The sequence below is a fragment of the Eretmochelys imbricata genome, chromosome 24 (genome assembly GCF_965152235.1).
Source record: "Eretmochelys imbricata isolate rEreImb1 chromosome 24, rEreImb1.hap1, whole genome shotgun sequence".
In the NCBI taxonomy this organism is placed as follows: Eukaryota; Metazoa; Chordata; order Testudines; family Cheloniidae; genus Eretmochelys; species Eretmochelys imbricata.
In genome coordinates this window covers 10,733,396-10,874,081 of record NC_135595.1, presented here as the reverse complement: position 1 = coordinate 10,874,081, position 140,686 = coordinate 10,733,396, and the positions used below count along the sequence as shown (strand labels likewise).

General features: G+C 53.2%; 4 protein-coding genes across 5 annotated transcripts; all 4 read left to right on the top strand.

The window, feature by feature from the left end:
* Positions 1–29,710: 29,710 nt before the first annotated feature.
* Positions 29,711–59,066, top strand: NDUFS2 (NADH:ubiquinone oxidoreductase core subunit S2). The gene is made up of 14 exons (XM_077841077.1): positions 29,711–29,863; positions 31,492–31,598; positions 35,904–36,094; positions 39,800–39,920; positions 40,898–41,010; positions 41,905–41,979; positions 42,956–43,033; positions 43,915–44,000; positions 44,890–45,009; positions 45,538–45,667; positions 47,095–47,190; positions 47,970–48,053; positions 58,181–58,238; positions 58,852–59,066. The coding sequence occupies exons 1-14, from the start codon at positions 29,778–29,780 to the stop codon at positions 58,887–58,889; spliced, it is 1,383 nt and encodes a 460-aa protein (XP_077697203.1). The 5' UTR covers positions 29,711–29,777; the 3' UTR covers positions 58,890–59,066.
* A 3,932-nt stretch (positions 59,067–62,998) lies between these two features.
* Positions 62,999–84,598, top strand: FCER1G (Fc epsilon receptor Ig). Of its 2 annotated transcripts, none has more exons than XM_077841281.1 (5): positions 62,999–63,295; positions 75,610–75,701; positions 76,934–76,981; positions 80,214–80,234; positions 81,210–84,598. In XM_077841281.1, exons 1-5 carry the CDS (start codon positions 63,241–63,243, stop codon positions 81,264–81,266), a joined length of 273 nt encoding a protein of 90 aa, XP_077697407.1. In that variant the 5' UTR covers positions 62,999–63,240; the 3' UTR covers positions 81,267–84,598. The 2 variants fall into 2 exon arrangements, with proteins under 2 accessions (XP_077697407.1, XP_077697406.1); XM_077841280.1 differs by having other exon boundaries at positions 63,013–63,295; positions 80,211–80,234.
* A 14,259-nt stretch (positions 84,599–98,857) lies between these two features.
* Positions 98,858–102,930, top strand: LOC144279928 (interferon-inducible GTPase 5-like). Its single transcript, XM_077841629.1, is given in 3 exon segments — positions 98,858–98,908; positions 101,605–102,463; positions 102,611–102,930. Coding segments are annotated over 3 exon segments (1,230 nt in total).
* Positions 102,931–111,909: 8,979 nt separating this feature from the next.
* On the top strand, positions 111,910–124,279 carry LOC144279927 (intelectin-like protein). Its single transcript, XM_077841628.1, has 7 exons — positions 111,910–111,967; positions 112,430–112,579; positions 114,421–114,746; positions 115,123–115,281; positions 119,333–119,453; positions 121,046–121,149; positions 123,569–124,279. Exons 1-7 carry the CDS (start codon positions 111,910–111,912, stop codon positions 123,719–123,721), a joined length of 1,071 nt encoding a protein of 356 aa, XP_077697754.1. The 3' UTR covers positions 123,722–124,279.
* Positions 124,280–140,686: the final 16,407 nt, after the last annotated feature.

Genomic DNA, 140,686 nt, shown 5'->3' with positions numbered 1-140,686 from the left:
ATTTAACTAATAATTCCCCATGTGGCACCGTATCAAACGCCTTACTAAAATCTAAGTAAATTAGATCCACTGCGTTTCCTTTATCTAAAAAATCTGTTACTTTCTCAAAGAAGGAGATCAGGTTGGTTTGGCACGATCTACCTTTTGTAAAACCATGTTGTATTTTGTCCCATTTACCATTGACTTCAATGTCCTTAACTACCTTCTCCTTCAAAATTTTTTCCAAGACCTTGCATACTACAGATGTCAAACTAACAGGCCTATAATTACTTGGATCACTTTTTTTCCCTTTCTTAAAAATAGGAACTATGTTAGCAATCCTCCAATCATACGGTACAACCCCTGAGTTTACAGATTCATTAAAAATTCTTGCTAATGGGCTTGCAATTTCTTGTGCCAATTCTTTTAATATTCTTGGATGAAGATTATCTGGGCCCCCCGATTTAGTCCCATTAAGCTGTTTGAGTTTCGCTTCTACCTCAGATATGGTGATGTCTACCTCCATATCCTCATTCCCATTTATCATGCAACCATTATCCCTAAGATCCTCTTTAGTCTTATTAAAGACTGAGGCAAAGTATTTGTTTAGATATTGGGCCATGCCTAGATTATCCTTGACCTCCACTCAAGGAGCATGAGCATCCAGAAATGAACTTCACACCAAGCTCATGAACTTGGGCCCCGAAGGATGGACAGTCAACAGGCCCCTTCCCTCAAGTGCCTGACCTCCCGAGCACCAAGCTGGATGGATGCCCTCTTGTGATTTCAACGCAAGCTTCTCAATCTTGGGGTTTTACTGTGGGGCTTGGAGTGAGGAGGTTCCTAGAAAATCGTAGTTTTCAGTAAAAAGAGAAGTACGTTTCTAGCCCTCCTGGGGACTGAGACCATCCTAAAAATGTGGCCTCTCTTGGCTGCCAGGCCAGGAGGAGAATGATAGGCTTCATGTCTAATAGTGGTCAAAGCTCATGATGTTTAAGCCAATATCTTGGTCTTGGGGGACCTGATCTGCTGTTTTTATATTATAGGGTTGGCCACGCAGCGAGAGAGTTAACGATAGTGGGGCCCTGTGGGAGAGGGCCCGTTGTGCTGATCCATGCCAGGGCTTGGGGAACCCTGGGTTCTCAACTTTCTGCACCTTGTGTTGTCGTTACATGAGTGTGAAGTGCCGGGGACTCTCCCCACTCTTCCCTGTACCCCCGATTCAGGCTGGGGGCCTCTACTTGCCACACTGTCTTTGGGGGGAAGGGGAACCCCCAGGGGGGCAGAATGGGGGTAGTTAGGTGGCTCCTTGCTGCATTTGATTCCAGGAAGGGGAAAATGGCTGCAAACATCTCTGAGGACTCAGGTCCTGGGGCTGGCTGCTTGCAGAGCTGTTATCTCCCAGCTGTGGGACGGGGGTGCTGATGCTGCCCAGATGGCGTGTTCCCCCCATTAGCAGATGTTTTCTCAATTTACAGCTAATTTTTCTGCTTTTCCCACATCCTCTGGCTGGCTGGAAGGCCCTGGGCTCAGGCCAGCTGGAGGCTGCTGCTAGGAGCAGTCCTGACGTCACACCTCACTGAGAACACTGTGAATTCTCGGAAGATTTCAAAAGGGGGTTCTCTGCTTGGCCCAGCCATAGGGAAAGGGTGAGAAAACCCTGCAATTCCCCCAGGGCTGTGTGCACACTTGCTCTGACACACACTTGCTCACGGGCTCCCAGAGACTGTCACACGCTGACACAATCACACACATTCATGGCTCCCAGAGACTGCCACATTGGGACACAATCACACACTCAGCTTTCAGAGACAGTCACACTCTGACACAGTCACACACATTCACCAGCTTCCAGAGACAGTCACACTGTGACACAATCACACACATTCACCAGCTTCCAGAGACAGTCACACTGTGACACAGTCACACACATTCACCAGCTTCCAGAGACAGTCACACTCTGACACAATCACACACATTCACCAGCTTCCAGAGACAGTCACACTCTGACACAATCACACACACTCAGTCACGGGGCGGGGGGGGGGGGGCTGCAGCATTCCTGAGGCAGGGATGGATCCCGCCTGGTCCAATCAAGTTGCCTCCCAGCTGGTGACACAGTGCAGAACACTCAGCCTGGCACTGGGAGTCCAGTGGTCACAGCCCTGCCCCAGCTGCAGCTCCGCAGAGGCCTCCTCTGAACATGCACCTCGTCTTGCTGTAACTCTCCGTGTCAGATTACGGTGGGACACTCCGTGGTGTGGAGGCAGCTGTGTACACTGCTCCCCAGCTATGCGTGAGGGTACAACGTCCTACAGACGAGGCGCTCGCTGCTCCTCACTGACCAGGCCTCAGCTCCCAGCGCCTTCCCCCAGGAGTCAGAAAGTCCAATTTGGAGTGAGCCTCCCTCCCTAAAATCCCTCTGCACTTTCCATGGGATATCGGCGTCTCCTTCACTTCCTGTCCCAAATTATTCTGTGTGACTGTTAAACAGCTGCTATGCCCACCCCAGAAGTGGCTTCATTTCCGCAATGGGTGATGTGATCCCTCTACGTAGTTTATGAGATGCTGTGGGATTCTTCGGGGTGGGGGGAAGGTGCTGTGTGAAATCTAGGGGTCTGGACCATATAGATATGTATCTCTGTCCCCCTCCCCCTGCTATATCTGTCTCCTGAGGGCTGTGAATCAGATGGCTGATGCTTACAGCTGCCCCCTGGCTTCCCTCCTGGTCTCGCTTTGACTAGCAAGACGGGGCTATCTGCTCAGGGGTGACAGAGCTTCGTGGAGCTGGGTGAGCTGAGGACCAGGATTTAGACACACTCTGCTCTCGCGCTCTGGGACAGGCAGGGTCCCCCCACCCATGCTCTCCTGGATGACCTGGTCTCCCGTAAACCCAGGGGCTCCCCGAGGTCCAACCTCTTGGCTCATGCTCAGGACCCTGGGAGAGTGATTCAGCATCACCTTGCCCTGCGCCTGCTGGGAGCTGCTGGGTGCGGAGAGAGACACTGAGAGCCGGCCTCTGCCTGGCGGGATTTCCATTGGGTGCACTGACGTAAGGTGCTGTTGCCGTTACCCCGTTTGCAGCAAGGTGGCGGGTTCATCTCCCAGCCTGCTGTCGATGCCTGGCACGCCCTGCGGGACACGCACCCCCCTGAGCCAATGGAGCTGGGACCAGCATGCCAGGGCCAGCTTAGCCCATGCAGTGATTAGCCCTGAGCTGCGGCTAACATGTCTCTCAAACATGGCTTTGCCCACTCCCAGGAAACCCTTCACCCATGCACAGAGCAGCAGGTTGTCCCCCACCCCGAGCCCCCAGGGAGCCTCCCTGCTACCATCTTTGGCTGGGGCACCAGCAGGGCAGTGTCTCCCCAGCCCCGTTATGTATCAAACCTCATTGGATTCCCAAACCGCCCCCCGGTCTGCAAAGGGCCAGGATACCCAGGTGATCCCCTGCAGGCAGCGCGGGGGGTGGATCAGACTTGTGCTGGTAACGGCCTCGCACCCAAGCCAGGAGTGGGGAGCCAGGCCTGTGGCCTCGTCATCAGCCGGGGGAGGCACCAAGGCAGATGCTCACAGGGGCCCAGGCCTCTTGCTAGCTCAGCAAGTGGGCCCGGCGGGGGGGGGGGGGGAGGGGCAGGCAGAGCCATGGGGAAGGGACAGGGAGAAAGGAACTGACAGGCTCCCCCTGCCTGGCAGCCCCCCACCCTGAATGCTGACAGCCCCCCTGTCATCTCCCTCACCCCCCAGCTGACAGCATTACCCCTGCCCTCCCCCAGCTGGCAGCCCCACCCAGTCCCCTGGCTGGCAGCCCTGCACCAGATGCTCAGCTTCCCCATCAGTGTCACCTTCTTGTGCAAACCCAGGTTTATCTGTGTCTCATTAGCAGCTTTTGCAATCCGGGTTTGGGAGTTTCCCCAGCTTTTCCGGCAGGGGTGGACTGGGGCAGGGCAGCTCTTGCCCTCCCCCACACCCGTCCAACCCTGCCAGCTGCCCCTTGCGGAGAGCTATTGAGCCATGTTACAGATGGGGATACTGAGGCACAGACACGGCCTGTTACCTGTGCCAGTGATGCTGGGACAGGGCTGGGAATGGAACCCAGGAGTCCTGTTTCCTGGGCCCAATGTCCTGGGTGGCCCATATGACCTGCGCAGCCTCCTGCTCCTGGTGTGGCCTGCCCAGAGCCCTTGCTGGCCGCTCCTCCCTGGCCGGGCACCTGGGCAACGGAACCAAACTTCCCGTCTGGGCTGGGGCGCACAGAGAGGAGATGCTACTGGGGAGCGAGAGGACGATACCCCTACCCTGGGAGGGGAGTGTAGGGGGGGTGCCCTAGGGCCTGGGGCCAGCCAGCTGTGATACTAAGTGGTCGCCTGGGCGGGGTCAGGTGATTGCCCTGTGACGATCAGAAGGGAGCGAGGAGGGGGGAGATTGCTAGGAGGGGGCCGCAGGCTCCAGCCGAGTTCGGGAGGTGGGGCTGAGATACCCCTCCAGCCCAGGGGGGCCAGGGAGGAGGAAGAGGAGGTCTAGGGGGACTTTGTTCTGGGATTTAGGGGGCGGGGGATTGGCGTTTCCCATATAGTGACAGACCCAGGGCTGAGCCCGGCTCTGACAGCTCCTTTCCTACCCTCCCCTCAGCCTGGCCTGCTGGGGTCTGGGCCAGTCTGGGACTTTTGCTCTGTCTGGGTCTGTCAGCCAGAAATTCCCCCGCCCCCCCCCCGCCCCCCCCGCCCCCAGCATCTCCTCTCACAAAGGCTGCAGGCACCTTTCCAACAAGTGGATTGTCCTTCCCCGGGGCTCTGAGCTGGGAATTGCTGGGGGGAGGGAACCTTCCCTATGCCCAGGCTGGGGCAGCGGCGCCAGCAGGGCCTTTCCTGTATGAGCTGTCTGATCCTGAGTCATCTCAGCAGCGGGGTCGCTGCTCCCAGCTCCCAGCCTGGGGCGGGATTCCCAGAGCGTAAGCCCAGAAGAGACCGATGTGGTCACCCAATCTGTCTCCCTGCCGAGCACAGGCCAGTCACCTCCCCAGTTACCCCGCGTGGAGCCCAGGAACTGCCATTGGACTAATGCTATTTCCAGAAACCCCCCAGGCAGGATCCGAAGCTGTCAGGAACCGGAGAATCCCGCACTTCCCTTGGCAGCTTGTTCCCGAGGTTAACCACCCACGCTGCTCTATTGCTAGAGCTGAGCTGAGCTGGAATTTCCATCCGGCGGGAGGGGCTGAGGGTTCGACCCATTTTCGCTCTGAAGCAGGACAAGCCGTTGAAATATCTAAATTCTTCATGGAACATAAATGTCCACGGAACGTGGCTGTGGGGGTGATGGCCCGGAGCCGTCCGTTCCGGCCTTTTCGCTCCAGCTGAAACGTGCCAAGGGGCCCAAAGCAAAACGCTTTGTTTGGAGTCTGTTCAGCACCAGGCTGCATTTCCATGTGGTGCATCCTGGGGGTTGTAGTTCAGGGGCCTGATTCCCCTTTTCCCCAGTGGGCCAGGCTCCCTGGCCAGGTGTTCCAAGGGAAAACACCCCAGCAGTGCAGCTCGCTCTGTATGCCCACCCTGCCCTCCTCTTCACCCCACCAAGCCTTCTGTCAGCAGTGAGTTTGCATCTGCTCCCAGCTCGTTGGTGAAAATACGGACCAGAACTGGGCCTAGGACCAGTAAGAGTCGTCTCTGACCAGCACACATCCTGGGAGCGCTGAGCCTGTTAAACACACACGGACACAGCCACGCCGTCCTAAGGGGGGATCAGACCTGGACTGCAGATACTGCAGCAAGTGCAAGGCACACAGAGAATCTGTGGCATGGAGTGGGGCAATGCCTTGCCGTCGGTCATACACAGAGCTAGTGGCAGGGTCAGGAACAGAGCCCAGGAGTCCTGTCCCTTTCCCCCCACCTCGGTTTGCACTCAACATGGAGGACACGTCACCAGGGCCACGGCAGCCTGCCACGTGAGGGGTGAGAGGGGCAGGGACGGTGCCTGTGGCTGGAGGGATGGTTGCCGGGTGGGGATGTCTGCCCAGGCTGGGCCCTGCATTAAGATGTGATATCGGCACAGGCGTGGGAGTCACAAGGCAATGCCTGCAGGTGGGGATGGCTCTTCGGGCCCTGGCGAATGGCTCTGAAGTGACACTTGCAGGCAGCTCCTCAGCGGGGAAGGGGGCATTCTCCAGCCTCGTTTCCCATCTAGTGCAGGCGGACGTGAGTCATGCAATGGGATCTGGGTGTGGGTGCCCTGCGGCTGGCTGCGGAGCAGCTGCTGCGGAGGCCAACGGGCCTGGATTCACTGTGGCTGGCACCCCTGCAGCTGGACGGAGCAGCTGCCTCTGACCGCGGGCGCTGGGAGCAATCCCATGAAGCCTCTCCCTGCCCCATCACCCCAGCCAGCACCCTGACGCCCACTGCCATTGGCTTGTGAGGCCTGCCCAAAGCCTGGCACCAGTGCCCGGCACTGCCCCAGGGGTCTCACAGGCGCAGGCTGCTCTGGGGTTGCTGAGCCTAGAAGCAGGTCAGTCAGGTCTGCCTGAACCAGGGGCTGCTCTCTGGGGCAGCTGGGAAGCCACAGGCCTTGTGGCTGCCTTGGGTCTTCCCAGCTCCATCCCCAAATGCCAGGCTTCCCGCTGTCCAGCAGCAGCGTGAGGCGCAATGAGACCGGTGCTGCCAGAGCCTCAGAACACACCAGGGCAGCTGTAGCTGGAAGGTGGCTCCAGCAGAGCGTCCTCCCGGCCTGGTCCCAACCCCGCTGCCGGGGGCAGCTTGTGGGGTAGGGCAGGGGAGAGCAGTGCCAGGGCTGTCCGTGGAAGGGCTGTGGGGAGACACCCCAGCCCAGGGGAGTTTCAGGGGGAGGGCGATGGTCACAGAGGTGGGGCCAGGCAGGATCAATCCTGGAGGGGCTGCTCCGCAGACTGTTTGGATCTGTGGGTGAGCCCCGGGCTCTGGCTGGTCTGTCAAACAGCTGCACCCTTCCAGGAGCCCTGAGACCTTGCTGGGTCCTGCCCCAGACAAGGACACTGGCGGGAAGGGGGTGAGAATGAGTCCCCAGTGACTCATGCTCTCCAGCCAGGGGGACAAGAAAGGCTGCTGGCTGCCAGGAAATTCCTGCAGCTGCTCCTCAGACCTCCCAGGCTCCTGCTACTAGGTGACCTCGCTGACAGATGGGCCCTTGTGGGGTGTGGCTGGGCTGGGTCAAAACTGCCTTCTGGTCAGTGCAGGCACCAGTTGCTGACACAGCAGGGCCAGGGGGCAGGCATGAGTCAGGGCCAAAGGCTCTGAGTTTCCAGGGCCTGGGAAGGTGCTGTGGATCCACCGGCCCGGAGCTTTGCCTTGGCTTTGGAAGAGCCTGGGGAGGAACCTTCAGTGTGCCTGTGGTGAACCATCGACCATCCAAACTCCTGGTCTGCCAGTCCCAGGTGGGCTCTGCTGTGTCTCGGGGACCTGGCACAGCTCGGTCCATTGTCCTCCTCCTGCTGAGGCCACCCACTGGAGCTCCTCCATGTTGGTGTCAACTATCCAGTGCTCGGGGGTCCTGCCGGCTCCTCCATTGTTGGGGGCAGGTCTAACCAGTCCGCAGTGAGCCTCCTCTGCCCAAAGGTGCCCTTTAACCTTTTGGCACTCTCTGGGTACCAATGCCAAGCCCAGTAGGTCACGCCATGCATGAGAATGTTACAGGCCATTCACCGAGGGCGAGTGGCCCCTCTGCACCCTTGTGCCATGGAAGGGGTGGAGTCCGAGTTAACCCCCACACACAATGGGAGGTGATAGACAGGTCCCTCCTACCCGGGGGCACCGGCTGCCTTGAATGAGGGAAACCTGAGAGCTGCCAGGAGAGGGGCCAGCTGAGAGCCTGCCGGACAGCCCCTCGGCCCCACCATCATCACCTGAGTCTCCCCTGGCCTGGCCTTCTCTGCACCCTGCTTACCGGGACAGTCTTAGGAGCCTGCCCTCTCTGCTCGCCAGGCCGTGTCCTGCTTCTCTGCCCTCGCCACCCTCCAGCAAATGCCCGCCCTGGGTCAGTTCAGCCCCCCCGTCTTGCTCTTTGCCAGCGTTGGCTGGGGATGCCCAATGGCCTCGGGGCTTTGGCTGCCTCGGGGGCGAGGTTCTGGCTGGAGAGGAAGGGTCACTCCCCTCCCACCAGAGAATCCCCAACTTGGTGTCTGGCTCTCCTGGGAGCCCCCTGCACAGCCATGTGACCAGGCACTGCAGGGCTCTGGGGATGGGAAGGGCGGGAGGCTCTCAGCTGTCCCAGCAGGGTGAGGTAGGGCGGGCCAGGGTCCTGGCAGATCGGAGCGGGGCAGGGTGGGGTCCTGGCCAAAGGAGAGCTCAGCATCAGCTGTTGACCTGTCCAGCCAGTGGTCTCTCAATTTGCCCACTCACAAAGGTGGATCTCACTTTGTGGATGGAGCTTTGAAGAGCTCCTCCCCTTTTTCCTACGCCCAGGGGCTCCACGAGCTTGGAGGCTCTGACAAGGGTGCCGGAGGCTGGGAACATCCCACATCTGTCTGCACTACTGGGGTGGCTCTTTTGGGGTGCGCACCCTGGAGGATCGGTCCCTCCCCTGCCCCAGTTCTGCTTTCCTCGGAGCACAGAAGTGGCTCCCTGGGGGTGGATCCCAGTCCAGCTTCCTATGGCAGTCCAGCATCTGTCTGCTGTGCAGTGCACCCATCACTGATGTCTGAGCGCCAGTGAAGGGCCCGGGGTGCTGGGATCTCCCCCCCTCGCCAGCTCCCTTGGGAAGGGAGGGGTTCTGGATTCCCCAACATGGCCATGAGTGCAGGGAGTTGTCAGGCTTGGCAGGACTGTCTCTTGGCTCCCGGGGCCCCAGCTGCAGAGTACGGGGGAGAGTGGCAGGAAGGGCAGGAGGAGAGTCAGGAAAGACAGACACATTTTCTTTACTAATTACCTACAGTGCTTGCTTGGGAGACAAAGCACAGAGAGGGAGGGGACCTGGGGCTAGTGCTTTGTGCCCTGGGCACTGCCCGTGCAGGCCTGTCCCCAGCCTAGAGGCTGCAGCCCATCGCCTGAGCTGCCCAGCCCCACAAGGCCCGGCTGAGCGGGGCTGTGGGGTGAATTTATGAGTCTAAACGTTTGCGAGTCCCACTGGGCCTTTCAGCAGCAGATTCCCAGGCTTGGAGCCGGTGACAGCAAGAGATGGAGCAGGAGGGAGGGAAATGCTGTGTCAGGAGAATTGCTGGCCCGCGTGTGCTCTGCTTGGCTGGAGGGGTTTGGCAGCAGGAGCGGGGAGGTCAGACTGTGGGGTGCCTGGGGCCCAGTGGGCTGATTTCTCTCTCCCAGAGCAAAGAGGCGACCAGCAGCACCCCCTGCTGGCCACTGCAGGAGCCATGGCTCATCATGGAAAGTTTGCAAAGCACTGAGGAAATGTGCAATATAACAACGATTTTTCCTTATGCCTCGGCATTTCATTACTGTCAGTACTGGTGCTTTGCAGGGGAATCATAGAATATCAGGGTTGGAAGGGGCCTCAGGAGGTTCTAGTCCAACCCCCTGCTCAAAGCAGGACCAGTCCCCAACTAAATCATCCCAGCCAGGGCTTTGTCAGGGAGGGGCATCACCCCAGCTTACAGGTGGGGAAAGTGAGGCACAGAGCAGGGAAGTGACTTGCCTGCATTCACACTCACGGGCAGACCCAGGAACAGAACCTCAAAGTCCTGACGCCCAGTCCCCTGCTTTACCTCTCCTAGAGTGACAGAGGTAAAGGCCGGAAGGGACTACCACTTAATCCGGTATAGCGTATGCTGCCAACCCCGCCCAGCGCCTCTCAGTGCTGAGTAGCATTGGCTGGAGAAGCCCCTGCTGCCCTGTGCTGGCAGGGGAGCAGGCTGGCTCTGTCTTTGAGGGACGATATGTGTTGAATTGGGGAGGGCCTGGGAACAGATTCCCCTGGGAGGTGACAGTTTCCGGGGACACGGGATCCTGAGCAGGGCTCTGATCCTGGCTCGCAGGGGGCTCCTCATGCCAGTTTTATTGAGCCGCTTGGCTCCATGCCGAGAGGGAGCCATGATGCTGTGGTGAGGGGCAGGCGCCGGGGTCTCTCCGAGCGGTTGCACACCACAGAGCCGGCCACCCCTGGAGGCACAGTGTGGTGTGTGTGGTGGTGGGGGGGAAGCTTGCCCTGTGCTCTCTGTGCCCTCCCGGCCCCTGCCCAGTGTTAATGGGACAAGCCAGACCTGAGTTTGCTATTTAACCCCCCTGCACAGCCTGAGCCTCCTAAACTGGGAGTCGGGCCCCATCACTGGGACTGGTTAAATCCCCAGCCGGCCTGAGACCCCCATTGTAGAACATGACGGGCCAGAGCCCCGAGCATGCGGAGACTCTGTGATCCCAGACCAGGCTCCGGGACCTCTAGTTTCTATAGGAGAGTGAGGGGCCAGGCCCTGGCATGTGGATTTCCCTCGTGTCACCTTTCCAGGCTGCAACCCAGGCAGCAATGCCTGCCAGAGGCTGCAGGGCAGATGCCCAGAGCTGGCAGAGCATTTCTCCCTGGGGGTGTTCGCTGTCATAGCCTGGCTGGGGCACTGCAAAGCCACCCGGCCACAGTCCCCGAGTCCCCACTCGGGTCTGGTGCTGGCTGGAGCCTTCACAGTCGCTCCCTGTTTAGTCCAGTCCAAATCTCTTTTTGCATTTACCCGGGGCAGCTGCTGCATTGCACGCCTGTTGCCTGCAGCCATGGACGGTTGAGGGTGGAGGTTGCTGGGGGACCCCTGGGCCTGCTGTCACCAGCAGGTGGGATGCTCCTGAACAGGTGGGGTCTGTATGTCCTGCAGCCGGGCGCACGGGCTGTCCTGCAATGCACAGCGAGCGAGCTCCCATGCAGACAGGGTCTGCACATCCCACAGCCGGGCGCACAGCTGGGCGCATGGGGGGTTCTGCTGATGGAATGTAATGGCAGGTAATGTGGCCTGAAATAAAATGAGAGTGAGAGACTTGGAAGAGATCAATCTCAGAGCAAGAATACAGAGCGCATAGAATCATAGCAGATGAGGGTTGGAAGAGACCTCAGGAGGCCATCTAGTCCAACCCCCTCCTCAAAGCAGGACGAACACCAACTAAATCATCCCAGCCAGGGCTTTGTCAAGCCAGGCCTTAAAAACCTCTAAGGATGGAGATTCCACCACCTCCCTAGGTAACCCATTCCAGTGCTTCCCCACCCTCCTAGTGAAAGAGTTTTTCCTAATATCCAGCCTACACCTCCCACACTGCATCTTGAGACCATTGCTCCTTGTTCTGTCATCTGCCACCTCTGAGAACAGCCGAGCTCCGTCCTCTTTCGAATCTGCCCTTCAGGTAGTTGAAGGCTGCTATCAAATCCCCCCTCATTCTTCTCTTCTGCAGACTAAACAAGCCCAGTTCCCTCAGCCTCTCCTCGTAAGTCATATGCCCCAGCCCCCTAATCATTTTTGTTGCCCTCTGTTGGACTCTCTCCAATTTGTCCACATCCCTTTCTGTAACGTGGGGACCAAAACTGGACACAGTACTCCAGGTGCGGCCTCACCAGTGCCGAATAGAGGGGAATAATCACTTCCCTCGATCTGCTGGCAACGCTCCTGCTAAGACAGCTCAATATGCCGTTGGCCTTCTTGGCAATGAGGGCCCACTGCTGACTGATATCCAGCTTCTCGTCCACTGTAATCCCCAGGTCCTTTTCTGCAGAACTGCTGCTTAGCCCCACCCAGCGCTGCGAGCGGCTGGAGAAACCTCTCAACATGGACACACCTGTGGGCCCAGCAGTGACCAGGACCTGCAGGGCACAGCACCTCTCCAGGTGGGTTAAACCCTCTGCCCCCCCCTTACCCTCCAGGCCTGGAGAGCTTGCTGCATGTTCCAGGAATAACTGTGCAACCTCCAGCTGTAATGCCTCCTGCCTGGGTATCAGTGACTCCGCTTAACAACAGCCCTGGGAAGCAGGGCAGGAGCGTCTTGGGCCAAGCATAGGACAAAGCAGCAGGACACCTGGGTTCTATCCCTGGCTCTGCGACGGACTCCCTCTGTAACGTTGGCCAAATCCCTATTCCTCCATCTCCCCAGTGGGAGCCACCCCCTTGTAGTGTGAGGCTGCTGAATTCACTGGGGTTTGTAAAGTGCTTTGAGATCTGGATGTGGTCAGAGAAGGGCCATGAAAAACAAAAATACGGATGGGGAAACTGAGGCGGGGAGTGAGGCAGGTACCATCCACACTGCAGAGACAGCTGCATTTTCCTAGCAGCAGAGGTGGATTATGGTTTTTTGGGGCCCTGGGCCAGAGCAACTGGGGGCTCCTCCCCACCTCTTCCTGCTGGGGAAATGGGGTTGGGGTGCTGGAGCTTGTCACATCCCACCTCCCTGCCCTGTGCTCCTGCTGGGGAGCGGGGTCAGGGTGCGGGGGCTTCCCCTGCTCCTCAGCAGGAGCTCCAGGTGGGCAGAGCAACTTGGGGCACCCATTTTTCCAGGGCCCCCAGACACGGCCCTGTTGGCTCGGTGACTACTTCACCACTGCTAGCAGGACCTGAGACGCCTGGCTCACCCAGCTCCGACAAACAGCTGTGCTGTGTCACCGTATTTGTACATCTCCATGAGCCCTGCTTCTAAGGTCCCCCAACGGGGCTCCAACCCAGCCCCCTGGTTCTGCACTTTCCTTTCCTTGCTGTGAGCCCCCATCCCCACAGCCCAGTGCTGCGCTCTGTGCAGGGCAGGGGGGCTCCGAGCATCCTCGCTCAGTTCCTTTGTTGCTCTCTGGAGCTGGTGTGCTCTGCCTCCCCCTCCATTGTTATTTCCCTCTCTCTAGCCTGAGTCGCTTTGGCCTTTTTTCTTTTGCTGACACAGGTTTGAGTCACATCTGGAAACCATCAGTGTTGTAAATAGATCTAATTCCTGCCTCTCCACAAGGACTCCAGGGGAGGGGGGAGGGGAAGGCATCTGGCAATTGTGAGCTCTTTTTTGGGGGGTTTCTGTGGATACCAGTGAGGAGTAAGAAACGTCCTGAACTCTTCCCATGTTCACCTAGGAAAGGGACAGAGTGGACTGTTCCCGTGTGAATCATGGCCCAGCTGTGCGCTGCAGTGACACAGCTGCACTGCGTCACCGGCAGGGGGCTGGGGAGGGGGGTAGCGAGGGGGAAGGCCCGGCTTGTCTCTGTGCGTCTGTGATCCCAGGCAGACCTATTCCCATTCAATGCCAGGGCTTCAAGATGCGGGACACTGAGCCCTGACGCAAGCTGCCTGGGGAGAGAGAGAGAGAAAGAGAGAAGAATAAACAAGAAATAAGAAGCGGGTTGTGTATAATAGATAGATGGGTGTGTCTGGAGAGAGAGAGAGGTACATCTGGGGATGGATAGATAGATGGGGTGTATGGGGATAGATAGGTGGAGTGTAGAGGGATAGAGATGGATAGATGGGATGTATGGGGATAGACAGATTGATGGATCAATAGGATAGATCAATAAATGGGGTGTACAGGGATAGAGAGATGGCGTGTATGGGGATAGATAGATAGAGGGGAGTGTCTGAGGATAGATAGAGGGGGGTGTCTGGGATGGACTGATAGCTAGGAGAAGAAGACGGCGAGTTAGCCAGGAGCAACCAGTGCTGGCCGAGGCGGTCGTGCTCACAGCAGCTCTGCGGGTCAGTGGCTGCTCCTCCCTGGGCTGTCTGGCAGCGCTGCCTGGGAAGAACTGCTTTCCCCTCCGGGTGATGTTCCCTTTGATTGCAGCGCCATGAAGCGCGTCATTGCTTGGCCCTGGCTGGCTGCGGGGAGGTGTCACAGGCAGGGCAGTGTGTCAGTAGGAGCAGGCCGACGTGCTCCGGGGCTGAAAGATGCCAATTCTAAGGCCAGAAAGGACCATGCCGATTACCCCATCTGAGCTCCCGCGGGGCCTGCACTGAGCCTAATGGCTGGTGGTGGAGCCAGCGCGGGGCTCCTAGGAAAATGGCCATTCTTGATTTAATGGCTCCAAGCACGGGAAAAGGTGCTGGTCGGGTGGCTGCAGTGCTGGTAGCCCAGCCAGCGCTGCTCCGCCTCCCTGCATAGCCAGCCCTTCACCCCAGCTGATCCACGGGCTGCGAGATCACATGACAGCACAATCCCCCAAGAACCTTTAGAGTGTCCCCTCCCCAAGCCAACAGAGTCTTGCTTTGCTGTCGGTTGCCCTGCATTAAAGGGCTTCCCCAGCAGCCTCCTCTCAGCCCAGATCCTGGCCCCCCAGCAGAGCCCCGGCTTTGTAGGAGACGGTCTCCAAGGGCCCCCCCCAGCACTGTGCTAATGGGGGTGTTCTAAATGCGCAGCAACACGGTCACACAGACGGACTGCACTGGAGAGAGGCTTTCCACACAGTGAGATGCACGGGAACAGGTCCCACAGTGCAGAGATCCCTGCGTCCTCCCCTTCCCAAATCCAGTCCCCCAGCTGGCAGACTGCTGGCCTAACCCACTCAAGTGCTCATGGCTTCATCCCCATCACCTGTAAGGCAAGCGAGAAAACCTAATCAGGGATGGGTGTTAATTAACTGGTTGCCCTGGGCAGGAGGAGCCAGGGCTAGCGGGGACAAGGAGTTGAGAGAGAGCTCTGTGCTGGAGGAGAGGCGGTAGGGGGAGTTCTCTCGCACTAGGGAAAGGCCTGACAGTTTAAGACTGGCCTGACTGGGACAGAGCTCTGGGTAGGGTTCATTCCTTGGGGCGGAGCTCCTAGCGGGTGGGGGAACCCCGAGCGAGGGTTTGTGGATGCCCATGAGGGGTGGAAAGTCAGGTTAGAGGGTAGGCTCCCTGCAGGGGATAGCCTGCCTGGCCAGGCCCCTGACAAAGGGGGAAGGATCAGAGGCAAGCCCAGGAGGGGCCAGGGACCTTTTGGCTTAGGACTAACCCCCGGAAGGGGACTGCACTGTGTGTGATGTGGCTGGAGGCCTGAGCCCAGCCAGGGAGTCCAGAGAAGAGATTGGCTGGGACTATCCTGAGTCCAAGCAAGTAGCCACCACAGGGACCATGAGAGGCCAAGTCCACTGCAATTCTGCATCTGGACAGCAGGGGTTGCCCCAAACATAAGGGCAGGAGTTTGCAGCCCAATTGTCGTCACCTAGGGAGCACAGGGCCCCCCGGCTGGGGGCTGACACATACCACAGCAGGGGGAGCTGACTTAGCAGGGATACGTGTTCCTTGTTCTTGTGGATGGGGCCAATAACTGAGGGACAACCAGAGTGGATGGCTCTGGACGTCTCTCTCCTGACCGTGTCCCACTCTCTCCTGGCCATGTCCCACCCTCGTGAGCACCCAGGGGTGCAGTACAGACTGACCGGCAGGAGAGACTGGTTGTATCCCGCCCACCTTGGCTGTCCCAGGCCAATATGGAGGCTACAGCACAAAGGGAAAGGCTGCAGTGGGGATCACACCCACACGTGGCGTGGCTACACTGCATGTCAGGCCGGGCTCAGATTCAGGCTGCAACCCAAACCCCCCTTCTGTCTACACACAATTCTAGGCCAGGGCCCCAGGTGGGTTCAAGCCTAAGCCCCTGCATCATGGGTGCTGAATTTCCAATGTGCTGGGGCGTGCTCGACCCCTGACTCTGCCCCAGGCCTTGCCCCTACTCCACCCCTTTCCCCAAGGCCTCACCTGCCTCTTCCCACCCCTGCCCTGTCCCCAGCCCCGCTCCACCCCTGCCCTGCCTTGTTCTGACCCTCCCCCAAGCACCACGTCCTCACTCCTCCCACTCCCGAGCCTCCTGATGCCACAAAACAGTTGATTGCTGTGGGCGGGAGGCGGAGGGAGGGAGGGAGGGGGAGGTGCTGATTGGGGGGGCTGACGGTAGGCGCTCAGCATCCACCATTTTTTCCCTTTGGGTGCTCCAGCCCCGGAGCACCCACAGAGTCAGCGCCTATGCCCTGCAGGTCTCAGGGTCCAAATTCCTTCATTTTGCGGTGTGGACTCATCTCGGGCTTGGGACTGGGCCCCCCGAGACTGGGGTCCTAATGGCCTTCCAATGCCATCCCACAATCCCCTGGGATTGCGCCCTTTGTTCTTTCTATCCCAAGACTGGCCAGTTGACTCCCAGAAAATGGAAGCAGGCCCCTGGTTTAACCCATTGTAATTAGCCCTTCCATTTTATTGTGGTCGCTGAGCGGCAAGCCGAGAGAGCCTCCTCCTGTGTTTGCAACGGCCACCGACTGACACGAAGAAGCCCTTTACCAGGCGTGCTGCTCCCTGGTAGCGGGAGCACGGCCAGATTTCAGTGAATCTCTGGTGCCAGGCCAGTGAAATGTTTGACTTCAGCATGGGTTCCTGGAATGACCACGCATAGCGGGAACTAGCCAAGAGGCCGGGAGCAGTAAGCGGATTAAGCAGCTCAAGAACAAGGGCTGGAAAGCCAGGGAGGAGAACCACACCTCTGGGAGCTCCCAGTCATCCTGCCTGTTTCATGAGGTGTATTACTAGCGGCATCAGCTTTTCCACATCCCATGGTGACTGCAAGAGAGAGCCGCTCCTCGGGGATTGCTGTGTGCAGTCAAGGGCAGGTGGGCATCAGCGTCGGATCCTGTCCGGAGGGTTCCAGGCTTTGCAGCTGGTCTCCTCCACTCCTCTGGCAAAGGCGCTGGGTCAGCAATACGCCCCGTTGTCACCCGTGTCTGGCGGACAGCAAGGCAATTGGCCTGGGCAGGAAGCCAACAGCCCTCAGGCCCTCGAATGTCTGCAGAAAACCGCAGCACAACCCGTCAGCAGCACAGGCTACCATGAGCACAGTCGACCATCCTCCATGCCCTGCACTGGCTTCCCTTAGAACAGAGTCAAGTTCAAGGTCTCGGTCCCTGTTTTCAAGGTGGTCTAGGACCTGGGCCCAGGGATCTCAAAGAGCCTGAAGCTCTGGGCTGGGGACTGCAGTTGACAGCTCTGCCCCGTCATTTAGGCCTCCATGTCCCCGGTTTCTCAGACCCAGCTGCCCTTTCCTGTGTGCAACATCTTCCTCTGCAGAGGCACAATCCTCCCTGCTGTGCCAGTGGCTATCAGGCTTTGCAGGTCTCGAACCTGGGTCCATGGCTGGATTAACCTTTCATGGGCCTGGCGCCAAGCATATTTCTGGGCCCCATGAGGGCAATGGAGCATGGCGCCGGGGGGTCGGTCCCCGGAGCGAGGGGTTGGCCGGGGACGTGCTATGGCAGGGGTGGCCCTGCTCCACCCAGACCAGTGCGAGGGCGCTATTTACAAACCGGCAGTTGCCCCCGGCCCTGTGCTGCCAGCATGCCCCTTCCCCTCAGGGGCAGGCCATGCTGCGCCACTCATCCCCCCTGCCTAACAGCAGAACCCTCCGACCCAGCGATTCCCTAAGACCAGAGCCCCCCAGACCTGCTATGCCCATCACTCCCCCCAGATCCTGCCAGAAATGCACAGCGCCCTGGCCAACACCACCCCTGCCCAGCGACCCCCTGCCCACAGCCCCACCACAACTGCCCAGCAACCCACACAGAACCCCCACTCTCTAGTGCCCCAACACACGCAGATCTTCCCCAGCCCCCAACCCTCCAGAGATCCACTCCCCCACGGCCTGCCTCCCGGCCGCACTCACCAGCCCTCTGGGAGGCAACTGCACCTGCCGGGCTGAGCTGCCAGCTGCAGCCAGGGCTGGTCCCAGGCTGGGGAATCGCTCCGGCCCCTCGGGAGTGGTGCGATCAGCCAGGCCAGGGCCTGTCCCGGACGGGCTCCCTCAGGACTCACTTGCCTGGAGGGGCCCAGCCAAGGCCCCCACACTGTCCCCCCCACAACTGGGCAAGACTGGTCAAGCTTCTGCCCCAGTCCCAGGCGGCTCGGCTCCAGGGAGACAGGCGGGCCCCACAGGTGGAGGGAAGCAGAGACTGCCCGGAGCCGGAGGTACACTGGGGTCTGCCCAGGGGGCAGAGAGCAGCCGGCGGGTGCGGCCAGGGGGTGAAGAGGAGCCCTCTGCCAAGGGGTCCAGGGGGAGCCTGCGGGCTGGTGGGGTCTCAGGGCGCAGTGCAAGCAGAGCAGGCCGGGGCCCCTTCTGAGCATGGGCCCGGTGCCACTGGCCCCACTGTCAACCCAGCACTGCCTGGGGGTCCTAGGAGTCATCACGTCTCCAGTCGTCCATGCAGCCCCCACAAACAGCAGCTGGGACTGGTGTCCATGAAGCCCAACCATGGCATAAGCCCCACCCCTACAGTCTGATTGGGAGAGATCCAAGGGTCCTGATTGGTCCATAGCCCCTATTTAAGCCAGGAGAGGCAACAGGAAGTTGTCTGTACAAGTGGGCTTCACCCTGCTGTGGACTGCTAGCCTGGTATATACCGTTTTCTGCCTTCTGATCCTGACCTCCCAGTTCCCTGACTCTTGATCCTTGCCCTCCGTTTGTCTCTTGATTCTGATCTCCTGGCATTCCAACCCCGACTGATTCCTGGTAAATGGCTCCTGACCCCTCAGCCGGCGCCTGACACTAACTGCTAGGCCAAGCTGCCCACGCCCTGGCCCTGACAGCTTGTATGGACCACTGTAACTGCAGGAATGGGTCTGCCGTGAGAAGAATGGACCCAGCAGCCCAACCACTGCCTCTGGAATCATCGGACTCACCTGAACGGGCCGCCCACCGTCAGGCAGCAGGACTGGGGTGCACAGCTGACCATAGTGAACCAGCTACTCCAGGAACAAGTCGACCAGCTGCATGCAGACAGCATTGCACTCCAGGAATGCTTTGAAGTGGCCTGCCCTGAACAGGGTCCTATGTTCCCCTTCCAGAACGTTTTGATGGGTCCTGCCAGCGGTTCTGGGCTTTATGTTCCTTTTCCTGACGTGCCCCCAGACTTGTGCCTCTGATCTGTCCAAGGTGAGTTTGGGCGTCAGCCTACTGATGGGAGAAGCACTAGACGGGTCCTCCCCCATGCTGGACAGCCTGGTGCTGTTGAACTGGAGTCCTTTCCTCCAGTCCGTGTCTGTAACATCCAACGATCCGCACCGGGCTCCAAAAGCCAAGGCTGCTCCGCAGAAACTCCGGTAGGGCAGGGTACCTATGCGGTGCACTTCTGCAGTCTCACAGCAGGTATCGAATGGAATGGGGCAATGCAACTGCCTCACTTTCTGTGGGGTTGGCTGGCAGAAATAAAAGGTGGCCTGTGTGGAGATGCCCGGAAGTTGAAATGCCTGTTCTTTGTATAGCTAACTAGTTGTGTGAAAGAAGGGGAAAAAAAAGGGGATCCCTGTAAACGCCCCATCCACGTGTTGTTCCCTTGATGCCCATAGTTCCTGCCTAACCGATGCAGTGGACGTAGCCCCGAGGAAAGGGAATGCTGCTGTCAGTACTGCCTGTGCTTCTATTGTGGGGAATCGGGCTGCTCTATTTCTGTCGGTCCCACGTGAGCCCCAAAGGGTCCAGGAAACAAGGTGGCCTAGGCCTGCTAAGGGGAAAGGGCCTAGGCTCTGAAGAAAAGAAAGTCCCCCCACTTCAGTCCTGAGTGGGACTCGTCCTGCACTCCATCAGGACATCCTTCCCTTGCAGGTACCTGATCAGCTGCACATTCCCCAGACAGATAAATGGATTCTGCTCCAATGGGCTCTTGTCAGCAGTTCCTGAATCGACAACTTCATGGACGTGGCAACAGCCCCGGCGCCGCAAATCCTTTGGCAACGCAAGGTCGTTCCAGGGAGACTACTGCTGGGTCTCCTCTGTCTTCAGCCCTTCTAGAAACAGCGATCTAAGGGCTCCGCAAGACAATAAAGTTCAGCACATTTCAGTCCCTGAACTTCCCCCGATTCTTGGAATTCCCTGGCTGACCCATCATCCCCTCATCCACTTGCAAAAACAAGAAATCTGCTTTCCGGCTGCATTCTGTGTACAGAGGCTGGTAAATGCTGTTCCAGCACTTGGATCTTGTGAGGTGCAGGCAGGGGTGATGGCCCATGCAGGGGAGGCCTCAAAGCTACATCAGATCTTCCCCCAAAATACCAGGAGGTATGTAAGGTCCAGGCCATTCGTGACTGGACTACCCCCCACATGACCTTTGACTAACACGCTTCTTAGGGTTCATCAGTTTTTATCAGCAGTTTATCCCACACTTCTCAAAACAAGGTGGGCCCCTCACTGCTCTGCTCCAGAAGAATGCCCAGTTCTCGTGGTCCCCCAAAACCCAGTGTGCATTTGATCAGCTGAAAGTCGCCTTTACCACTGCACTCCTACTGGCCCACCCAGGTGCCACATGAGCCTTTCTGGTAAAAGCCAATGCCTTTAATACGGGAATTGGGACCCAGCGACACGGACCCGAACAAAAACTACACCCATGTGACTATTTGCAGAAGCTTACCCCAGTGAACATAACTATGGGATCCTGGATAAGGAGTGCCTAGCCAATAAGGTGGGATTGGAGGAGTGGCAATGTTATTTGGAAGGGACTCGCCATCCAGTCCAAATATACACTGACCACTGAAACTGGAGTATTTGTTCAGGGCAAAGGCGTTAAACCAATGGCAGTTCTGGTGGCTCTATTCTTTTTGCAGTTCGACTTCATCATTATGTACCACCTGCAATGGCAAGGCTGAAGCCCTGTCCTGGAGCTTTGATACTGAAGCACATGGACCTAGCCAGGAACCAGCCCACATCCTCAAGCCCCACAAATTCCTGAATGTTGCTCTTCCCCAGAACCTAGTCACACTGATTCGTTCTCCCTTGGCCTTGGCAATTAGAATAATAGAATATTAGTGTTCGAAGAGCCCTCAGGAGGTCATCTAGTCCAACCCCCTGCTCAAAGCAGGACCAACACCAACTAAATCATCCCAGCCAAGACTTTGTCAAGCCGGGCCTTAAAAACCTCTAAAGATGGAGATTCCACCACCTCCCTATGTAACCCATTCCAGTGCTTCACCAACCTCCTAGTGAAATTCTGTTTCCTAATATCCAACCTAGACCTCCCCCACTGCAACTTAAGACCATTACTCCCCGTTCTGTCATCTGCCACCACTGGGAACAGCCAAGCTCCATCCTCTTTGGAACCCTCCTTCAGGTAGTTGAAGGCTGCTGTCAAATCCCCCCTCACTCTTCTCTTCTGTAGACTAAATAAGCCCAGTTCCCTCAGCCTCTCCTCGTAAGCCATGTGCCCCAGCCCCCTAATCATTTTCATTGCCCTCTGCTGGACTCTCTCCAGTTTGTCCACATCCCTTCTGTAGTGTGGGAACCAAAACTGGACGCAGTACTCCAGGTGTGGCCTCACCAGTGCTGAACAGAGGAGAATAATCACTTCACTTGATCTGCTGGCAATGCTCCTACTAATGCAGCCCAATATGCCATTGGCCTTCTTGGCAACAAGGGCACACTTCTGATTCATATCCAGCTTCTCATCCACTGTAATCCCCAGGTCCTTTTCTACAGAACCGCTGCTTAGCCACTCAGTCCCCAGCTTGTAGCAATGCATGGGATTCTGCCTTCCTTAGTGCAGGACTCTGCACTTGTCCTTGTTGAACCTGCCTGACGAACTAGCTGCCATCGACAGGGAACCACAAGACACTTGGGAGGGGGTCTGTGACATACCAGGGTACAGTCCAGACCAATGAATAGCTGTGTCACAACTGCCCTGTAACCTCAGGTGCCCTTTACACTGCTTTGCTGCTCTAGCTTGGGCAACTCACAGCCTCCAGCGTGCAAGTCACTCCCAGCTATGTCTATGTGTGTGCTGCAACCAGCCAGTCACACCTTGGCTCTTACCAACCTTGGTTATACTGCAGGGTGACACCTAATCCTAGATTTCCCCCCGAAATGTCCTGTGCTGCCCAGCCCTCTCCTGGACAGTGCAAATATATTAAGTCCATTATTCCTTTAAGGGAATAGTATGGCAACAACTCGTTGCCCCAAATGGAGTTACCCAGACACTTCATCTTGAGCACACTGGATTAGATAAAACAGTAAAACAAGTTTATTAACTACAGAGAGAGAGATTTTAAGTGAATACAAGTAATGAGGCATAAAAGTCAGAAATGGTTACAAGAAAAATAAAGATAAAACGCGCACTGGTGCTTAACTTTTAAACTAGGTTAGATTCAAAACAAAGTTTTTCTCACCACATTCTTTCAGCAGTCTTTAGGTCAGGATCCCTCCCTCAGAGTCCAAAGTCTGCTTCCTTTGTCTCTTCGGGTGCAGTGAATGCAATGGACAGGGAGAAAGAAAGAGGGGTGCCTTGGGATGTTTGTCTCTCCTCTGGAAAAACATTTCTTGCTGAGACCCAGGAGACAAAGAGTCGATGTGGAAGGATGTTCCCTGCTGTTTTTTCCCACCTGTTTGAACTTCCTTTGTTTTCTCTCCCTGCTTGATGACTGTTTACTGCTTAAATGCAAATTAAGACAAGCACACATTCCTTCTTTTGTTTAGGACAAACCTGACTTCTGCCTGGGCAGGGCTGTGGGGTTTGGAACATGTTGGTTCCCTGTCAATGGGAGCTGCGGGGGCTGGTACTTGGGGCAGGGACAGTGTGCGGAGCCCCCTGACTGCCCCATGCATAGGAGCTGGAGCGGGGATATGCCACTGCTTCCATGAGCCACATGGAGCAGGGCGAGCCCTGGACCTGGCTCTCCGGCGGGAGCTTGAGGGCCAGATTAAAACGTCTGGAGAGCCGGATGCAGCCCCCGGGCTGTAGTTTGCCCACCCCGATCTAGACACTCCACCCAACCCGGGCCCCTACTGGATTTTATCATGGAGCTCCCAGAATCCAGTGGGTTCCTGACAATCTTGACAGTGGTAGACCATCTCACCAAAATGGCTCACTATGTGCCCTGCACTGGGCTACCTTCTGTTAAAGAGATAGCCAAGCCATGGATTAGCCATGTGGCTCTTCTCCATGGTCTACTGGATCGCATCACCTCTGACTGATGGTTACACTCTACATCCCAATTCTGGCGTAAGGCCCTATGTCTCCTGGGGGTCCAGCTGCTCCTCTCCACCACTTACCGCCCACAGTCCAACAGCCAGACGGAAAGAGATAATCAGATTTTAGAGCAATACCTACGATGTTGCATTAACCACATCTGCATGATTTGTCCTTACTATTACCCTATGTGGAGTATACATACAATAACTCAGATCACGGTTCTTTGCCAACTCTCCCTTTCCACCCACAATTACTTATGTCCTCTCCTAACCTGACTCTCTTGGACTTGGTGCAGAGGATTCATCAAATCCAGAAGAAGTAAGGGCTACAACCACAAGCGATATACAGACCTTTGTCAACCAGGCCCCATCTACTCAGTGGGACAAAAATTGTAGTTCTCGGCAGAGCATGTCCGTATTAACGTAACCTTGTATAAATTGTACTTCCAGTTCCTTGGCCCTTAACAAATCCTTTGCCAAGTTAACCTGGTCGCTGCTGAATTACGCCTACTCCGATCTCTCAAGATCTATCTGGAATTCACATATCTCTCCTGAAACCCCATACCGAGTATTCGCCTCTCCCACCAATACACGTACAAGACCACAAGGAATATGTCGTGCGTGAGGTCTTGGATTCTAAACACCAACAGGGTAAAGGTTTATACTTGACTGACTGAGAAGGCTATGGCTCTAAGGAGCGTACATGGGAGCCTGTGGAAAACATTCATGCACCCACCCTAATGCAAGCCATCCATTCTCCATTCTCGGGGAGAACCACCCCGAGAAGCCTGGACCCACAGTGCCCAGAGGACACCTTTGGGGAGGGGCTGATGTCAGGCCTGTGGGTGTCAAACCTGCATCTATGGGGGTCCTGGGAATCACCACACTCCAATCCTCCACCCCGCAGCTCACAAACAGTAGCTGAGACCAGGGTCCATGAAGGCCAACTAGGTCACAAGCCCCAGCCCTGTGCTCTGATGCGGAGAGAACCAAGGATCCTGATTGGTCTGCAGCCCCTATTTAAGCCAGAGGAGGAAACAGGAAGTTTTCTATACCACTGGGCTTCACCCTGCCACGGAACCCCTGGTCTGGTTACTTGTTTCTGGTGCCCGGTTCCTGACCACCTGGTATCCTGACTCTTGGTAACTGACTCTTGACCCCTGCCCTCTGGTTTCCCTCTCGATTCTGATTCTGATCTACTGGCATTCCAACCCGGTCTGATCCCTGGTAATTGGCTCCTGACCTCTGGACCTTTGACTCGCGCCCGATGTGAACTGCTAGTCCAGGGCCCCCATGCCCTGGCCCTGCCAGTGGCCGAAACAGAGCACTCTTCTCCAGGGCTGTCCCTAGAGGGGTGTGGGGCCCGGGACACAGGTGCTGAGTTTCTATCTGCCATGGGGTGCTCCCCCCTCGGCTCCGCCCAGGCCCCCCACCACTCCACCCCTTCCCCAAGGTCCCATCCATGCCCTGCCTCTTCCCACTTGCCCCGCCTCTTCCCCACCCAGTTCTGCCCCCTCCCCCAAGTGCGCTGCACCCTCGCTCCTCCCCCCCAGTGCCTCCAGGTGCTGCAAAACAGCTGATTGGCGGTAGGCGCTGGGAGGGAGGAGGAGGTGCTGATTGGCAGGGTCCTCAGGTGGGCAGGAGACGCTGGGCGGAGGAGGAGGTTGGCTTGACTCCCCCCCGCCCGTCTCCTGCCTCACCTCCCTGCCCGCCTCCTCACGAAGCACAGGGCCCCCCAAAGCGCGAGGCCCAAGACGGTCGCCCTGATTTGCCATGTCCTAGGGATGGCTCTGCCCTTCTCGCAGGCTGGGCCCAGACCCAAACTCCGTCCTGACACACACACCAGCCCTGTGGCTCACCCTGCCCAGCACAGTGGGTTCAGACAAGGAAGGCCAGTGCAGCAGCGGTTCCAAGCCCCGGTGCTGTCTGTGCTAGTAACATTAGCCTGGAGCTGGGACCGCTGCCGAGAGGATTCTGAGCCAAACACGAGGAACATCTTTGCTGGGAAAAAAACCAAACCCACATTGAAGAGCTCAGCTTCTTTGGCCTGAGCTTTCCAGCCGCCTCCCCCTCGTGAAACCTGAGAGATTCTGTCTTCAGCTCAACCAAGGGGTTAGCCACCCTCCAGCTCTGCAACGTGACAGCAAGAGATAAGCCCTGGAACACCTTCAGTGCAAGCCCAGGTGCAAATCGGCCTTCAGCTGTATTGGAGACAGGACGTTATTTATCCAGTGCACACGGTCCAGGCATGTGAAAAAGCAGGGATGAGATGGAAATCTGAGCTGGGCCTGGAAGCTCCAGCTTCAGCTGGGTGGGATGGAAAACAGGAGCTTTGTTGAGCAGGGAGATTGGCACCATGCTGACTAAAGCCTTGACCTGGGATGGACTCGGGACAGAGCAAACGCTGGGCGGATACTAGCACTGTCTACACTGGGGGTTTGGTCGGCTTAAATACATTTGTCAGGGGGGTGGATTTTTCACAACAGAGTGTCGTAGCTGGGTCGACCTAAGTTCTTAGTAAAAAGAAAAGGAGTACTTGTGGCACCTTAGAGACTAACCAATTTATTTGAGCATAAGCTTTCGTGAGCTACAGCTCACTTCATTGGATGCATCTCCAATGGGTGCCAATCTCCCTGCTCAACAAAGTACTCCTTTTCTTTTTGCAAATACAAACTAACACGGCTGTTACTCTAAGTTCTTAGTGTCGACCAGGCAGCAGCGACTGTCAGTAAGAGCTGATCTCTCCTGCCCTGGGATGAAACAAAGAGAGGGGTGTGGCTCGGATGCTGCCTGGTTATAGCTAGGGGTTATGGCCAGGCTGAGTCCTGCTCCCCCTCCTGCTTAGCAGGCATGATAAGAGCCCCCCCTCGTTTCACCACTGCAAAGGGGGCCTGCAAGCCCTTTGCAAACACTCGGTGAGCTCCCAGCCCCTGGAGCAGGAGGGGGGTCACTAAACTGAAATCCCAGGCCACGTGGAATGCCAGGAATTCTAGGTTCAGTGATGGGGCCCCTCAGCTCCTCTGGGGGAGTCTCCAACTCCAGAGCAATGGGGATTGTCCGGGTGGGATTTTGCAGGTCTCAGCTGGATGGAGATGCCCGTGCCAACCACCCCCGGGAGGAGCTATGTGCTAGGAAGGAGCTGGGAGAAGCACACTGCTTAACCAAACCCCCAGTCTCACTGTGACTGAACCCTCACTACGCTGCCCTTCACTGAACCCAAACCTACAGCCAAGCCCAAGCTGGGTCAAACTGACCAAACCCACATGACCACGGGCTGGAAGCGGGGTGGTTTGGGCTTCTGCCCTGATTTCACAGGTGGGCAAACTAAGGCACAGAACATGGAAGTGGCTGGGCCAAGACCATACAGCAAGTCAATGACAGAGCCAGTACAGTGCCCATAGAATCATAGAATCATAGAATATCAGGGTTGGAAGGGACCTCAGGAGATCATCTAGTCCAACCCCCTGCTCAAAGCAGGACCAATCCCCAATTTTTTTGCCCCAGATCCCTAAATGGCCCCCTCAAGGATTGAACTCACAACCCTGGGTTTAGCAGGCCAATGCTCAAACCACTGAGCTATCCCTCCCCCCCAGGAGGCCTGACTGTCAGTCCTCCTCTCAATACACTGGAGAACACTTGTTCCCAGCCCCAGGAATTCTGTAGCCAGTAGCTAACACAGCTTCCAGCTAGAGAGTAGGGCTGGACCCAATGGTTGCTTCCTCTTGGAGCTTTCCAGATTATTTCCAAAACACCATTACCAGGAGTCCGTGCCTCCTCCTGCATCAGCCTCTTTTGAGGGCATCAATCCTCTGAGGCCACCAATCATGGTGTGAGCTCAGATGCAGCCCAGTGGCATGGTTAAAAGGTGAGCAGGCCCCTCAGGTGTTCTGCAGAACACTCCCTCTAAGGCACAGCAATCAGACAGGGACCTGATGGCACCTTTCCGTGCTGGGGCTGTAGCCCCAGTGCTGCCCAGCCCAGCGGTGACAGGGCTGCACTATTCTCAGATGCTGCGAAACACAGGGGCCAGCCTCAGTCCTGGCCAAGCAGCGGCCCCCTTGCTTGCGGTCTCAGCAAGGGTCCATGGTGACTCACGTCCCCTTCTGCCCCGGTTGCAGGTCGCTTGCCATCAGGACCAGAGCACAGTGGGCTTGACTTGGGTGCAAGGCTCCCAGCGTGCGTGGGGAATCCCCAGTTGGTGGCATTTGCTTCTTACTTTGCCCAGGTGTAAAGGCTGCCCCAGATCATGGGCATTGGGCCCAGTGGCAGCCGGCCACCCTACCGTATTTGTGGGTAAACAGAGGCTCCCTACAGGGCCCTGTCACTGGTGCTAAATTGAGCGGCAGCCACAGAGAATGTGCAAGGAAGGAAAAGGCAGAGGCAGCAGCTTCCTCTCCTGGCTGGGTCACTTGAGGCTGCCTGTGGGATTGGCTGACCAGGGCCCCCGTGCGCCAGCCCTTCCCGCATCCTACAGGAAAGCCAGGCAGCAAAGACCAGCCTGTCCCCTGGCTATCTCTGCTCCTCCCGAACGAACGGGGAGCCAGCCCCTGTCAGCGAGACCCCAGCTGGAGAGCCAGCACTGTGGCCAGGAGGGCAGCGGGCTGAGGATGCTGGCCGGTGCGGTGTCTGTCCCAGCTGCACATGGGATGTCAGCACTTGAAGAGTGAACAGAGTCCCACAAACCACAGCCCAGGCCCCATCCCCTCCCCCCAGCCTTGTTAGGAATGTCTGCAAGGGATGAAACTGCAGCCCAGAGGGGGAGGGCAGAGGGCCTGTCTGGCACCGGTGGCTAAGGATGGGAGTAAAGATTTCCACTGACTCACCGCAGCCTCCCCAGCAACACAAGCAGCATCCCCAGCACCCCACCGCAATACAGCCCAATGACCCCGCTACACGCTACTGCAGAGTCAGACATACGTGCCACAACCTCCCAGCACATACAGCCCCCACCACAAACGGATACACACTGACACAATCTATACACAGCCTTGTGCCTGCAGATGTGCACGCCGCGCACAACCCCCATCGCGCACACTGACACAATCTACACACAGCCCCGTGCACCACCCGCCATCACACAGCTCTTCACAAAGCAGTTCCCCAAGCACCTCCTCCAAGCCATGCGCCCAGGATAAAAGGCTGCCAGGCAGGCGTTGGGTGCCCAGGGTTAAAAGCTGCAGGACAGGAGCCAGGCGCCCGGGATAGAAGGCTGCAGGGCAGGCGCCGGGCGCACGTAGCTGGGTAAAGACAAAGGTTAGGTGCTGGAGTCATGTCAGACTCAGCCTGAAGACCTGCTCCAGGAGCCCCCTTGTGGCCATCGGTTCCTGCAGCAGTGAGTTCCCAGTGGCTGATTGAAGAACCCAACTGAAGGGACTTTTTCCTTTCCGAAGGCCTTGAGCTCACTCCACACTCAGCCCCTCTCTCCATGCTCAGCCCATCTCCTCACCCTGCGGCTGCCTCCCTACCTGCCAGGAGAACGGCTGGGATGGCTGCTCTGTGTGCCCTCTCCAGGGCTGATTCAGTGCTTTTCCTGCAGGACAATCCCCCAGCAGCTCTGGCTCCCGGGCATCCTCGCTGACCCTCAGAAGAGCACAAGCTCGAGGTCCTGGCTGTTGCCCCGTGTGGTGTCTCAGAGGCTGCCTGCGCTGCTCCCACTGTTGAAAGCAGGGTCAGAGCAGAGCCCTTCTCCAATAAGGTCTGAGTGGTGCGGGGGCCTCATCTTGTTGCCAGTCTCCCGGACATCTGCAGTTGGTGTCACAGCTGGTTCCAGCCCTTTGACGTCCCATTCAGGGCTCTCCAGGCAGCTGACTAAATCTCCTCCTACCAGATGCTTAGTGTGGTGGGTTTCACCCCAAGGGCAGCATCTTGACCCTGTGTCCCTCTGCACTGCCAGCTCTCCGCAGCCCCATCCCAGTGCCCAAGGGCAGCAGCAGCGCAGTTGCTGTAATTGCTGTAGATAATCTACACAAGGACAGACAAAGGGGGTTGAGCCATGAGCTGAACTGGCACTTCCCAGCTTAGCAGAAGCCCAGTAAAGTCTGGGATCCTTTGCTGGTCTCTGTCGGTGCTGCCAGCTGGAGTCAGCAGGAACCAGCTGACAAGGATCCCTGGGAATCCCACTAGGCAGGAGCCCCTGGTCCTGCTCCTCCCGCTCCGCGGGCCCAGCGCTGCACTGAGCTCCAAGCCCAGCTCCATGGTGCTCTGGTTCTGCATAGCCATGTGCCATTGGGCCTTTGAACGGACATGTCCCAGAATCCCTGGCACCAGCTGCCCCGTGACTCAGGGCTGCAGGCAGCTTGGACGGGGGGGGGGGGGGGGGAGGAGGGGGCAGGGCTGAGAGGAGGATGCGGGGCTGGGGGCTCTGCAGAAGGAGGGGCAGGGAGCTATGGGGGGCAATGGGAGGGGACCCAAAATCCACCTCCCACTGAGCACCCAGCTCTGGGGGAGCTGCACTCGGGGGCTGGGCCCAGCCTGTGGCTGCCCAGGCCCTGCCCTGGGGGCCAGCCCCAGGAAAGGCCCCCATGGTGCACTGATCATAGAGCCAGGCCAGGTCCCCCATCACTCCCAGGATGCCCATATCCAGCATGGCTCCTGCGGCTCTTCAGGCCGCTCCACTGGGAGGGAGACCCAGCTGGGAGGCTGCCAGTGCCCAAAGTAAAGATGGTGTCCCACCCTCACTCCGCATGGCGGGTTCTATGGGCAGTGAAGCCAGGCCAGTCTCCCGGATATTACCCATAGGAAAGATGGAGGCACCCACAACGGAGAAAGACTCGAGCTGGTGTCCCGGATGTTGCCCGTAATAAACATGGCGCCCAGCTGCGCTGTAGGGGGTGGCGGCGTCGGCCCGGTTTTCTGGCTATTTCGAAGACGCCTTCTTTGCCCTCACTAAATATGGCGGCTCACCGCCAGCCTTTCCTACCGGGTTGAAGCTGCAGAGGGCGGCCGTGTACTTCTGTCCCGGCTCGCCGCGGCGCCGCTGGGAAGATGGCGGCGCTCAGGGCTCTGCGGAGGCTGCGGGCACCTTCAGGGTCATGGCTCCCGGGGCTCCGGCTGGGGGCAGCGCCGAGCAGGTGAGACCCAGCCCGGAGCCTGCCCGCACCCTCGATCCCCCCTCTCCGGATCCCCCGCGACCCTCCCCCCGGGGACTTCGCCTGCCCCCCCCCCGCCCCCCCGGGGACTTCACCTGCCCCCCCCGTCCCCCCGGGGGACTTCGTCTGCCCCCCCCGCGACCGTCCCCCCAGGACTTCGCCTGCCTTCCCCCGCCGACTTCTCCTCCCTCTCTTGGGATCTCCCCTTCTGCCCCCTTCGTGATCCTTTCCCTCTCCCCAGGGACCCTGCCCCCTTCCCCACCGGGAACCCCTCCCCTGCCTTCTCCCCCACGCCGGACCTTTCTGGGCATTTCCAAACACCCCCCCCACGGCAGCCCCCCTTCCCTCGGGACCCCTTCCCTGCCTCCTGCACCCCACCCTCCAGATCTCTCCCCTGGGACTTCCCCTTGCCTGCCCCCATGACCCATTCATCGGGGATCCCTCCTCTGCCTCCTGCCTCTCCCTTGGAACCCCTCCCCCATGTTCTGCACCCCCAGGATCCTCTGGACATTGTCATCTCCCCTGGTGGGGACCCCACCTTCCCTGGGATCTCCCGCTGCCCTCCCCAGGGAATCCTCCTCTGCCTCTTTGGCACCTCTCCCCTGCCTCCTGTTCTCTTGGGATCTTCCTCTTCCTCAGGGACCCCTCCCTTGCCCCCTCCCCGGACCCTCCTGGGCATTGCCATCCCCTCCCTGGAGACCCTGCTCTCCCTGGGGACCCATCCCCTCCCCCTGGGCTTTGCTAGCTCCTAACATGGGGACCTGTTCTCCAGCACCCTAGTAAGGACACTGTACTTGGATCTTGGTTCTTACCATAGATCTCTGCGCATGCCGTGGGGCTGTCCACTTTGGTACTCCTGCTGCTGCAAACTTGCCTCCTGCAGGAAACAAACTACCATGCTCCTGACTGGTTCCTGTCACTGTGTGGCTACTGGGTGGCTGTCATACAAACCCCCTAGCTTGTGGGGCAGTTGTACGCGGTGCCCTTGTGACAGAGTGGGTATACTGCGCATTGAGGCATGTTTGAGGTTTTCCTCAGACTTCCTTGCTGATGACACTTGATCTGGGAGACTAGCTAGCTCAGGCACTTGGGAATGAGCTATGAAGCTTTTCTCTGCATGGTTACCTCTTTGAATCTCGCCAGCGTAAGTCTGGACTTTGATGGTTTATGAAATGAGTGGAGAGGCTGTCTTCCTCCACTGCAGGACTATCCATGGCACAAAAGTCACCACCCCGTGGATGCTAACTGACCCCTTGGCAGAGAAGCAAAACCAAGGATTGAATGGGCCATGGAGACTGAACTCCCCTCATCCTTAGACAGGCCCCCTTGATCAGACTTGAGAGCGGTTGGTGGGGAGCAATGTGTGGGCAGCTTGTACTGCTGCTCCCCAAACTATGGAGAAATAGGCTCCCGGGCTGCCAAACCGCTGCATTCCCAAGGATGAAGCTCACTCAGCCAAGACAGAGTCTCACTTTCAATCCCCATCTTCTCCCTTCCTCCCCCATCTGCCTGGCAACAACTCCTTTAAAGCCCACAGAATCTGAGACTAGAGTCAGGCAGGTTGAATGAACTTGCCGTGTTTGATACCCTTTCCTTATCTCTGTGTTCAGAGGCTCAAAGCAGTGGCAGCCGGATGTCGAGTGGGCCCAGCAGTTTGCAGGTGCGGTCATGTACCCCACCAAGGAGACTGAGAAGTGGGTGCCTCCTCCCTGGAACGGTGAGTTCTGTCGAAGGTGCCTGCCCCCTTAAATGCACTGTCATCATGCGGATGCTCTTGTATTGGTGGTTGTCATGTTTTAAGTTTGGAGCCAAACCTGCCGCTGGGGTGTGCAGTCCCACCTCCGTGGACATCGCTGGACTTGCAGCTGAGTGGCCTTCTTGGGCCCAATCCTGTAATGAGCTCTGTGTAGATGGACCCCTGCATCTTCATGGAGCGTATTGCCTTACATTGTCCAACCTGAGATAGTGGGAAAACAAATGTGGTCAGCATGGAGGGAGCTTCCTTAGTTTAAGGTGATCTGGTTAAAGAAATAGATCTGGGTCTGGTTTCTTTAAAGATTTTTTTTTTTTTTTTTTAAATTAGCGTCTCCCTTTTTATAGGAATGATCCCATGGCTTTTATTTTAATGTAAGTGGAAACAAGATTTTGGATTTGAGACGTCATTTTGTTGCATCTGAAACCCAAACACAAATGCTCTGTGCATGAAGTGATGATGGGGACAGGTCACTTATACAGAGTGCTAGAGATCACCATGTAAGATGGGCTGATTTAAACCTATGTTTTAACACAGCCAAGCACAAGCAAAGACTGCAGGTCACGCTGACAGGATGGGGGGCAGTATCCTGGAGTGCAGTGACTCTGAATAGGATGTAGGAATAGAGCTGCTTGGATAACTGATGTGTGGGTTTGCTGGCCATGCTGGGGGAAAAAAATCGATTTGAGTCACAAATTGTTTCAGTTGACCTGAAGCTGCATTCTCTTCCCCCCCCGCCCAAAGAAAAAAACCCCAAAACCAAAAAGAAAACTTAGTTTAAAAAAATTGTGCTCAGCTCTAGTTGGGCTGGGCATTGCGTGTATGCGTATCCTGGTAGATAACCAATTGGATAGGAGTTGTGTGATGCAGTAGCTAAGAGGACTTATGTGATCCTCTAGCTGTATAAGCAGAGGAACAACCATTACTGGATACTGTGTGTAATACTGGTGCCTGTGCTTCAGACTGTTGACAAATTGGAAGAGTTTCAGAAAAGAGCCACAGGAATGATCCACTGTCTGGCAAACCTGCCTGAGAGACTTAAAAAAGGTCAGTCTGATTAAGTTTAGTTTATCCACAGAAGGTTAAGGGGTCACTTGCTCAGTTACAGGCAGCTACCTGGGGAAGAGGTTTCTGATAAAAGATGGCTCTTTAGTCTGCCAGAAAAAGGCATAATTTGATCCAGTGGCTGGAAACTGAAGCTAGGCTAAAGGGCTCGTCTACACTTACATTTTATAGCATTTTAACTTGCTGGCTCAGGGGGGTGATTTTTCAGCAGCAAGTCTGAACGCTTTAAAGCGCTAGTGTGGACAGGCTCCAAGTGCTGGGAGCCACACTCGGAGCTATTCCCCTTGTGGAGGTGGATTACCAGGAGCGCTGGGAGAGCTGTCTCCCAGCGCTCGCACGTGACCATGCTCACGCTTCAGAGCGCTGCTGTGGGAGCGCTTTGAAGTTTCTAGTGTAGAGGTAGCCTAATTCAGACTACAAATAAGGCACGAATCTTTATTGGTGAGGGCAGGTAGCCACTGGAACAATGTACTGAGGGGTGTGGTGGATTCTCTGTCAGGAGAAGTCTTTAAGGTATTTTCTTTCAGAGATTTGTAGCTCCATCCCAAGATATGGGCTGGACACAGGAATCATGGAATGAAATCCTCTGGCTTGTGCCATGAGGGTCAGGCTAGAAGTTCAGAATAGTCGTTTCTGGTCTTAAAGTCCATAAAACATCCGATGAAGTGAGCTGTAGCTCATGGAAGCATATGCTTAAACAAATTGGTTAGTCTCTAAGGTGCCACAAGTACTCCTTTTCTTTTTGCGAATAGAGACTAACACGGCTGCTACTCTGAAACCTCAGCTGCACTGGAAATCTCGACCCTTGTGCATTGCGTGTGAGATAAGACCCCAAACGCAGGAAGTGGGGGGAGAGCGTCAGTGGGAAGAAGTCAGGATAGAAGCTTTCCCATTGCTGTAATTCAGTGGTTCCCAAACTTTAACATCCTGTGAACCCCTTTCACTAAAATGTCAAGTCTCACGAACCCCCTCCTAAAAAAGGAATATTTCCACAGTTTTTCTCCTTTATCTGAATATAAATGATAAAAGCAGTGATCTTGGAAATATAAAATTTGTTTTTGACATGCTTATTACACACTATTTATTATTAATTATGATCATTACAGTATTTTTATTACATTATGAAAACAGCAGCACTCTTCCAAGATCTCACTTTCATAGCTTGTATCACTTTGAATAAGCCTGTTATAAGACAAGGCTCCTATGTTTCATCAAGGAGTATCAGATATGAAAGTGCATGAAGATATTTAAGAAGCCAACACAAAGAGTTCCCCCTACACAAGCATTCAGGTCTTGAGCAGTCCAGGCAAACAACGCACATTACAACAAAGCTTAAACTTGTTCTTCATAATAATTTTCAAAACAATACTAGCTGCCTATTTAATTTTAAAAACAGCAAAAAATATCTACCTTCCTTTCCATTTCTTATAAGGAGTCTTGAAGTTTAAATCTCCTCAGTGTGATAGATATGTTTGCATTGATCTGCTTAGCTATTGGAAGTGCAGAGTCTTTGGGCTGCTGGACCCGTGCTGCCCAGGGACCCTAGCGACAACTCTGTCCGCCATTAGGAAATTTTTTCACGAGAACCCTCTGTAATATTTCGCAAACCCCCAGGGGTTTACGAGCCCCAGTTTGGGAACCACTGCTGTAATTTATGCTGCTGCTAGTTACAAGGAAAACGCGTTTTGTGTGAAGTACTGACTGGGATTTTTAGCTGACCTGTCCCTTTAAGCCAAGTGTCCCAGTAGCAGGCAGACGGACCTGTGAATGCATTTGTTGTCTTTCCAGTCACTGAGACATGCTGCCAATGGATTGAAAATCAATCATAGGCAGCCTAATGTATGACCTATAATATTTGTCTAAGGACAGCTGACTAGTGTGTCATGGTGTAAGCTGACTGCTACAGGGGTCAGGAAGGGATTTCTCTCCCCATGCAGAATGCATTAAGGGACATACTCCCCTCCTGTGAATGCTCGGGTCTTGGCAGCCGAAGGAAGAAAGAGGCAAATGCTCGTTCTGAGTGAGACATTGTTGCAGGAGGGTATTCGGGGAGGAGCTGGGTGAGCTGCGTGACTGTGGAGTTGTCGTTAGCAGTTTGCTGCTCTTCAGGTGTGTTTGGGGGGTGGGGGGAGTTACAGTGGTTTAGTGCTGTGTGTCCAGGTGAGCAGCTCTAGGCCTGCCGTTGTGGGAACCCTGTACATGAGGTTCCCTGTGCTGAGTCACTGTGGGGCTGCCCGGGGCCTTTAACCCATCGTCAGGGCTCTGCCAGCGAGCTGGTGAAATTCCACGATGTGTGAATGCTACAGCGACTCCAACTGGCCTCATTGAGCTCCGTTACTTTGACTGTTGTGATTGTCCCCGGAGTTTATCCTCTGTCTCCAAGGGGCGGTACTTTCGGGTCACGAGTGTCCAAGAGAAACCTGAGCTAAAGAGACTCTTCTCGAGCTATCTGCAAAGGGGAAATGACTCAAGCTGGAAGGGGAAAGCCCCCAAGGGCCACGTTGGGAATTCTCCCACTTCAGCAGCCCCTGGAGGCGTACAGAGAGGGGAAATGTTGTCAGTTTTTTTCATGAGATGCCTGCAAGATTTTCCTCCAGCTCCCCTGCTGGACAGAGACCAAGTTTGGGACAGTTTGGCCCAGACGAGGCTTCCTCCTGGGTGACCCCTCCAAGGCAAGTGCTGAGCTTCTGTGCCAAGAGCCAGCTTGCGCCCTTCGCTCCTGCTCTCCCTCCTCACCACAGCCGGGCACTCCCAGCCTCTGGACTCGTGGGGTGCTCACTGCTCTTTAGCTTGCGCTGGGCACAGCGAATGGTGGGGTGCACTCACTTGGGTCGCCTAGAGAGCAAATGAACCCCCTGCATAATGTGAGAGAAGCAGGGAGGCCGGAGAGCAACAGGCGTGGGGCGGCAACTCCCACAGACAAGCCCAGTGCTCTGCAAGGCTGAACTGCTGGACACGTCTGCTCCTCAGCCTGTGGCTCCGCTCTTCAGTTTTGCAAGGGAAGTGGTGAGAATCGCACTGGCCGGGAGGGGTGGAATAGGGCTGCCCAGCCGTGGGGCATGCGCCTTGGGGCCTGAATTCCCTTCCATCCCTGAGGTCTTGTCCTGCTCAGCCTTTCCAGTGCAGTGGGGCAGGAGGGCCGTGCATCTCCCTGGAGTGCTCTGCCATCTCACGGCCTCTCTTGCTCTCCCCATGCCTGAGCAGACAAGGACCCTCCGGCAGAGAAGAAAGTCTCCAACCTGACGCTGAACTTCGGGCCCCAGCACCCAGCCGCCCATGGGGTCCTGCGGCTGGTCATGGAGCTGAGCGGAGAGACCGTGAAGAAATGTGACCCCCACATCGGCTTACTGCACCGTGGCACAGAGAAACTCATCGAGTACAAGACCTATCTCCAGGTAACCACGAGGGTGGGGGGCTGTGATCCCTGGGTCCCTGCCTGGACACCCCAATCCCCGGGCAGCACTGTGTTCGGCTCCATCGGCCTGTTGCCCTCAGCCTAGTGCACTCCCACAGTGCTCCAAGGGCTTTTGCACCCAGGCCTGCTGCTCCTCGAGGGCCCAATCCTGCAAGCCCAGCTCCCACTTTAGTCCCTGGGGATTCCCCGAAGTGGCTACATGATGGGACCCCAGGGGTTCAGCTACTTCCTGTGCTTGCTCCCTGCCTGCCCCATCCTCTGTGCCAGCCCGGATTGCGATTCTGGAAACAACTGATGTCCCAAAGGGAGGGTTGTCTCAGGCCTTTAACCTCTTGCATGTGAGTGTCAAGTTCTCTCTGCCCCAGAAAGAGGTGGGGGCCAAATCAGGGCTTTGGGGTTTCCTGCTCTTCTGCCCCACAGCCCTACCCTGCAGTTAGCAATGATGTCCCAGCTGCCCTAGTGCATTCCAACCTAGCCCCACCTGGCAGGCCTGTGGGGGCCCCTGGAGGCAGTCTGCCTTGCCATACTGCAGAGTGACCTGACCCTTTCAGCAGCAGGGCTGGACTCCCATGGCTGTCTAGTCTGTATTTGGGGGATGTCTTGGGGGGCAGGGGGAAGCAGCAGGGAGCAGAGCGTCTCTCTTTAAAGAGACACCGTGTTGTCCAGTGGTTTGGGTCGGTGAGCGGCAGCCAGGAATCCTGGGTTCCAGTCCCAGTTTGCTCACTGTGGGGCAAGTCCGTTGCCCTCTCTGTAAGGGGAAGTACTGCCTTATCTGATCTGGGGTCATAGACTCTGATTCCCATTTGTAAAACACTTTGGGACCCTCAGGCGCTGTGGGTGGGGCGGTGGTAGGGAACGACAAGATCCTGCCCCTTGGAGTAAAGAACAAGGGGTGACACAAGCAGAATGAAAAGCGTGCACGTGTGTGTGCCTTGTTTAACAAGAGACGTCAGCAGCCTCTGAGGAAGCTGGGAAGATGGAGCGGCCTGCCAGATTTTGCATTAGGGCCTCGTGAATGGAGCTCCCTTGATTTACTGTCCAGATCAGATGTAACCTTTTTAGCTGCCGGGGAATCAGCACTTGAAGTAATCCAGCCCAGTAAACATGGGGCGGGAGCCAGGCAGAGTTATGGGTGCCAGAGCACTCTGGACGCACTCGGGGCTCGCAGCCAAGGCAGAGGCAGCTTAGTGATGTGCTCCCTTGGGGGCCTAAGCTGGCTGTAGCAGCGCAGAGTGTAATGCCTGGCTGGCCTTCGGAGACAGGCGATTCCCAGTGAGCGAGTCCCTATTCGTGCCCTGTAAATTGCGGGGGAGGCAGGCGGGCACATGCTGCCAGTTTGCACACAGAGAGGGGGCAGAACCAGGGTGAGCATTGAGCAACGGGGAAGCAGCGCTCCCCTCCGTGGGAGCAGGGAGGGAGTCCGCTGGGGGTGGACAGCAAAAGGTGTGAATGGTGAAGGCCTGTTGGGCTGGCGACTTGCTCTGGGGGCGCTGTTCAGCTCATCAGCATTAGCCAGTGTTTGTGCCAGGCTCTGGGCAGGAGAGGGGCGCCTACGTCCATGGAGAGACATGCCAAGTTTCACTTCCCTGTTCAGTTTGCTGTGGGCTGGTGCTTCCCTCATGCCAGCCTGTTCTGTTTCGCTTTCAGGTCCTCATATGCTGACTCAGTGCTGTACGGAGGGGGTGTTTGAGGGCTAGAGGAAGATATGAGGGTCAGGATCCTGGTTCTGTCACTGACTCCTTGGGCAGGTCACTGCATACCTCTGTGTCTCAGTTTCCCTGCTTGTACATGAGGGACAATCACCATTCAGCCCTGTGGTAAAGGAGATCCCCTAAGGCAGGCTCTGCTCTGTTCTTTGCAGAGACCAGGAGGGTGACGTGTGCCAAGGACGAGCTGCTTCTGCTCTGGAAGAGCAGGTGGAGGGGACTGAGCACAGCTGGCATCCCGGGGACTGCCCAGAGGCTGAGCTGGGCAGAACGCTGGGGGTGTAGATGATCTGATAGTTCTCTTCCCCTGCATGCTACTGTTCTAGAAGCACAGGGAGCGTGTTCGGTACAGCTCTGTCCAGGGGCTAGGCCAGCAGCTGGGGGCTGGAGGGATGGATTCAGATCTCACTGGTGCATCGACGTTAGCAGAGCTCCTCCTGCTTTACACCACAGAGCCCTGGTCAGTCGTCGGCAGCACTGAATCTGCGTGGCTTCCATAGCACCAATTCCCCCGCTTTACCTGCAGCGGTCGCCTGGTCCAGAGGAGAGGGTCAGCCACCAGCTGTACTGTGCCAGGGATGCCGACGGCCTGCCCGAGTGACAGCAATCCGAGTGCCTCTGCCTAGGTGTACGAGCAGTGTCCGTGCACGCCCTGCGGAGACTCAGCTCTGTGATCTGACCCCCTAGCTCCAGGCACCAGCCTTGGAAGGCTGTTCATATGGGCTTCAGGGTTCAGTGGCGGGCAGGAACTTTCCTCTGCTCCAAGCTCGGCAGGTCGCTGTAGGTATTGACTTGTAGGTGAACAGGAGGAAGCTGAAGAATGTGGAGAGCAAAGCCTTCTGGGAGTTGTAGTCATTTGTTGGACTGTAACTTCCTTTGGACTGTGAAATGTTTGGCTTCTGCGGGAAGCAGGCGTTTCTCACTGCAGTGCTGCTTTGGCCTTGGAGATTAAGGCTGAGGGAGACCTGCACCGGGGCTCTCCAACCCCTCATGCTGATCTCGGTACAAAACCACTTTCTTTGGTTCTCATCTCAGCAAAGGAATTACATGTTCATGTAGAGGGGTACATGTGCCATGAGAATTTCCAACTGTCTAGGCCAGCGGTTCTCAAACTGTGGGTCGCGCTCCCGTAGGGGGACATGGAACAATGTCCAGGGGTGTGTACACGGTGGGGCCCACGCCAGCCCCCACAAGGGGGCAGGAAGGAAGTGCCACCCAGCCCCACTCTTCCCCTAGCTCTGCTCCAGCCCTGGCTGCAGCTATGGCCCTGGCTCTGCGGCCCAGCTCCTGGGCCCCGCTGTTGGCCGCCAGGTCTGTTCCTGGTTCGGGGCAATGCGGGGTGCGAATACATTCTATTACTCGTAAGGGGGTGTGTGAGAGGAAAAGTTTGGGGACCAGTGATGTAGGCTTTAGGCTGGGCTCCTCCCTGTGCACAGTGGGGCTGCTCTCAGGCTCCCAGGGTGACAGGCCTGCATGTATGTTACTTTGATTGTGCCAGGCCTTGTGGCTAAGCGGAGTTGGGTCTTGTCAGTCCTTCGGTGGACGACTCCCTGCTAGCCCTGATGATGGTGAGTCCACAGGGGGTGCTCTCCCCTCTCAGCGCTGAAGCAGTGCCCAAGGCACCGGGCTGCCTTTCGTCAAGCTGTGAAATTGAGTCCTGTCTGCTGGTGGCGCTCTGCGTATTTTGCGAGGCCGGGGTGCTGACTCAAGTGCTGTTGTCCAATCTCATCTCAGGGAGGCCAGAATGGCCCCAGTGTCCCTGCAATTCTAGCTGGCTGCTAGGCTCCTCCTCTCCTCTGGGCAGTGGCACTGCGTGTGGTTCCTCTGCTCAGGGGTGGGTGAAGGGATCCCCGCTTTGTAACTGGCCCCACGAGGGTTGGCGTGCTCCCAGTGCCAGGCTGTGTCTGCAGGCGGTGGTCCTGCTGAGGGCAGGGTTAGCGAGTGCTGGTCAGGCGTTTGCAGGCTGTTCTCTGCCGCAGGCTTTGCCGTATTTTGATCGTCTCGACTACGTGTCCATGATGTGCAATGAACAGGCCTACTCCCTGGCAGTGGAGAAGCTGCTAAACATCACTCCGCCCCTGAGGGCTCAGTGGATCCGAGGTGAGTGATCCCCTCCTCTTGACCTGCGTCCCCTTCCTGAGCTCACGTTGGTTGCCTTGGCTCTGTGGAGGCAGGTCCCAAAGACAGTCAGCTCCTCCCCAATCCTCCTCCGTATGCCCCTCCCTACCATACCTGTCCTGTGCTTTCTAGCTGGCACCCTTGATGGGCGTCTCCAAGGCCAATGCCCATTTGTTTGTCCAGGTAGCCGGCTGGGCATTTTCTAGGAGCATAGGAGTTGCCAGGCCCCTTTCAGTCAGTAGCTGGCTTATGCCCTGGTGCTTCTGGCCAGAGCTCATCACCCATAATGCACTGAGGGAGCAAGACGCTCGAGGCTATTTTAACAACTGGGGGTCCCATGCCCAACACTGCCCTGGGGTTCCCTGGCATTCTCTCTCCCTCTGGTGGGCGTTGGGAGTGCAGGTTCGGGGGGGAGAAGCCTCTGGGCTCCCCTCTGAGCTGGGGCGAAATTCTTCCCTTCATACTGCACCCCTGCTCCCACACCACCCGGTGCCCAGCCCCTCAGAGCCCATTGGTGCTGTTCTGAATTAGGCCAGAAGAGGGCACGAGGGAGAGGGAGGGAAAAAAAAAGGCAGGCTTCCTGCTGCAATGGATTGGGCACCTACCTCCTGCTGCTGCGTCTTTCCTAAAGACAGATCTGCCCTGGGCCCGCGAAGGGTTTAGGCCACGGCTGGCACTGCCCCTTCCCTGTGTGCATGGGTGTGTCGGATGCACGTTGCCCGCCTGCCCCTTCCCTGTGTGCATGGGTGTGTCAGATGCACGCTGCCCAGTCTCCCCCTCCCCTCTGTGTGTGTGTGTGTGAGAGAGAGAGGTGCACACTGCTCTGCCCGTCTGTGTGTTGTTGGGCACATGCTGCTCCGCCTGCCCCTTCCCCCTGTGTCTGTCAGGCGTATGCTGCTCTGCCTGCCCGTCTCTCTCTGACTGGGGCTCTCTCTTCTCCCCCTCTCCCCCCCGCCCAGTTCTCTTTGGGGAGATTACGCGGCTTCTGAATCACATCATGGCTCTCACTACCCACGCTCTGGACATCGGGGCCATGACCCCCTTCTTCTGGATGTTCGAGGAAAGAGAGAAGGTAAACCCTACAGCTGGCTCTAACTGGAGCCAGCAGCTCCGTCATGGGAGAAGGACAGGGCAGCCAGAAGCCAACAAGTTGGTGGCCCCTCTGCTCCAGCATCCTGTCTCTGCGAACGGGCCACGGCACATGCCTCCTCAGCCAGTGCCTAGCCCCAAAATGCAGCTAATGGGCCAGTGCTGTCTAAGGAGATTTCCCTGGCCCAGCCAGGGAAGGTAGTGCCCAGTGTCACCGGGGATCCCTGGAGCTCAGTTCCAGGCAGAGCCAAAGGCCCCAGATCTGGAGTGGGGTGACTGGCCCAGGGAGGAATTCCCCCTTGGCCCAAGGCGTGTGCTGACAGCAACCTGAGTCAGACGGCACTGCCCATGAATCAGCTGCTAGCTCAGCCATTGCTGAGGATTCTGCAGCCTAGCCCAGTGCTAAGCAGCTGTGTGCCAAAGGCCAGGGGTAAATTGCACAGGCCCCATGTATCCTGCTTTGTCTTTCTCCACTACGGTGCTTCCCCGGGCGGCTCTGCTGCCTGGCTGCCTGGCCCTACTTGGCGCTGGCTGGGGCTCAGTTGACAGCCTTGGAGAGACGGACTCCTTTCCCCCTTCTGTGGAACACGCTGGTGCTTCCTAGTTCCTGAAGAGGCCCTGGAATGGGATCCTTCCAGGGTGTGACCAGTCCATGCCAGGGCGTTGGCAGGGAGAGCCGTTGGCTGTTCCCCATGCCCCCGGGAACAGTATCTCTGGGGTGCTCCGTGGGATGCATCCTGCGGGGCTGGGATCACCCCAGGGCTGGGGGGGGCACACTTTATGTCTGGCCAGCCAACCTGGTTTGCTCATGCTCTGTGCCCTGTGGGCTCGGGGTGCTGGGTATGTGGGTGAGCAGTGCTCTTTCTGTCCCCTGCAGATGTTTGAGTTCTACGAGCGGGTCTCCGGGGCCCGGATGCATGCGGCCTACGTCCGGCCAGGCGGGGTGCACCAGGTACAGCCAGTGGCGTGCAGCTCTCCTCTAGCGCTTCGCCGGCCCCGTCCATACAGAGCTGCGTCCGCCTCCCTCTGACCCCATGCGCTCAGCGTGGGGAAGCCTGATTGGCCGCTACAGCATGAGGTCTGGGTATGGCCCCAGGCCCTTGTCTGTGGACCATGGTGCCCTCTCCCAGCCTCCTGCCTGCAGCTGCTCCGGGGAGCTGGGATGGGCGGAGCCGCAGAAGGGGCTTGTGCTGGATTGGGCATGGGCACCCAAGCGCCTCCCCCTTTCTTCAGTAGTGGCACTTCCTGCAGTGGCGCCCCAAAGCCTGGGGCTCGAGGGAAGCCCCGTCTCTGCTGAGTCCCGGTCCCGTCCCTGCTGCTAAGAGCCCTGCAACACTGGCCTCTCAGGAGGGCTTCTTGCCAGCCCTTTCCACTGCCAGGAGCTCCACTCAGGGAGGGGCTGCGTCCCCCTTCTGCCCCCTGGGAGAGAGGCCCCCGAGGGAGGATCACCTCACCCCACCATGGAGGGACTGTGAGGCAGCCAGCTGGAGATGCTCAGTGCTCAGGCAAGATGGCAAAATGAGACTCTTGCAGCTGAGTGTTTCACGCCCATGGCCCCGGGCTGGGGGAGTCGGGTCCTTCAACTCTCCCCATAAACTAGTGTCATAGGATCTGTGGCTGGTCAGGCCAAGGCAGGATCCCACCCCGGGTTCCCCTGTCCCTCCTCCAGGTTGTCTTGATACCCAGAGCCAGGCAGCGGCTGCGCCTGGCTGGGCACGTGGCCTCTTGTGAAGGCCAGTTTTGGTTTTGAATAGAAGTGGGGCTCTGGGCTGGGGTGGTAGGAAGGTAGGGAGTGACTGGGACCTTGTCAGCACCTCTCGGCTGTGGCAGCAGCCCCAGGGCCCCCGCTCCTTAGGTGCTGAGAGATCCCCTGAGTTCTCCAGACTTGTGTGTGTCACTCGGATTCTGCCTGTGCTAACCCCCTGCAGGACCTGCCCTTGGGGCTGATGGATGATATTTACGAGTTCACCAAGAACTTCTCCATCCGGATCGACGAGTTGGAAGAGGTGTGGTTCCCAGGATGAGTTGCCTTGTGAATTGGGGATGGAATTATTCTCTGCAGTCAGCCCCTGCTGTTCCCCAGGGAGGGGACCCCTGCTTGGGACCCGGGAACGTTGGAATCCTCTGTGTCTCTTCTCCCCCTCCCCCCCCAATTCCCCTCCAGCCCCAGGAGTCCGCATGTCTTAAGGTTTGAGAAGGGTTTCGTGCATTCCATCCCCTCTCCCACCCTGGGTCAGGCCAATATAGGATTGGCCCCTGCAACCTCTGCCAGATCTGTGTTGACTGATCCAGCCCCCAGTGCGCTGCTCAGTCAGTCCAGACAAGGTTTCCTTGTAGCGAGCAGCTAATACAGCCACAAAGGGAGCACGGGGTGGGGTGTGCTTTTACAGGGGGGAGGAAATCTGTATGTGTCTGGGGGCAGGGAGGCTGATGGCAGAGCTAAATACTTAGCAGGCCCCGCTGTGTGTGGAGGTGCTATAACCTGGTGGCTGGGCTGTTCCGCTTGACCATCTCTTAGGTAATTTGTGGTCATTGACGACCTTATGGCACTCTTCCTCAGTCAAGGTGTTGATTCTGGTGTCCTAGGCAAGGTCAAACCTCCTGTGATTACATCACTATCAAGAGTGGGAAAAGCAGAATCCCATCTCCAACTGCAGGGGAAATTGAGGGAGGTGCAGAGTGTGAAGTGAACATGGTCTGTTAACACTTGCTGTGTTCCACTTCAGAGCTGGCCGCATTCCAGCGATGGGGAGGGTATATATGTGGGGTGAAATGCCTCCAGGTGCTTGGGTGCTGTATCGTACATGTGCCTGCGAGTAGCCGGGCTGAATGTTCGGAACGAGCGCCGGGTGGCATTTCCCTGTGCTCACTCCCTGTCCCCTGGCAGATGCTCACTAACAATCGGATCTGGAAGAATCGTACGGTTGACATTGGAGTCATAACCGCAGAGGAGGCTCTCAATTACGGCTTTAGGTACGGTCCTTGCCTAGGGCAACGTGTTGTAATGCAGGCTGGAGTGGGGGTGGGAGCATCCCGGGACGATGAGGTCTGTACGCTCTCTGTCCCTTCCCCTATGGTCCGGCCTTGCTGGTTTGTCAGTGGACGGTTGATGGTGTCGAAAGCAGCGAGAGACCCCAGCGCATGTGCTTGAGGAGATGCCTGTGGTCTGGGAGGGAAGCGGTCGTTGGGGCTGCTTCGGGCTTCCCCCCGGGTGCCCTGGAGTAGGTACAGCATGAGGAGTGTCAGAGGCGCCCCTAGAGGTGATAGGGGGCTGCGTCTGGGGCCCATTCAGCTGGCTCTGTGCTGAGGCTGCGAGGCGGAGCTCCGCTGGGCCACTTGGGTGCTAGCTCCTGTTGTGGAGAGTCCCCTGGAGAGGAGGCCTGGCCCCAGTGTGTTGGAGCCCCCCAAAACCCCTCTCCCCCAATGTGCAGAGAGCCGGGCAGCTGGCTGGGGACAAAGGAGGTGGATGCCTCACTCCTGCCGCAATATACCTTGCTGGTGGTTTTCCCTCCGGCAGCGCCGCCTAGTGACTAGACCCAGGCGAGCAGAGTCCTGAGATCTGTACCTGACTCTGCCCCGACCCCTCGCTGTTCCTCGGTTTCCCTAGCAATGATGGGCTAATAGCGGCCTGGCAGGGTGGGGCTTAATCAGCGTCGGAAGCTCTTGCCAGGCTGATGCCAAGTGCCCAGGCTAAGGTAGAAACTTCCTCTGGGTGGCGGATTTGGGAATGGCCCCCTGGAAGGGTTACGCTTTCGTCCGCCGTGTCTGGGGCTGGCCACTGCCAGGCAAGGATCCCGGATGGGGTGGAGACACAGCCTGGGTCCCGCTGCTCGGCTAACCCTTCCCTCTCTGCCCTTCCCAGTGGGGTGATGCTCCGTGGCTCTGGAATCCAGTGGGATCTTCGCAAAACCCAGCCCTACGACGTGTATGACCAGGTGGAGTTTGACGTTCCAATTGGATCACGGGGTGACTGCTATGACAGGTGCCTTCCACGTGTGGGGTGGTGGTTTGCTCTGGGGAGGGCTGTGTCCCATGGTGAGCCCTCCAGGGAGGGGAGACTGACCCCAGGGAGGGCCGTGTGCTGTGGTGACCTGTCTGGGGATGAGGGGCTGACCATGGGTAGAGCCGTGTCCCATGCTGAGTTCTCTGGGTGGGGGCTAAACCTGGGAGGGCCGTGTCCCGTGGGAGGTGCTCATTGCTCAGGGACATGCCCAGAGGCTGCCCTTGCAGCACAGGGACCATTCTCAGGCTCACTCCTTTCCCCCTGAGGCGTCTATCCGTTCTGCTGTCTCTCTGTGGCCTGAGCCACGTGACAGCAGCTCCCTTTGCAGGCCGATGGGGCCCAGAGCGTCCGTTCCATCGAGAGTCCAGCAGGGCTGGGCGTCGCCTGCCAGGCTGAGTGTGGCTCAAACCAAGCACCCTCCTCCGTGCGGTGCCCAGGGTTCCAGTCAGTCCTGCTGCCTGGACCCCGGCAGGCTGGAATTGCCCAGGCTAAGCCTGATTTCCATAGGTACCTATGCAGGGTGGAGGAGATGCGCCAGTCACTCCGCATCATCCTGCAGTCTCTCAACAAGATGCCCGAGGGGGAGATCAAAGTGGATGATGCCAAAGTCTCTCCTCCCAAGAGATCCGAGATGAAGGTAAAGGAACGCGGGGCCTCCCGCTCCTGGGGCCTCGACTCTCGGGGAGGGAACACACGTCTGTGACAGCCTCGGGGAGGAGGGGCTCGTGTCAGAGCAGGGGACTGCGGGGCAGGGCTCCTGCCTTTGGGGTGGGTGGATGCCCTGAGGAGTCAGGACGCCTGGCTTCTAGGCTCAGCTGTGACACTTCCTTCCTGTGGGCACAGCGCTGGCCTCATGGGAGGGGGCACAGGGCTGCAGCCCAGCTGGAGAACACTGGTGCTGCTCTCTCGTGCCTTTCTCTGAGGGGGGTTCCTTTGGAAGGGGAGTGGGCCAGCAGCCCCACAGCGTGACAGCTTCCTGGGTCTCTGGCTAGGTGAGTGAAGACGGCTGCAAGCCACCGGCAGCAGCTGGCCATGGGCGGTTCCTGTTTCCCTTTGTTCCTGTAGTGTGACCCCGCTTCGCTATGGAGCACTGAGCCCTGTGGGTGCTGGGAGAGCAGGCAAATGAAAGGGCTGTTTGGTTAGCAGATTCGAAGTTACCCAGCACCTGGCACATCAGGGGCTGGGCTTGGCTCTCAGGTGCTGCCACAATATGAGTCACTGATGAGGATGAGAAGGAAGATGGGCTTGTGACCAGCACTCAACCTGGGAGACCTGGGTTCAGCTCCCAGGTCTGCCCTGTGTGATCTGGGCTGTCGCTAGCCCTCAGACTGCCTCAGTTTCCCTATCTGCGAAAGGGGGAGAATGGCCCTTCCTTTTTTCACCCTGAGTCTGCTGTGTGTGTTCAGCATGGGGCCTCTCGCTCTGTGCAGCGACGGGGCTGTTCTCGTCCTACCGCAATACTAACAATCCAGATGGAAACTGCCTTCAGTTGGGGGCCCCTGGTAACACAGTTGCCATCTCTGGGATGGGGGTAGGTCAGGGGAGCTGTCGCCCACAGGGGAAGAAATGTCTTTGCCCGGATGGGACCCAAGATGGGAGCCCTGACCCCTTGTCACTAAAGACTGGGCTCCTGGGGATGGAGAAGGAGCGGTTCTTGTCCCGCACCCAGGCCTGGGAACTGCATTCCTGGTCACTTCCTGCCCAGAGCTGCTGGGTAGTGAGTAGTGATACGCACGGCAGCATCCGTGCCCCTCGCAGGGTTGGGGAATCTCGGCAGCCGTGTTTCTGGAGGAGAGGAAGCGAGTCGCAGAGAAGCAAAGTGACTGGGCTAGTGTTGTGCCATGAGTCAGTGTCAGAGCCCTGGCTCCAGTCCCAGGCCTGTTCAGTGCTGCCTGCCCACCTGCTGCGGCATCCCAGGGCGGCTGTCCTTCCTGCTGGGGGCTGTGTGTCCATGCTGGGGCGAGGACCCGTGGAAATGTTTTCTCCGTGTATTGCTGTGTCTGTAGCCGAGGGCTGGGGCGGTCCAGGCCACCTGTCTGATGCTCTGAATTCCCTTCTGCACAGACCTCCATGGAGTCGCTGATCCACCACTTCAAGCTGTACACAGAGGGCTACCAGGTGCCACCCGGAGCCACGTACACAGCCATCGAAGCCCCCAAGGTACTCTGTCGGCGGGGTGTACAGCCCTTTGCCCTGGGCTCTCTCCTCCCTCACAGGGCAGCGGAGTCGTGGCCCCCTTGGCTGTGCCCTAATGTAGCCCTGGCTATGGGGACAGGGGCATGTCCGGTGCCATCACAAACCATGGGAAATGTCTGAGCTCCTGCAGCCATGTCCAGACGGCTGGGGGTGCATTAGAGCTGCTGCCCCCGCCAGTCAGCGGGAGCCTGGCTGGCCACTGCTGGCACTGCCCGTGGGAATGGGCTGGCACTAGAGGACAGCAGGAGTGTGTTGTTACTGGCTGGCCATTGCACTGGTGACGTTTTATCGGTGCCCTCTGCCCCGGGGAGGGGAGGGTCGGATTCCCAGGAACATCTCTGGGGCAGCTGTGGGTATAGGCTGCAGATGGGGTCCTGGGGCTGTGCCATTAGCTCACTGACAGGCCCAACCCAAGACACTCCCCTCTGGCATGGGGCTCCTGCCCCTTTGCCCCGCATGACTCGCTGGTTCTGCTTAGTTATGTGATGAGCTGCTGAGTTTAGATGTGTCCCAGAATCCTTTGTGCCAGCTGCCTTGTGCCCATGTGGGCTCCCCTGCCCCCCTCTCATGCTGCAGCTGTGACAGGCTTGCCTCGCCCGACCCAGCAGGTGCAGAGGGAGGCCCTGTGGGAGGAGGGCACCAAAAGCCACCCCACCTTGGGCACCTCTGCCTGGCGCGGCCATCTGGCTGTGAGGGCTGCAGAGCCTCTGCCTGTGTTGCCAACTCCCTACTCCGTCCTGCAGGGCGAGTTCGGCGTCTACCTGGTCTCCGACGGCAGCAGCCGCCCCTACCGCTGCAAGATCAAGGCGCCCGGCTTCGCTCACCTGGTAAGAGATTCCCTGGGGATGGGGGCTCCCGGGGCAGTCTGGAAAGGGGGGCGTTCTCGCTTTAGGGGTGCTGTGGGGACAGTCTGGTGGATGGGATGGGGTTCTCGCTCTAGGGGTGCTGCGGGGACAGTCTGGGGGGGAAGGGGATCGGGTGCCTCACTTAAGGGCACCACAAGGACAGTCCTGGGCGTGTCTCCCTTTAGAATCATAGAATATCAGGGTTGGAAGGGACCTCAGGAGGTCATCTAGTCCAACCCCCTGCTCAAAGCAGGACCAATCCCCAATTTTTGCCCCAGATCCCTAAAGGGCCCCCTCAAGGATTGAATTTACAACCCTGGGTTTAGCAGGCCAATGCTCAAACCACTGGGCTATCCTGCCCCCTAGGCGTGCCGTGGGGGCAGTCTGGGGTGGGGGGTGGGGTGTCTCACTTTAGGGGTGCCGCGGAGGCAGTCCTGGGCATGTCGCTTTATGGATCTGCCGGGACTCTACAGCTCCCCGTGTTGCACGGGGAGCCCCTGTGAGTAGTGACTCGGCGCTAGGTGCCCAGCACTATCCGAGCTCTGCCCATCCTTGTGGATGGCTTCCCCTGCACTGAGCTGTGGGCTTATTCTGGGCCCCGAGCTGCTGCTAAGGCACGTGGCACAGAAAAGGGAAGTGCGGGCAGCCAAGCTCAGCCCGCCAAGGGGCTGCATTGGGCACGGGGCCAGCCCTGGGCTAGTGGTGCTGCTGGCAAGGTTCAACCCACAGATCTGGGTCTGTTGCTGAGCAGCTCCAGCCTGGCTCTGGGGGGCAGTGCTCACTGGGCCCCGTTGCTGTGCAGGGTGGCTGGGCCCACATAGGGGTGAGGCCAGTACAGGCTGCGACCTAGGGCTCCTGGGCTGAGGGGTGCTGATCATCAGAGTCCTGCAGAGCCTGATCTGCTCCTGGCCGAGGAGCAAGAAACGCCGGGTCCCAGCCTGGGGTTGAGATTCAGGCCCTACCTGTGCAGCCTCAGTCCCACCTACCACGAGAGGTGGTGGCTGTCGGTGGGGCTGAGGAGGCCGTAGGGACACGCCCCAGGCAGCCGCTGTAGGGGAGGCCGGAGCACCCATCCTGGGCGCCAGCTGGAGGCGAGGGTGCTGTTGACACACATGGCTCAAGCTCAGGACACACTCTCCTGGTGAATTTTCATATACTGCGGTCTTGGCCCAGAAACTCTGCTCTGGGGAAGGTGCTTCCGTTCAGGGACTCAGCCCGGCAGCTGGCGTTCCTGCTGGGCTGGGTCACAGGGTGGTGCTGCCCTGCAGCTTCTAAAGCAGGATGCTTGAGAAAGGGGCAAACTGTAACTGCTGTTTTTGTAGGACCTACACAAAAACAGTGCGCTTGAGATGTCACGTTTATTATAATAACACAATTGGATTTAAGACCAATAACCAATATCTAATACCTGTGTGTACACACGTACACACCAAATGTTCTGCAGCTGTTAGATAGTTACCAGTCCTGAATGTAGCTTGAGTTCGTGGCTTGGGTTCATAGCTTGTGGCGGTTAACTAGCCAGGAAAGCTGAGCACAAGGAAGGGCTGGGTCTCTGTTGGGCATGCACCCATGCCCTTCCATGTTGGCAGCAGAATGTTACCCTCCAAAGTCTTCCATCTCATCCATCCTTTTTGTAGGCTTTAGTTTGAATCCAGAGTCTATAGGTCTTGCTGTGTCATGCTGCCTCTGGGTCTAGTGTGATCACCCGTCAATTGCAGACATGACTTTCAGCCTGGGACCTGGCTTTGATGTTCCTTCAATTGTACTTTTGTTCTTTTGAGGGTGGACTCCTCTTACTTTGCCAGGGCTGTTGTCTGCATCTTCAGCTGCTAGGTGTTTACACTTTATTTCATCAGGACGGGCTGGGGCTGGAGCTTGATTCCATCATCCACACATCTAAACTACACGAATCAGATTACAGCAGGGTTTTGCAAAAATGGAGTGAGCATTTTAAAATGGAGTTTGGGACAAGTAAAATGAAGTTTGGGTTACAATATGGACAAGTGTAAGGAATGGCAGACAGTGAACAGAAGTTACAATGTTGAAGCAGTGCAAGTTTCAGTGATTTAAGCAGCAGTTGGATTGAAAGTGAAACTCAATTAGCCAGCTATTGGGGTACCTGGTTTTATGAATAAATGTAGTTTCATACATAAAACTTATGAAGTTATATTAATAAAGTGAACAATTAAAAACCATTTAATTGATCAGTTCCACATTATCCCCCTTTTGACCCTTCAATCCAGGGGTATTGAATGGGTCACACTTTATAGAATCATAGAATATCAGGGTTGGAAGGGACCTCAGGAGGTCATCTAGTCCAACCCCCGCTCAAAGCAGGACCAATCCCCAGTTAAATCATCCCGGCCAGGGCTTTGTCAAGCCTGACCTTAAAAACTTCGAAGGAAGGAGATTCCACCATCTCCCTAGGTAACGCATTCCAGTGTTTCACCACCCTCCTAGTGAAAAAGTTTTTCCTAATATGCAACCTAAACCTCCCCCACTGCAACTTGAGACCATTACTCCTTGTTCTGTCATCTGCTATCACTGAGAACAGTCTAGATCCATCCTCTTTGGAACCCCCTTTCAGGTAGTTGAAAGCAGCTATCAAATCCCCCCCTCATTCTTCTCTTCCGCAGACTAAACAATCCCAGTTCCCTCAGCCTCTCCTCATAAGTCATGTGTTCCAGTCCCCTAATCATTTTTGTTGCCCCCCACTGGACTCTTTCCAATTTTTCTACATGCTTCTTGTAGCGTGGGGCCCAAAACTGGACACAGTACTCCAGATGAGGCCTCACCAATGTCGAATAGAGGGGAACGATCACGTCCCTCGATCTACTGGCAGTGCCCCTACATATACATCCCAAAATGCCATTGGCCTTCTTGGCAACAAGGGCACACTGTTGACCCATATCCAGCTTCTCATCCACTGTAACCCCTAGGTCCTTTTCTGCAGAACTGCTGCCTAGCCATTCGGTCCCTAGTCTGCAGCGGTGCATGGGATTCTTCCGTCCTAAGTGCAGGACTCTGCACTTGTCCTTGTTGAACCTCATCAGATTTCTTTTGGCCCCATCCTCCAATTTGTCTAGGTCCCTCTGTATCCTATCCCTACGCTCCAGTGTATCTACCTCTCCTCCCAGTTTAGTGTCATCTGCAAACTTGCTGAGGATGCAATCCACGCCATCCTCCAGATCATTAATGAAGATATTGAACAAAACCAGCCCCAGGACCGACCCTTGGGGCACTCCACTTGATACCGGCTGCCAACTCGACATGGAGCCATTGATCACTACCCGTTGAGCCTGACAATCTAGCCAGCTTTCTGTCCACCTTATCGTCCATTCATCCAGCCCATACTTCTTTAACTTGCTGGCAAGAATACTGTGGGAAACCAGTGTCAAAAGCTTTGTTAACGTCAAGGAACAACATGTCCACAGCTTTCCTCTCATCCACAGAGCCAGTTATCTCATCCTAGAAGGCAATTAGATTAGTCAGGCATGACTTGCCCTTGGTGAATCCATGCTGACTGTTCCTGATCACTTTCCTCTCCTCTAAGTGCTTCAGAATTGATTCCTTGAGGACCTGCTCCATGATTTTTCCGGGGACTGAGTTGAGGCTGACTGGGGCCTGTAGTTCCCAGAATCCTCCTTTTCCCCTTTCTTAAAGATGGGCACTCCATTAACCTTTTTCCAGTCGTCCAGGACTCCCCCTGATCGACATGAGGTTTCAAAGATGATGGCCAATGGCTCTGCAATCACATCCGCCAACTCCTTTAGCACTCTCGGATGCAGCGCATCCGGCCCCATGGACTTGTGCTCGTCCAGCTTTTCTAAATAGTCCCAAACCACTTCTTTCTCCACAGAGGGCTAGTCACCTCCTCCCCATGCTGTGCTGCCCAGTGCAGTAGTCTGGGAGCTGACCTTGTTCGTGAAGACAGAGGCAAAAAAAGCATTGAGTACATTAGCTTTTTCCACATCCTCTGTCACTAGGTTGCCTCCCTCATTCAATAAGGGGCCCACACTTTCCTTGACTTTCTTCTTGTTGCTAACATACCTGAAGAAACCCTTCTTGTTACTCTTAACATCTCTTGCTAGCTGTAACTCCAAGTGTGATTTGGCCTTCCTGATTTCACTCCTGCATGCCCGAGCAATATTTTTATACTCTTCCCTGGTCATTTGTCCAATCTTCCACTTCTTGTAAGCTTCTTTTTTGTGTTTAAGCTCAGCAAGGATTTCACTGTTAAGCCAAGCTGGTCGCCTGCCATATTTATTATTCTTTCTACACATCGGGATGGTTTGTCCCTGTAACCTCAACAAGGATTCTTTAAAATACAGCCAGCTCTCCTGGACTCCTTTCCCCCTCATGTTATTTTCCAGGGGATCCTGCCTATCAGTTCCCTGAGGGAGTCAAAGTCTGCTTTTTTGAAGTCCAGGGTCCATATTCTGCTGCTCTCATTTTTTCCCTGTGTCAGGATCCTGAACTCGACCATCTCATGGTCATTGCCTCCCAGGTTCCCATCCACTTTAGCTTCCCCTACTAATTCTTCCCAGTTTGTGAGCAGCAGGTCAAGAAGAGCTCTGCCCCTAGTTGGTTCCTCCAGCACTTGCACCAGGAAATTGTCCCCTACACTTCCCCAAAACTTCCTGGATTGTCTGTGCGCCGCCGTATTGCTCTCCCAGCACATATCAGGGTGATTGAAGTCTCCCATGAGAACCAGGGCCTGCGATCTAGTAACTTCCATGAGTTGCCGGAAGAAAGCCTTGTCCACCTCATCCCCCTGTCCGGTGGTCTATAGCAGTCTCCCACCACGACATCACCCTTGTTGCTCACGCTTCTAAACTTAATCCAGAGACTCTCAGGTTTTTCTGCAGTTTCATACTTGAGCTCTGAGCAGTTATACTGCTCTCTTACATAGAATGCAACTCCCCCACCTTTTCTGCCCTGCCTGTCCTTCCTGAACAGTTTATATCCATCCATGACAGTACTCCAGTCATGTGAGTTATCCCACCAAGCCTCTGTTATTCCAGTCACATCATAATTCCTTGACTGTGCCAGGACTTCCAGTTCTCCCTGCTTGCTTCCCAGGCTTCTTGCATTTGTGTATAGGCACTTGAGATAACTCGCTGATCGTCCCTCTTTCTCAATATGAGGCAGGAGCCCTCCTCTCTCACGCTCTCCTGCTCATGCTTCCTCCCGGTATCCCAATTCCCCACTTACCTCAGGGCTTTGATCTCCTTCCCCTGGTGAACCTAGTTTAAAGCCCTCCTCACTAGGTTAGCCAGCCTGCTTGCGAAGATGCTCTTCCCTCTCTTCGTAAGGTGGAGCCCGTCCCTGCCCAGCACTCCTCCTTCTTGGAACACCATCCCATGGTCAAAGAATCCAAAGCCTTCTCTCCGACACCACCTGTGTAGCCAGTCGTTGACTTCCACGATTCGACGGTCTCTACCCGGGCCTTTTCCTTCCACGGGGAGGATGGACGAGAACACCACTTGCGCCTCAAACTCCTTTATCCTTCTTCCCGGAGCCACGTAGTCCGCAGTGATCCGCTCAAGGTCATTCTTGGCAGTATCATTGGTGCGCACGTGGCAAATCAGGAAGGGGTAGCGATCCGAGGGCTTGATGAGTCTCGGCAGTCTCTCTGTCACATCGTGAATCCTTGTTTTATGTAATTGTTTTAAGGCTATAAATGTGAGCCTGTGGTTTTAGCTTAAAATACATCTGTTTTATCCAGGAGCACATCCAGAGCATTAGAACCACCCTAACAGTCAGGATTACTAATAGAACGGTGATGGGCTGAAGAATTCTATCTAGAACTGCTGACCAGGTGGGCTGCTCCTACAACACTCTGCCCCTTGATCTAGGATCATTACAGTAGTTGTCATTGTAGGGCACAGGTGATCTGTTGCAAACAAATGAAACTAAAACCATTACAACTGACTAAACACCAGATATAATATAAACTTATATGCACACAATTATAACTATAATAATTGGGAATACAATAAAACCATCATCATTACAATAATTGGGTACAGTGACAAACAAAATGAGGCCCAAGTTTGATGCTGCAATTAGCCATCAAACAATAGAAGTGAACCCTAACCCTTCAGTACGCACAACAAATAGCTTTTGTAGGTGTACTACAGTTGTCATGCAAGGTAAAACTGATTTGGACTTAAACTAACGTTTAGTTGCTAAAATGTTGCAGAATCCCCTATTCCTAACAGTTGTTCTCAAGAGGTCTCTGGGGACCTGAAAGATGGGGCCCTACAATCACAGGCCAAGGTCTTACAGGTTATGGGGCCCATGAACTACCCTTCAGGGCTTGGGGAAGTAGAACCAGAGTGCATAGAGGAAAGTCTGGAATTAACAATACAAGCAAATGTAACTGACAATACACATGTATCAATAATAAAAATAAACAACAAAATGATTATTAGAGAACCTAACAAAAATAAACCTGATGCATTGGGGATCAAAGTCTCTTGGGCAGAGGTGTAAGTGATAATTTGGTTGGGGATGGGGAAAGTAGAGAGAGGAAAAGGCATTTACCCTTTACCTAGTATAGTATCCCCTCTCTCTCTGGACTCCCTGCTAGCACAGGACCCCCACCAAAGACAGACGCAGAACATGCAACACTGAACACAGTCTTTGTGATGACACTATAACCATGGTGTTTTATAACTCTTCAGCTGGTACCAGCTCTCCTGATGTTCTGGTTCAGAGGCTGAAAGATAGAAGCTTAGAAACAAATTAGCACAGCGCTCCCACCATGGCAGACCCTGCTTGGTCTCTGCCACAGTGTGTCCGGTACTTGGGGCTGCACCAGTGCTCATTGAGCAGTGCATTTCTTGTGAGTTTAAATCCTCCCTTTCTCCCAGTAAAAGGGCATTAATACTCCATCTAGAAAAATGTTCTTGTTTTAAAATCCCCAGCCACTTTGCCATGGCCTGGAGATCTGAGGCAGAAACAGGCACTGTTGTTACTGTTTCACTTTCACCACCCCCTCTCATGGTTGTGGTGGATTTCTTTGTTACTGTTGCAATGGCATTTTGGCCCTGGGAGGAGGAATCTACCCAAATAGCCCCTTCCCAATCTCCAGAGGGGTCCCAAAAGTCTGCCCCTTCTGGGGTCTTGAATGTCCCTTCTCCTGAAGTTACTGCTGCAATTTGTCTATTTGCAAATCCCAATTTTTGTTCCAGTTGTTTTAATGAGTGATTTACAGTGGGTATGGTCAGCAGGGGCTCTCCCCTGTTCTAAAGTTAACTTTTTGACCATTCCCTGTAATTCCTGATTTATTTTTTTTCCTCTTCTTTTCTTTTGTGTGATCCTGTAAGATCTGCGAGTGCTGTTTTAACTCTCTGTACCCATCCTTAAGGGCATCTAACTGGGTTTGGGTACTAATGGACATACATTTCCATTTCTCTGCTTCTGCAGCAGAGACTTGTAAATCTTGGTGCAGTTTCTTGTTTTCATTTTTACATTCAGCCAGTTGAAGGAATAGCTCATTACAGGTTTTCCATAGAAGCCGAACTGCGGCTGCTTCCTTTTTCATTGGAGTTGAGTGTTTATATATCCATAAGTACCCAGCCAATTTGTCTTCTAGGTCTGAAATTGTATGGACATCAGCTAACACTTGACCAGATCAAGGGTTGTGTCCGAATTTTTGCAATATTAGTTCAAAAGTTGTGGCTTCTTGTACAAAAAGAAAAACAGAAAATATTGCCTTAAGGATATCTTTAGATTGTATTTTCTTAAACATTTTCCCCAACAATTGTGAACAACAACAAACCACAATGCAAAACCAAATTGATACACTATAACCTCCTCACTCCTGAGAGCAATTTCCCCTTTTTAACTCCTGGTAGAGCAACTTACAACTTAACCCTCTCTGGGCCAGAGGGAGAGACGCTAAGCCTCCCTCTGTATCACTCTGCCTACTACCACCGAGGGTTCATACACTAAATTATAAAAATCCTTCCAAGGATCAGAGAGAGAAACACTAAGTTCTCCTCTTAAGCTCAGTTTTGCTACAGCTGAGAGTGTATGTACCTAGGATTTTTTGGTTTGGAGCGAGGATCTCTAAGTCCTCCTCCTATTGCCCGACCATACTACGACCAGGGGTATACCCACCTCCAGTTATTTCCCCCCCGCAGTCCGGGGTGGAGAGAAGGATGCTAAACCTCTCCCCTTTTTCTCAGCCCTGCTATGACCGAGGGTGTGTATACCTTTTAATTATAATTCTCAATGCACAGCAATTTTACTATTCAACTAAGATTCAAACCAAAATTCCTATTTCCTTCAGAGTTTCTGGTTAATTAATTGAAAGTTTCCAATCTTTTTCCTATAGTGCCAGGCTTACTAAAGCTGGTGGGGTGCACACCACTTTTTATAATAATCGTGGATTTTGTGTTTGCTCCCCTCACTGCATTCTCCACCATTAATGTTACACAGACAAAACTACACAGGATCGTTTCGGGGACAAGACAAGATGTCACGTTTATTCATGCACACGTACACGCACACGTACATGTTCTGCAGCTGCTAGATAGTTACCAGTCCTGAATGTAGCTTGAGTTCGTGGCTTGGGTTCATAGCTTGTGGCGGCTAACTGGCCAGGAAAGCCAGGCACAAGGAAGGGCTGGGTCTCTGTGGGGCATGCACCGATGCCCTTCCATGTTGGCAGCAGAATGTTACCTCCAAAGTCTTCCATCTCATCCGTCCTTTTTGTAGGGTTGAGTTTGAATCCAGAGTCTAAAGGTCTTGCTGTGTCACGCTGCCTCTGGGTCCGGTGTGATTGATCACCCGTCAATTGCAGACATGACTTTCAGCCTGGGACCTGGCTTTGATGTTCCTTCAATTGTACTTTTGTTCTCCTCTTTTGAGGGTGGACTGCTCTTACTTTGTCAGGGCTGTTGTCTGCATCTTCAGCTGCTGGGTGTTTACACTTTATTTCATCAGGACGGGCTGGGGCTGGAGCTTGATTCCATCATTCACACATCCTTCATTCACACATCTAAACTACACGAATCAGATTACAGCAGGGTTTTGCAAAAATGAAGTGAGCATTTTAAAATGGAGTTTGGGACAAGTTAAAATGGAGTTTAGGTTACACCATGGACAAGTGGAAGGAATGGCAGACAGGGAACAGAAGTTACAATGTTGAAGCAGTGCAAGTTTCAGTGATTTACGCAGCAGTTAGATTGAAATTGAAACTCAATTAGTCAGTTATTGGGGTACCTGGCTTTATGAATGAATGTAGTTTCATTCATGAAACTTTATTTATGAAGTTATGTTAATAAAGTGAACAATTAAAAACAATTTAATCAGTTCTACGTGCCCACAGCTTGTAGCTCCACAAGCTGAGTGGGCTGGGGATGGGAGACTTCCCAGGAGCAACCTGGGTGGCTCAGTGGAGGTCTCTTCTCTCTAAGCCAGCACAGGCCCCAGCACTGTGCTGGGGAGCTCATTAGGGGGTGCTGTTCCGTGGGAGTCAGCACTGATTCCAGTTGCCCACCATGGCACTGGGGGAGTAGGTGAGGGGGCTAAGTGAGAAAGGAAAAGGAGCCCCGCTGCCCCAGCCCAACTCATGAGATGAGACTGGTTGGTCTGGGTGTCCAGGCCTCATAGCAGCCTGGCCAGTGATTGTCCTGACCACAGCAGCTTGGGCTGTGTAGCTCTGCACTTCCAGACAGTTGCCTGGTTGCCTGTCTGCAAGGGGGAGGCGCCCCCCACCTCCAGCACAGGATTGTTCCCTGCAGGGTAATTCCAGGGCCTGGCCAGGCTGTTCCATCCCAAGTGCTGGCACAAGGGTGTGTCTTCCTTGGGGGAAGGGCTGTTCCGGAGCTGGGCTGGCCTGTCTCCGGAGCCCTTGCCCCGGCTGCTTTGCGGGGCCCCGAGGGAAACCAGAACGGAAAGCAGCCATTTCAGCTGGGAGGCAGCAGCTCGCAGGGCCAGCGGGCTCCAGGCTCCTGCCCCGCTCTGCAGGCAGACTGCTCTGGGTCCAGCTGGCAGCACTTGTGTAGCTCTGCATTGGCTGGGGGGCTCTGGGGTAATGGAGCCAGCTGGCCTGGGTCTGTCTGCTCCTCACTTGCTCGCTCTCTCCCCCCTAGGCTGGCCTGGATAAGATGTCGAGGGGCCACATGCTGGCAGACGTGGTGGCCATCATCGGTATGTTGGGTGCTGGGGCTCCAGGGCAAGGGCACAGTGTGGGGGAGGGAGAGGGAGGTGGTGCGGGCAGCGAGCAGCAGAGAGGAGAGGGGGCCGGTGATCCAGAGTGGCTGGCATTGCTGGGCAGGCGTGTGGGTGTCAGCTGATTGGGAGGAGCCTTCCTGAGATGCCAGGGCTAAGCAGGGAGCCAGATCTAGGGTGCTCTGGGCCCGGCACAGCCCTGCTGACTCCAAGCACCATGCCTCCTGGCACCCCTGGCTCCTCTTGAGCCAGTAGGGCAGTGTCTGCTGGTGTGCTCGGTGCCCCAGCTCCCCTGCAGGGAGCTTGAGGGAGTTTGGCTGCTGCAGGGGTGCTGTTGGCTCCCTGGCTGCTGGTGGGGGGGCCCACGAGAGCTCCTCCGGCCAAAGCAAGGCTGGCAGAACTGCGTGACGGGCCTTAAACCCCCAGCAATGCCCTGGCGCTGCTCCCATGCCCATCCTGCGTGACCCCCGAAGAAGGGGCTTGGCGTGGGGCAAGGGGCCTTGTGCCTGGGGCCAGGAGGGCTGGTTTTGCCTTGCTGGGTGCCAAGAGGAGTCTCTGCCCTGCACCATCTAACAGCCCCTCTCCTCGGCAGGCACGCAGGACATCGTCTTCGGGGAGGTGGACAGATGAGCTGCTGGGCCTGCGGGCGGCTGTCAGCAAGCCCTGGTGCATCGCCCTCTGCTCCCTGCCCATGTGCATGGTGCCTGTCTGAGCCGGACGTCGTGCCGTGTGTGTGTGTGCACATCTGTGTGCACTGGCTGCTCCCCGTGCATGGGGCTGCACGAATAAAGCTCTCTCTGCAGCCTGCTGCGGTTTGGTTCTTAAACTGAAACTGAATGAGGAATCGCCTTCTTCCCCTATGGCTGGAGCTGCAGATAGCTTGCTGGTGCGGCGTGGGGAGGGGGGGTGGCTGCTTTGACGTGGGGTGGGCAGCCTCCTTTCATCCGGGTCACAGCTCCAGTGCAGCTGTCCCCCTGGTGTCCCTCCTCACCCCCTGCACCTTGCCCCCTGCTCTAGCCCTCAAGTTTCCTCTTAAACCTCTCACCTCCTGTGCTTCCTACCCACACTATCTGAACGCTGGGGAGCCGGGGGATGTGGTGAGTGTGTATGTATGTCGGGGGGATCCCTGTCATAATGCAATTTGCTCTGGGCCGGGTGAAACGGGCTCTTCCCCCACCAGCTTCCTGTTGCTGTGGAGGGGGAGCAGCCGTTCCCCCTGTGGGCTGAGACTGCAGCCTCGGTCCTGGCTCTTCTATGGACGTTCTCCCCACCCCCACCTTGTTCTGAATCCCGCGTCGCAGCCTCTGGCCCCTGCGTCCCCTTGCCCAGGGCCCTCCCCTCCTGATGGAGGCAAGCTGCCCTGCAGCCCCAGCTGGAGCAAGGGGTGTTGGCGGGTCTTGAGGGAACGCTCGTTTTCCCCCCCCGCCCCTCCAATGCTCTTCCTCCAGCCTATCCCGGCCTGTAACGTCTGGCACGTTAGTGGCAGCCCAAGCAGCTCTTGCCTCTGGCCAGTGCACAGCCCGGCTCCTCGCCAACAGTCCTGCCCGCAGCGCTGCTGCGTTCTGACATCAAAGCCCTTGCCTAAGAGGAGGAGGTTGTAATGGACTTTGACGTAGTCCCTTTTGGCATCCTGGTTCAAATGTGAATGCTGCACAGTCACTGTAGCCATGGGCTGGTCACTGAGCGATGCTACATGCAGATGAGGGTGCATCACACCAGGGGTTAGCTCTAGCAGGGTCCTGTAGGGCTCTGTTCTCGGCCCCATGCGGTTTGGTGTATCAGGTGATGGGCTGTAGGAAAATAAAACACGCAGTCAGTGCTGGTACGACCGGCAGCTGCCCTGCAGTGGTGGAGCAGTAACCCGTGCCAGGTGCCGTACACAGCACCAGCTGGATCCCTTGCTTGGGTTGGAGCGATCCGCGTCCAAGGCCGTGCAGGTAGGAACACAGCGTGGGCCCCGCAGAGGCAAAGGGAAGCTGGGTTGGAATGGGGGATAGTGGAAAGGAGGTGGGGAACCAGCTGAAGATGAGCTCCCAGGGTGCTGCGAGAGCTGCTGCACTCCTCGCGGGTAGAGACGGGAGTAGGGAGGTGGTATCACTTCTGGATACGGCAGAAGTCGCTACTTGCTTCATCCTGTGTGCAGGGCTGAGGCCCATGCTGCCAACAGGCTGGTACCAGCTTAGAAAGGGCTCAGGAGAGAGCTGCAGGAATGATTTAGGGGCTGGGAAACCTGCCTGAGGGAGAGGGGAAGGACACTCAACCTTCCTGGGGTAAGATCAGCACTTACGAGGTGACCTGATCAGGTGGTCAGCTGTGTGTGGGCAGAGGGACGGCCTGTGTTGTGGCTCATTGCCAGCTGTCAGGTGTGGTCCTGGCTGGAGAGCTGGTGCCAGGCAGCTGGTGAATGCAAGGGGCAGGATTGTGGTGGGATGATAACGAAGACACCTGCACTTGGTGCACTGCAGTGAGACACAGGTGAGAAAGATGAACTCTTTGTTATAGGTTCAACACCTTAGCCAGGGCCTTGTGGGAGAGCCCCCAAGCCACCCTACACCACTCCCCCCAGAAGCTCTCAAGCCATTCCTCTGCCTGGTATCTGGAAGGTAAAATCCTCATCCCAGGGTCATCTGAGGGCCCCTGGCTGGCATGCCACTGCCCGGTGCTGGGGGCAGTAGAAGGACCTGAGCCTGCAGCTCCCTGTCCTGGTAGCACTGGGAACTGGCTGTGCTGATGGTGACTCATGGTCGGGGCCCTTCCTTCCCCTTCCCAGGCTGGCATTTCATTATTATGCCATGTGTCAGAGAAGGCATGTGAGGGGGCGGGGGGCTAACAATTCAATTGTCCCCTGGGGGCTGCAATCCTCTAGGGCTGAAGGGTGGAATCCTGCTTTACTCCCTTTGATCAGCTCCTGGCCCCCTCGGCTGGGCCACGCACTGTGGAGATGCATCCGTGGCACAGCTGGGGGCAGTGGAGCCGTAGGGAGGGGGTTGGGCACTGGGCAGGAGCTCCCGGGGCCACTCCAGCACTGGGCTAGATTCAGGCTGGATTAAATCCCCTGGGACGCCAGTGTGGGGTGCCTGCGGTGCCCAACCAGCAACTGCCAGCTGCAGGCCTTGGCTGACTCGCTGCTCTGGTTCGAGCTGGCTCCTGTGAAACTCCTGGGGCTGGTCTCAGTCCCAGTGTGGGTACCCGGCTCTTGGGGGCAGGGGGTGGGAGACATGAGGTTCAGTTACTGCCCTGACTCTGTTCATAAACTGGGGCAGGGTGGGAGAGGGTGACCCTGGGGTAGCGCTCCCCTCAGAAATGGCTGCGCCGGTTATGTTCACGGCACGTTTGCAGTCCTGAGGGCTGGTTCCCCTTTTCAGAAGCCGAGATGCTGGTGCCCGCGGCTGCGGATGGATTCTGTGACCATTCCAGGGCCGTGCGGGCGAGCGCCCTGCGCACCTAGAGGACTCGGAGGGCTGCAAACTCGTGCAAATGCCTCTGGCTGCAGATGGGCATTTCCCCTGAGCTCTGGAAACTGATGCTGAGATAAAGCCGCTCCAGGGCGTCACATGCAGAGATAATATTGTGTTTGCTGCAGCTGTGTCAGACCTGCTGTAACCAGCTGCTTCCCCAGCCTGCCCTGTGCTGGGGGCAGCAAGGAGTGCCGGTACCCTTCTTTCTCCAATCCTCCTCTTCTCACCAGCCCCTGCGTTTCTGCCCCCACCAGTCTCCCTAGGCGGCGCCAGCCCTTCAGGGTGTGGCAAGATTTTAACAAACTTGAAAAAAAAAAGACTTGTTTTTTCCTTGAAAGTTGGATTTGCTGCTCAGCCCCACAGCCCCTGCTTGTCCTGCAGCCTGCTGGGCGGGAATGCCTTTAGCCTCCTCCTAGAATCCCAGGGGGAGGGTCTGCATCAAGTCAGAACCCGACAGAGTTAAGGAGAGTCCAGCTTGGCTGGAGCTAGGGCCCCCATGCCCAGCCCAGAGTGGCCAGGCCCAGCTGCAGAGGAGAGGACACAGGCTGGCCATGGGGCTTGGCAAAGGGTGCTCGAGGCAGCTGCAGGGAGGGAGGCAGACTGTTCCTGCCCCAGCCTGGTCCCGATTAGCAGAGAACTACCCCCTGCCAGGTTGGTACCTGCTAGGCAGGGTACCAGGGCAGGGGCACATCACTCAGGCCCTGAAGCCTAGAGGTTAGGAAGGACTTGGCCTGTGCGCTGGGTCTGGAGCCAGGGGGCAGCTGGTGCGGAGCTGGGGGCCCCGTGGGAAGGGCAGAGCACCTCAGCAAGGTGCTGAACTGGATCCGTTGCGACTCCATGGTGTGAGGTGTGAACGACTCCACCCGGGCTAGCTCAAACCCAGCCGTGGCACTCGGCTCTGGGCACCGCCTCGCCAGGAAGCTGGCGTGAAACCCAGCAGAGCGAAAGAGCAGCAGCCCCCGGCTGGGCCAGAGCGCAGGGCTTGGAGAGCGTTCTCTAGGGGGACTACACAGGCGCGATGGGATGGAGCTGGGCAAGAGTGGTGCCGGGATGGATTCAAACCAGCCTGAGTCACCAGCCCCCCATCCGAGCCCTAGCCAGCCCCCAAGGGCCCCTCAGTGGCCTGGGTCAATGACATCACCCAGCCCTTGGATACACAGCTCCGCCAGCGCTTGAGCAATTACCAGTGGGCTCCCACCCTGCCCCTTCCGGGAAGGGACCTGGGCCCACGTGAACCCAGGCCAGTTCCCTAATGCAACCGCAGCCTGGAGAAAAGGGAACTGCCCAGGCTCGGGCTGTGTGAAGAGTTAAGGAGCGAGTGGGGAGTGCAGGAAGGAGTTGCTCTGTGGTTGTGGGGCGTCTTGCTGAGTCAATTGCAGCGCCCAGCCCCAGCTCACACCGGACAGTGTGTCTCCGCCGAGCAGCCGGAGTGGAGCAGTCGCTGCTGCCTTTGCCATCCCAGCCCCGGCGAGGGAGCGATCGGACTCGTGCGGTGGCTCCTTGGCTTGACCCCGCCGGCCAGGATGAAGATGTGGCTCGTGGCCGGCCTGCTGCTGCTCCTCAGGGCCGAAGGCACCGGTAGGGGTGGGGGACCATTGCGGGCGGCCCCAGGGCTCTGGCCCTTCTCGCGGGGGCAGGCCTCGTGTGCAGGGCAAGCTGAGCGCACCCTCGGGGAGGCTGGGGAGTCGGCTGCTGGGGGTCCCGAGTCTTTTGAAAGCCCGAGAGCCGGAGGAGGCGGCGCCTGGCTGGGAGCAGGTCTGAGCCCGTGATTGAGCCTTGCTGGGTCCTGCCCGACCCTGCGCCTGGTGAGCCTTTCGAGGGCTGGTTCTGAACGGTCCCTGGAAGCCACTCCATCCCCAGGGGCTCACGGCCTCGGGGGTGCGGGCTCTGCGGTGGGGCTGGGGGCTGGTTCTGAATGGTCCCTGGAAGCCACTCCGTCCCAAGGGGCTCACGGCCTCAGGGGTGCGGGCTCTGCGGTGGGGATGGGGGCTGCTTTCCCCTCTGGCTCTGGAGGAGCCAGCGCTGGGCTGGGCACCTCTAACGGGGCAGTGATGGTTCTTCAGACCCGGAGGAGTTGGTGACTAAGCACCTTGGAGGCTTTTAGGGGCCTGGAAAGGGGGCAGAGTGCGGGTTTGACTGGCAGGGCTGGCGTCTCGGGGTCGCGCAGCGCTGGGGGTGGTCCTGAGGTGAAGGGGCCTGTGCTAAACCGGCCCCTCCAGGGCCGTCATGCCAGGGGCACAGGGCAGCAACCTGCTTTGGCTTGAGCTTTAACTAGGGGCACTTCTGGGGGCAGCTTCTTACTTTGTTTTGCACCCGCCTCCCTCTGCAAGGCTGGACACCCTGTGCCGAAAGTGAAACCCCACCGAGCACCACCCAGGGTAGCCAAGAGCTGGGGCTGGGGCTAGGCAGGCTGCCTGGGGCCAGGGGCAAGCGGAAGCCAGTCACACCCAAACAAGTGATCCCCTGCCCAACAGCCCCTAATGACACCCAGATGGTTTCACTTGGCTTGTTAAGGGGAGCTCCACGCGCAGCTGTGGCCCTGGAGCGGGGCAAAGGCCCAGTGTTGTTCCCCCCCTGGCTTGGCATGGACCCCTGCCCAGGCCCTACCGGCAGCTGCTGTTCTGAGTTACGTTCCAGGGGAAGCCGGGCTGGGGTGGGGCCAGTTCCCTTGGCCCTCGTTTGCACGGACCCCGGCCCAGGCCCTGCCGGCAGCTGCTGTTCTGAGTTACGTTCCAGGGGAAGCTGGGCTGGGGTGGGGCCAGTTCCCTTGGCCCTCGTTTGCACGGACCCCTGCCCAGGCCCTGCCGGCAGCTGCTGTTCTGAGTTACGTTCCAGGGGAAGCCGGGCTGGGGTGGGGCCAGTTCCCTTGGCCCTCGTTTGCACGGACCCCTGCCCAGGCCCTGCCGGCAGCTGCTGTTCTGAGTTACGTTCCAGGGGAAGCCGGGCTGGGGTGGGGCCAGTTCCCTTGGCCCTCGTTTGCACGCCATCTGCATTTGCAGGCCACAGGCTCTCCACATACAGTCCCACTAACCATCCTGCAGACCGGCTGCTCCCTGAGGGCTCCCGTCACTCATGCACAGACGCACCCAGAGCCAGTGTGGCTCCAGCTCTAGGACTGAGGGAATCACATCCCAGCTCCCTGCCATCCTTGCTCAGCCCCATGCCACTCACCTTGACCCCCCTCTGTCCCACATGGCCCCTCTGCCAACCCCATCGTGTGTGTTATACACTCTCAGTGGAGAAGCCTTTTCTCTAGAGTGTTCCCTTTGGGCTGAGACTCTCTCCCCAGCCCTGTCCCTTCAGCCTGGACCCTACAGACCCTGGGGCACTATCCGAAAAGTCAGGGTTTGCACAGAAATCCTCTGTCCCACATTTTCCCTCCTCCCTATCACTGCCTGCAATGGGATTGTTGCCTGGCTGCCCCACCCCTGCAGGGCTGCTGGACCCAGTGTGGGAAGTACTTTGGGATCTCTGAGGTCGAAGGCAGGTCATAAACACCAGATCTTCCCCCTCCTGAGCTCCCCCCCGGGTGCCCAGTGTGTCTGGAATATGGAAGCATTCCAAGGGTGCCATCCGAAGGCAAAACCATGGGTCCTGGAACACGCCCCTTCGCTACCAGCCAATTGACTGAATCTCTCCACTGTCTCCCCTTGAGATCTGGGGAATGGGTAGATGGGCCCTGGATGGGGAATGGGAGCAGGGTGCATGGGGGGAGGGACTGGTTAAATAAGAATGGGAAGCCAGCCTGGCCAAGGGATGGGTGTAACCCCTTGCCTTGGATGTGTGTGTTCTGCCTCTGGTTTTTGAGGCTGGAAGGGTTGATAAGGGATCCTCATATGCCCCCGTTAGCCTAACTCGGGATCCAAACAAACAAACCTGGGGATGGGATTCCAGACTCAGACTTGGGAGATCGGCTGTATGGAAAGTAGATCCTGTCAAAGGAATGGGATATCTGTTTTTGATGAGATTACACGTTTGGTTGATAAAAGTAACAGTGTTGATGTAATGGACGTAATCTTCTGTGAGGCGTTTGGCGTGATACTGCATGACAGTTTGATTAAAAATCTGATAGGTCTCCAATTGTCATTGTAAATGGGGAATTGTCATCCTCCGGTGTGTCAAGGTTCCTTCCCCACTCTGAACTCTAGGGTACAGATGTGGGGACCTGCATGAAAACCTCCTAAGCTTACTTTTACCAGCTTAGGTTAAAAACTTCCCCATGGTACAAACTGTTTTACCTTTTGCCCTTGGACTTTATCGCTGCCACCACCAAACGTCTAACAGGTATATATATTTCCTGTTTGGAAACATCTTTCCCCCCCAAATCCTCCCAAACCTTACACCCCCTTTCCTGGGGAAGGTTTGATAAAAATCCTCACCAATTTGCATAGGTGACCACAGACCCAAACCCTTGGATCTTAAGAACAATGAAAAAGCAATCAGGTTCTTATAAGAAGAATTTTAATAGAAGAAAACGTAGAGAATCACCTCTGTAAAATCAGGATGGTAAATACCTTACAGGGTAATCAGATTCAAAACATAGAGAATCCCTCTAGGCAAAACCTTAAGTTACAAAAAGACACAAAAACAGGAAACTACAGTCCATTCAGCACAGCTTATTTTCTCAGCCGTTTAAAGAAATCAGAATCTAACGCATATCTAGCTAGATTACTTACTAAGTTCTAAGACTCCATTCCTCTTCTGTCCCCGGCAAAAGCAACACACAGACAGAGAGAGGGACTTTGTTCCTCCCTCCCCCCAGCTTTTGAAAGTATCTTGTCTCCTCATTGGTCATGTTGGTCAGGTGCCAGCAAGGTTATTTTAGCTTCTTAACCCTTTACAGGTGAAAGGGTTTTTCCTCTGGCCAGGAGGGATCTTAAAGGTGTTTACCCTTCCCTTTATATTTATGACAGGGTGTGTTTCTAGTGAGGTACCACAGGGATCAGTTCTTGGACCTATGTTATTTAACATTTGTATCAATGACCTGGAAGAAAACATAAAATAATTCCTGGTAAAGTTTGCAGATGACACAAAAATTGGGGCAGTGGTAAATGAAGAGGCCGGGTCACTGACAGAGAGTGATCTGGATCACTTGGTACTTGGGCGCAAGCAAACAATATGTTTTAACACGGCTAGGAACAAAGAGTGTAGCCGTACTCAGTGGTGAGCTGGAGCCGGTTCGCACCGGTTCGCTAGAACCGGTTGTTAAATTTAGAAGCCCTTTTAGAACCGGTAGTTCCGCGAGGGACAACCGGTTCTAAAAGGGCTTCTAAATTTAACCGGCCAAAAGTGGCACCGACTCCACGGTGCTCCAGCCCTGGAGCACCCACGGGGAAAATTTGGTGGGTGCAGAGCACCCACCGGCAGCTCCCTGCCCCAGCCCCAGCTCACCTCCGCTTCGCCTCCTCCCCTGAATACACCGCCCCGCTCTGCTTCTCCTCCCCGCCCCCCGGTGTGCAGGAACTCCTAGCTCTGTAGCAGGGGAGAACAGTCATGTCTTGGCCTCTTCCTTTGGGACCTTCCGGTGCATGCCTGTTCCTATGGTAACTCGTCCGTCCTGGGCTTGACAGCTTCCCTGGGGACTTACGCCAGCACTTACTTCAGTGATTGCAAGAGGTTAAGGGATCCGTAGCACGAGCAGGGGTATATAAAACGGTGAGGCCAATTTAAGCAATATAACTTCCATTATATCACAATTATGTGCTTACTACACGCCAATATACGCATGGTGCGGAAAATACCTGTTGGTAATGTGATATATATAGATAGATCTGCCGGCCCAGTGTATATTAGTCAATGATACGTACCTGTGTGCACACTCTCACTCAGAGACGCACAACCCCACTCACATGCACGTGCGCACACACATAAGCAGTGTGTCAGGACCCTGCCTGGGGAAGATGCAAAGACACGGGGTTACATTTTTGAAGGTGCCTGTGTCCCTTAGCTGGTCCATTGACTCTCCCTGGGACAGTCAATGAGACTTGGGCCCTTCTGCAATGGTGACCACGCTGGGCGAAGGTGCTTCCTACACCCACCTCTGTAGAGGTCCCCTTGTGCAGGACCCCAAAGCTGTTCGTGGCCCAGGGTCTGGGGGAGAGCCGGCAGATTTCATTACTGTTTCCCAGCAATGCGCTGTAAGGTGGCCTCTGATGGCAACACCCCGACAGCTCCCTGCAGCAGCAGATGACGCAGGCTCTGTGCGCCCCAAACCCCTCCCACCACTGCTGGAAAGCAGCTGTTCCTGGCTTATTGTTGCAAAGCAGACGGGTTCCCTCCTGGTGACCTGAAGTAACCAGCCGAAGGCAGTCAGTGCCCCAGAGCTGGCTGCACGGGAGGGAGCAGAGGAGTGCCTCAACCCCACAGAACCCTCGTTGGGCTGGAACAGCAACCGCAGGCCAGCCCAGCGCCTGTGTTTCCCGCGTGGCCTCGGGGCCTGCCTCTCCCCACTCGCTCCTGTGGCTGCTCCTGCTCCAGGGTGGGGCCTGCCTCACCTCTCCCAGAGCTGCTCCTTCCCACTTGCTGGCTCTGGCCCCGCTTCTTCATGGGCTCCTGAGGCCACCCCGTGTCAGTGACACCAGCCCTGAGTGGCCAAGTGGCCAGAGGTGCCCAGGTGCTCGTGGTGTAGGCACTGTGCCCTGGGGCTGGCACTGAGTGTTTGTGCTGCATTACCCGGGAATTCGCGGAGACCTCTGGGCAGCCCCATGTAGCTGAAGTGCAGTCCGTGGTGTAACCTGCTGGCATTGACACTGCTGCTCCTCTGTGCAATGATGCCTCCCTCCCCCCATTCGGTCCCTCCCGAGCACCCCCAGCACCCCAAGGCGGTTGCCCAAGCAGCTTCACAGGGTTCCTGCCCTGGCACATGGGTGGGAACAAAAGTTCACCTGCTTGAATGTTGGCGGAGAGACCAAACAGAAAAGGCCGCGGGCCCCGGGGATCCAGTTCTGGTTACATTTCAGAGCCAGCAGAGAAAGCTCTGAGCATCCTCCAAGCCAAGTCAGTGCCCCACCAGGAAAGGCTGCAGAGGTGGGGTGAGCGATGCAGCTGGGGCTGGGACCTGAAACCAGAAGTGTGACTTTCCTCAGAGTACAATCTGGATAGGTGAATAGCGGTGTCCCCTCAATTCTCCAACCGTGAGTGCCTTTTACACTGTTTTGCTGTGAGAGCACCCACTCCTGGCCTTGCTCACACACAGCCTCTAGCATGTACATTACCCCCAACAACTTCCCAGTCCCAGACCTATCGCTGGAAATGTGCATCTTGCACTGCTCAGCTCTTTCCTTCTGGACAATATAAGTTCCTAGAAAGTCCATCGTTTCATCAATAGAAAATTATATGCACAGGCCCTGTTATCTCAAATGAAGTTTCCCAAACACTTCGATCCAAGCCCACACTGGTTTAGATCAAACAATAGAACAAGTTTATTAACTACAGAAAGATGGATTTTATGTGATTACAAGTAATGAGCCATAAAAGTCAGAATTGGTTATAAAGAAATAAAAGGTAAAACACAAACTAATACCTAACTTAAGAAGCTAAGTGAATTCAAAGCAAAGATTTCTTTCACCACATGCTCACAGCAGTGTGGCTGGATTCCTCCCCAGCCAGGACCCTTCCCCCCATTCAATGATGCTTTCTTTGTCTTTCAAATGTTGTTGATGCTGTGAGTAGAGATGAAGGGAGAGATCATTTGGGGTGTCTGTTCCTCATTTTTATATCTTTTCTTCTTCTTTTCCGGGCCTCCTTTCAGCTGCTAATCTGCTCTTCAGCTGGGGTTCAGGTGACCACCAGTCTATCTACACAGTATCTCCCCCGCCAGCTGTTTGATTGCCAAGATGTAAATTTCTCACTCACACCCTTCTTCCTGCCAAAGAATGGCCACTTACTCAGGTGATAGTCCATCTGATTTTGTTGACAACTGGCTGAGGAATCTGATTGCTTTTTGTCTCTGAGATTGCTATGTCTACACTACAGACCTTACACTCACACAGCTGTACTGGTACAGCTGTGCAACTGTCAGGTCTCCCGTGTAGCCGCTCTATGCTGGCGGGAGAGAACTCTCCCGCGAGCATAATTAAACCACCCCCAATGAACGGCGTTAGCTATGTCGGCAGGAGAGCCGTCATAGTTCTGTCCACACTGACACTTTTGTCAGTGAAACTTATGTTGGTCAGGGGGATGTTTTTTTCAAATCCTGACTGACAAAAGTTTTGCTGAGAAAAGTGCTAGTGCAGACAAAGCCTCAGGAAGTGGTTTGGGCTGCTTCCCCAGATTTGAAATATGTCTTAGCAACATCATACAGGAGAATCTTATAACTTTACATATAATGTTGCCATACATATTTTACCAGGACAATAATGATCAGCGAATTATGAGTTTTCTAGGGACATGTCACAAGGCATACTCTGTAAACAATTTATCATAGTTTTGTAAAAAGGATTGTCATAAATATAAAGGGAAGGGTAACCACCTTTCTGTATACAGTGTTATAAAATCCCTCCTGGCCAGAGGCAAAACCCTTTCACCTGTAAAGGGTTAAGAAGCTAAGGTAACCTAGCTGGCACCTGACCCAAAATGACCAATGAGAGGACAAGATACTTTTAAATCTGGAGTGGGGGGAACAAAGAGTCTGTCTTTCTGGGTGATGCTTTTGCCGGGAACAGATCAGGAATGCAGCCTCACAACCCCTGTTAGTTAGTAAGTAATCTAGCTAGAAATGCGTTATATTTCCTTTTGTTTAATGGCTGGTAAAATAAGCTGTGCTGAATGGAATGTAGATTCCTGCTTTTGTGTCTTTTTGTAACTTAAGGTTTTGCCTAGAGGGATTCTCTATGTTTTGAATCTGATTACCCTGTAAGGTATTTACCCTCCTGATTTTACAGAGGTGATTCTTTTACCTTTTCTTTAATTAAAATTCTTCTTATAAGAACCTGATTGCTTTTTCATTGTTCTTAAGATCCAAGGGTTTGGGTCTGTGTTCACCTGTACAAATTGGTGAGGATTCTTATCAAGCCTTCCCCAGGAAAGGAGGTATAGGGCTTGGGAGGATATTTTGGGGGAAGACGTCTCCAAGTGGGCTCTTTCCCTGGTCTTTGTGTAAGACGCTTGGTGGTGGCAGCATACGGTTCAAGGACAAGGCAAAGTTTGTACCTTGGGGAAGTTTTTAACCTAAGCTGGTAAGAATAAGCTTAGGGGGTCTTTCATGCTGGTCCCCACATCTGTACCCTAGTGTTCAGAGTGGGGAAGGAACCTTGACAAGGATGAACTCAAGATTACAGACTGTCATAAGGCGCAACTGTGCTTCCAGGCCCCAGACTCATCCCGGGGAAAGTTGTGGTGCATAGAGGCCATGAGCCGGTGGGGGTGCGGGGCACAGCCATGCCATCTGATACATTGAAAAGAAGCATCTCCTCTGCCAGCGTGTCACGGGATGACCTGGGGCTGCTGGGGATGCAGCGCTCTCCTCGTGGGGCAAGCAGAGAAACCCCTCCAGATGTGTCTAGTGAACAGAGCTGTCATGAGCAAGGCCCCAGCTCAGGGCCTGCAACCACCGAAAAAACTCCCCAAACCAACTGAATGGTACTGTGACCTCGTGCGCCAGGTTGCAATGCCACTCGCTCAAATGTGGCCCAGCCCCCCCTTGTCCTGGCAGCGGGGCAGCCGGGCCAAACCTGAGCGGTGTGAGTGCCGGGCGGGTGATGGGAGTGAGCAGAGGCCAGTGCTGGGGAAAGCCGCTGCAGTCCTGTACCAGCCCCTGGGACGCACAGCCCTGGCAGTGGCACTGTGTGCTCGCCTCTCCGGGGAAGGGCAGAGGATTCAGACATTGTTTGTCAGCGAGGCCTGTTACCGCTCAGTGCCTCAGGTGCGATCACAGAGACAACACCCCGGCTGCAGAAACAACGCCCCGGCCGCCGCTGCTGCTTGTGGTTTCATGACGCTCTAGCGGTTGGCTAAAGTGCTCGAAACAAGTTTCTGCCACGGACGTGGTTTCCATTTCTGGCTTTGAGCTGCGAGAGGACTCTCCTGGGTGGCTTCGGGGGGTTGGAGGGGAGTAGGGGGCCCAGGGGGGAGGGGCTTCTCATCTCAGTATTGGAGCCTCTCGTGAGACCAAGGTGGCAGGACCCTTCCTTTCCGTGCAGCTGGTTTCACAGTGGCGGGGCCGGGGGGCCTGTGTCTGTCGGGCACCTCACATAATGCTTGTCTGAACCGCCGGGTGCTGCTATGTCCTGGGGAGAGGGTGAGGGTTGGGCTACGCTGCAGCCATATTAGGCCCTCCCCCACAATGCCCCCTCCCCAAAGCTGGGTCCCGGCTCCGTGAGCCCGAATGCCCCTGCTGGAAGGACGAGCGTGCTGGGGAGTGCACGGGCCCAGAGTGACCAGACTCCAGCCCCATTCCAAGACTTGAAACGAACCTGTGATCTGAGCGGCAGGCAGCACAGGGAGCTAAGCGCTGGTACAGCGTGGCCCCCCTCCACCACTGCAGCCAGAGCCATTGGGATTCGGAGTGTTGTGTCCAGATACGAGGTGTTCCTGGAGCCCCCATCTCCCAGCATGCAGTGATGGAGGCTAGGGAGTCTCTCTGCCCTGGCCGTACGGTGATGCCGTACCCCAGTAAGCTCTGACCTCCCCCACTCCCTCTCTTCTCCGACCGTCTGTTCTCCGGGAAGGCCAGGCTGATTTCACCAAGGAGCCCTGCATGACCAGCATTGTGCCCTGAGTCCCTGCCCACCCCAACATGGAAAAATAGCAGCCGACTGCCGCCGGGATCTCTCTGTGGACTATACATCAGTGCACTAGGAATCAGGACGCCTGGGTTCTGGTCTGCTCTCAGCTGGCTGGCTAAGGACCTTGGGGACGTCACTTCCCCCTCTGAGCCTCAGCACAAGGATAATGATTCTGACTTGCCTAGTGGGTGCCGGGAGGTTTCGCGGATATGTTTGCTAGGCACATGCAAAGGGCTGATAGTGCATTCAGCTCATAGATCTCTGAGCAACTGCTATAGGTGGGTGACTCAGTTTCCTGATTCCCAGTCACTCTCTAACCACTAGGCTGTGCTGCGTCCTGTAGCGTATGAAGTAGTGCTCTGAAGTGCATGTGCACCTGAACATGCTGATGAACCTCACCCCCCCCCACCCATGGACACATTTCAAGCTGTCAGCATTTTAATTCTGCAGCAAACCACACTGAGTTCCATTAATCAAAGAGTTTCAGAATAGCAGCTGCGATAGTCTGTATTTGCAAAAAGAAAAAAAGAAAAGGAGGACTTGTGGCACCTTAGAGACTAACCAATTTATTTGAGCATACGCTTTCGTGATGCATCCGATGAAGTGAGCTGTAGCTCACGAAAGCGTATGCTCAAATAAATTGGTTAGTCTCTAAGGTGCCACAAGTCCTCCTTTTCTTTTTATTAATCAAAGAGTTAATCTACAGAATGCTTTTCCCCCCTGCCCTTCCGTCCACCAAAATAAACCCTGATATTTACCCAGAAATATTATTAATAGCTTTTTGCACCCATTTTCAGCTGTTTCTGTTGTTGTAGTAATAAACACTGATAAATTCCTGGGAAAAATTAAATAAAATAAAAACCGAAAACAAAGGGCCCTAACTAGGTCTCATGGGCCCTTCCTCTGTGGTTTATTTGTAGAGTAACTTCTCTGAAGGCTCCCAGATGTCTTAAGGCCTGAGGGGCTAATGCATTCAAATTGGTTGTTATTGCCCTGAGCTCTGCCAGCTTCCAGCATGCTGCGTTCCCCACTGTGCCCTGTACTCATGTCTGTTCTATGAAAGGAAACAGGACAAAATTCCAAGCTCCTTGTGGTGTTAAGGGGAAGGTTTGAGGTTCCCACATCTCCCAGCTCCTTGTGTCAGGTGCACTTCACATCCAGAGCACAGAAGATCCAGCGTCCTGGGCAGAGGGTGAGACAACTGGAGATCTCACAGCACTAGAGGGTTTGTCGCTAGGCAGGCAGAGGGTAATAATATCATTGCAGTTAGGAACAGAGGGCTGGAAACAGTGCATCAAGCACCTGTCCATCCAACCCATGATCCTGCCTCCAGCAGAGGACAGAACCTGATCTTTCCGAGGAAGGAGAAAGGCCACTTCCTTCCTGACCCATGAGGCACAATGCCCTGAAGCATGAGATCTGATTGTCCTTATTTTAGCTAGTATAACTAGAATGTCCCTGCTGGCTAAAACATCATCCCATCTCTATTCAAACCCAGTGATACTCTTTGAGTCTGCTAGGAGGATACTGTGCAAGTAAACATGTATTTTTAGAGGACACGGAGGGCCAGATTTGGAGACTGTTCCCTTCACAGTGTCACTTTAAAATAACTCCAAACTTGTTAGTCTGGAGCCAAGCTCTTTAGCCATTTCTAGTAACAAAGCCAGAGTGCCAGGTTCCTCCCAGCAACATGATAGACCCACAAAGAGCTTTGAGTCACTCTCTGGTTGGTTGAGCCATGAACATCTGAGGTGGAATCCTGGCTCCGCTGAAGTTAATGGCCAAACTCTGACTGACTTCAATGGGGCCAGGACTTCAGCCCTGGTATTGGAAGGGCCTAACGTGGTCCGGAAGGGGTGCCAGGTCTGTCACTGGCCAATGGGGAATTTCATTAGTTAGCACCAAACTAATGCAGGGATATGGTTTTGTCTGCGCCAGCTGTTTGGTCTAATGGCTGTAAGTCCACAGAGGCCCATTAGATTGTCCAGTCCTTCCCCAAGGGGCCAGTGTGGGATGGTTCCCCATGGGCCACTTTGTCCAGCCTGGTTTAAGTGAGGGGCTCAGGGCAGCCTGGTAACGAGAACCAGCAGTGATGGGTGTGGGGTTGCAAGGATGCGCACAAGGGTATACCGAGCTGCATCAGCAAAGGCACTGCATCACAAAGCAGGGCTATCTGTCTGACTGTGTCTGTCTATCAATCTCTCCCCATACACCCCCATCTAATCTATCTATCTATCTATCTATCTATCTATCTGTCCCCATATACCCCCTCTATCTGTCTATCTATCCCCATACACCCCACCTCTCTCTCTCTCTTTCTCTCTCCCTATACACCCCCTCTATATCTATCTATCTATCTATCTATCTATCCAGTTCCGGTGTGATCACATGTAAAGTGTGGTGTGGGCACCTCAGGGCCAGGAAGATGCAGCCAAACTGGAGGGAATTCAGAGAAAAGTGAGTTATTCAGGGGCTGGGGGGAGAGTGAAGGAGCTGACACTGTCTAGCTTTGCTCAGGGGTGCCCTGGGGTGGGGCTGGGTGGGTGGGACGTATACTCGTATACTCATCTGCAGGTGTTTGAGGAGGGGAGGAGCTCCGAAGGGTGACTGAGGGAGAAGCATGAGGAAATTCAGCCCTGAGCGAAGGGTGTATCAGCCAGGGGAGAGGAGCCTCCCCAGGGAAGTGGTGGAAGCCCCATCACTTGGGACATTCAAAACTGGGCTGGCCAAATGAAGAGCGGGCTCCAGTGGCTGGGTGGGCGGCAGAAGCGGCTAGCTGCTGGGAGAGGCCTTTCCCACCTCGAGGGTCTGCGTTTCTGGTGGGGCTGGGGTACACCAAAATCCGGCTTGGATGCGACGGGGCTCAGTCCCTGACCCAGCAGGAAACCTCAGCAGAGGTCCCATGTTTCCTGCCTTGAAGGCAAGCTGCCCACTCACTCTGACATGGGCGGCGCGAGAGCCTGGTCCTGCACCGATGCTCCAGCCTGCAAATCCTGGCGTTGGGCAGCTGCTCCACTCTCCAGCAAATGGCAGGATTGCGGTGACTCGTTCTGTGCCCTGGAATGCCCGTTCCTGCTGGGCTTGGCGGGACGATGGCGGTGCAGCCCCCCCATGCAGCATTCCCTCTCCCCCTCACCAGAAAGCTAACGATACCTCTCCTCCCCGCAGAGGCGCTGGCCGAACCCGAGCTGTGTTACGTCCTGGACGCCATCCTGTTCATCTATGGCATCATCCTCACAGTGCTCTACTGCCGCCTGAAGGTGAGTCCCGGGGCCTGGCCATTCTCGCCTCTCTTTAGGTGACCCCCGACGGGCCTGCTGCTCGGGGGGCGGAGGGTTACTGGTCCGGCCCTTCTGCTCCAGAAACACCATGTGGTTGGGAGGCTCCATCTCCTCAGTGGCTTGTGGTTGCTCGGGGGACAAGGGCCTCTGCCGGGCAAAGCTTGGGGAGCCTCAGCAGAGCAGTGCTGCAGGGGGAGCGGCAGCTCCAGACCAAGGTGCACTGGCAGAGCCGTGGGGGAAGCTGGCCCAGTCTGTCTCACACCAGCCAGCACTGCTGGCTCTCACGTTTAGGAGCAGCAAATTTACCTTTTGGAAAAAATGGAATGGTAGTAAAAAGAGATGAGAAAGGCCAGTTCTCAGCACTGCTCTGCTCCCCTTGCAACGCGCTGGCCCTTGGCCTCTCTGCTGGGGTTATTCTAGAGGAGCTCCCAGCCAGCACAGCTGACTCCTACGCCTCCCTTTTGTCGGCTACCAGCACACGGGGTGGAGAAGAGGTGGGAGGGGAGACATGAGGGGTGAGTGGCGTATGAGACACTCCAGCAAAACCCAGCTGGCACGGGGGAGCATTACCCCTCCCTTTCAGAAAGAAGGGTGGCCCAATTGTTCAGGCTCTCGGGGGGAGACCTGGAGCCAATTCCAGGCTCTGCCATAGGTGCATCTACGCCAATAGGGTCGACAGGCGTGGAAAAGGCCGTGTAGCCAGGGGGACCACGGCAGCAGCTCAGGCCTGTGGCTGCCAGAGTAGAAACCCACCCGGAGCCTCTGGGTTCGTCCTTGGGTGGCGAGGCCCAGCTGCTGGGGCTGCACTAGCTGGGGTGGAGCTAGTGCATGTCTGGCGGCCTGAGCTGGGAAGCACGCTCCCTGCTGCAGTGTGGACGTACCCAGTGTGTCCTGAGGCAAGCCCCGAGCCCCTGTGCCTCATCTCCCCATCTGTACGCTGAACTGCCTCCCAGGGCTGTGTGAGGGAAACACCGCCAGGCGTGGGAGGTGCTTAGCTATGGCAGTGATGGGGACCATACCGGTCCCAGTGCTGAGGGATATAATAGCATGTGTTCCAGACTTAGCCTATGCAGTTTAGTGCAGCCCCAGGGCTGCTCTATATTGCTGGATATTGGAAGTCCCCGCGTCCCTCCCTTCAGCTGAGAATCTGCCCCCAAACTGTTTCAGGGGCTATTTGTTCTTTAATTCATGCTTTTCGTTTCCTTTTTCAGCTCCAGGTTCGAAATGCCTCAAAAGCTGTCCCCAGCACAGCCTATAGTGTAAGTCCTCTCTGCTTCCTGTCGGTCACTCCTTTGCCAGGGCCTTGTGGGCGTAGTAGACAGTTCAAATCATCCACTGCATCTCTTGCTTTCGTCGGTGTCTCACTGACCCTGGTCCAACAGAGCCCAGATCTGCGGGGTCTTTGGTTGCGCTGCACAGCACAGCTCTCCTCTTGGGGTCCACTGGGAGGAGTGGGGCCAAGGGGCTAAGGGCTTTGCTGGGGTGGGGAGTAATTTTGCATGGGCACATTGAGGATGAGTTTGTTCTGTGCTGATGTTTGGGGCCTTACACTGCAGAGCAGGAAGGCCATGTGGGGCAGTGGGAAACACTCAAGGGACCCTGAACCTAATCCCACCTCTGCCACTAATTTGCAGTTTGACTGCAGGCAAGTCAGTTTCCCTGTCTCTGAATGTGAATGATGGCGCTGACCCACCTTTGCAAAGTCCTCTGAGATCTGTGCGTGATGTACCGGTGCTGTGTCACAATGTGTCCCGGGGGAGAGTCCCGGCTCTGTTCTAGTCCTGCTGAGGTTTAGCCTGTTCCCTTCTTTTTCACCTTTGCCCTTCACGTCCATTCTTGTTTTTTTCATTTGTTGTTCCACTTGGCTTCTGCACTTTGTAGCCACTCCCTCATTTGAAGGGATGGGGCTATTTGTCCTCAGTGGGCTTTGTGACGAAGTGGGACTGTTCTTAATGTTTCCTCTGAATAGTTTGGGGGTGCCTCAGTTTCCCCTAGGCAGTTCTTAAATATCTAGATGATGGGATAAGGATGTATGATCATTGCAGAGCCCTAGAAGGCAGGTGTGTGCAGGGGTCTGGACATAGACAGTGGCCGACACCCTGTTTCCTGGCAACTGATGGCCTGGCCCTTCCCCCCTGCGAGGTGAGAGCTAAAGGGTTGGAGAACAAAGGAATCAGGTGACCTCCTGGCCCTGGAAAGGGACAAAGCCCAGAGGAGGAGGGGCTGGAGAGAGTTTCAGTCTGAGGCTGGCTGGGGACATGGAGTGAAGTACAGATGTGGTTGTCTGGCTCACTGCCCCCCAAAATGGACCTGGCTGAGGGGTCCTGTTCTCTGCACCTACAAGCTCTGTGTTAGACCATTTTCCTGTTGTCTAATAAACCTCTGTTTTACTGGCTGGCTGAGAGTCACGTCTGACTGCGGAGTTTGGGTGCAGGACCCTCTGGCTTCCCCAGGACCCCGCCTGGGTGGACTCGCTGGGGGAAGCGCAGGGAGGGGCAGAGGATGCTGAATGCTCCGAGGTCAGACCCAGGAAGGTGGAAGCCGGTGAGCTGTGTGTCCTGCAGACAGTCTGCTCACAGAAAGGAGACTTCCCCAGAGTCCTGCCTGGCTTCGTAGGGAGCAGTTCCAGAGCATTGCCCAGGGACTCCATGACAGGCTTATGCCCCTCCCGCCCCGTGGCTCCTTTCATCAGCGTTAAACGCACACACATATAAAAAGACAGGAGCAAAGCTGGAGCGGGCAAAGCCCTGGAGGAGTTGCTGTAGTGTGTCCCGTGATGCCTGGGTGCATGGGCTAGGTGGGATATGCCTCTCCTCCTCCTTTCACCTGAGCAAGTTGAAATAGAGCCTGTGAACCCTCATTTCTATCCCCTTGGGCTGGGGAACAAGGCTCACGGTGCCTGATGCCCGTCTGCCTAGGCATTCCCCATTCTCAGGCTGGAAGTGGTTTGTAAATGTTCAGTTAACTTGGTTGTGCCGCCCCGATGTGTCTGGAGGCAGGTTGTGCTCAGGGTGTCTCCCTCTCTTTGGAAGCACGGGAAGTTTCCTGAGAAATCTGGCTGGAGATTTGGGACTCTGATCCCCCCGGAGAAGAATCTAAGCTTTTGGAGAATCCACCAAGTGATTCCAAACATCCTGAGGCTTGTGTGCCCCTGGCTGCAAAACGAGCCCCAGCCTGATTGGGGAAGCCAGAGAGACTGGCTGAGAAGAACTCAGCTGCTGGCTGTTTGAGTTAGGAAGACAGCACAGGCCACTGCCAGGCAGCTCTGGTACAGAGCACGCACAGCAGTAGCCACCTTGTTAGCTATGTGAGAATAAACCACTGAGTACCATGAGCACCCCACACCAAAGGAAATGGAGAGGCCTCCGGGAATGGGCAGCGCAGAGGGTTTATAGCAAACACTTCATGCCAGACAAAGCTGATTGCCTTTTGCATGCAGTTATGAATTTCCTGGGTCAAGAGAATGCAGCAGAGGCTGGATTTCAGTGCAGTGTTTGACACATCCTCTGTCAAAATCTTCCTTGAAAAGGCCAGGTAAACTGGCATGGAGGCACATGGAGTGAAAACTGGCTAAAGGGGTTAAAAAAGGCACATGATTAAAGCAATGGGCTGGGGGAGGTGGCAGGGATCAGCGCTGGGCCTTGCCTCATTTAATACGTTCCTTAATGGCCCAGAGGAAGACGGCATAGGGCCCAGTACTGATGCATATTGATACTAAGTGGGGACCAGCTGTGAGGCCATGGGAAGACAGAGGAAAATCACCCCATGCTCAGATAGAGTGAGCGAGAGAACGCAGGAGAGCTGCCCTGCTGTGGGGCGCCAGCCAGAGGAGCGCAGTGCCGTAGGGACACTGGTGTGATTTTGAGCTGTGTGCACAGACACATCGTATCTTGGGAGTCCTTTACGCTCTTTTACAGCCAGTGGCGAGACCAACCCCACAATATACGACATGGCAGCATTGTAAGCACCTCGGTATCGTGGAGATACTGGCAGAGGGCTAATTCAAAGAGGAGTGGGGCCTGAAAGCATTAATGGCTGAGTAAGGCTGACGGAGCTCCCTCTGTCCGGTGTGGCTAGTGGGGGGCAGGGGAACAAACAATAGGTGAAAAACACAAGACAGGAGGGGAATTCTGTGGGGGGTGGGGGTGGAAAGGGGGAGGAATGGGATGAAATAAAAAAACTGTAGGCCCAGGATAGTTCAGAATATCCACTTCTGCATCCAGCCAAAACCACACGTGCAGAGGCAGCTGCATAGAAAGAAAGAAAAAGAAAGAAAGTTAACTTATTTTTCAAGCTTCCAAGAATTCCAGCTTTGGGCTGAGTGTCGGAGCTGGGTGAAAGCTGGGGGTTGGTTGGTGCGGACAGGCCCCGTCTCCCCCACAGTCTGTGTCATAACACAGTGTGGGGGAGAAAGTGGCTGTTTCTGTTATTTTGCTTCTTGTTCCTTCTGACTTATCTCTCTTTCTCTTTCTCTTTCTCTTTGTGCAGCAGAAAGAAGAAGGGATCTATACTGTAAGTACCCAAACTTCCCCACCCTGTTTGCTGCCACATGCAATCACTTGCATAGGACTTGGTCCCTTTCACCAGCCCCCAAGGTGCCAAGAGGATGCAAGTGATATGGCACAGCTGTATTTTGAATTAATTAATCAATGTTATTCCATAATAACGCTGAAAGTCATCTCCATCTGATGACTGTGGTAACAGCCACTGCAAGGGCTGTTTTCAGTCCATTGTGTATTAGGCAGGTATCCACATCACCAAACCACCGTCGGCACTAATTGGACACCTCGCTGGTAGTCAGCACAAAGACTGAGCTTCCTGATAGTGCCCCTGTAGGGCAGGGCCATTGCCAGAGGGAGATGCTGCTGCTAGCCTTGTGGGTGACTAGAGGGCACGAGTCTCGGGGGTGCCAATTTGGTCCCTCTCACCAGCATGAAAACACTGTGTTTTGGGTATTTTTGGACGGGTACCGCAATGCAAACATCGGCTGTGCCGCTCAGACTCTGCTGCTTTGCTTATATCCGGGAGCCCTTTTCTAGGTTCTTCTAGGGTATTGAGTAAGGAGCAGGAAGTTTTTCTGGGCAGCGTCACAAACCGGCCCTTGCTCTGTGCACCTGATTCAGACGTGTATTAACATCTCGTGAGACCTGCAGGGAATGGCCGAGACAGCTGCTGATGTTCTACCTAGAGTGAAGGGCTGTCAGAGGAGGCTGAGCCCTGGGCACATAAAGCAGGGAACACTCCTGCACTGCGGGGCGAGGCAGGGAAGGGGGGCCTGGACAGGCTTTTCCAGCTCTAGTCTGACCTGGAGAGAAAACCCACCCTGCTTCTGGAGTCGGATTTGGAGCTCAGCCACCGGCTCCATCTCTCCCAAAGATTTCACTCCCCTAGCCCCAGGCTTAGTTAATTTGAATTATTTAATGAGTCCCATTTGGAACCAAAATCCTAATCCCCACCACCACTTCTGTCTCCTCTTCTTCCTTACAGGGGCTCAGCACTCAGAACCAGGAGACCTATGAAACCCTCCAGACCAAGCCCAATTAGGAGCCCAGCTGTAGCCCCGGGTACAGCCTCTGCAGAATGAGGTTGAAGGGGGAGCAGGTGTCCCAAGAGTGATTTATATGAGTTCCTCCCTAGTCTCAGCAAAGAAACAACTTTGTTGAAACCAGTGGTTCCCAGTTGCCCCCACATGCTGAAATGCTGGGGGTGGGGGTGTTGTGCCCCTGCTCGTTTACATGTAAGACATCCTTCCCCTAGCTGTACATTGCTCCGAGACTCTGCAGGATCAGCCTTTCCTATCCCACCTCTCTTGTGTTTCCGGTGCTGAAGACCTGTAGATATTCTTTCCCTTGTGCCTGTCACCAATGCCACACAGCGAGTCTCCAGTGAGACGAAGGTACGGTTCCATGCACGGTTCTCTTCAGCAGCAAAGCACCTTGTCTACCCTGTACAGTCAAGAACTATAATGCAAACACCTAAACCCTCCTGAGCATCTCTTGGAAACCTCTGGACCAATGGAGAATCATAGAATTGTAGGACTGGAAGGTGACCTTGAGAGGTCATCTAGTCCAGTCCCCTGGACTTATGGCAGGACTAAGTATTATCTAGACCACCCTTGACAGGTGTTTGTCTAACCAGCTCTTAAAAATCTCCAATGATGGAGATTCCACAACCTCCCTAGGCAATTTATTCCAGTATTTAACTACCCTGACAGGAAATTTTTCCTAATGTCCAACCTAAACCACCCTTGCTGCAATTTAAGCCCATTGCTTCTTGTCCTCTCCTCAAAGGTTAAAGGAGAACAATTTAACCTCCCTCCTCCCTGTAACAACCTTTTCTGTGCTAGAAAACTGTTACGTCCCCCCTCAGTCTTCTCTTCTCCAGACTAAACAAACCCAGTTTTTTCAATCTTCCCTCATAGCTCATGTTTTCATCTTTGTCACTCTTCTCTGGACTTTCTCCAATTTGTCCACATCCTTCCTGAAATATGGCGCCCAGAACTGAACATAATACTCCAGCCGAGGCCTAATCAGTGCGGAGTAGAGTGGAAGAATTACTTCTCGCTTGCTCCCTGGTAATGATAGTGTCTGTCCTGGGGAGCAGGGAATATTCCCTTCTCTGTGCTTGTAAGTCACTGGCTTTGGTCATGTGTTTTGGCTGCCTTGATGGCTTTGCCTTGGTGCACAGAGGCGGCCCACACCACAGCGTCTGTGCTTCCACAGACAGAGACTTAATACTATGCCGGCTCCCTGCTCCATGTCTGCCACATGGCCGCTATTTCCCTGGCCTGACCTCAGTGGTGGCTGCTGGTTTATCAGTGATGGAGATGTGGGTATAACATTTCCCTTAGATGGCCTGATGGCGTGCTGCTAAAGGGCGGCTCAGTTCAGACTCAGAGGAAAGGCATTTGCTAGGTTCTGCTGTCACCCTTTGGCTGGTCTTCCTTTGCACATGGGTAGGCGTAGTAACACAGGTTGATAAAGGGAGTGATGAGGCTGAGGATAGCACCTCCCCCTTTCACTGGAGTTGTAAAGAGCTGAAAAGCTCTTGAAGCCAGTGTTTGAGATCAGAAATAGAACTGGGCCAGGCTGAGATGCTACGATTAGCTTTCACCTCTAGGTTCCCAGTTCAAATCCCATCCAGGCTGCAGGTGCACAGATCGTTGCCCTCTGATGGTGAATAAATACACCCTGGGAAAAGGGTTGGTAGGTTTCCGTCCAGGTCCCAGTGGAGCAGGAGGTAGTGTACTTCTCCTGCTGGTACCCGCGCTGCCTCTGGCCCATCACTAGACAGAGGGCCCCCACCTCTAAGGTGGTCCTTCAGCAACCCACAGCAGTGAATTTACAGCACAATTTTTATAAATTATTGACAGGCCCAGATTTTCAGAACTGCCTATGAATATTCGGATGCCTGATTTGCACCTGCATTTACCCTAGCTGTGCCTGCAGTCCCTATCGGCGCCCACACCCCCATTCCCTGCTCCCTGTGTGATGGGCCATTTGTGTCCATGGAATTCTGAACCTCAGGGCTTTACATTTTAAAACTTCACCTTCCCCTGCTGAGTCCCAAGTTCAAGGCCTGGTATTTTCCATGAAAGAACTGGTGCCATCGCTGATGGATAGGGCCGGTGGTAGGCACAGGAAAGCTCTGTGTTAGATATAAGTCATCCCATAAACTCCTGCAAAAGAAAGACAGGCCCCTGACCTCAGAGCTTCGCAGGTAAGTTGAAGAGGACCCCTTTTCAAATAGTAGGTTTTCAAGTGCAATCTCATTTTGGGATCTGCCTAGCCCTGGCAGACGGGCACACAGCAATCCTACCAAAAGGTGCAATTGCAGCTGGGCATCAGTTGGAATCTTTTCATAAGAGCAACATACCTGGGTATTGCAACTAGAGTAAGCGCAGGGAATTTTTGACCATGCTGTTAGGGCTTATCAGGAGCAAATCATCCCTCTGCGTTCCTGAGCCATCAGATCAAGGCTTTCGTGTGTATAGTTGAATGCTGCTCCCTTCCCATTGCTTCTTATCGTACATGGCTTGTTTTGGGTATTGCCTCTGGATCACTTTTCTCCACTGGTCCAGCAACAGGCTCCAGAAACACCAGGAGAAGGTGTACATCAGTTTCTGCCAATGCTAGGACAAAATATTGAAGTGTGCAGAGCTGTTTATTCTTCTAGGAGCACCTGGATCTCTTTCTGCCAATGTAACCCTTGAAGAATAGACACCCCCTTTTTTTTTATTGAGCTGAATGCTTAAAAATTTTATTTTTAAATAAAGCTTTAAGCAGCGGTATTATACCCCATGACATTGCAAAGCCAATCGGGTGCTTGCACTTGGAGAAGGTGGGATAAAAGCCATCCTTGGAATGTTTATGGCAAATACCGCCATGCACTGGGGACAAAGTGCCATGTCTATAGGAATTAATAAAGCAGAATAGGTCATTGCCAGAGCTGGCTGGAGAAAGGCAATTCCCTCTCAAGACAACTTTTGAGGGTTTGAAACTTGGTTTTGTTCCACGTTGGAATGAAAACAAAACCTTTCCAACAGAATTGTGTCCAAATGTCTTTCTTCTGCTCGGAAAGGTCAGGTTTTCAATTCTGCTGTCTTGCTCTCTGACTGGATAGTCCACCCGGGACCTCAGAAACCTTCCACTCAAACTGATTTCTTCAGAATCAGTACAACTATGTGAAATGTTTCAGCTTTGACTAAACAGCATATTTGGATGAAAAAAAGTTTATTTTAAAATGTTCCAGCCAGCTCTAGGCATGTCTGAATATACATAGTGCTACAGAAATTAAGATTTTTTCCTTAATGTCTTGAATGTATTGTAGTATACTGGCTCATGTATTTTTTCTCTCATTAAAATGTGTATACAGGATACGGAGAGTATGCCGATCATTATTTAACCTACTTGCTATGAATTTCTTGTGCTCTCTGCCGTCTGTCTGTCTCAGTAGCCAGCTGACCTTGTGCTGACATCCTGCTAGGCTTTGGGTGGGTTTGTATGTGAGTGATAGGGATTGGGGGGGCACAGTTCAGCATGCTGTTGTGTAGAACTGTGCTGTTGGGGGGGGGGGGTGTTGATTTGAGGTAGCCGTCTCATCTCTGCGTCAATATCCCAGCAGGTTAAGGTGGGTAAGGGTAAGGTGCAGACTTTTAGCTGAGACATACAGCAAGTGTCCTGGCCAGATGTGGTTGGCAGTGTTCCCCCTACTGATACTCACACCTTCTTGCAACTGTTTGAAATGGGCCACCTTGATTACATTGGCCTCATTACCACTACAAAAGTGATTTTTCTGTCCTTGGTGTTCACCCCTTCTTGTCAACTGTTGACAATAGCCCACCTCCACCTTAATTTAATTGACTCGTTAGCACTGACCCCCCACTCGGTAAGGCAACTCCCATCTTTTCATGTTCTGTATACTTCTACCTGCCGGTGTATTTTCCACTCCATGCATCTGATGAAGTGGGTTTTAGCCCACGAAAGCTTATGCCCAAATAAATCTGTTAGTCTCTAAGGTGCCACAAGGACTCCTCGTTGTTTTTGCTGATACAGACTAACATGGCTACCACTCTGAAACTGTTAACACTGGTGCCCAGTGCTGGCATTCAGCAAACCTTCACTTTTTGGTGCCCTTTCAGTGTCAAGGCCCACCTCAGCTATAATATTTCAAGAAAGAGTCCATTTCCAGCTCTTCTCAGTGGGAAGAAAACTTTCCTGAAGCTGATTATGAGGGAAATTTTTTTTGCAGATCATGAGTTATGCATGGTCTCAGCTACAGTCAGATTAAGGGCAGCATTTGGGGTCTGCAAAATCTGTGGGTTTCCCCATAATTTAATGCCTCAGCTTCCAAGCAGTGTCTGAATCACATTCTACTACAGAGGTGGGCAAACTATGGCCCGCGGGTCACATCCAGCCCGCAGGAGCCTCCTGCCTGGCCCCTGAGCTCCTGGTCTGGGAGGCTACCCCCGGCCCCTCCCCCACTTTCTCCCTTCCCCGCAGCCTCAGTGCGTCATGCCACTGGCACAACATTCTGGGTGGCTGGGCAGCGCAGTTGCAGAGCCATGGCCTGACCTGGTGCTCTGGGCAGCGCAGTAAGGGGGCAGGGGAGGTTGAATAGAGGGCAGGGGAGTTTGGGGGTGTGGTCGGGGGTGTGGATAGGGGTCGGGGCAGTCAGGAATAAGAGTGGGGGTTGGATGGGGCAGCAGGGGGCAGTCAGGGGTGGGGATTCCAGGGGTGGTCAGGGGACAGGGAGCAGGGGGTGGTGGATGGGGCAGGAGTCCCGGGGAAGCCGTCAGGGGGCGAGAAGTCGGGGGGTTGGATAGGAGGCAGGGGCCAGGCCACGCCTGGCTGTTTGGGGAGGCACAGCCTCCCCTAACTGGCCCTCCATACAGTTTTGAAAACCTGATGTGGCCCTCAGGCCAAAAAGTTTGCCCGCCCCTGCTCTACTACATGGCTTTCCATGAAAATGTTGAACTAGTCTCTGTAGACACAGGAATTACATATCTGATTCCCCACAGGGAATTCCCCTCTTAACTTCATTATGTTTGCCCCTCCCTCAGTGTGGAGTGGACACGCACTCATCTTTGTAAACTGAGCCGAGATTTTCCAAGCACTTCAACCAAAACCCACTGTTTTAAGTCAAATATAAAACAGGATTATTAACTACAGAAAGATCGATTTTAAGTGATTATAAGTCACAAGTGTCGAGATCAAAGTTGGTTACTTAAGAAATAAAAATAAATTCACAATCTGAGGTCTACAAACTAAGCAGTATTTGAATCAAGCAGTGTCTCACCCAGACAGATGTTACAAACAGGTCGTGGATCCACAGTACACTGGCTGGGACTCTTTCCCGACTCAGAACCACCCTCCTCCAGTTCAAAGTCTTTGTCCTCCAGATGTGTTTCCAGGTGTTGAATTGTGGGGGGAATGACTCCAAGTGATGATGTCACTTCCCCTCTTCTATAGTTTCCTCGCTGTGAGGTGGGTTAGTCCACCCCCAGGGCCTACACGACTCCTCCGCGAAGTCTCAAGGATAGTGGATTCTTTTCTTGATGGGTACTGATGAGTCATTAATCTACCCCATTGTTGTACCTAAAAGGCTGGTTGTGGGTTTTCCCAATCTCACAACTGTGATGGGGCAAGGCCAGATGGCTATAGAAAAGTACTGGGAGATAGATATATTAGATCCAGGCTAAACAAATCCCTGGTACCAGGATAAGTGAAATGGAAGCTGCTCCAGGTCAATTAAGACACCTGGGGCCAATTAAGAACTTTCCAGAAGGCAGGGAGAAGGCTAGGTTGATTGGGACACCTGAAGCCAATCAGGGGCTGGCTGAAACTAGTTAAAAGCCTCCCAGGCAGTCAGGTGGGTGTGCATGTCAGGAGCTGTGGGAGGAAGTTGTGCTGTTGGAGAGGCTGAGTAGTACACACCATATCAGGCACAAGGAAGGAGAACCTGAAGTAAGGGTGAAGTGGAGCTTGAGGAAGTGAGGGCTGCTGTGGGGGAAGTAGCCCAGGGAATTGTACATGTCATGTTTCTAAAAGGTCAGCTACCATAGCTGATACTATTAGAGTCCCTGGGCTGGAGCCCGGAGTAGAGGGTGGGCCTGGGCTCCCCCCCCCGACCTTTGCCTCCTGATTAATTACTGAGACTGGGAGACAACAGAGACTGTGCAAGGAAGGATAACTTCTCCTCACCTCCCTTGCTGGCTTATGATAAAAATGGCTCAGTAGACTGTGACCCTTGTCTCTAGAGAAAGAAGGGTTACGTGGAGGGTCATGGTGAGCATCTGAGGCAAGCGAAATCCACCAGGAAATGTGGGACCCATGGAGGCAAGGACAGAGCTTTGTCACAACTGGTGTTAGCAGTGGGATTTCGTTCCCAGCGTGGTGGAAGAAAGAGGTTTAAAAAAAAACCAGTGCACTGGGGTTTTGGATTTTTTTTTTTTTGTTTTTTTTTTGTTTGCTTTGTACCACAATGGAGGAGGTGGTCAGAGCTCTGGTACAAGCTACAGGAGCCCAGCAGGAGGCCACCCGGGTTCAGGCAATGGCACAACAGGAGTCTATGCGGCTACAGCAGGAAACCAATCAATTATTGATGAGCCAGGTGACCCAAGATCGTGCCCTCTTGAGAGTGGTGGTGGACCAGCTGAAGATCCTCACCATCCAGGCGGGTCTGACGGGACATGAACTCTGAGGGCCACTGGTTGTCTGCCAAAGATGACGTCAGGAGATGACGTAGAGGCATATCTCCTCTCATGTGAAAGGACAGCTCAGTGTGAGGTGTGGCCCCAGGAGCAGTGGGCCAGCATTCTCGCCCCTTTTTTGTGTGGAGAGGCCCAGAAGGCCTACTTTGACTTGCCTGCCACGGATGCCACTGACTATACCCGGCTGAAGGCAGAGATCCTAGCACAATCAGGGGTAACGGCAGCAGTAAGGGCCCAGAGGTTCCATGAGTGGAAATACCAGGAGAACAAACCCCCAAGGTCCCAGCTATTCGACCTCATACACCTCGCGCGGAAGTGGTTACAGCCTGAGGTGTGCAGGCCAAAGGAGATTTTGGAGACCCTGGTCATAGACCATTACATGCGGGGACTGCCGCCAGATCTCGGCAAATGGGTAGGCCAGAACAGTCTGTCCACGGACGACGAGATGATCACACTGGTAGAAAGACAGATGACAGCCAGGGAACTGACCCGACTACCCAAGGAAGGCCCCTTTCGAAGCAAGCACCCAACCCCAACCCTGGAAGGTTGGGCAGCCAAACCCCCGGGGAGTTCTAGGTGGAAGAAGGGGGGGGCGAAAACCAGCAGGGACCCCAGAAGGAAGGGATTGGTCTGAGTGGGGGGAACCCCGGGACTAAACCCCCTAACCCCCGGGATAGGGGAGTGATTAAAAACAATTATAGATGTTATGCATGTGGGGAGTGGGGACATATAGCAGCATAGTGTCCCAGCACTGAGGAGCTTATGCAATGTAACTTGGGGGATTGGGAGGTCCCATGCTCCCTTATCCACCTTGCGGGGGTCGCTTTAGCCCCACATAATTACACCAGGCCAGTGAGGATAAATGGCGCAGAGATTACAGCGCTTGTGGACTCTGGGAGTGCTATCACCCTCATATCGGGTAAGCTGGTAAAAAGTAGTCAGCTGCTACAAGCCAAACATGTAGCAGTGATGTGCATGCATGGGGCTGTGAGCCGTTACCCCACCATCCCAGTGGAGACAGAGGTTCAGGGAAACCCCATTGAGGTGACCGTGGGTGTAGTTACCTAAACTCCCATATCCTATAGTCATTGGGAGGGACTATCCAGGGTTTGATAATTTACTCCCCACGGAGAGGCTGGAGGGAGGTGGGGACCCTGAGGACAGTGACTCGTCACCAGGGGAATGTCAACCCCCAATGTTCGCTGAGATTTCTCAGGATCTGTTCTCAGCCCCCTGAAAGACCCGGAAGACAAAAAAAGAGAGGAAGGCTGCAGAGGCCTTGGGAACCCGGATCCTGACCCAGGGCCAGAAGACCTCCCTAGCAGGCAGATGGACGCGAGCAGCCAACAGAGAAACTTCCACCTCAAAAGGTGAGCCAGAGGCTACCCCCAGTCATGATGGCGGCGAGCTGTTGGAAGAAGCAAAAGCCGGCCCCTGGGAGCTTGGGCAGGTTAGTCCTAGGAGAGAGACTTTTGGGCGGGACCAGGCAGATGAACCCCGATATGATAATGCCAGGAAAGAGGTGGCCGAGATCGATGGGATACCCGTGGATGGGAAGGTCCGGGGTCCCAGACCTTACTTTATAGTGAAGAAAGATCTCCTGTACCATGTGGTGCAAATGCAGGAGCAAGAGATACAACAACTTCTGGTGCCACGAAAACATCACAAAGCCATATTGAGTCTAGCCCACAGTCACCTGTTTGGAGGACACCTAGGGGTAGAGAAAACCCAGGCACGGATCCTGCGGAGGTTCTTCTGGCCAGGAGTACATGAAGATGTCCGGCGATACTGCACCTCTTGTCCAGAATGTCAGTTACGTAGCCCTCATCCACATTTGCGTGCTCCTCTGATACCTCTTCCAATAATAGAGGTTCCTTTCGAACGGATTGTTAGCCGACGGCCAAGGATGTTTGGTGAGGTGCCAGCTATGCCCGTTTATACCATCCGTGACTTTAACCGCTAGGACGCACTGTCCCTTCGCGGCGGGCAGCCCGGGCTAGGCTGACGGATGCCCCAAGGTCCTAACCACCCGTGACTTTAACTGCTAGAGCTCAGAGCTCCTTTGCAGCGGGCAGTCAATACTGACTGACAGGTGCCCCAATGGCAGCGCTAAGAGCCTCTCCACACCCGTGACTTTAACTGCTAGAGCTCAGAGCTCCTTCACAGCGGGCAGCCAGGATTGACTGACAGGTGCCCCAAGAGTTTGCCCCGTGGAGGCGGCACAACTCAACACTAGGCTCTTAGTACTCTCACCTCAGGGCCAGGCTTTAGAGCCAAAACGGCTGAGGTTCTTTAATTGTGTCGGCTGCTTTACAGTAAACCAGAGAAAACAAGTCAGGCTTATGCATAAATGGTTACCAAAATTTATTAAGCTAGATTCTAATCATGTGGTTACAAAATTGCTAGTGCCTACTTATTTAAATGTAGAGATGTTACACACACAAACAAGTTACAAAACTGAAGCCACAATCCCAAAGAAAGAAAACAAAGTATAGAGCTCTATTTCAAAATATGTGTACACTAAAGATAGGAGATCAGGTGTGGGTGCTTCTTACCCTCCTTGCATCTCTCGATTCCAGCGGTGCCAAGCCAGGATCGGTCACTCAATTCCGCGGAAAGACGAATAAGGGACAAGGCGTAGGGACCCTCTTAGCTGCAGAAGCCTTGGGAGGCTGTCAGTTATCTGACCAGCAGATAGATAGTGAAAAGCACTCAAAAATCATGGTGCTGTAGGTCCCCTACTTATACCTCTGTACTCCTTTATTCTCTTTCTCCTTTCTTATGCCAAATTGAGGCTGGTCTGTCTGGGTGACGCCAGCTTTCGCAAGAGTAGTTTACACTTGCAAGGGAGAGAAACAATAAGTGTCGACTACTGGACATTTCTTTTATCAGGGTAAATATTTTCCCACCTAGGATGTTGGTGTGTGTGCATCACGCTATTTAGTAGGGGCTAAGAGCCATGTCTGTCACAGGGCCTCTGCCTGCTGTGAGCTTAATCGTTGTATCTGTTCCCAGAGGCACATTGTAGCAGCACACCTGTGCTTTTCACAGCTTCAAAGGCTGTGCTGGAATATATGTTAAGTGCCCTGTTCCGGCTTCCTCCTGTGTTTCCAGCAATGCTGGTCTGAGAGGAGGGGGGGCTGGCTGTCTGGCTACACGGATAGCCATGGATCTGGTAGGGCCCCTAGAGAAGACAGCTCGGGGCCACCAACATGTGCTTGTTGTACTGGACTATGCAACCCAGTACCCGGAAGCTGTCCCCCTACGCAACACAGCTCCCAAGGCAATAGCTAAGGAGCTAGTACAGATCTTTGCCCGGGTTGGGCTACCCAAGGAGATATTGACCGATCAAGGGATACCTTTCATGTCCAAGTTGATGAAAGATCTCTGTTCATTGCTCCATGTACAAGCCCTACGGACCTCTGCATACCACCCGCAAACAGACGGCCTCGTGGAAAGGTTCAATAGGACCCTCAAGGCCATGATCAGGAAAGTGGAGAGCCGGGATGGGGAAGATTGGGATACCCTATTGCCTTACCTCATGTTCGCCATCCGGGAGGTTCCGCAGCCTCCACGGGTTTCTCTCCATTCAAACTGCTATATGGGCGCCACCCTCGGGGCATATTGGATGTAGCCAGAGAAGCCTGGGAAGAGGAGCCAAATCCCGGAAGGAACGTAGTTGAACATGTACTGCAGATGAGAGATCAGATAGCCCGAGTTACGCCCATTGTATGGGAACACTTGGAGAGAGCAAAGGAGACCCAACGAACCCATTATAAACACCAAGCGAAGCTTCGACGGTTCCAACCAGGGGATCAGGTGATGGTACTGGTGCCCACAGCAGAAAATAAACTGTTGGCCCAGTGGCAGGGACCCTACGAAGTAATCGAAGCCGTGGGAGAGGTGAACTATAAGGTGCGGCAGCCAGGCCACCGGAAATCGGAGCAAATTTACCACATCAATCTTCTAAAACCTTGGCATGACCAAGAGGCATGCTTAGTCACGCAGGAGACCCTTCCCCAGGAGGATAACTTACACGACCAAGTGAGGATATCATCCGACTTGACGCCGATCCAAAAGATCGAGGCAGCCGACATGATTAATCGCAACCAAGATGTGTTCTCTACAAAACCAGGGCGGACGACTGAGACCTATCACCATATCCGCACGATCCCTGGAGCCAAGGTAACATCGAGTCCCTATTGAATCCCAGCAGCCAAAAGAGAAGAAATCAAGGCCGAAGTAAAGGAAATGTTAGAATTAGGGGTTACTGAAGAATCTTACAGCCAGTGGTCCAGTCCCATTGTTCTAGTGCCTAAACCTGACGGTACCATGAGACTCTGTAATGACTTTCGCCGACTGAATGAAACATCCCAGTTTGATGCATACCCCATTCCACGCATCGACGAACTGGTGGACCGACTGGGTAGTGCCCGATTCTTGACTACACTGGATCTGACAAAAGGGTACTGGCAGATTCCTCTGACCAAAGAAGCTAAAGAAAAGAAAGCATTCTCCACCCCGGATGGGCTATTCCAGTACACCGTCCTCCCTTTTGGGCTACATGGGGCCCCAGCCACATTCCAGCGCCTCATGGATAAGCTGCTGTGCCCCCATACTAGTTATGCAGCTGCATACCTAGATGATGTCATCATCCATATGCCAGACTGGGGAACCCACTTGGAGAAAGTTGAGGCAGTACTATGCACCTTAAGGCAGGTTGGCCTCACTGCTAATCCCGCTAAATGCGCCATAGGGCTAGCAGAGGCGAGGTACCTGGAATATATTGTGGGAAGGGGCATAGTGAAGCCCCAAACGAATAAGCTAGAGGCAATTCAAAACTGGCCTCAGCTGACCCGAAAGAAGCAGGTCTGTGCGTTCCTAGGCATGGTAGGCTACTACCAACATTTTATTCCCCACTTCGCCACTAGGGCAAGTCCCCTAATGGACCTGGTGAAGGCCCAAGGTCCAGACATGGTAAAGTGGACCAACGCAGTGGAGGGGGCATTCACAGACCTTCGGACGACCCTCTGTAATGACCCCGTACTCATAGCTCCAGAGTTTAACAGGGAATTTATTTTACAAACAGACGCTTCTGAGATGGGGTTGGGGGCAGTTCTGTTGCAAATGGTGGGAGAAGAGGAACACGCGATCCTCTACCTAAGCAGAAAGCTGCTCCCAAGAGAACAGAAATACCCAGTAGTCGAGAGAGAATGCCTTGCTGTCAGATGGGCTATGGAGACACTGCGTTATTACCTCTTAGGCCGGCGATTTACTCTTGTGACGGACCGTGCACCCCTGCAGATTTCGCTAGCGTCAGAGGTTCACTGTGACCCTGCATGTAACCCTTCTCTCTCTAGAGGCAAGGGTCACAGTCTACTGAGCCATTTTCATCATAAGCCAGCGAGGGAGGTGAGGAGAAGTTATCCTTCCTTGCACAGTCTCTGTTGTCTCCCAGTCTCAGTAATTAATCAGGGGGCAAAGGTGTGGGGGGGAGCCCGGGCCCACCCTCTACTCCGGGCTCCAGCCCAGGAACCCTAATAGTCTCAGCTATGGTAGCTGACCTTTTAGAAACATGACATGTACAATTCCCTGGGCTACTTCCCCCACAGCAGCCCTCACTTTCTCAAGCTCCACTTCACCCTTACTTCAGGTTCTCCTTCCTTGTGCCTGATATGGTGTGTACTGCTCAGTCTCTCCAACAGCACAACTTCCTCCCACAGCTCCTGACATGCACACCCACCTGACTGCCTGGGAGGCTTTTAACTAGTTTCAGCCAGCCCCGGATTGGCTTCAGGTGTCCCAATCAACCTAGCCTTCTCCCTGCCTTCTGGAAAGTTCTTAATTGGCCCAGGTGTCTTAATTGACCTGGAGCAGCTGCCATTTCACTTATCCTGGTACCAGGGATTTGTTTAGCCTGGAGCTAATATATCTATCTCCCAGTACTTTTCTATAGCCATCTGGCCTTGCCCCATCACACCTAGGACTTTACACTGGTATAGCTACATATTTTAGTATGTATGGCGAGACGGCGCTACAGCGACCTAACCCCTGGAGAGAAAAGTGCTAGGTCGACAGAAGAATTCCTCCATCAACCTAGCTATCACCTTTGGGGAGCTGGATTACCTACAGGAGAACCCCTCCCATCTATGTAGGTAGTGTTTACATTGAAGCACAGCAGTGGTGCTTTAGCATTGTAAGTGTAGACATACCCCAAGAAAGGCAAGGGTGGTGATAGGAGGCTGCTAACCTGCCTCTGGGGTGCTGCAGGGGGGGGTGTTCATTAATATCAGGAAGTTGAGCTATGATCACTCATTGACAGAGTCAGCGTCCAGGGAGAGGTGCGGAAAAAGCAGCATATTTTAGAGAATGGAGGAGGCTTGCAAAGGATTTATATGGCAGCCCCAGCCCTAGTTCACCCAAACTCCAGCCTGGTCCTATCCACCAGGGCTGTGCTGAGTATGACTCGGTGGCTGAGCCCCGCAGGTCTTTGGGGTACAGGACTGTGGAGGTCCTCAGCCCCCTTCAGGATGGAGTGGGAAGGTTCCCTACCTGCCTGGCCTTGGTGGGGGATGGGTGGTTAATGCTGGCTGCTGCGGTTTGGCGCATCGGCGCCCCCTACGTGAGACACCGAGAAGTGAAGTGACTGAACCTGCTGCCAGGCCGTGAGCCAATGGCAGAGCCAGGCACTGACCCCAGGAGTCCTGGCTCCCCGCTGTCTGTTCTTACCAATACCTATCACCCAACGCAGACCCTGCCACCATCTCTGGTCCTCTGCATCCGCCCCTCCCACCTCCTGCTCCTTCCAACAACATGACCCCTGACTCTTCCCCCTCCCCTGCCACCTGTCACCATCCCCCCCCACCCCATCCTCCCTCCTCTCTAACATTGACTTCTGGCTCTCTTGGCCTCAGCCCCTCCCAGCTATTAGTCTCTCTCTGCCCCTCTCCTTTCATCGGCTGCTGCCTTTTGGCCTGTTTCCCTCACAACAAGAGTGTGCCTTGTTCTCCCCACCTTAACAGCCCCCGCACACCACCCCTTCAGTTACCGGTCCGTCCTCCTTTGTTTCACTGTTAAACACTGAACACCACAGTTACAACCGCTGCCTGGAGCTCCTCTCCTGCACCTCCACCTCCTGCCCCCTCAGCTGCCTTCCATCCCCTCTGCTCCACTGGACCTGCTCTCCCCGCTCCTGGCCAAACCTCAGGGCCTGGGCACACCCTGCTGGGCACACCAGGCTCTGCTGCTTTGGACGAGGACACCCTCTTGCTGGAATTCTTACTCTTCCTGGGCTTCCCTGCCTCTTTCTTCCCTGCCGCTCTGACTGGAGCATCATCGTCTCATTTGGTGCATGGCTGTGCCTCCTTCTTACCCGTCTCTGGGAGACTGGCACAGGGCTCCAAGCCAGCTCCCATCTCTTCTTCCCCCTCACCCTTTCTCTGGGTGTTCTGATCTTCTCACACGATTCCATCTAGCTCCTATGTGCTGATGAACCCCTGCTCTGACTTTCCACGATTCCCTCCGTCGCAGGCTGACTCTGACCTTGCTCCCAGGAGATCTTGCTATCAGCTTCATCGTAACATGGCCTCAACTGAACTTCTGTTCTTTCCTCTTCAATCTCCTGGATCTCTTCCAACTTGTCCTAGCTGAGAACATCACTCTCCTCCTTGTCTCCCGTTAGCTCCTTCCTCTCTCTTGTCCCATCCAGCTCAGTGTGTCTGAAGCTTGGTGCTTCTCCCTCCAGAACATTTCTAAGATTTCTCCTTTTCTTTCAGACAGCCAAACCCATCATCCACTCCTGCGCCAGAGCCTGGTTGGTTTGTTATAAGAACATAGGAATGGCCATACTGGGTCAGACCAATGGTCCACCTAGCTCAGTATCCTGTCTTACAACAGCAGCCAACGCCAGGTGCTTCAGAGGGAATGAAGAGACCAGGGAATCATCTATCTATAACCACCTCCTCTCCCTAAGTCCCACATCGCCCCATTTCAACCAATTCAAAACACAGCTGCTGTGATCGCCTGCCTGCTTTCTGCTCTGACCCCCTCTTTGAATATATCAACACCACGTTTCATTGCAGTCAAAATCCAGATGTCATGTGCTCATCTTCAAGGCTCTTTGCAGACCTATGTGTTCGCTCTTGTCTCTTCTCGCAGTACCTCTGGCCTCCTCTGCTTTGCCTATGGGGCCGGGTCCATCCATCTTGTTCCCAGCTCTTTGCACAAATGTCTACATACCTTCTTTTCTGCAGGAAAGTCACTAATGTCTCCTTTAAATCCCTCCCACAGGCACCCCTCCCACTATACCTACAAAAAATCAGGGAGGCTGAGTAGAGTGACACATGAGGGGAGGTAGCACTTAGTTAATACAATAATAATAATGATAATTAGCGGTATCATTGCGGAATGTAGCAGCGGAGAGAAGCTCTAGTCATGGAGCAGGACTGTATTGTACAAACACAGAACAGAAAGACAGTCCCTGCCCCAAAGACCTTGCAATCTAACAGCTTGTCTACATGGGGTGGGGTGGGGTTATGAGACAAGAGGGCAATACAAATTATGAGAGACAGAGGAGCACAAATGAGCATGACCTGTTAGCATGACAGGCCGCAGTCTCATTCATGAGATGATGCTGGAATTAAAAGTAATATTGTCAAGTGAAAGTTGATATACAGCTGCAATGGATGTGCGTTACTGTGTCACTCAACCTTTGCTACCCTCGCTGCCTTAGACTGTAAACTCTTTGGGACAGGGATGTGTCTTCATATGTGTTTGTACAGTATCTAGCTGAAGGAGGAATGTTCCGGATGGGGCCTCTGGGAGCTACTGCACTATACAAATAACACACTCCTCCTCCCTGGTATCCTTCCAGGACCAGGTACTCCTAATAATGATGCACTAGTACATTTCTCGAATGCCTTTTATTCCAAAGATCTTGACATACCACATTCTTATAGGCCCCTGGACATGCAGTCACCTCTGGGGTGGAGGGTGTCAACTGAGAGCAGCACAGCATGCTGCAAATCAGGGGGGAAGAGAACCTTTCCCCAAGGACAGAAGGGCTAGCACAGCTCCTCTTACACAAAAGAGCCAGGGGAGCTGTCATGTCCATGCAGAGCAGCGAGGGCTGGGACAGACTAAGATGAGTTGGTGGCCAGAGTATGAACCTGCAATTCCAGAGGATCTCGGAGTTTAGATCACTAAACCATCCTCTCCCATTTCAGCAAAGAGCATCAGATGGAAGGAAACCTTGCTCTGTCTCTTAATAAATGCATCTGAAAGCTTGGACCAGTAAATAGCAGAGGTTAGAGTTCATTTTAAAGAGGGAGGGGTGATTCACCTCGAGAAAAATCACCCATCCAAAATATCCTTCTTGAGGGCACTGAAGAGTTGCTTTTAATTGACAGTCAGGAGGAATTTCCTGGCCTGCTTCATGTGTCTATACTCAGCTGCAGAGCAACAAAATTGACCAACATGCCAGGGCCAGAATGAGACAGGAAATCGTGGTCACTTTGCCTGCTCAAAGCTCTCTTCCGGCTTTTTCACTGAAGCCTATTTCAGGCCCTGCATTACTTTTGTTTCCCCTTCATTTCTGATAACGTTACAGGAACAGGATGTTTGGCTTGGAGCTGTCAAACCAAATGCAGACCAGTGGTAATCATGAAAGACTCAGCCAGCCTGGGAAAGGCTTGGCATCCTAGGTCCATTCATCTTCTCCCTGCTGCCTTTCTCCAGCCTTGCAGAGCTGCTGAGTCAGAATAGTAGCTTCCACAGGCAGCAGGTCTGTAAGCCAGACTCCAAAGAACTTGCTTAACATGTTGTGCCAGGACTGAGCGCCCATGCTCAGGGACCATTTGGCTGGTCAAGGACTAAGGGTCCAATCCTGTTGCCATTAAAGTCCATGGGAACTTTGGCACTGACTTCAAGATGAGCCAAATCAGTCCCTTAAAGAGGTCCTGCCCCTGTTTGTGCTCACAGCAGTACAGCCTTGGGCTGCAGTCTCATCAGATTTCACCAGCAAAACAAAGTTAATGTGGTGGTGAGACCCCCCCAGGGAAAACTCAGCTGGTACTGGAAACGGAAGGAGTGACTCAGGCTCCTTTCTCTGAGTCAACACTGGAGAAAAGCCCAGCATGGTGTCAGGGTTTGGTGTCATGAACCTAATGGATGAAATCAAGGTCTGGATCACTTGCAATTCCCATTAAAGAGCTAACAGGATTTTTCTCAAGAAGAGGGGATATGAAGTCAGTGTCCTGGCCGTATTCCACCTTGGGCAATTTGCAATCAGCTTCCTGAAATAGTTTAAATTGGATACAGGATCCATCATCCCTTTCTGTCCTAAGCCATTGTGCAGTGTTGCTTTGTGCTATTAACAGCTGCTGTGTCCTACCCCAGAGTTTATGCGTGCAATCTGCAAAGTCCTTTCATACCTTTTAGGATGCAAGGTGGCGTATAAATGCAGGATATTGCTGTTAGGGACAAGTTTCAAAAGGATGCACCCCCCACCCCCAACACCCACACCCCTCTGAGTGATCGCCTTTTAGAGGGAACCTTATTAACCCTGACAGAGCATCCTGCAGGTCCCCAGCCAGATTCATCCTATTCCCCACTGGTACATGAAGTGTGAGCAGAGTGAGGGGAAATGGGAAGTCGGCCCCCACCCCCTTCTCCTCTTATATGCTCCCCTCTCTAATCTAACCTCCCTCTCTGCGAGTCACTGGGACTCCCCTTGCATTGCGCAGGTCCCTGTCCTGCCAGAGGCTGAGCCCAGTGCTGAGTGCTCCTGGTGGGAGGGAGGGGTTAACGCCCAGGATGCGCGTGCGTGCACTGCTCAGCATAAGGTCTCACAGGTAGTTTAATTACCTCTGGCCTGAGGCCAGGTCTGTCCACAGTTCTTGTCCTGGCACAGTAGAACCTCCAAGTTATGAACACCTCGCGCATGGAGGTGGTTCGTAACTCTGAACAAAACATTGTCGTTATTCTTTCAAAAGTTTACAGCTGAACCGTGACTGCTTTGCAACTTTACCGTGCGGAAGAAAAATGCTGCTTTCCCTTTTTTTTAAGTAGTTTACTTTTAACACAGGACTGTACTGTACTTGCTGTCCCGGCTGCTGCCTGAGTGCATACTTCCTGTTCCAAATACGGTGTGTGGCTGACCGGTCAGTTCTTAACTCCAGTGTTGGTCACTCTGAGGCTCTGTATAACTCTTGGGGTAGAAGCGGCCCGCTCACCAGAAGAGTTATACAGGGACACGCCTAGTGTATACTAATGTAAAGGTGCCCTCTAGTGGTCTATTTGATTCCCCTTCCCATATGGGAATAGCTATACGTACCTTTATAGAGGCCCACGCTAGGAGGGGTTCATTTGGTCATTCAAAGGATTGAGACGATTTGCTTTCGGGTATGTCTTGCTGGGTGATGAATGTGAAAAAGAAAGCACTGAAAGGCAGGGCTCTGGTGCCAATGAAAGAAACGCTAATAAAGAAAAGAAAAGAAAAGAAAAGAAAAGAAAAGGCACTGGAGTGTAGGCCAGACTTGACATGAGCAATTAATGTGGGGGAGGCCTGTAAAACAGGATTAGGGAGGTAAGTAGATCGCCAGCCTGAACACACAATGTCTGTGCCAACTAAGGGCTTGTGTACACTCATGGGTGGCCAGTGGAGCCCCCCCCTTAGGGGAGGCTAGCCCCTGGCTCTGCCCCTTCCGCCCGGGCCCCTCCCCCGCAGTCGGAGCCCTGAGCCTCCTCCACACTGCCCAGAGGTGCCCAAAGGACCCCCGCCCACCTGCCTGGAGCTGCCCTGGGCCAGCCACAGCCGTGCCACACCTCCCCTCCCCAGAGCTCAAGCCGCTGCAGGAAAAGCCTCTCACTCTTGTCTGAAGAAGCTTTGAGATGCCCCATACAGGTTCTGGGGCAGCTGAGGAGTTGGTATGTGTTACTCAGCTTCTGGGGCTCAGCAGTAATCTCTCTGGAGTCCAGGGAGATGACTGATGAACCCAGGAAACTGAATAGCAGATACTGCCTCCTCAGCCACCCCGGAAGCTGCATGTGGCATAATAAAGCAAAAACTCCCCTAACCTATTATACCCGCCACCCATGTGTACACTTCAAATGCTACAGTCGCACAGCTGCACTGCTGAAGTGCTTCAGTGTAGACACACCCTGTGCCAGCAGGAGGAGGCTTGGTCAATGGCCAGGGCTTGTGGGTGCTACCGTAATACACCTAATAACTAACGTACAGCGCCTAGCTCCATGGGGTCCTGTTCCACGGCTGTGGCTCCTGGGCGCTGCCAGGCATCTTCTCACCATCCAGGATCTGATTCCCCGTTACACCAAGGCCTCTTTGCAATGCTCTGGCAGGGGAAAGGAGCCTTGGAGTGGGTCCCCTTTGCAGGAAACAAGCCCCGTGGGGCACAAACCCTGTTTTGCAGGTCACTTTTAATTTCACTTCTAACTCCCTGGTTAGTTAATTAAGGCTCATTAAGAGCTTGCAGACGCTCAGGTGAAATGGACGATTTAAGTGCAGTGTTATGGTTTGAAGGAGAAGAGTCACTAACTGTTTTGTTTGTACCTTCCCTGCTCCGTCCTGTCTTATGCACATATTGGGCGGAGGGATACCCATTTTATGTCGAATGGGCGAAGGGTTACCCTTTATGCAAATCAGTGATGAGTCTGGTGGCACCACAGCCAGTGACATCACATAAGAAGGCACAGGCAGCCAATCAGCATGTGGCTATAAGATGTGATCATATTCTGTGGCAGACACCCCTGGGGATAAGACGTTGGGGGACCCTCAGACAGAGCTGGGGACAGAGGCCGGCCCAGTGGGAATGGGAGTAACTTGCCCTGAGGTGCGGGAAGAAGCCTGTTCCCTGCTGGTGTATTAAACAACCCTCGCCAGAACCATCTCTGCACCCAGAGCTCCCTTGAGAGGGCAGGTGGGTGAGGGAACTGAGTGGCTGGGAGTGAGGACACTTGGGTTGGATGTACGGCTCTGGGAGGGGAGTGAGGTCTAGTGGTTAGATCAGGGTGGGCCGTTCACCTTTGATAATGTAACTGTCAGAGTAAGGGATCCTTGCTCAGTCCGAGCCTCAGTTTCCATCTTCTCTCAGCCCCACTGGGAGTCACCAACTTCCTCCTTGATGGCTCTGCCCCATTCTGTGGCACTGGCCTTGGTGAAAAGTTCCTCCTTGCTCATTACTTCACATGACAATTTGGTGCAGCAGAAATGGCTTCACTTCTGCTCTTGCATCAAGCCCACGCCCTTCCCCCAAGCCAGCCCATGCTGGCATCGGATGCTCTTGGAAGCCAGAGGAGATGGAGGCTGGGAGAGGGGATCCCTGCTGAGCGGAGGTCTGGAAGTGAGGAAGAGGGAGGAGCTGTGATAGCCCAGGCCGGAGGAGATGGAGGCCTGAGTGGGAATCTCAGCTGAGGGGGAGCTGGATTTCTGGGAGGTCAGAGGGGTGCCATTGGCTGGGCCAGAGAAGATGGAGGCTGGGATGGGGCTGGGTCTCTGGGAGGAGCTGCCTAGAGACAAAGACCTAGACGAGGGTTTCAGCGGTTCAGCATTCCCAGGAACTCACACAAGAACTGGCCTTTCCCTCTTTAAGGCAGGGGCTGCAGCAGCTTGCCGGAGCTGACATGGCCTCACAGAGCAGTGAGGGCATCATCAAGCTGTCGAGGGAGGAGCTGGAGGCCCTTAAAGCTGCCTTTGAGGAGGGGAACCTCGCCGGAGTGGCCTCCAGGCTGCAGGAGATGCTGGAGTCGCTGGAGAGCATCCAGCTGGACGTGGGCATCACGGGTGAGACTGGCGCTGGGAAGTCATCCTTTGTCAATGCCCTGCGGGGCCTGGGTGATGAGGATGCAGGTGCCGCCTGCACCGGTGTGGTGGAGACCACCAGGGAGCCGACTCCATACCAGCATCCCCGGTACCCCAACTTGACCATCTGGGACCTGCCAGGGATCGGCACACCCGATTTCCATCCCGACGCCTACCTGGAACAGGTCGGCTTCTCACGCTACGACATCTTCTTCATCATCGCCTCGCAGTGCTTCACCGCCAACCACGCTGCTCTGGCCTGCCACATCCAGGCCATGGACAAGAGCTTCTACTTTGTCCGCTCCAAGGTGGACGTGGACCTGGATTCCTCCCTCAGGCGCCGGCCATCCAGCTACAGTGAGGTGGGGGTGCTGCAGGAGATCCGGCAGAACTGCTTGGAGGGTCTGCAGGCCCAAGGCATCCGCTCACCCCAGGTCTTCCTCCTCTCAGCCTTTGATTTCAGCAAGTACGACTTCCACCTCCTGGGGGAGACGCTGGAGAGGGAGTTGAGCCACCACAAGCAGCATGCCTTCCTGATGGCCCTGCCCAACATCTCCCTGCACATCCTGGAGAAGAAGAAGGCTGCCATGCTGAAGCAGATGTGGCTGGTCTCCACTGTGGCATGCGGTGTCCACGCCGCGCCCATCCCAGGGCTCCTGATCTCCTGCGATGTGGACGTCCTCGCCAGGACCCTGCAAGGTTACTAAAACAGTTAGTGACTCTTCTCCTTCAAACCATAACGCTGCACTTAAATCGTCCATTTCACCTGAGCGTCTGCAAGCTCTTAATGAGTCTTAATTAACTAACCACGGAGTTAGAAGTGAAATTAAAAGTGACCTGCAAAACAGGGTTTGTGCCAGGTCGGCCTGGACCACGAATCTCTGGAGAAGCTGGCAGCAGAAGTGGGGCAGCCGGTGGGACAGATGAAGGCTGTTATCAGGGCACCACTGTCCAAGGAGATCTCCAGCAGCCTGGTGGTGCAGCTGCTGATTCAGGCAGGTGGCAAGGTGCCAAAGCTATCCAAGGAGGTGCTGCGCTCTGTCCCTGTGCTGGACTCCATGGCATCTGGAGCACTGTCTTTTGCTACCACTTACAAGATGCTGAGGAGTTTCATGGATGAGGTGACTGCCAATGTCCAGAGGGTGCTGATCAAACCCTTCGAGGTGGATGCTGAGAAATGAGCCAGAGAGGAGGAGAGAGAAAGATCAAGACACCTTCTATGGAGGGAAGTGGAGACAGGACCCCAACATCCCCAGGAAATCCCCTGAGCTTCCTACCAAATGTCAGAATTTCATTCCCTAGCTGGATAGAAAATACAGCAATGAATTTCTAAAGATTCTGTTGCAGTTGTTACTTTGCTTTTTAAACCTCAAATATCAGATCTGGTTCTCCTCTCACTGACACTGGTGCAAACCGTAAATCCATTGTAAATATGTTGTCATAAACTGAGGTATCGCCACTATAAGTAAACACCTAATTGTAAAATGGGCATAACTCTGTTGTAAATACTATTGTAAATGAGGAGGAACTCTGGTGTAAACTGGGAGGAACTCCATTGTACATACATAGTTTAAAGCTGTGCGGAGCGCCATTAGAAGAAAACCAGAGACAGATTTTAAGTGAGTACATGCAGTGAGGCACAAAAGTCAGAAATGGTTACAAGAAAAATAAAGATAAAACACTTACTAGTGTTTAATTTACCAAACTGTATTAGATTCAAGCAAAGTTTCTCGCCACATGCTCCAGCAGATTACTGACCAAACTCTCAGGTCAGGAGCTCTCCTCTGGAGTCCAACGGCTGTTCTCCTTTGTCTTCTTAGATATGATGCCAGAGACAGACAGGGAGAGAGAAGAGGGGTGTCTTGGGGTGCCTGCCCCTTCTTTTTATTGTCCTGCCCCCCTTTGAGAAGCATTTCCAGCTGGGAGCAAGGCGATAGGCAGGCTGCTGGAGAAAGAAACTTTCATACTGTTTCTTCACTACGGTGTAGATTTTTGTCCCTGCCCACTTCCTCGCCAAAGAATGGCCACTTAGCAGGTATGTCCGTCAGCCTTGTTGACAGATGGCTGAGACGTCAGTTTGCCTTTTGTCTCTGAGGAATTGTTTAGCCGCTCCCCGGACTAATCTGGGAAACACACTTCACTCATGATTTCAGATTATGTCCATAACTTTACATATAATGCTGCCACATGCATTTTGCCATGATACTACTGATCAGCAAGTTATCAGGTTTTAAATGATACTTCACAAGGCATACCTTGTACTGACACTCTTCCAATAGTCTGTAGGGTGTGAACACTGGCATTTTCTGTCACAATGGGGCACTGACACAACCCACACATTGAGACACATGGGACTAAGGGATGCTGGTGAGTGGACAGTGGGGACTGGAGCAGAAAGGGTCTTGTACGGCAAAGAGGAGGCTGTGTGATCCTGTGGGGAGTGGAAGCCAGGGGATCTAGGTTCCAATCCCAACTCTACCACTGACCTGCTGGGTGACCATGGGCGAGTCCCTTCCAGTCTTTGTGCCTCAGTTTTTCTCTGTAAATTGGGATAATGATGCTGATTCCTTTTGGAAAGCACAGCACTTCTGATCTGGGGATAACACACGCTGTACAAAAGTGAACCATTCTAACTGAAATATGAAAAATGACAAATTAAATAAATTCTTCTGATTGTTCTTAGTGGCCGGAGTCATTTCTGAATATCAAGTATGTGATGGTGTGGGAATGTTCCATAATATTTTGTATTAATATTGTGTGTGCCTCAGTTTCCCCCATGTGGTGCATTGCTAACTAGGTAGTGGGAAAAGGTTGTTTGCTCTTTGCAGAGACCCAGTGATACAGGCGTGACTGATGTCTAGCTGTTTGGAGCCTGGGGCCCCAAGCCCATTGAGAGTCTGAGAAGACAATGGCCACTCCAATTGCCCAGACATTTGGAACCTAGTAATTAAAAACCATAGATGGCCCACCCTCCACAAGAAGCCAGCCAGGTGTGACCAGCTGGAGAACAAAGGGCTAAGGAGGTGAGGTCAGGCGACAATGTTTGCCCTGGAACCAGTGGTGCAAGAAGAAATCATTTCTTGCTGGTATTGCACTCATGGGAGGGACACAAGGGAGGGCACGTGACCTCCCCGTGTGACCCTCCATGTGACTCCTTCCCACCCTGCCCCCATGCTCTCCCCGTCCCCTCTGACACCCACCTTACCTGTCTAAAATTTTACAACTGTATCTCTTAAACAGATGCAGTTGTAAAATGATGCTTTGGGCCCCTGGTCCTACCTGTACTTCCAAGAGTCATTGAGGACCCAACAGCAACCCAAATTGAAAACTTCTTAAATGAAAGAAGGATAGGAAGAACAGTCACCCCACTTTCCCTTAACACACTATCAGTGCCTCCCTTATGTCCAAACAAAGCTTCTGCCAGCTTGCCTTTATCTAAGTCTTGCTCTCCGCCAGGCACTAGGAAAGCAAAGATGTGGCGCCATCTGGGTTTGATGGAAAAGAGGCATAGAACTGTGTGTGCCATGTACATCTTGATAATACTACAGCCCAAATTGTTTTATCATTTTCCTCAGCATGACATACAGGAGGGGCAATCAAAATCAGCCTGGCAGAACATGCATGAGAACTGTCTCTGGACAGATAAGCAATTGATCAAAATCACATTCTCTGATCTCTTGGGGCCAAATCCTGTTCCCATTGAGATCAAAAGGAGTGTTGCTATTGAGTTCAATGGGAATAGGCTTTGACAGTTGGAGAGGAAAGAACAAAACCACTCAAGCAAGGGCTATGTTGCTTATACCGCCGGTATCAAAGGCTGCTGAGTCATGTGAGAAAGTCAGCAGACATCTGATCTTTGTCCATTGCAAGGGAGAAATCAGCAATCAATGAGGCTAGAACAGTCTCTGTACCACGTCCAACTCATAAATCCTTCTGCAAAAGATCAAGGAGATATGAAGGCTCCAGACTACCTTAAAGTCCTCAGTCCCTTGCTTAGAATGCCCCCATTAATATATGTTCATAGTCCAGAGGCTGGAGCAGGAAAGAAGCCAGAGCAGGAAAGAGGCAAAATGGACACGTTTCCAGGCCAGGGCCTTATAGTTTCTGCCAAGTGCCAAGTAAAGGGAAATCTGTTCTCACTGTGAAAGATGGTGTTTGGAGTCACATGGGCAAGTTACATGTCCATCACCCCCACCCATATTCTAGTTAGAACATTCACAAAAAGTCCATTAAGTGTAGACAGGCGTTTTCCAAGGTCCATCATGAGCTAAGTGTTCCTTAATGGGCCATTCAACTTGACTTGTCCCTTCATGTGCTGGCTAAATCCCTTGTGGGCGTTACCACAAGAGCAAACACATAGTAAACATCTTTAATATTCATAACTTCAGATACCAGGATGAATACACATGCATAGAAATAACCTAATCATAAGTACCAGCTATTTCACCTGCATGACTATTCCCAAAAGAGATTCTGAAAAATCACACCACGTACCTGAGAGCCTATGTTCCAGCCCCAGCCCCACTGGAGTTTTGTTTTCTGTTATGTTACAACAGAGACGGAGCCAGTGGCATGACTCCATTTGGCTTAACAGGGCGAGGTTAATTTTTAGCTGTTCATGTGTGACTGCACCTTTGGTCAGGTGAATGGGCTGCCATGTTCCTTTGCAGTTAACTTTTTAATGTTCATAAACCTGGTATGTGGTGAGGTGGTTTAAAGCATAACACAGGCTTTTAAGTTTGCAAATCTGTGACCCTCTGCCTCTTTGAGATTTTATTAATTATTATTATTATTTGCTGGTCATAATGTGGGAGGGTCTCCTCTCTGCCCTCTGCTCATGAGGTTATGTATGTGTCTTGTAGCACTTGTCTGAACACCAACTGGAAGGATTTTTTTTTTCAGTAAGTGTGGACTGATTCTTTTCTCTTAGAAGGCATGTCATTTTTTTCAGGTTCATACTGATTAACACAGAAAACAGGTGGGGCTGTTAAACTTTCTTCAAATTCCATAGAAAATTAAGGTCAGCTCTAAAGGTAAGCCATTGTTTAAGTTTGTTAGCATATGCATTGTGCTGTTAAAGCCGTATAAAGAATGAATGCCCTCTCTAGCCGCGTTCTGCTCCTTTAAGGAGCAGAGCGCAGCCCCACTCCTGGAGCCCCAAGTCTTTCCGGTACCCCATACCCCCTAAAAATCTTTTGCCAGTACTGAGTACTGGAGAGTACCACCCTACTTGTAGTGCCAATCTTTAAAAAAGGGAAGAAGGAGGATCCTGGGAACTACAGGCCAGTCAGCCTCACTTTAGTCCCCGGAAAAATCATGGAGCAGGTCCTCAGAGAATCAATCCTGAAGCACTTACATGAGAGGAAAGTGATCAGGAACAGTCAGCATGGATTCACCAAGGGAAGGTCATGCCTGACTAATCTAATCGCCTTCTATGATGAGATTACTGGTTCTGTGGATGAAGGGAAAGCAGTGGATGTATTGTTTCTTGACTTTAGCAAAGCTTTTGACACGGTCTCCCACAGTATTCTTGTCAGCAAGTTAAAGAAGTATGGGCTGGATGAATGCACTATAAGGTGGGTAGAAAGTTGGCTAGATTGTCGGGCTCAACGGGTAGTGATCAATGGCTCCATGTCTAGTTGGCAGCTGGTGTCAAGTGGAGTGCCCCAGGGGTCGGTCCTGGGGCCAGTTTTGTTCAATATCTTCATAAATGATCTGGAGGATGGTGTGGATTGCACTCTCAGCAAATTTGCGGATGATACTAAACTGGGAGGAGTGGTAGATACGCTGGAGGGCAGGGATAGGATACAGATGGACCTAGACAAATTGGAGGATTGGGCCAAAAGAAATCTGATGAGGTTCAATAAGGATAAGTGCAGGGTCCTGCACTTAGGACGGAAGAACCCAATGCACAGCTACAGACTAGGGACCGAATGGCTAGGCAGCAGTTCTGCGGAAAAGGACCTAGGGGTGACAGTGGACGAGAAGCTGGATATGAGTCAGCAGTGTGCCCTTGTTGCCAAGAAGGCCAATGGCATTTTGGGATGTATAAGTAGGGGCATAGCGAGCGGATCGAGGGACGTGATCGTCCCCCTCTGTTCGACATTGGTGAGGCCTCATCTGGAGTACTGTGTCCAGTTTTGGGCCCCACACTACAAGAAGGATGTGGATAAATTGGAGAGAGTCCAGCGAAGGGCAACAAAAATGATTAGGGGTCTGGAACACATGAGTTATGAGGAGAGGCTGAGGGAACTGGGATTGTTTAGTCTGCAGAAGAGAAGAATGAGGGGGGATTTGATAGCTGCTTTCAACTACCTGAGAGGTGGTTCCAGAGAGGATGGTTCTAGACTATTCTCAGTGGTAGAAGAGGAGAGGACAAGGAGTAATGGTCTCAAGTTGCAGTGGGGGAGGTTTAGGTTGGATATTAGGAAAAGCTTTTTCACTAGGAGGGTGGTGAAACACTGGAATGCATTACCTAGGGAGGTGGTAGAATCTCCTTCCTTAGAAGTTTTTAAGGTCAGGCTTGACAAAGCCCTGGCTGGGATGATTTAATTGGGGATTGGTCCTGCTTTGAGCAGGGGGTTGGACTAGATGACCTCCTGAGGTCCCTTCCAACCCTGATATTCTATGATTCTATGATTCTATGATACTTGCACTACTGCCAGGAACAAAAACAAAGTATAGAAGAGGCGCCCAATGGGGATGTCAAGAGATGCTCCTGCACTGGGACTGAAGTGGGGTCCGAGGGCTCTGTGCTTTGGGCTGACCCAGATGGACCAGGCTGTAACTCTCTGTTCTCTGGCTAACCAAGGACTTGCCATGCTATGTTCCAGACAGCTAATAAACCCTGCTGCTTTCACCATGCTGGCTGAGAGTCACTGCACATGCTGAAGATGGGGGTGCAGTGCTCCCTTTGGGTGTTCAAGTCTCTCTCAGGTGTTCAACTCAGGCGGACTCGCGGAACGGAGCTCACAGTGTGACACAGGGATGCTCCGAGGTTCGGTGGCTTCCCCTAGTGAGAGTGTGTCCCTAAAGTGGGTCTGGTGCACTGAAGGAGTCCTTACAGGGACTGTTCCAGAGCTATGACAAAGGGCAGAGACACTATTTAAATGAAACCTAAATAGCAAAGTTACTGTTTTCACCTGCCTTGTTATTATAGCCGTGGAGGATCTACAGAGCTCCAACTTCCTTCTTGGCTTCATCAGGAGCATTCAACTCCACCACCTGAATCAACACTCAGCCACAGTATGCAAATAATCAGTAATAATGCGGTAATGTCAGGCCTGTCACGTACTAGTGCATCAACCCGGAGTTTCCTGGCTGGACTGGAAGAGGCTGTTTTGAAGGGCAATACATTGGTATTCGTACATTAAGGTATTCTATGATTCTATTCTATGATTCTAAGGTACTTAAAACATGAACTAGATCTGACCCTGTTTAGTGTTTTTGCTGGAAACCCTCTGCCCAGCTTTTGCATACGTGGCTGGAGAGTTCTGGTATTTGTAAGTAGTGTTTGCTTTTATTGGGTGGCTCCACTCTGTATAAATATTAGATTTGCGATTGGTGCATCAGAGGAATAGCTCTGTCTCTCTGGTCAGAAGCTTCTGATGCTGAAATCTGCAGTTAGACCCCTCAGCGACCCTGGAACGAGGGACCAGGTGAGTCCTGAGCCTTCCCCTTAGTATGTTCCTCAGTGATGTCACGTAGCAGTAGTTGCAATATAGCAACAGGACAAATAGTAGCTTTAAAAAGCCCAAGACGTTGTTGGTTTCTCTACATCTGTAAAATGAGGATAATGCTACTGAGCTGCTCTGTAAAGTGTTCTGAGATCCATTCATGAACAGCGCTGGGCATTATTATTACACAGCATCAGCATGGGTCCGTCTGGCTCCCCAGCACACATGAGCCTCAGTGGGCTTATCCTCAGAGCACACAGTGAAGTAGGGACAGTTCTCACCCATTTTACAGCTGGGGAGCTGAGCCCAGAGAGAGCTCATCACCTGCCCGAGGAGTGAGTGACAGAGAGGGGAATTGAACCCAGCTCTCCTGATCTGAGCCTTAACAAGCCGCCCTCTCGCATTGGGTAGCTGTGTGGCAGGGCCCTTTGGCTGGGCTCGTGACGGTGCGGCCGGGCTGTGGGCATGCAGGTTCCACAGCATGAGTGAAATGTGCGGGCACCAGTTCTGCTGCAAAGCAAAGGGAGAGACTCCTAGAAAAAGGCCTGAGCTGGGACTTGGGTTCTGATCCCCTCGCTTCCCTTCTCTAGACCTGATCCCAGCGCTGACTGGAGCCAGTCTGAGGCATTCCATTGACTTCAATGGGCTTCAGGTCAGGCTCTATCTGCCTTAGTTTTCCCATCTGCATGTAACCCTTCTGCCCGTCAGAGTTGGCAGCAACAAGGGCCGGGTTCAATATCTAGGGGATCCATTCCAATAACACAATGCAAACCGGCTCGAGCCCCCACCCAGTGACCTGGGACAAATATATACCACCCCCGCTGGGCGCCTCCAAGAGGCAATACTTCCCCTCTCGCAAGCACATAGTCTGAGTGTAGCAAAAGCCTTTTAATAACAGAGAGAAACAATGTGGCATTATGTTGGGGAAACACCACCAACAGGATTCATAACACAACCCATGAGCAAAAAAAAAAACCCACCCCAGGCAAATTGGGGCATGCCCTTTTCCCTTTGGTTCTTGAGTCCAGCAACCCCAAATCACCCAAAGTCCCAAAAGTCCAATGCCCCAAAAGTCTCTGTCCCTGGTCAGGGCAGCCCCAGAATTTGAAAGTTTATCTGCGGAGCTTTACCTCCCAACCTGGGTGGAAATGGAAATGGGATGGGGGTAAGAGGCACCTTACATGATCTGAAGCTGACCGCCCCATAGCTCCATAGCTCCATAGCGGCGCTCCGCTCCGCTCCGCCAGCCGCCCCACGAACTCCTTCGCTCAGCTGCGCTCCGCTCCGCCAGCCGCCCCACGAACTCCTTCGCTCAGCTGCGCTCCGCTCCGCCAACCGCCCCACGAACTCCTTCGCTCAGCTCCACGGCCCACAAGCAGCTCCTGCCATCCACACACTGCTCCGCGTCGAACTGCTCCACAATATATCTTCAGGCTCCCCCACTACTTAACACAACACTCAGTGATTTCAGCTCTTAGGTGAATTCAGCTTGTAGTAGGGGAGCCCCAGTGCTGGTGCACTGTCAGCCCAAAGTGAGCTCAGCAGCCTATAACTAGACTTCTAATGAACTCAAAATTAGCTCTGATATTCTACAGTGGAGAGAGGAGGAAGTGCAATTAGCATGTAAGGCCCTCACCAAGGGGCCCATGCCACCAAGTATTCATACTTGTCCCCAGCCTCTCTCTATTCACACAGTTTTGGAACCCATGACCCTTGCCTAGCGAGTGCTACTTAGTTGATGGTGAATCCCTCCATCATAACAAAAGGCCACGTACAGTTCCAAGCACAGTTCCCATAATCAGGGTAATAACAATTTATTCTTCCTGCCCCAATAACATAGACCCTGGGGATCCCACAGCAGCCAAAGTGACCATTTGAGCAGCTATGGCCTCATTCTAGGCGTGGTGGGTGTGCCTATGCAAATGACATCGGCCCCTGAAGTTCTTTTCCACAACTTGCCACACCTCACCACCAGATGTCAGGGTGGAGCTCATCCTGACACTGCTTACATGCAAAATGATATAACGAGACCTGTCCACCCTACAGGGGCGATGCGAGGCTCCGTTAGCAGAGGGAGTGCAGGGTCAGGGCTTGCTCTGTGCACATGATGAGACTTGGATTCCTCCCGGCACCCCGTGAAGCACTCCCCCGGTGCTCCCCTCCCAGCACAGCTCCCCTGAGCTTCCCACCCCACAAGCCCATCGCTGAGCCATCGCGGAGCCCTCAGTGCGTTCTGAAGACGAAAACTGCTCCCAGGATGTCACTGCAAGGCCATCCCCACTCTAGCAAAACCCCATTGAACTCAAGGGCTGCAGGGTGTTTTAGTGTCATGGGCAGGTTATGCAGAGAGCCAACATTGCCCACAGCCTTGGGAGCAGGAGATTTGGGGAGGAGCCACCCCCGCCCTCTGTTCTGTGACACTAACTAGCACCAGCCTGGCTATTAACCAGATGATTTACTGTTTTTCCTGCTGCAAAGTCAATAATGAAGCAACTCGCTCTCCTGCTGCTGCTCATCTCAGTGACCAGGGTGGCCCCTTGCTGTAAGTGGCTGTTTAGTTTTCCTCTTCTGGGAAATAATTCTCCCAAACTCTGACCCTGCCTCTCGGGTGATACGTGCAGGGGACGAGCTGGGCGGGGTTGCTACAGGGAAGCCTTTGCTGATACACAATTGAGGCGATAACAACCCTAACTGGCAGGCAGCCTCCGTCCACCCCTAGCTCACAAGGAACCTGCTCCAGTGAATTTCTTCTGTCCACATCCTGGAGCCCAGGTTTGCAGAGGAGGGCACATAAAAGGTATTACTTTTATTACTCTGTGTTACGGTCATGCCTACGTGCCCCAGTCCTGGACCAGGCCCCTGTGGTGCCAGGCGCTGTACAAACCCAGAACAGCCCCTAATGGCTGACAATCTAAGTATAAAACGTTTCACTCTGAAGCCATTCTGGCCCCATACATAATAATAGAGAAAACTCCTAACTAACCCCAAGTCACCCCCTGTGCAGCCAAGAGCGTGGGTGCTGCTGAACTGAAACTTGCCATCTGTGACTTGCTGGACAACTGGAAAGACACGTCCTGCTCCCAGAGTGGCCAGAGCTACCAGAGCCTGCCCTGCAGCTGCAAGGAAATTAAAGCCACGTGGGACGAGGCTGGAGGTGAGTGCGGAGGCGACATCCCCAGACCTGCAGAAGCTGCTTTGCCTCTGTTGGGTGCCTGCTCCAGACCCAGTGTAAAGGCCACAGCTGGGTCCAGTCAGTTCAGATGCACCCGCGCAGCTCTGTGCTGGGAGCAGGAGCACCTGTGGGCAAAGTGGGGAACCGCATTACCAGGGCTGGCTGTGAGACACTCGGCAAGCCCTGCCAGCCCCATTTGCAGCTGACAGCTCCCTTCTGCTCCAGCCTGTCTGCCTTGCCAGCAAACTCCTCAGGGCTCTCCCAGCCTAAACCTCGCCTAGCCGGTAACTCAGTAAACTCCGGCCCCTGAGCTCTGTGGAGACGTCTCTCCGCAGTGCACGGCCCCTAGCACTGCACAGGACAGGAACTATCTTGACTGGAGCTAACAAGCACCTCAGTTCAGTCAAAGCACGGGGTTGGGTTAGATAAACAGTCAAACCTGTTGACTGGAGTAAAGCGAGAGAGGTTTTAAATGAATTCCCATAGACGGGCTCCAGACAGAAAGGGCTCCCAACAAACAAAAGGAAAACTACACTTTCTAACGGCAAAGACGTAACTTCACAAGGTTTGTTCCAGGTGTTTCCTGACCAAACTTCCTTTCCCAGCAGTGGTTGGCTACTTCTTAGTCAGGATCCCCATGAGTCCCAGGTTCTGCTTTTCCTTGTCTCCTCAGGTGAAGGAAACTTCAATTTATAGCCCAATAAGCCTTTGAAATGGATCCGGCCAGTGTTCCTGTTCCTGCTGGGGCAGGTGCCAGGCTGTCTTTGCCCCGCTGGTGATTTTTACAATGCAAACGAGTGAAACGAGACCTCAGGTCTCTGCCAGCGCCCTGCTGCTTAGGCCCCTGCCACGCACAGCAGCTGCCGGCAGAGAAAAGCTTGTCAGGGCTCCTGCTGCCTTATCAGGGTCCAGCTGGTCTCCCCTGGCAGAGAATTTCAGAGGCACAAGTGGCACAGAGGCACCCAACTCCCATTGCCCAGTGTGTGCCTCTGAAAATCTCCCCTGCCCTTCCCCCATGGACCGTGGTGTGAGTCTCAGCTGGAGGAAGGGCGTGCAGGACTCAGACAGGGAGGACAGAGGCTGCTTTTGGGGCTGAGCCCCTCCAGCACCAGGTGACATCCAGGCCAGGGCAAGTGCTCAGCCCCTTTGACAGTCCGGGCGTAGCCAGTGGGAGGCAGACTCTTTGCCTGGCTCAGTTCCACCCATCGTGCAGCCCCCAGATCGAGTCATGGCAGGCTCAGGCCCAAAGGAGGGACATAGCGTGGGGACATGGAGAGCAGGAGGGGCAGGGGGCTCTGAGTGAGGCCTGGGGCCTTTCCTTAGTACAAATTGCCCCTGGGCCTGATTCTCAGTTACACTTAGGCCTCGTCTGCGCACGACATCTGTCCTGGTGTCACTGTGTCAGGCCAGGGGATGGTTTTTCCTGATATATTGATACCAATCCTGGCCCAGTGTGAACACAGTTATACTGGGAGAAAGATGCCTTAGACATGGATAGTCTATTTCCCTTCCCCTAGCCCAGTATAAACCCCCTTTAAGCCAGTATAAATTGTGTCCACACTAAGGAGTTGTAGCACTGTAACTACACCGGTATCATGAAAGTGCTTCAGCTCGTGTGTGGAAAGGCTCAGGCCCCATCACCCTGTCCTTTTGGAGTTCCTTTAATTTGCATTCACTTCCCGCTGCCAAGGGGGCTTTAGCGTCCCTGGGAATCAGGCCGCTCTGCTCCTGGGTGCAGGGGCACGTCCTGTTCCAGTGACTATGGGTTTGCGTCCTGCTGCAGCGCACTAGAAGCTCCTCACCTGGGCGTGTTTCCCATTTAGTGGCTGGCTCCGAGGGGGCCTTTCCCCGGCCCTGGCTGACCAGCTCGGTGCTCCCCCTTCCCACCCCGCTCCCTGCAGATGGGATTTACACCCTGCGCACCGAGAATGGCGAGACCTACCAGACCTTCTGCGACATGACCACCAAGGGGGGTGGCTGGACCCTGGTGGCCAGCGTGCACGAGAACAACGCCTATGGCAAGTGCACCGCAGGAGATCGCTGGTCCAGCCAGCAGGGGAGCAACAGCAACTACCCAGAGGGAGAGGGCAACTGGGCCAATTACAACACCTTCGGCTCTGCAGTGGGCTCCACCAGTGATGACTATAAGGTGGGATCCCCTTCTCCATGGCCAATAGCTCCCTGCTGGGGAGAGAGGGTGTGTTAGTGGTTGAATGCACATGGGGAGGTGGGGGACACCGGCATGGGGGTTATATGGAGGGATGGCCCAGTGGTCAAGGCACTAGCATAAGGCTTGGTAGCCCTGGGCTCCATTCCCTGCCCTGCCACAGGCCCCCTGTGTGACCTAGGGCAAGTCATCTAGTCTCTGTGCCTCAGTTCTCCCCTGTACAATGGGGGAAGGTGCTTCTTTGCCTCACAGGGCGGGTGTCACAATAAATATACCACAGCTGGTGATGTGCCCCGGTCATGGGGGGTCTGGATAAGTACCAGGGTTGAGAGGTTTCAACTGGGTCCTCACTTTTCAGAACCCCGGTTATTACGATCTGCAATCCCAGGACCTGTCCATGTGGCATGTAACCAACAAGACACCCCTGAAAGAATGGAAGAACAGGTCCATCCTGAGGTACCACACTGAGACTGGCTTCCTGTCCTCAGAGGGGGGAAACCTCTTCAAACTCTACCAGGTGATGGTTCTGGGCTGGGGGCTTTGGAGGGGCGTGTGCAGGAGGGGCTGGGTGGCTCTGCTGGCCCCAGTGTAGATGGAGGAGCTGGGGTGGGCAAACCCTCAACACTCTATAAGCGCTCCATGCTGGGGGACTAGGGGCTGATAATGGGACAAGGAGCCTTCCCCTCGGCACAGGCCTTTGGAATCTGACTGTGACCTTGGTGTGAGATGAGCTGGCTGGTCTCAGACAACTGCTGGTGTTCACGTCTCAAACCCGCCACCCCCTTGGCACTGACGTGCTGACAGACACAGCAGAGAGGCTGAATGGTCCACGGAGACTGACCTCACCTCACACCCTGGAGATGGGGGGCCAGTGAACACAGGTGCTCTGGTGCTAGACCAAGCCCTCGACCCAACTTTGAGCCCTTTGGGGTTCAGGCGTCCTAGCAGGGGTATTTCCTCAGTGCCAGGCTGGTGGGCAATGGGGCTTGACAGATGGTGATTCTCACCTATTATCACTTACTGCCCACATTGTGCCAGCCCCTAGCAGACTCCCGAGAGACCAGGGCCCCACTGTGCGAGGGGCTGCACGGACCCAGAACAGAACAACAGTCCCTGCCCCAAACAGGCTGCGATAAATCCACCCCAAATGGCACCTTGACATGCCAGATTTCCCTGCCCACTGCTGGGATCACTGCTGTGCCCCAGGGCTGGTCCGTGTGAGCAGCAGCAGCTGTGACAGAACAAATCACCCAGCGAGCACGTGTCAGTCAAGGCTGCCTTGTTTGTGCTGGAGCTGCCCTAACACAGGGATGGAAACTAACAATGGATGCTCGCTGTGCAGGGATTTCCCTACACCCCCGCTGTGGGGGTGTTTACCCCTCCTGAATTTCCCCAACACGCCTCCTGCCCCCAGTTTTGTGAACTAGTTACATGCAGTGTTGCCAATTTAGTGATTGTTTGGAAATGTGAATTGAAATTGAAACATTAATACACATTTTAAAAGCATATACAGTGTATGATAAAATACGTGTATCTGAAAAAGTATAATAGATTTGAAAAGTATGAACACAGACTAGCTTCCTTATACAGCTGTTGTTTTTATGGCCATGTCAGTGCATTCATTTTGGTGATGTTGGCCAACCTAATAATTTCAAATTATGATTTGTGAGCAAAGTCTAAATGAGCTCTCCCTGACAGCTAGTGATGAGCTGGGCAGAAAGGCTTCCGGACCAGATTGTATTTACATTCACACTTAACCTACCTAGGTATCCAGCAAATAGAGCTGTGTTGCCCAAGTGATAGATTTTGGCTGGGGTTGGGTTATAAATCACTTGAATGCAGGGGGTAAAGAAATGTTGTTATACTTATTTTCTGAGTAAAGGGCAGTAGAACTGTACTTAGCCTCTGCCGATTGAAGGCATCAAGAGAGAGGGTGGGAACAGGTGTTTTGCTTGATGGTCTGCCTGAGTCACAAGTACTGTTTGATCTTCCCCTCTCCACCGTTTAAAGACAGAGCTGATTAGGCTCCACAGAGAGTCTTTTGTTCTGTTAAGTGATCACTACAGCTGAAATCACTGAGAATCAGGTCTAAGTGCTTAGACCTGCTGTGGGACAGTGTTTCTGTGGAAGAGATGGCCCAGTCTGCTCTAGCAGAGAGGTTCCCCCACTGAGAGCTCAGCTGAATTCACTGAGAGCCGGGTGGAACCTCAAGAGACCAACTCGCAGAGGTCACAGTGGCAGGTGGCAGCAGAAGGTGATGGGGCAGGGCCATTGGCAACAGAGTGATGGAGCCAACGGTGGCACAACGAACAACAGTGGCCATGGCCAGAGCGAACAGTGAGCAGCTGGAGGAACGAGCAAGGTGCCTTCTTGCCCCCCACCTGGGAGGTGAACTCATGTGAAAGCACCTCTGAATTCTGAGTCTCCACTGACCAACTGGTGAGTGTTAATGAGGCTGTTAAGAATGCTGGAGACACAACACAGTTCATGCGAACAAACATGGCCGTGGCATCATACTTTCTATTTAGACAAGAGATACCACATACTGCAAACTGGAGGCCAATGTTAAGTGCATTGTCGCTTGTTCATCCGGAAGTTGAACACTGGTTCCGAACAAGACCAGCAAATGCTCACTATTTTTCTGCAAGAAACTCAACAGACTGGCTAGATGCATGTTGTACAACAGTGAAAGACTCAACAGCTGAAAAAGTGAAGAACTCTCTCACCACATTCAAAAAATTTGCATACATGGCTGATGAATGCACCAGTGCAAATGGTCATAAAGTATTAAGTCATTGTGTACGTTATCTTGATGTCAGTCATAGGCCAGTAGATGCATTTTTAGATGTTCAAGTTATAGAAGACAGATTGGGTACATCTGGGACAACCCACATCTTAGAAGAGTTAAATGCTTGTCAATTGGACCCCAAACAGATGGCTACTTGTGCATTTGATGGAGCTGCAAACTTCTCTGGAAGACATGGTGGAGCACAAGCTTTGCTCAGAGAAAGGTGTAACCCTAGTCCCTGCTGTCCACACTGCAGAGGCCATCTACTCCAAGTAGCGCTAATACGAGCTGCAGACCCTTCAAAAGACATTAAAAAAAAACTATACATTTAATGTCTTTATTATATTCTTTTTTCAGCAAGAGTCCAAAAAGACTGAATATCTTGGAAAATATAGAAGATACACTGGGACTGAAGTTCAAATTAGTCTAACCTGGGAAAACCCTCTGGCTTTCTCATGAGCGATCCTTGGCTGTTGTCTTAAAATTACTCCAGCCATTATTACTGGCTTTGGAAAGTATCTACCAAGATTGGGGAAGTGATAGCTCAGTGGTTTGAGCAGTGGCCTGCTAAGCCCAGAGTTGTGAATTCAGTCCTTGAGGGGGCCATTTAGGGATCTGGGAAAAAAATTGGGGATTGATCCTGCTTTGAGCAGGGGGTTGAACTAGATGGACCTCCTGAGGTCCCTTCCAACCCTGATATTCTATGGGATGGATCTAAGTAGTGAGGTTGGTGGATTACTTTTGCTTCTACGTTCAGAGAAGACTATTGCCATTCTCTCTCTTGTAAGTCTACTGTTGAAACCTCTTGGGTCATTAAACAATGCCATCCAGGCATTTGCTACAACAGTAGTAGATCTTTGTCCAGCAATAGAAGCTACATTTGGATCAATCAGAGAGCTATCCATTGAAAAACTACTGGAAGAAGCAAAGACTTCAGTTCAGAAGTGGACTAATGAAGGCATTTATATTGAATCCTTAAGTGAAGAGGACAAGAAGTGTTTGTTAAGACAACTGAAAAAGTACACAGACTTGATTCTTAAATCTACAACAGCAACTTCTAGATTCTACTCAACCTCTTTGGAGCTTTTACAGATCCCTGTCCTATAAAACACTGACAGTTGAGTGGAGTGAGGCACGACCAGCAATGGGGCTGCCATGTGCTCACGACAGAACAGAGAATTTGAACAAAGAGTAGAATATCATACGAGAAATGAATGAAGATTTGACTTCAACTTCTTTTTTATCACCACTAGTGGCTTGACCCGATCTTTATGTTATGTTTCCTGGGCTGAAAGAAGTAGGAATTCATCTCTTGCTACGCCCAGTCACAACAGCTACAGTTGAGCGTTCTCTTTCATCATTGAATAGAATTTTGTGTTTTGAAAGAACTCGCCTTCTGCCTGATCACGTGAATGAAGTAATGAGCATATCAATTGAAGGAATGGAAGTACCAGACACACGAGAAGCCACCAAAGATGAATGCATTGCATTCAAGAAGTTCATTAACAGAGTTGTGCAAAATTATAACAAGAAATCAAGAAGGATGTAGACGTAGTGCTTCATAGAAGGCTTGAATAGCCAACTTTAATTTGTGTGACGATTTTAAAATCTAATAAAATGGTCATGAAACAGTTTTTACTATGGTGCCATACAGCCCACCTTCACCCTCATGGTCTCAACCCTCATTGGCCCTGACTCCCCTCCCCCCCGTACATTTGAAACGCACACCCCTAATTTCAATTCCTGGGGGAAACACTGTCACTGCGTTTGTGTCTTCCAGAAATACCCAGTGAAATACGGCGCTGGTGTCTGCAAGACCAACAATGGCCCCGTCGTGCCCGTCATCTACGACTATGGCGATGCCCAGAAAACTGCCAACTATTACTCTCCAAACGGCCAAAGTAAGTCTGGCAGTGAGCGTGTGGGTTCTGCCTCTCCCGCCGTACAGCCCTGCCCTGGGCTTAAATTCTCACTCCTGGAGGAATTCTGTGCAAAAAATTAAAAATTCCGCACACAATATTTTAAAATTCTGCAAATTTTACTTATCACGCCCGTTTCAATTATTTTGGCAATTTATTTCAAAAAACCTGTCAGCAAGTATGTCTGTAACAATACAGAAACACGAACATTTCCCCCACGAGTAGAGACTCAAAGAAACCCCTATGACAACCCAGATCCTGCTTCTCTACCTCCTGTCCCCCAGAGCCCAACTGGGGGGACAGACAGTCAAACCCCCTTCCTCCCAGAGCATAGCCGCAGGCCCCCCCAGCCAGTATACCCGAACCCCCTACCATTCAGAGCCCAGCTGCAGGGCCCCCCCAGCCCAGGCACCCGCCCCCCCTCCTCCTCAGAGCCCAGGGATCCAAAGGGAGACACAAGCTAATGCTGGGTCCCAGGCAGGGCTTGCACAGAGTTTCCTGGGCGCTGTCTCCTTCCCTTAGCTGCTGGGAACCCTCTAGCTCTCTCCCCCTGCCCTGGCAGTGTCTTTTGTGAGCGAGCTGGGCTAGGCTGGATCCAGCAGCCCCTTCTGGTGGCCAGCAGCACTGCAGCCCATTTCTGTGGGGGAAAGGAATTTTTGCTCAAAAAACATTAATTTCTGCAAAATTCTGCATTGCACAGTGCCACAGAATTCCCCGAGGAGTATTTCCCAGAGCCCCCCCACCACATCTCCCCACCCACAACATGCTATAAAATCTCCAGGGGGGTTGAAAATAATTACCAGGTCTCTGCCCTGGACAGCTCCCTCTGAATTTAATCCCTGGGCCTGTTGTTCCAGTCTGGATGATCGTTTTAGAGAAGTGATACTCAGACCTCACAGATTCAGGAGTCAAATTAGTGATCAACATTACCCAAAAGAGCCACAGGGGTGTGAATTCATTGTTTCCTTTATTATACTACTATTCATATTTCAACAGTATGAAAGGCAAAATATTTATATATTATTCTCACAGCAAAGAAGTTAATAACGTAGTGCCAATTGACAACTTAACTGGTTAATAACACAGTAAAAGCCTCCTGACTGGTTAATGACTCAGACGGGTTAATAATTAAATCACACAGCGTTTTAATATCTGGTGCTGCCAAGAGCCACAGGAGATGCGTTAAAGAGCTACCGGCCGCTGGCGAGCTGCAGTCGGAGTATCACCGATTTAGAGAAGGGGAAAACAATGAAACAAGAGAGAGCAAATGGAAAATCCCCAGGAGAGAGCATGGTGTGTGTTCCCCACTTTAACTTGCTACATGGCAACTGCACACAAAACAGCTCTTAGGAAGGTAAAGATGCCCTGCAAGTGACAGAGCTGTGACCAGCCCAGCTGAGATTGGTAATTCCCGATCATCTCTGGGTCTGGAGTTCCTGATCCTTAGTCCCTGGGCATTCCCAGTTCACACACAGGGACTTACAGAAGGGGACTGACTGAGATCGGCGCACTGTTCCTTCTCTCTGCCTCTCCATAGCAAACAATGGTCCTGACCTGCCCTTTTCTGTCACCAGCTGAATTCATCCCCGGCTACATCCAGTTCCGCGTGTTTAACACTGAGAAGGCGGCCATGGCTCTGTGTGCTGGGGTGAAAGTCACCGGCTGTAACACCGAGCATGTGAGTATCTGGCCAGCGTGGGGGTTAGCTGGGGAGCAAAGGCCCAGCTGATCAGCCTTGGGGCTGCCGAGTGTCACTGCCAGAGCTGGCCGGCTGCACAAGAACTGCTTTTAGCTCGGCACTGGCGCAGGGTAGGTCCAGTTTGTGCCCCCTGTGCCAGCAGGGACAGCTGTACCCGTGGAGGCAATCATCCCCCAGGACAGACCAAGGAGGTGGATGATAAATCTCTCCTCTGGGGAGACTTGCTGGGAGGGAACAGCTCACAGGAGCTCTGATGTCAGAAGCTGCTGTGGGCACTTTGCACCACTGGGAAGTCTTCCCAGGTGTAATTTCTGCCAGCAGGAGGCCTGCAGCCAAAGCATCTGCCATGGGTAGCCAAGAGTGAATCAAACCCACTCACCATCTGCTCCTGACCTGTTATACCAATAAATTAAAAACCAGCAGGATCTTATTAAAGGGGAAAAGGCAAAATACCACATTTATTGTGAATACAGAAAGAGTCATAGTAAGCAATTAGTTATAGCTATAACATTCCATTCAATCTCATATTTATTCACACATTCATTCATACATACACACAGACACACACACACACAGGTTCTGTAAGGTTGTTATCATAGTTACCAGCCCTAGAGTTGCTCATGCCAAGCCACTGGCCAGGTGGCCTGGACATGAGGAGGGAGCAGGGCCTTGTCAGATGCACATCTGATGCTCCTGGAAGTTGGTTTGAAGAATCAGACCCCAAAGTTCTCACTTTCTAGAGTCCATTTTTATAAGCATTTCTTCCTATGCCAGTCTATGGGAATTGCTTCATCATGCTGTTGCTGAATCAATCAGCAGATGTCACATTCCTGACGGCTCCGTGCTGCCAGATGTTTTCTTGTTCTTTGGTTCTCCCATTCTTGAGGCTGTTGGGTGGATTCCAGTCTGCCCTCCGGGGATCCTCTGGTTATTTCCACTTGACGCCTTCTTCAGCCGATGGACACTGCATTCTTAGGCTGGCACCTCCCTGATCATTCAGTTATTATCCACACCAAGCATCCATCCACATACATCATCTATCTCTATTTTAATCACAATTGTTAACAAAGCGAGATGAATACAATAAAAGGGCGGCGAGTCTCTGGGCGCTGTTTCTGTTGTTACAGAGTATTGCTTTGAGACTCTCTCTGTGTGAGTGGTTGTTGTTACAAAGAATTGCTTTGAGAACAGACTCTGTCTTAGAATGTACTAACACAATTAGCAGCTTGCAAGTTTCACACATAGAGGGAGAGAAACAATACCAAAAACCAAGAGACCTCTTAATTAGTAATACCCTGGAATTTAAACAATGGGGAATCAAACTCATTTGTGATTTTAATACAGAACTTCTTTAATATGATCCAACAGACCCAGAGAGGTCCATGGGGCTCGGAGGTGTAGCTGGGGCCCTACCAAATTCATGCTCATGAAAAATGCGTCATGGACCGTGAAATCGGATCTCCCTCGTGAAAGCTGATCTTGTGTGGGCTTTTACCCTGTACTATGCAGATTTCACGGGGGAGACCAGCATTGCTCAAATTGGGGGTCCAGACCCAAAAAGGGAATTGCAGAGGGTCACAAGGTTATTTAAGGGGGGTCCCAGTCTTGTGCTGTATCTACTCGGCCATGCTGCCTCCCCAGCTCAAGACTTGATTTCTGTTCTAGGGTGTGATACACACCAATGCAGCCCCTTCCCCAGCAGCCCCTTCTCTGGTGCCTTCACAGATCCACAGATACAAGGCCACAAGGGTCAGTATGACGGATCTCCTAGTCTGACTTTCTGCATAGCACATGCCAGAGAACCTCCCGCAGGGATTCTTTCATCAGGCTTTCTGGCCCTTGCCAACCTTCGCAGTGCAGGTCTCCCCCAAACTCCAATGGTAAGGGATAAATTGTGAGCAACTTGGGGAATGGGCCATGTTTTTGTTCTGTGTTTGTACAGCACCTAGCACCAGAGAGCCTACCCAGGACTGGGACTCCGAAGCAGTACTGCAATGCAAATAATAAATAACAACAACAAAACCCAATGGCCTAAACTGGCCCTGCCCCTTGTGCAAATGTTCACACCAGTACAAAGGGAGTGGCAAACGCTGGCATCTGGGAGCACTTTGAACCCACTTTGCACAAGGGTAAATGACTGCACAAGAGTCAGGGCAATGGAGGCTCTGGTCCCAAGAGTTAGGAAGGGATTTAAACCCTCATGCTTCAAGGCATTAGCTGACCTCTGACTGCAGGGAGTTAGGAGGTAACTTTCTCTGTGGGCAGATTATTTGCCAACTGGCTATAGCAGGGTTCCTTGTACCTTGCTCTGAAGCAGCTGGCACTGGCCTGGAGACAGGAGAGCAGCTGGATGGGCCCCTGCTCTGCTCCTGCCTGGCAACTCCTGTTCTTTCCCCAGCACTGCATAGGTGGAGGAGGGTTCTTCCCAGAAGGGAACCCGATTCAGTGCGGCGATTTCCCTGCCTTTGACTGGAACGGCTACGGAACCCATCAGCACTGGAGCGTATCCAAGGAGATGATTGAATCCGCAGTGCTGCTGTTCTACCGCTGAGTCCGGAAAGGCTGGCGTGACCCAGTGAAGGATGCTACTTGGCTCCAGCCAAAGCTGCTCCCTGGGAGGAGAATTATGGCCTCAGCTGTAGACATCTGTGATGCAAATAAAGAATGTGAAGTGGGCTGGGGTCTCAGCGTGATTTACCCCCTTGAGACACAGAGAGGGCTGAGAGGTTCTGAGCTGTCACTCTTCTTGGGGCTGGATTCTGCCACCCCCTGCCTTCAGAGCGGGGCCTGAGGCTGCAATTCACAACAATCAGCTCAGCAGAGGTGAGGTCAGTTCAGCATCTGCGGCCCTGTTCTCTGCCGGGCCATGGCTGGGTTAGGCAGTGACCAGCCAGCTTTCAGAAAGCAAAGTCCCGTTTATTCACAACAAAAGCATTTCCGAGCAAACATCTCTGAACCCAGTAAACGACATATCCGAGGTCTAGCTCAGCTGGTGATCACCACTGCCCCCAGGGTGACCATGTCAGGTTTTTAAGTACTTCAGATCCTGCCACAGGTCCTGTCTGGTCACCGATTCAAGTCAGTTCTTGGACCCTCCTTTGATCAGGCTGATCTTTTATACAGTATAATTACTTTTTTTTTCTTATGCCTCTTGAACCAGGTCAGACCAGTCAATGATATTCCCCAGGTGGGCCAAACTTCACAAGCCTTGTTACTGGCATTGTTTCTGTGTTGGAGATTTGTATTAATTACCCACCTGATGTCTTTGTTTCCTTGGGAAAAAACTTTTATTTCATCCATGGAGCCAGGAATATAATCACTAGCCAGCCCCTACATGTACCGATCACACGGATAAAGTTGATACAAAAGTCTTTGAATAGTCCCTGTCTTTGTAGTTCTGCATCTGTCACAGACGTACTTTCTCAAGGTCATCCAGCAATCCACTGACAGAGCCAGGAATAGACCGAAAGTCTCCCAGTCCAATGCTCCATCCACTAGGCTATGCTCCCTCCCCTTGCTATAGGTGGGGCTGGTTGCGCACCCAATTATTATTGCCTCACACTGCCCACGACAAGACCCTGTTCCAGCTCCATCTAACTTTGCCAGACTTCAACCCTTTGAGCTGGAGTTTTCCATGCCAGCTGTCTGCCTCATGGCAGATTTTTTTTTTTTATCATTACTTTTTTCAGCCAAATGGTTCAGCGGTTTGTGAGACCAAGAACATTGTTTTCCCCACGTGATGCCATTCTAACAACATTTTAGCTGAACTGCTCTAGCCCGCCATGGAGTGGAGCTGGGATGGTCTTTGGGTCAGGGATGTGCCTTTTGCCAGCCTGGTGAAAATCAGCCCAAAGTCGGCCAGAGTATAAGCCTTTGGGAAAACTGCACTTCACAGGTGCTCAGTAGAAGCTTCTTTGATTATGACCACTAAATTCCCTGAAGATTCCCCTGAGGCAATCAGAGTCCAGACACTCCAAGAAGAGAAAAGAAGGTTTAAACTCCCAAAATAAGTAGTTAAATTCCTCTGATTGTATACACTGTTACTAGACTATAAAAACATACCAAGGAAGATGTGACCCGGGGTGCCTAGGGTAGCCCTCACTGAAAATGCCAAGGTCAGGGCAGGCTGCAAAAAGGAGAGCTGATTCTCCCAAAACTGGTGGGTAACACTGTAGTTATATTCACCAACCATCACAAACTGTGCTCCTGATCCCCGCCACTGGTTATCAAGAAGCTGAAAAAGAAATCACGCAGCCCCCTTTATTGCATTCCACTTGTCTGGCTTCCTATCAGCACATGGGTCCAGCACAGTGAGAAGTTATTTCAAACCTCTGCTCACTATAGAAAATGTTCTTCTGACCTAGTCACATTACCAGGTCAATGTTAGTTTGGATCTTACCCAAAATACCACACTGCCAGCCAATCCTTTAGTACCTAGAACTAAAGGTTTATTATAAAGAAAAAAGAAAGAACAGGAAGAGTGTTGTTCAATAGTAAAGCAGTCACATACATACAGAGACTTCAAAGTCCATATATCAGGTTCTTAGCAGTATTGGTGAGTTTGATGGCTTGAATCCTTGACACCTCTGGAATCATCCAAAACTTGGATGGGTCATTCAGTCCTTTGTTAGGAGCTTCATTTTGCAGAGAAATGAGTCCAGAGGTGAGAAGCAGGATTGAAGACAAAATGGAGATGATGCAGCTGCCTTTTTATATCCGTTGCCACGCAGCTTGTACTTCCTTTGTCCCAAACAACAACTCATAGCACATGACATGGAAAAACCTTGGAGTCCCCTGTGCATAGGCATGCCCCTACAAGTCCTGCTGACTCTAAGGTGTAGGCCCTGCTTCTTTCAATGGGTTCTTTGTACAGCTGATGACCCTTGACGGGCCATTGAACAGGCTAGGCAGTGATGATGCCAATCTGTCTGGGGGTGTCACCCAGAAACACAGCACAAGTTTTGAAATACAGATATACCCTGTATATCTATAACTCACAATGCAAAGGTGATACAAACATATAAACAAGCCTATCATACTTGGCAAATCGCACATTTCCACTGACATCTTACACAGCATATCTGGCATGATTCATTGCAATTTAATAATATTGGTATTAATAATAATATAAAGTGTCTCACATATTCCATACAGCATCACATAAGGTCTTTTATGAAAGCATGTAATGTTCTAAATTCAATAATTATCATGAGATATGTACATAGACTGTGATTCTGAATCAATGTATTTGTGTCCAGAGAAAATTGTTCATAATCTGTGCGATGAATTCAACTACACCTCACAGCAGGTGGGTGAGCAGTCAAACAGGAGGTGTTGATCATCGTAGTAGTGGAAATCTGGCTACAGGTTTTGCATCTGTTGTTTGGGCAGGGGCTGGTGCTGCTTTGAGTTGGGGGGTCCTGGTCTGTGGAGAGTTTGCTTCTGATGATGAGCTTGGCAAAGTTGGGAATTGTTTGAAGGCAGAAGAAGGGGTTGGGAATGATTTCTTTGAGGATGTGCTCCCCATCAAGGACAGGTTGTAACTGTTTGATGATACGCCATATACGTTTCAATGTAGCGTGGTAGGTGACAACCCGGGGTGTGTAGTCATTGGGGCAGTTTTCTGTATTGAAGCAGGTTCTCTCAGGGTAGCTGGATGGTCCATTCCATGATGAGATTGACTTTGCTGGTGGAGTGTCCTTGTTTGGTGAAGGTGGTTTTAAGTGTGTTAAGGTGTCTATGCCGGACGTTCTCTTAGAGCATGTCCTGTGGTGTCTGAGGGCCTGGCTGTAGAGGGCTGGATGGCTTTCTCTGCCTTTGAATCGAGAACTGCCCCCATGAACTGCACTGACTAAGAGGGAACGAGATTTGACTTGTTGAGGTGGAGCCTGAGGCCCGCCAACAAAGGAATCATTTCAAGACTCCCCACAGCTGCCAGCGCAAACAGACAGCATGTGCCGAGCTGTATGAGTTGAGCCAACAACCAGTTGGATAGTTCCACAGCCCTCATGGTGGCCAGAAAATGCTGTGCTCTTTCAGAAGATCATCCACACAATGAGGTCATGATCAATCTCAATGATTCCGCTGTCACCATGGTGAGGGATCTCTTTAGCACCAGAGAGCCCAGCAGAGAGCAGAGCTGAAGACATGAGCCCTGGAAAACAAACCCCAGAAAGGAGAAGGCCCAGCAGGGATCAGATTCCAGGAAGCAGAAAACCAAGGGAGAGTCCAGGAAGGGGAGAGTGCAGCGGAGCCAGAGACAGAAGGGCAAAAAGACCAGAGGAGCTGGAGTCTGGGAAGCAGCACAGAATGAATCCTAGCTTGGTCCTTTTCCCATCAAGGACAACCAGATTCACCCTCATGGCTAAGACAGGGTGGGTAGGGCATGGAGACGCTAGCACTGCCATGGAAACAAACACACCGTGATGTCTCAGCATGCTGGCACTGTGGTGACTGAGTGGTCACGATGCCTGATTACAATCCTGAAAGTTGTGGGTTTGGCACTTGCTCAGTCTCACAATGAAAGGCCACCGCTAGCTCACCCAGCTGCAAAAAGGGTACCAATCCATCGGGTTGGGCACCCAAAGGCAGCTGGACTTGATCCTGGTACGTCCCTCTCCTGTGTACCGTTGGCTATGAAACAGAGATGTCACAACTGCACCCGCCTGCTAAGCTATTGGCTTGGGGGAACTTTAATCCTGGGACTGTAACTTCCAGTGCAATACTGACATAAACTCATGGGAAACCCAAGCCCACGACTGACCAAAATGGAAATGGACACTGGGGCAAGGACCCCAGTATTTCCAGATCCAACAAAGACAAAAGGCAATGGAGAAAATGAAAAGGAGGAAGGAACGTGTCACAGCCTGACTCAACAATCCAGATCCACACCTTCCACTGGGAAATGTCTGACCCAATAGTGCAAGAGCTGGGGATCCCAGATCAGTCTCATTAGCCACCTGCGGATCCTCCAGCAACAACTGGCTATCATTTTATGGAAGACAATCATCCTCCAATGCCAAGGGATCTCTGATGGTGACAAATTTGCCTTTGTCACATGGCTCTGCTGGTGACTCAGCCAGCCTTGCCAGACCCAGTTAGCACCAAACATGACAGCAGGTGGCGCCACACATCCAACTGAGTTACCTGAGTGCTTTACCTAAGCCACTCTTAGATCAATAATGGAGCACCAGCCAATTTCCAGTTCCCCAGCCTTGCACCCCTGCTGGAGTATACAGCCAGTATTATACTGTCTTGCACTGCACAGGGACCTGTACAACGCAAGCTCATTAATATAGTTCGCTTCCCCCTCAATGTGGGAAAGATATGCACTAAGCCTTTGCTAGCTGAGCTGAGATAGCAGATTATCTAGTAATTACCCAGATTACCAGTCCTTTTCATACAAAAATGATGGCAGCCTTTGCGTCTATGTCAATTGCTGAGCCCTAAATCACATAACAGCCCAGAACTGTTACCCACTACCCCTAAACACTGAGTTATTAGACTGTGTGGGGGTCACCCACATATTCATTGAACTGAATCTCTGGGGAGTTTACAGTTGTCATAAATGTAAAGGGAAGGGTAACCACCTTTCTGTATACAGTGCTATAAAATCCCTCCTGGCCAGAGGCAAAGTCCTTTTACCCGTAAAGGATTAAGAAGCTCAGGTAACCTGGCTGGCACCTGACCCAAATTGACCAATGAGGGGACAAGATACTTTCAAATCTGGAGAGGGGGAAAAGGCTTTTGTCTGTCTGTGTGATACCTTTGCCGGGAACAGATCAAGGATGTAAGCCCTCCAACTCCTGTAAAGTTAGTAAATAATCTAGCTAGAAAATGCATTAGGTTTTCTTTGTTTTGGCTTGTGAAATTCGCTGTGCTGGAGGAAATGTGTATTCCTGGTTTTGTGTCTTTTTGTAACTTAAAGTTTTGCCTAGAGGGATTCTCTATGTTTTGAATCTGACCGCCTGTAAGATTATCTTCCATTCTGATCTTACAGAGTTGTTCTCTTATCTTTTTTTTGTTCTTTTAATAAAGTTCTGTTTTTTAAGAATCTGCTTGGGTTTTTTGGGTCTTAAAAATTCAAGGCTGGTTTGTGCTCATCTTGTTTATTCTCAAGCCTCCCCAGGAAAGGGGGTGTAAGGGCTTGGGGGGGATATTTTGGGGAAATAGGAACTCCAAGTGGTCCTTTCCCTGTTCTTTGTTTAAATCACTTGGTGGTGGCAACATACTGTTCAAGGACAAAGGAAAATTTGTGACTTGGGAAAGTTTTAACCTAAGCTGGTAAAAATAAGCTTAGGTTGTCTTTCATGCGGGTCCCCACATCTGTACCCTAGAGTTCAGAGTGGGGAAGGAACCCTGACAACAGTCTTGTCCATATCCAAGAGGGGGATGAATGGAAAACTGCCTTTCAGACCTGCTATGGCCACTTTGAATATTTAGTCATGCCACTTTGACTGACTAATGCCTCAGCAATGTTCCAGCACTACATTACCAATGTGTAGGGCTGTGATTTTGTCATGGAGGTCATGGAATCCGTGACTCCCAGAGACCTCCGTGACTTGAGCCCCCAGTGCCTGGGAGCTGTAGGCTCCCCTGCCACCCATGGTGGCTGGGAACTGTGGGGGCCCCAAGCTCCCAGCCACAGAGGGCAGCAGGGGTGCCCCAGAGCTCCCAACCAGGATGAGGGACAGGGGTGCCCCACAGCTCCCAAATGGCAGGGAGACCCTGAGCTTGTGGCCACCATGGGCAGGAGGGCCCCCAGGAGCTCCCAGCCACTGCGGGCGGTGGGAGACTCTGGAGCTCTTGGGCTGCCACAGTCAGCGGTGGTGGTGCCCTGGAGCTCTGAGCCACCACAGGTGGCAGGGGTGTCCTGAGCTGGGAGCCACAGGCAGTGGGGGAATCTTGCAGCTCTGAGCCAGGCCCCCCTGGTGATGTGGGGAGCCAGTAGCTCCCCATTTTGCCATGCATATTTTTAGTAAAAGTCACGAATAGGTCACGGGCTTCCGTGAATTTTTATTTATTGCCCATGACCTGTCCGTGACATTTACTAAAAATATGCATGACAAAATCTTAGCCTTAATGATGCGTTATAAGACCTACTGGGTCAGTTAGACCATATATTGATCTTCTCAGATGATTTGGTCAACACACCAATCACAGCCTTACAGTTCTGGAGAGACTATGATACCCAGTCTCTATGCTAAACTTGAGAAGTTAACATCCAGTCAGACCTCAGCTGAGTTCCTGGGTATCATCCTGTCCCTGGAAGGAATCAAGATGGATCCATGCAAGGTCCAGGCTGTCTGTGACTGGGCAGCCCCCTGCAATGTGTGTGACCCTACAATGTTTTTTAGGCTTCACAAACATTTACCAGAGGTTCATCTTGAATTTTTCAAAATAAGCTGAGCCCCTCTCTGCTCTGTTCTGGAAGAACGGCCAGTTCCACTGGTTGCCCAAGGCCCAGCACATATTCAAGCAGCTAAAGTTTGCTTTCACTACTTCTCCAGTATTGGTCCACCCAGACATGATGCAAGTTTTCATTGTGGAAGCCAATGCCCCCAGCACAGCTATTTTGGGCAGTCCTCTTCCAGAAGCATGGACGCAAGCAATGCAGCCCATCGCCTACTATTCACCCCTGCTGAGTAAAACTATGAGATCTTGGACAAAGAGCTATTTGCAATTAAGACTGCCTTTGAAGAGAGGCAACAGTACTTAGAAGGGGACCATCATCTAGTCCAAGTGTTTACTGATCACAACAAACTAGAGTGTCTGCAAGGCCAAGGCCCTAAACCAACAACAGCTCCAGTGGGCCCTGTTCTTCTCCCCATTCAACTTTATCTTGACCTATCACCCTAGACCTAAAAATGCCAAGCCTGATGTCTCGTCCCAGAGATATGGCTCCAACCCACAAGGCCCCAGACCAGAACTAGCCCACATTCTCAAGTTCCATAATTTCCTCATTGCGACTCACTGCCAGGATCTGCTCACGCTCATCCACTCTGCCTATGTCTCTTGAACTCCATCCAACAAGATGGCCATTATCGACTGAGAACCACACGGCAACCAGGAGCGGATCACATTCATAAGGGACTACATCAGTGAGACCTGTGAGAATGGCGACTCTTCAACTCTGCCATGACTCTGCCCTGGCAGGACACTTAAGGCAATACAAAACCCAATGATTAATGTCCCGGTTCTTCTGGTAGTCCCATCTGTGCCCCACAACAGAGACTTTGTCTCTTCCTGCAAGTTTGTGCCCACATGAAGATCCCATGCCAAAACACGTCTGGTCTCCCCCAACCTCTGGACACCCCATCTCAGTCATGGGAGGCCATTTCCTTGGATTTTGTGGTGGAACTGCCAGAATCCAGTGATTTGATGACTATCCTTACAGTGGTGGATTGCTTTTCCAAAAAGACGTACTTCATTCCCTGCCTGGGTTTACCCTCTGCAGAGGAAATGGCCCAGCTCCAGATAAACAATGTAATCTGTCTTCATGGCTTCCCAGATCATGTCACCTCTGACTGGGGTCCCCAGTTTACTGCCCACTTCTGGCATGAGCCCCCTACATATATTAGGAGTCTATGTGCACCTGTCCTCTGCCTACCATCCTCAGTCAAATGGTCAAATGGAAAGAATCAACCAGATCCTAGAGCAATATTTAGGATGTTACACCAACCATCACTAGGGTGACTGGTCTTCACTGTTACCATACCCCAAATTCTCATATAATAATGCAGACCAGGCATCCACAGGCCATAGCCCCTTCTTTGTCAACTATGGGTACCCCCACTCATTTCACCCATAACTACTCACATCCTCCTCCAATCCATCAGCCTTGGACCTAGTGCACCACATCCAAGAGGAAGTGAAGGAACACCTGGAGAAGGAAAGGAGGACTACAAAAAGCACAGAGACAAGAATATAAAACAAGGCCCCAACTACTCTGTAGGACAATAAAATGGCTTTCTTCTGAACACCTCTGCATGGACAGACCCACTCAGAAACTAGACTGCTGGTTTCTTCGCTCATAGTTGGTTAGTTGAGAAATCAACCTGATCACCTTCGGGCTCCGGCTCCTTCAATCCCTCAGAGTCCACCTTGTATGCCACACTTCATTTCTAAAATCCTACACTGAGAACACATTTCCCCAAAGAGCCCAATCACCGCCCCCATCAGCACAAGTACAAGGTCTGGAGGAATACGTTGTTTGCAAAGTCCTTGGTTCTAAGATCAAAGAGGGCAAATTATGGTACCTGACTGACTGGAAAGGTTACAACCCAGAGGAATACACTTGGAGCCAGCAAAAAAGCGTTCAAGCTCCTCCCATAGGAGCCACTATAAGAAGCCTGGGCCCACATCACTCTGAGGGGAAAGGGAGAAGGTGGTGTCATGACCCAGGGGTCTCAAATCTTGGTCCACAGGAACAGCCTGTGATGGAATACACCTTTGTATTCACACCCTACACACTAGTGTAATCAACTTTGTACAAGGTATAACTTGTAATGTATCATTTGATGTGACTTGTAATGTGCCAGTGGTCAGTATTGTTCTGATAAAATATTTTTGGCAACATTGTATGTGAAGTTAACAGATTCCCCTGTATGGTGTTCAAAACTCACGTAACACCAAACTGGTCAAACAGGCCTGTCTTGAACAAAGCAGGGTGTGTTTGCCTTAATTTTCATTTAAGCAGTAAACAGAGTCATCAGGGAGGAAGAAATAAAAAAGGAAGCTCAAACAGGTGGAAAAAACAGCAGGGAAAATCCTTCCACATCCTTTTTTCTCTCCTAATTCCCAGCTGGAAATGTTTTTCAAAGGGGTGCTTGAAACTACAAAAAGGAGCAAACACTCCAAGATACCCCTTTCCCTCTCCCTGCCCATCGCATTCTCTGCACCTGAGAAGACTAAAGGAAACAGCCATTGGAGTTTGGGAGAAGGATCCTGACCAGAAGAGTTTTCTCAATAATCTTGCTGGAAGCCTGTGGTGAGAATTTTTGCTTGGATCTAACATAGTTTGCTAAGTTCGGTACTAGTGAGCATTTTATCTTTATTTTTTTTGTAACCATTTCTGACTTTTATGCCTCATGTCTTGTACTCACTCAAAATCTGTCTCATAGTTAAAATCTGTCTCGGTGCAAGTGCTGGAGGAACCAACTAGGGGCAGAGCTCTTCTTGACCTGCTGCTCACAAACCGGGAAGAATTAGTAGGGGAAGCTAAAGTGGTTGGGAACCTGGGAGGCAGTGACCATGAGATGGTCGAGTTCAGGATCCTGACACAAGGAAGAAAGGAAAGCAGAAGAATGCGGACCCTGGACTTCAGAAAAGCAGACTTTGACTCCCTCAGGGAACTGATGGGCAAGATCCCCTGGGAGAAAAACATGAGGGGGAAAGGAGTCCAGGAGAGCTGGCTGTATTTTAAAGAATCCTTATTGAGGTTACAGGGACAAACCATCCCGATGTGTAGAAAGAATAGTAAATATGGCAGGCGACCAGTTTGGCTTAACAGTGAAATCCTTGCTGATCTTAAATACAAAAAAGAAGCTTACAAGAAGTGGAAGATTGGACAAATGACCAGGGATGAGTATAAAAATATTGCTCGGGCATGCAGGAGTGATATCAGGAACGCCAAATCACACTTGGAATTGCAGCTAGCAAGAGATGTTCAGAATAACAAGAAGGGTTTCCTCAAGTATGTTAGCAACAAGAAGAAAGTCAAGGAAAGTATGGGCCCCTTACTGAATGAGGGAGGCAACCTAGTGACAGAGGATGTGGAAAAAGCTAATGTACTCAATGCTTTTTTTGCCCCTGTCTTCATGAACAAGGTCAGCTCCCAGACTACTGCACTGGGCAGCACAGCATGTGGAGGAGGTGACCAGCCCTCTGTGGAGAAAGAAGTGGTTTGGGACTATTTAGAAAAGCTGGACGAGCACAAGTCCATGGGGCCGGATGTGTTGCATCCGAGAGTGCTAAAGGAGCTGGCGGATGTGATTGCAGAGCCACTGACCACTGAAAACTCATGGCGATTGGGGGAAGTCCCGGATGACTGGAAAAAGGCTAATGTAGTGCCCATCTTTAAAAAAGGGAAGGAGGATTCTGGGAACTACAGGCCAGTCAGCCTCACCTCAGTCCCTGGAAAAATCATGGAGCATGTCCTCAAGGAATCAATTCTGAAGCACTTAGAGAAGAGGAAAGTGATCAGGAACAGTCAGCATGGATTCGCCAAGGGCAAGTCATGCCTGACTAATCTAATTGCCTTCTATGACGAGATAACTGGTTCTGTGGATGAGGGGAAAGCAGTGGACATGTTGTTCCTTGACTTTAGCAAAGCTTTGGACACTGTCTCCCACAATATTCTTGCCAGCAAGTTAAAGAAGTATGGGCTGGATGAATGGACTATAAGGTGGATAGAAAGCTGGCTAGATTGTCAGGCTCAACGGGTAGTGATCAATGGCAGCCGGTATCAGTGGAGTGCCCCAAGGGTCGGTCCTGGGGCTGGTTTTGTTCAATATCTTCATAAATGATCTGGAGGATGGCGTGGATTGCACCCTCAGCAAGTTTGCAGATGACACTAAACTGGAGGAGAGGTAGATATGCTGGAGGGTAGGGATAGGATACAGAGGGACCTAGACAAATTGGAGGATGGGGCCAAAAGAAATCTGATGAGGTTCAACAAGGACAACTGCAGAGTCCTGCACTTAGAACAGAAGAATCCCATGCAGACTAGGGACCGAATGGCTAGGCAGCAGTTCTGCAGAAAAGGACCTAGGGGTTACAGTGGACTAGAAGCTGGATATGAATCAACAGTGTGCCCTTGTTGCCAAGAAGGCCAATGGCATTTTGGGATGTATACGTAGGGGCATTGCCAGCAGATCGAGGGATGTGATCGTTCCCCTCTATTCGACATTGGTGAGGCCTTATCTGGAGTACTGTGTCCAGTTTTGGGCCCCACACTACAAGAAGTATGTGGAAAAATTGGAAAGAGTCCAGTGGAGGGCAACAAAAATGATTAGGGGACTGGAACACATGAGTTATGAGGAGAGGCTGAGGGAACTGGGTATGTTTAGTCTACGGAAGAGAAGAATGAGGGGGGATTTGATAGCTGCTTTCAACTACCTGAAAGGGGGTTCCAAAGAGGATGGCTCTAGACTGTTCTCAGAGGTAGCAGATGACAGAACAAGGAGTAATGGTCTCAAGTTGCAGTGGGGGAGATTTAGGTTGGATATTAGGAAAAACTTTTTCACTAGGAGGGTGGTGAAACACTGGAATGCGTTACCTAGGGAGGTGGTGGAATCTCCTTCCTTAGAAGTTTTTAAGGTCAGGCTTGACAAAGCCCTGGCTGGGATGATTTAATTGGCGATCGGTCCTGCTTTGAGCAGGGGGTTGGACTAGATGACCTTCTGAGGTCCCTTCCAACCCTGATATTCTATGATTCTATGATAATAAACTTGTTTTACTATTTTATTTAGTCCAGTGTGTTTAACTTGAAGTGTCTGGGAAACTCTATATAAATGGGTATATTATTCCCTTAAAGGAATACCAGCCTTAATATGTTTGTACTGTCCAGGAGAATGCTGGCAGCGCAGGACATACATTTCTAGGGGAAAATCTAGGATTTGGGGCATGTTGGGGCCACCCTGCAGTATAACCGAGGCTGGTGAGAGCGAGGGTGTAGCAGACAGTCAGGCATGGTTTGCATGCTGGAAGTACCAGTTTGTACTATTACAGCAAGGCATTGTAAAGCACCCAAGGTTGCAAGGCAGGGATGACACAGTCCCCCACTCTGGACTGCACCCTGGTATGTCACACAGCCACACCCTAGCTCTTCACCTGGCCCCACTAAAGTCAGCAGCAGGAACAGGAAGCTGTCTGAACTGGGCTTGTTCCTGCTCCTGGCATCCCGACCCAGCTTGAATCCTAGCCTATGACTTGTGGCTCCCAACCTCCAGTTTGTCCCCTGCCTCTGATCCCCTGGTAGCCTGACCCGGCCTGACTCTGACTCTTGACTCTTGGTTCTGATCTCCAGTTTGTCTCCTGCTTCTGAGCTCTTGGCATCCTGATGTAGCTGACTCTTGACTCCTGTCTTGTGACTGTGTGCTCTGGCTCTGGCCATTAGGTCTGGCTGCCCACAACTCAGCCATGACAGCCAGACTAGATGATCAGGTCAGGATCAGGAAAACATTTTTGAACTAGTTAAAGTTGGTTATGATTCCCAACCCTCAGGTGACAGAATCTGTGTCTGTCTCTTGTAGGTGTATATCTGGCCCCTATCACTGCAGTATCTGAGCCCTCACCACTTTCAGGATATTTATAATCACAGTCTGCCTGTGAGGTAGGGGAGGGCTATTATAGGTTAGGGGAATGAGGCCCAGAGAGGCTGTGTCTTTGTCTTTTCTGCCAAATGAGGTATTTTTGTTACAGGGCGATAACTAACGAGCCTCAGTTCTCATTGTAAAACCCTAGTGGAGACAAGGCACAGGCAGATTTTACTGTGACATAGCTGGGTGAGGTCAGCACTCCATGCTTCATCTGGGTTCGCCCTTGTGATGGACTGAATCACAGAAACCCCTTTGGGATTGCCACCTGATGTGCCTAGACTACCTCTGAGCCCGATTTCCCTGCCAGCTTGGGACTTCAGTACCTTGCCTTGTTTGAGCCAGACACACTTGCCTGCCGCAAACACAGATCCAAGTCTGAACCACATCCCCTTACAAGCTGCAGGCTTAACTAAAAACAGCTTAAGAAGTGCTCCTGTCTCCAGCACTCAGATACCCAGCTCCCAATGGTGTCCAAACCCCAAATAAATCCATTTTACCCTATATAAAGCGTATATAGAATAAACTCATAAATTGTTCGCCCTCTGTAACATGGATAGAGAAATATGCACAGCTGTTTGCTCCCCCAGGTATTAATATTTGCTCTGGGTTAATTAATCAGTAAAGAGTGATTTTATTAAATATAAAAAGTAGGATTTAAGTGGTTCCAAGTAATAACAGACAGAACAAAGTAAATTACCAAGCAAAATAAAATAAAACACGCAAGTCTAAGTCTAATACAGTAGAAAACTGAATACAGATAAAATCTCACCCTTAGAGATGTTTCAGTAAGCTTCTTTCACAGACTGGACGCCTTCCTAGTCTGGCCCAATCCTTTCCCCTGGTACAGTCCTTGTTCCAGCTCAGGTGGTAGCTAGGGGATTTCTCATGATTGCAGCCCCTTCTGTTCTGTTCCAGCCCCTTATATATCTTTTGCACAAGGCAGGAATCCTTTGTCCCTCTCTGGGTTCCCACCCCTCCTTCTAAATGGAAAAGCACCAGGTTAAAGATGGATTCCAGTTCAGGTGACATGATCACATGTAAGACTTCATTACCCACTTGATGAGAGTGAGAATGGCTACCCTACCTCTGTAGCCCAAGAGATGGGTGGAGGTCCCCCCTGGACTGTCTCTGAGGGAAGTCACACCTAGAGTGATCAATAGATACTTTACCAAGGTGATCAATTTTGGCTGCTTGGGGTTAAAATTCACTCAAATCTTAGGTGCAAGAATAATGAAATGTTGTTATCCTTATTGTATGAGTAAATCAAAACAAAGAGGTAAAGTCCTCATGGATTATTTTGCTTTGAAATGACTTTTTGTTTAGAAATTTATTTTATTATAGTATACATTATTATATCTCAAATAGAACATTCAAAACTGAAACAAAACAATTTGATTTTATAGAAATGAAATGTTTCAATTGATCCAAATGATTTTTTCTTTTTTTGAAAAATTTGGCTCATGGCAAACACTGGAATTGACCAGTTCACCTTGTTCTGGAACAAAACCCAATTTTGAAAGGTCAGAATTTCCTGCAAAACGGGGATTCTGGTTCTTGTGCAGCTCCACATGTTGCAGAATTCGTGGAGGTACGGCTAAGTTTGTGCTGCCACCAAGTGGCACTTTTATCACATCCCACTGAACGTCAGAGCTGGCTGGGGGTTGAGCTGTTCATAACAAATACAATTTCAAAGTATAATTTATAACCTTCAGCAACTGCTCTGAACAAATGCAACAAGAGAACCCAGATCTAGATCTCAGTTACCCTTGTTTAAATCCAGAATGATCCCACTGGAGTCCATGGAATTTTTCTGGATTTATACCTGAGTAACTGAGATCCAAACCTGACCAGCCTTGGGGTGAAAATCGATTAGAGATTGGGGATCATGCAGACAACTTTCCTTCAAAAAGGTTAATTTTTTCACAAAACAAACTTGATTTTCTTTCAACTACCTCTCCTAGTCTGTCGCTCTGTTGATCTATCTAGGAGTATTCAGCTGTGGAGAAGAATGTACCAAGACAGGCTGGGATCTCAGTGACACCAGCGTGAACAGGGGTGATTTCACACCTTTGCACCTGTGTAACTGAAGGCTGGGCAACTCTCAGTTTTTGTATCGATTTAATTCTATTGGTTTAGAAATTGATCAAGTTAACTCTGTGCACTCCCTGGTGCAGAGATGGACAGAGCCGTCTGAAGGTGCTTCCCAGTATGGTTTATTACTCAGAGAAGCTGATGCAAGGGTGTTTATAATGGGGTAACTGCATCCACACCAGGGGGTTGCATGCATTAAATTGCATCCGTTTCTAAATGGAACTAGTTAAAGCGATACAAATGCGGGGTGGAGCCGGCTCTGAGGTCAGACACTGGCCCAGAGAGGCTCTGTCTGAGACTTCGCACTTTTGTTCCTGGGTACCTCGTGGAGGGGCTGGGGTCAGACAGCAGAAAGCTGCTCATCTTCCCTTCCAAGGCCCTTCACAGCCACCTACCTGTCGTCTCCCACACACTGTCGAGATACGGTCTCATAGGCAGTGCGTGTAAGAGGCCAGGGGAGACTAAGCCTCCCCAAACAGCCTGCCCGCTGCCTTTGGAATGCGCCCCCTCTGAAAGGGTGGGAGCCCTGGCCTTGGCCCTGGCCACGCTCTGCCCCGAGGCCCTGGTCCCGCTCATCCTCTTCCCCTGAGGCGCCACCTCTTCCTGTCCCTGTTCCGCCCACATGGGAGCCTCATGGCAGCAGGTGAGGAGGTGCATGCAAGTGGTGAGTAACCAGCTGGCCAGTCAACCGGCAGGCAGGGGGGCCTGGGATATGGGGCAAAGGGATGTGAGCAGCAGGCGGCGGGGCCAGAGCTGTGGGAAAACAGAGGCAAGCGATGGGTTGGGGTGAAGAGGTGCGAGTGGCAGACGGGAGCCTCGGGGAAGGGGCCGAATAGGGCCAAAGGCGGCGCATGGGTGGGGCGTCTGGGGGAGCAGACTGAGTGGGGGTGGGCCTCGGGGCGTGGCCACAGTCTCGATGCTCTCAGCCTCCACAAATGAAGGAGTTACATGCCATCCACATGTGGACTCCTGCCTCTCATCAGCCCGTGCTGCCAGCCTCCAGCGTCCACTGGCTCCATCTTCAAACAAGCCCCTTGGTGCTTTCCCCAGCCTGCCCCTCCTGCTTGAGGGGAGGAGGAGGAGCTCCCTGAGTATCCGCACAGCCCCTTCATCATCCTCGTTCCTCCGCTTTGCCCTGATTCCTGCAGAAATCTCACCAACCCTCAGGCGGCTGGTGAGTGGAGACTGCTGCCCCTCACCCTGACCAGTTCTGTGTCATTGCTTCTCTGCGCTCCCCCATCTGTCTGTATCTACCTGTTGTCTCTTGCCCTAGACACAGACTGTGCATGGCTCAAGGCAGGGACCATCTCTCTGTTCAGCATTTGTGCAGCAACTGGCACCGTGGGGTCCAGGCCATGACTTGGGCACCTTGGCACTATGGTAATACAACAACAAGAGACTCACGTAGGGCAGAAGTCCCCAGACAGACACCTCACATGGGTGGGCTCTGCCCAAGGGACACTGCCAGCGGTGGATTCAGTTGGACAGGTTGGCGGGCAGGGGGGACATGGGAGCAGAGATCACAGCCCTGGAGCCTCTGAGCTCAGGAGTGAGGTGGGGCAGGGGGAGTTGTATTGGGGAGGGGGTGATTGTTGGGGGACCACCTCCTTCTCAGCTGGGGTTTGTGCAGGGCAGGCTTTGTGCATGCTCACCAGATCCGTCCCCACAGGCAAGGTACAGCCTGGCCTGAGGGTCTCTTCGGCACCTAAGCACTGAACTGCTCAGCCGTGTCAGGGCTGCGGCAGCTGGGTACATGTCCACCGGTGTCCAGGTCTGAAGGCAGCACTGCCGCCCACCAGCAGCAGCGCAGAAGTAAGGGTAGCGTGATATTGACTGTTGAGGCACAGAAAGGGATTCTGCTTGTACTTCAGAAACTTCAGGGACACATCTTGCAAACACTTTCATGGCTACTTGATAAGCCATCAACCACTGCTGAGAAAGATACGCTCTACAGAGAAACATGCATGAGCCTAACAGGAAGAAGCGCAGTAGGAAAGGACTGACTGCATGTAAAAAGGTACATTTAAATTTGATTACATTTATTTTTGAGGCACTTACACTTGTTATTTATAAATGTTAGTGTGACTGGTTTCCTGGGGTACAAC

Excerpts from the sequence above, each read along its gene's own strand:
- NDUFS2 (XM_077841077.1), top strand. The coding sequence starts at position 29,778 with ATGGCGGCGCTCAGGGCTCTGCGGAGGCTGCGGGCACCTTCAGGGTCA. Across the intron at positions 43,034-43,914 it reads GGATCGACGAGTTGGAAGAG|ATGCTCACTAACAATCGGAT; the intron begins GTGTGGTTCCCA and ends GTCCCCTGGCAG. Across the intron at positions 47,191-47,969 it reads CAGCCATCGAAGCCCCCAAG|GGCGAGTTCGGCGTCTACCT; the intron begins GTACTCTGTCGG and ends TCCGTCCTGCAG.
- FCER1G (XM_077841280.1), top strand. The coding sequence starts at position 63,241 with ATGAAGATGTGGCTCGTGGCCGGCCTGCTGCTGCTCCTCAGGGCCGAA. Across the intron at positions 63,296-75,609 it reads CCTCAGGGCCGAAGGCACCG|AGGCGCTGGCCGAACCCGAG; the intron begins GTAGGGGTGGGG and ends TCCTCCCCGCAG. Across the intron at positions 75,702-76,933 it reads TGCTCTACTGCCGCCTGAAG|CTCCAGGTTCGAAATGCCTC; the intron begins GTGAGTCCCGGG and ends TTCCTTTTTCAG.
- LOC144279927 (XM_077841628.1), top strand. The coding sequence starts at position 111,910 with ATGAAGCAACTCGCTCTCCTGCTGCTGCTCATCTCAGTGACCAGGGTG. Across the intron at positions 119,454-121,045 it reads TTACTCTCCAAACGGCCAAA|CTGAATTCATCCCCGGCTAC; the intron begins GTAAGTCTGGCA and ends TTCTGTCACCAG. Across the intron at positions 121,150-123,568 it reads CCGGCTGTAACACCGAGCAT|CACTGCATAGGTGGAGGAGG; the intron begins GTGAGTATCTGG and ends TTCTTTCCCCAG.